Source organism: Pan troglodytes, chromosome X, assembly GCF_028858775.2.
Source record: "Pan troglodytes isolate AG18354 chromosome X, NHGRI_mPanTro3-v2.0_pri, whole genome shotgun sequence".
NCBI lineage: Eukaryota > Metazoa > Chordata > Mammalia > Primates > Hominidae > Pan > Pan troglodytes.
In genome coordinates, this window is record NC_072421.2 from 18,829,322 (window position 1) to 18,965,767 (window position 136,446).

At 40.4% G+C, this 136,446-nt stretch overlaps 1 protein-coding gene across 7 annotated transcripts; it reads right to left on the reverse strand.

Annotated features, from left to right (window-relative positions):
• Window positions 1-5,156: 5,156 nt before the first annotated feature.
• SCML2 (Scm polycomb group protein like 2) lies at window positions 5,157-120,326 on the reverse strand. Of its 7 annotated transcripts, none has more exons than XM_016943917.3 (15): window positions 120,184-120,324; window positions 99,616-99,661; window positions 96,160-96,228; window positions 90,471-90,541; window positions 89,422-89,656; window positions 85,905-85,993; window positions 70,828-71,071; window positions 31,422-31,639; window positions 25,996-26,116; window positions 23,864-24,067; window positions 22,658-22,840; window positions 13,610-13,723; window positions 12,419-12,670; window positions 8,285-8,436; window positions 5,157-7,225 (listed from the first exon to the last, which is right to left on the reverse strand). In XM_016943917.3, exons 2-15 carry the CDS (start codon window positions 99,635-99,637, stop codon window positions 7,097-7,099), a joined length of 2,103 nt encoding a protein of 700 aa, XP_016799406.1. In that variant the 5' UTR covers window positions 99,638-99,661; window positions 120,184-120,324; the 3' UTR covers window positions 5,157-7,096. The 7 variants fall into 7 exon arrangements, with proteins under 7 accessions (XP_016799406.1, XP_016799404.1, XP_054533045.1 ...); XM_016943915.3 differs by having other exon boundaries at window positions 12,419-12,694; window positions 120,184-120,321; XM_054677070.1 differs by having other exon boundaries at window positions 96,181-96,228; window positions 120,184-120,272.
• Window positions 120,327-136,446: the final 16,120 nt, after the last annotated feature.

Consider the following 136,446-nt stretch of genomic DNA (forward strand, 5'->3'; position numbering starts at 1 on the left):
GGAGGCCTTCTGCCAACAGCCACAGAGGAGCTGAGGGCTCCAGTCAACGTGTGTGGGTGACCAACCATCCCGGGACTGCGGGGTGAGCCAGGGCACAAGCCTCTCAGCGCTAACTCTGGGGACAAGCTGGTCACCCTATACATGAGTGAGCCGTCTGGGAAGCAGAGCCCCGTCCTAGTCAAGCCTTGAGATGACTGCAGTTCCAGCCGACAGTGAGTATATGACCTGCAAGATCCTGGGGCAGAACCACGTGGCTGAGCGGCGCCCAGATTTCTGATCATCAGACCCTGCGTGAGATCATGAGTGTTTGTTGTTTTAAGCTGCTAAATTTGGGGGTAATTTTGTTCCACACAAGTAATACATTATTTTTTTAAAACATTTTATAAGGATTTAATATGTAATAAAGGTGATCAATTTACCCTTTGGGAAAAGTGTAGGAACAATTGGTTTATCCTGGGGAAAAGATAAAGGTTTTCAATCAAATGATCACCAGAAGTACTGAGGATGTCTTGAAAAGAAAGCCACTGACCTACTGGAAGAGGGACAGGTGTGTCTTGACAGAAGCTCACTCCTGCTCAGGGTCTTTGGCCTTCAACACACACCTCCCTTGACCCCTGCCCATCATCCTTCAGGTCTTGGTGGAAACGATGCTTTCTCCACAAGCCCTGTACAATCTTCTCAGCCAGGTAGAGGCTGCCTGGTGGATCTCTCATGGCTACGCCACCTGCCGCATTTTGCACACTCATGAGTTACGTAGGTGTTTGTATGTTTCATGCTGTCTTCCCAGATAGACTGTGAGCATCCTGAGGCTGGGGATGGTGCCTGTGCTGTGCACTCTCTCATGCCCAGCTGCCTGCCAGTCTGCAGTGCTTTATGGGGCATTTTCCTCCCTGACTTCCTGGTTCTTTGACACGGGGTTTGAAAACTCCACTTGGCAGTGTGTGCTCCCATCAGGGCTCTTCTGTTTCAGCTTCCACCTGCAGTGCTGTGCCTGTGGGGTCCACATGTGCTACCCACGCCCCAGCTCCAGGAGTTGCAGCCGCCTCCTTGGCTAGGGTTTGCTGAGTGTTTTGGAATTGACATAACCCAAAGGAACAACGCAAGGGGTGCAGCATGGCCACGCCCCAAATGACCATACTACATGGCATCTGAAGACGCTGTGGATTGTAAAACCCATCCAGATGTCAGACACGTTCATGCCTGGGAAAAAAAAGAACATCTTAGAATTGATGATGTACGTATTTTCTCAATCCAGCTTCAAGGGCCTGAGAGTTGTAGAAATATTTCCCAGATGGGCAAAAGCTTGGCTGCCCTTCTAATTTTCAGGGGTACCCTGTGTTCTGGTCATTTTCTTTTTCCAAAAGGTATTTAGTGAGAAGGCGAGAGTGAGTGACTCAATGGCTGCCAGCAAGATGTCATGTTAAACCAGTGGCTGGGATTTTACAGTTTTTAATTCTCTTCAGAGCCACACTGTCTTCCAATAACTCCCTCTTTCTTCCTATAGTTTCAGTGCTTGACTGGCTGTATGTAAAACACAGAAGTGAAACCAACCAGAAAATAATCCAAAGGCCAAATGGCACCTTATGTCAGTCATTCACTGACACTTGTGGAATGGCTCTGTATGTGTTTGCTACTTAAAAACAGCCTCAATCTGATTCCCAGGATTACGATTCTATCAACAAGTAATTGATTCCTGATGGCAAGAGTCAAAACTGGTGAAACTCACTGCCCTCATGAAGAGTTCATTCTAGTGGGGAAAGACATCCAATATGCAAATAAATAAAAAAGTGAATGAATGAATGAACCGTGGCAGGAAATGTATCAGTTGCATCTCACCATATTTTTGAGCTATGGTAATGAATCCCCAAATCCACTAAAGACAAATTCACGTGGTGAATCCCCATCTCCACTAAAAATAGAAAAATTAGCCAGGTGTGGTGGTGCGCACTTGTAATCCTAGCTACTCAGGAGGCTGAGGCAGGAGAATCGCTTGAATCCAAGAGGCGGAGGTTGCAGTGAGCTGAGATCGCACAACTGCACTCCAGCCTGGGCAAGAGAGAGAGACTCTGCCTCAAAATAAATAAATAAATAAATAAATAAATAAATAAAAAATAAAACCACCTGTTCAGCTTTTAAGAGCTAACATTTTATGTCTTAAGCCACCCATCTTTTCACATTAACATCTATGAAATCAGTTTGCATTTTTTTTTTTTTGAGGCGGAGTCTCACTCTGTCACCTAGGCTGGAGTGCAGTGGCACAATCTCAGCTCACTGCAGCCTCTGCCTCCCGGGTTCAAGCGATTCTCCTGCCTCAGCCTTCAGAGTAGCTGAACTACAGGCGCGTGCCACCACACCCAGCTAATTTTTGTATTTTTTGTAGAGACGGGGTTTCACCATGTTGGCTAGGCTGGCCTAGAACCCCTGACCTCAAGTGACCCGCTCGCCTCAGCCTCCCAAAGTGCTGGGATTACAGGCGTGAGCCACCACGCCCGGCCCAGTTTGCATATTATAATCAATGGTGAGTGATTTAATAGGTAGCATTTTCCTTCACTATTTGGTAAACGGTGCATCTTACAATCAACGGGGTCTTAGATTTGATGAAATATACTAGTTCATTTAAACTAGATAATATAAAGGCCACTTTCTGTGGGAGTTTTACTCTTCTTTCTGAACGGTGGGCCACCTCTACAGGACAGATACGCTGAAGAAGGTAGACAAGTCCAGGTCTGGTCAGGGACATATGAGCCATTCTGAATCTTCAGAATGGAAGTGGTTTAATACAGAATCAGAAGCTTATATGGCTCCTGGAAGGCAGGGACTAAGGCAGGGACTGAGGAAGTTTCTAGAAATCCAGGACTGCAAGAGTCACAGGGAAGCTCCCCTGCCCCCAGTGGTCTCAGCTGCCTGCACGACTGAAGTGGGTGAGTCTCAAGGTGATATCCAGAGGCTGCTGGCAAACCCCACATCTGCCTCCTGCTGAGGCTCAAAAGCCTGTCCTGTGCAGCCACCAGAAGGAAGCGGCTTCTCCTCACCTCCCTCCTCCCCAAATCAGGGCACAGGGTCTCTTGGGGCAGAATCTAAGAATCCAGGTCTACTGGCAAAGGAGTGTGGCAAGTGTCACGTCCAGGCTTTATGCCTCTAAGGACAGGGAGGAACCGAGAAGGGCTGGGATGGTGGCAAGTACCAACAATGTTCAGCCCTTTAGAACACATCAGTGACTCCGTACATTAACTGCAGAGAAGCTTAATCTTTTTCGTCTTACATGAATATAAAAGGAAGTTGTAAGATATGTGTCCTGCTCCCAATGGACTGATTTCTGCCCCCGTGGAATATGTGCACCCACCCCGCCCCTGACATCAGTGGACTTGAGCCTCCAAGGCTAGCCAAAGCCAGGTGGAAGAGTGAGGCCAAAGGAGGAACAGGGCTTGGCAAGGCCAAAACCCTGCCCTGGCCGCCCCGTGGTCCCTGAGGGATTATTTCCACAAATGCATGTGCTTAAGTGCTTCAGTTCTATGGCAGAACAGGACACACCACTACTGATACATAAGGACACGTCACTTATGGGCACTTGGCACTGACTCATATGCTCTGTCATAAGTTCCCTGATGTTCTCCTTTTCATGAACGCTGGTTTGTCTGTTATGTTCTAGGCAGCTCGAGGGGAGGAGCTAGGTCCCTTCTTTCTTAAAGATCTCCCCTCAATGCTGATAGTATCCCTAAAGGCAGAAAGGTGATCCCATAACACTAGAGTTGCCTCTGTTAGAGCAGGGGGAGTGGCCAAGCTCAATTTGAGCACGTGCTAACTATGGAGTGTCGTTCTTAAGGTTTAGTGGCATCAACCTGCTGACAAAATAGGGCAAACAGCCAGAAGAGAGGAAAGACTGTCTGCCACGTATTCCAACGGTGGGCTCTCGCTTGCACATCCTCTCAAACCTAAAGCTCTCCCACATTGCCTGGATCAGCCTCAGGAGACTTTGTGAGCAAGCCCCAGCATCCAGCTATAGCCCCAGAAATTTTAACCTACTTCATGTACTCAGCCAACTGTGAGGACAATCCCTTCTGCAGCTTGAAAAAGCAGTGCTTTTCCTCCCAATTACACTGCCACTACTCACAGTATTTACTTTTTACTTTTGAATATTACAGAAGGGCATGGTGTTTCTATGCCTACAGAGGGAGGCCTTGGTTTAAAAGTTCAGGAAATCCCACTCTAGAACATGTACTGTAAGACATTTCAACAATAAGAAATCACACAGACGAAAGACCAAAGCAAATGCTAGGTGTGCCTGGAAGGTCTTAGAGCTCAGGGTGCAGAATTCTGCAGGCTACAAAGCATCAAAGAATGGAATGAGAGGCAAAGCTAGAGGAAGATCATTTCAAGTCTGGAAAATTCACAGGAAGGGTAATATGGCATGATAGTCTATAGACTAAAAGTCTACAAGCCAGATAGGAGAAAAAAGGGGGCCCCGAATCACTCAAGTCTCAGATCACTCAAATCGACACCCCCATTCCAGCCGCTGAGCATCACCCCTGGAGCCTCGATCAGAGCCCCATTGTCTCCAGTGAATCACAGGACATGCTGCTGGGGAGCAAGAGTAGTGAGGGTTTCTGGGTTCCTCGGCTGGAGCCGCAACTCCTGGGGTGGGGGTAGGGGTTGGATAAGTGAGGCTATGCAACTGTAGCCCCAGTCCTCCAAGGGCATCCCGCCGGGGCAACTGGGCCATCTGAAGGCAGAGGGCCAAGAGCAGGTGCATCCAGGAGACGGCCTCTGGCCCCCAGTGGTAAAAGAGCAGCCGGAGTTGCCAGCCAGGCGTACAGGCTCAGATGGGATGAGGTATCTCGGGGCACGGGCATTTTCTAGCACTCTCGCATCACTGATGATATCATAAATAACAAAGGCTCTGAGTACAGATACAGCTCATCGGCTGAACTTCTTACAGCCCCCCTGGGGTCTCATTGAAGACCCCTGTAAGAAATCAGCCCTTGGCTCTTAGGGATCTGTTTAGCAGTAGAATCTGGGCAGGTTTTAAAACTCAAGTATTTGGACATGGAAAGCCACAAGCTTACTAGAGTGGCTCTGTTTCAGTTCACACATTACAACAAATACACACATTAATGTAATACAGTGATGATAAATGAAATCACATCGGAGGCTTTCAATGAACTATTGTGATTTAACTTTATTAATATTTTAAAATATGAAAACTGTAAAACATAGTATTTATGTAAACACCTGAGGACTGTTCAAGTGGGTACAGCATCTTCATACAAACAACTTGAAAGAAGACCAAGTTTAAGTAAGAATCTTATGACATGTAAGGAATAACATAAATGAAGCTATTCTTTAAATAGTTGCATTCATGTCTAAAGTACATTTGGTTTTCTAAAAAGAAAATGTACATTCTTGCCCCTGGTGAATATTTTATTGGCATTTACAACAAATGGCTAATACTTTTATAACTGATTCTCATAGCTTATAAACATTACATCAAAGTTACACAAAGTAATAACAATAAACATATAGCACCATTTCCTCTTCAAAGTTCTAACTTATAAAATAAAGCCTCAAACATGGCTGGGCATGGTGGCTCATGCCTGTAATCCCAGCATTTTGCAAGGCCGAGGTGGGCGGATCACCTGAGGTCAGGAGTTTGAGACCAGCCTGACCAACATGGAGAAACCCCATCTCTACAAAATTAGCTGGGCGTGGTGGTGCATGCCTGTAATCGCTGAGGCAGGAGAATTGCTTGAACCAGGGAGGCGAGGTTGCAGTGAGCCGAGATCGAGCTATTGCACTCCAGCCTGGGCAACAAGAGTGAAACTCCATCTCAAAAAAATAAAAATAAAATAAAGCCCCAAACAATAAGTCAGAACTAATATATCTTTCAAAGTGTAGCAGAATAAATGGCTCAGAACTAAGCAAATTAATTAGAAACATTGCATAGGACAGAGAACTTCCCTGTATGGAAACCAATCTACAGATTGTTTCATATCCCCTGAAGAGTAAGCTGAGAGGTACTGGTGATAGCAAACGATGGACATATATTTTTTACGAAATCAAAACATCTAACTATATACATAGTTCATCGTTACCTCTGTGGCAGTGTAAAGTGCCAGATTAAATTCAAGAAAAAAAAGATTTACTTGTGTGTAAACCTACAGGTATAAAACAATATATAAATATGGTAAAGTACCATATGAGGAATAAACACATACAATATATATCTTCAAAAATTTTGGACACAGGTATCTTCATATAGAGATGTAAGAAAAGAATGCCTAGTTAAATGTCCAAGCGTAGTGAAAATATGGAAAGTTTTAAAATAATAGGAATTTCACTGAAAAAATTTAATCTGACTCCATCCAAACAACCCTCGTAGTATAAATATCTCCTGCATAAAATGACAATTCTATCCTATAATTTAAAAAATTTATCAAAAACTGGTAAGAACACTTCAGGAAAGCTTATAAGCTTGCTTTTTTCCTTTAAATATGATCAAATACAACATACAGAGAAATAATAAAAGGAAAATAATTTATATGGCTATTCCCTTTCTAGATATACTGATAGAACATGAACAGAACACCACAGAGTATCACACAAAATATCTGAGAAAAGATGATATCTACAGGTGCACCTTTAAATTCTCTGGTGAGGAAAAATTCTCATGGATTTAATTATAGAAGTTGTCAATCCCTGATATTTTCCCCTTTGGGATTTAGCTGTTTTGGTTCTAGATATAAAGGTTAACCAAAATCAAAGGTTTTTCTCTGTTAACTACATTAAGTATATTTGTAAACTGTACAATGAAAATTTAAAAAGACATAAAGAACTGCCAATTTGAATATGCCAATACTAACCTGTTAAATGCTTTTTAAAGAAGTAGACTGGGGGAGTGGCGGCTGTGCCTCCCGAAGCTGGTTGGTGACTCCAGGAAAAAAACAAAGTTGACTGAACTGTTACTACAGTTCTGCAATTCTGATAAAATATTTTTATGGGAACTGTCTACAAAACAAAAACTGCTAAGAGAAATACTTTTAAATTAAAATGTTAACAGTACACCTGAGAATTATGTCCAATCTAAACTTACACATTTTTTTTAATTGTATTTTCCTTCTTTAAGCTTTTCAATGTAGTAACACAGCTTTAATGCTGGCCCCAGCTTCAGCCCCATATACTTCATCATCACATCACTCTTGAGTAGGAACAGAGCCTTCCCATCAATTTCCTACAGAGAGAAGGAAATCATAATCATTAATAATGCTTTCATATCAAATTATTTATACATAAGAACATATAAAATACAGCAGCTGTATACTCCGGATATATATTCTCTGAATATGCTTTATTTCCTGAAAACTATTACAAATATAATTTATACAGTGAAGCATCATTTGATAGTTTATGAATTTAGTTCAAACTTTAAGAAAATTTAATCTTGTATCTTCAAAAAATGTCCCAAGTATCAAACAATCTGACTTTAAATACTGTGTGTTAAATAAAATACTAAATATATCTATGACAAAAGATCAAAAATTATGAATGGTAGAAATGAATTTCAGATGATCAATAACTTTCTGAGAAGGGCCAGGAATATGTCAATATCAATGCAAACTGTAAATGTGCTATACAGTGTTGTCATTATGTTGAAGGCTAATCAGTTAGTTGTCTGAAGCTGGTTAGATGCTAAAACTACTGATTTTCTTGCGATAGTGAAAAGGGTACCTCAGATAATAGATCACTCATTTGATTTGTTAGAAAACACTGAAAATATTACTTAATAGTCACAAGGCATCCTCCTAAAATTCTTTATTACCTTAATCAATTTATGTCACGGAAGCATATTATTTGGTATTTGTGAGTTCCTGTTTAAAAGGATGTACTTAATCTTATAAAGTTGCTGGATTCACTGGAGGAAGGCCACCCTGTAATAGCTTGTGGTCAACCCCTCCTACTCATGGTTCTGGCACTGAGCTGGGAGCAGGTCGGGGAGGATCCTTGTATCTGTCATCACAAAGGGAAGGTACACCTGAGAGTTGCAATGCTGAATCATCGTATCTTGAGAAGTTGAAGCAGTTTGTATTTTAGGCACCTGGATACTCACTTAAAGAACAGACCATTAATCTACCATTTAAGGAACTAATCTTGGGAAAAATAACCTCTCTGACATATGGAAAAATCAGTTGATAGGGTTCCCCCACCATCCACACAGCATCCAAATGAAGGGCCTGCACAGAGGTCATTCAAAGGCATTACGGCAGGAAAACCGGGTCAAAAGATACATTACATGTTGCCTGAAGAGGTCGGCGAGGGGGCCTGATATCTGAGGATCTGTATGTTTCATAAACTGTATCACTTCATCCACAGACCAGGTTGAAGGGTCCTTAGAGAAGCCTTGTTTCAGGACACTGGGATCAGGTACAGCTATATAACTTGGAGCTTCAATGGGGGGGAAAAAAGACAAATCATACTCGACCTGATCATTATCCTGAAAGAAGAGATGTTAGGTAGGGAATAATGGTCTCATTCCTGGAACCTTTTGTTAAGTTCCCCAACAAGGTCTCAAGACTCCAACTGTGAAAGCTTATACAAAAATGATGTGAGGATGGCTACATAAGAGCATCCCATCTGACCTCCCCCAAACAACAAAAGCAGGTTCAGACGTTACCTTAAAGCTTCAAAGATCACAAAACAGACTAAGCAATCCAAGCCTCTTTGGCCACAGACAAATACAGCAAAAGATCTGTTACTCGGGTAAAATTAGGTTAATCTAATCTAACCTATGACTTCTCTCTTACTTTAAGTCTTTCAAGGAATTTCAATCTCTCTCTCTCTGTCTAGACTAGGTATATTTTACTAGCTAAATCCGATGGAAATTCCCCAAATTTACAGTTAGTTTTTGTTTTGTTTTGTTGTTGTTGTTGTTGTTGTTTTGGTTTTTTTGAGACAGGGTCTCGCTCTGTTACCCAGGCTGGAGTGCAGTGGCACAATCATGGCTCACTGCAGCGTTGATCTCCCGGGCTCAAGTGATCCTCCCACCTTGCCTCCCAAGTAGCTGGGACTACTGACACATGCCACCACTTGCAGCTAATCTTTATATTTTTTGTAGAGACAGGATTTATCCATGTTGCCCAGGCTGGTCTCAAACTCCTGGACTCAAGCAATCTGCCCACCTCAGGCCCCCAAAGTGCTGGAATTACAGGCATGAGCCACCATACCTGGCTAAATTTAGTTTTCTAATTGCTTAAATGCGTTCACTTTAATCAAAGAATTTCAATAATCCCATTATTTTTGATAAACAAATTAGTCCTTTTACCAAATCTCTCTGATGTATCCAATAAGAATATTTTTAGCATCACTTTACTCTTTAGATTCCTGTCTCTCATGGCTTAAATGCTTATCTGAATTTTGAAGAAGACAAGATTATTTTCTGCTAAGCTAGGTCAGAAATAACTTTAACATTTAATTTAACTCCTTTATCATGTTTAATTGCATAGTAATAGATATTTTGGTTGGAGGTTTATACATTAAAATACATAACTGAGACATGAAACAATTTAAGTGCTCATACCTCAAATGGTCTTAGCTGTGCTCTTTACTAAGTTGTGATAAAATCTATGTCCTGACAAGTATTCATTTACTCAACCAGAGCCCTTAACTCCCTAAAGTTAGTGTGGATAACTGAAGTCAATTTTGTACTTAGCTAGGAAGACTTGTTTTGCTAACCAAGGACTGTCAACACAAATTTGATGTTTTTTTGTGTGTGAATTAGCCAAAGGAGTACCCTTTCTTTCCTATCCTCTGGACTATGGCCATTTTAGAAGCATTTTAAGTATATTTACCTAGGGGAAGGATAAAGAAAAACAGAAAATAAAAGAACTTATAGTGGTTAATTTTTTGTGTGTAGCTCTGAATTTTATTTCTTTCCAACATCACAACGATGATGTGAAATAAAAACTCTATACCAAAATATATTCTCCCCTCCACTCAGAGAAAAAAATGTTGGTCATATCTACAGAGAAATTCTGCTAGGCTGTATCAACCCAAGTAAAAATGATGATGGTGTAGACCATGCTGTGCCTAAGTTAGCATTCTGACAATTTAGACAGAAACACCATCTCCTTTAACTTAACAAAGACACAACATAACATGAAAAAAATCATTGGCAAAGCTAATCATATCTCTAATTTAATGTACATTTTTGTGGAATTTCTGGTTTCTGTCATCATAATCTGGTACATTTATGTTTTGAATAACATGTAACTAGTTTTACAGTTTACTGCAAATAAACTATATGTAAAAAGATATGATTTGGGGTATAAAATTTTATACTAAAAATAAAACCATAAGATTTTCTATTTTTAGTCTATTATGAAAATATAATTTAATTGGGCCTACATCTTCAAAACAATCAGAGAAGTTTGCAAGCATTACATTATTGTTATTCAAATAATTACATGAAACAAACTAATCATGTGAAAAATAATCAAAGTCCAGTCATGCTTTTCTCCTGAACGGCTCTGTCTTATATACACTGGCATGTCAATAAATATTTCTAGAATAAATATAATGAAAGTATGAAAGTGATCTGATCCCCCCCCCGACATCATTGGATTTCTTTCCTATAATAAAGATCAGCAATATTTTTCATTCAAATAATGGGACAAGGCAGGACAGGAAATTGTGTGAGCATCACTGGCTGTCAGGAGTGCAATTAGCTCTAGGTAACAGTTCAAATGCCTTAAAAATAATAGTAATGACACCTCTAGACAGTTTCTAATGGAAATGCGTATCTATTCTTGGGAGGTGCAAGCAGTACAGAAGTTAAGAGTACAACCCTGGAGTCAGAGTGTTTGAGCTCAAGGACTGGCCCAGCCACTTTCTAGCTGAGGAACCTTAGCCAAATGACTTCAAATTTCTTACCTGAAAATGCTTACCAGCACCTACATTTCAAGGAATTGTTGTAACAATATAATGTAGGAGGCCATATGAAATATTATATCCCTGGCATACATCAGATAGTGATGAAGATGATTATTTCTATTACCAGTAAGTAAATTACTAGAAAGCAATGTTATTACTATTAGTCTCTACATTGCTAAGAAGACCAGAAGCTAGCCGTCTGATGCCCCAATACCGGCTACCTTAGTGTTTGACATACATTTCAAAGTGAGATATTCACCATTAGAAGTAACCTTATACTGAGAAAGCCTATCGCCAAAAGGTCATACTTTGTGAAAATACTTTAAAATGCAAGGTATACTAGCCATTATGGAGTAAGCATCTATTGTTAGACTCTGCAAGCTATGTCACTCTAAAGGCAGAGACAATCTCCAGAGGGGATGGGGCTGACAACATTAAATGTGTCATGGTGTGTGCACAGTGTGGTTGCCCATAGATAACACCCATGATCAAAGGCAAGGGTTCCCACTTCCTTCACTCCTCAACCTCGCCTGCATGCCTACCTGGAGAAAAAGGACAAAACACTTATTCCCACCCTCACTCTCCTGTACCCTTAATCCTTCAAAGGTACAGGGTATTAGCCCTCTTTGCACATGGAAGGCTGTTTTGGCTCCTTTCTTTCTTTCTTCTTTCTTTTTGAGATGGAGTTTCACTCCCGTTGCCTAGGCTGGAATGCAATGGCGCGATCTCGGCTCACTGCAACCTCTGCCTCCCGGGTTCAAGTGATTCTCCTGCCTCGGGCTCCCAAGTAGCTGGGATTACAGGCATGCATCACCATGCTCAGCTAATTTTGTATTTTTAGTAGAGACAGGGTTTCTCCATGTTGGTCAGGCTGGTCTCAAACTCCCGACTTCGGGTGATCTGCCTGCCTCGGCCTCCCAAAGTGCTAGGATTACAGGTGTGAGCCACCCCGCGCCTGGCCTGTTCTGGCTCTTTCTAAATGGCAACAGGATATTGCCCTACTTATACATGTCATGACTTCCTGGTGGGTCTGAGGAAGGATGTGGAGAGTGAGGAAATGGTGTGGCTGTGGTAACAAGATGCCAGCCCGAATCCAGGAGTCAACACAGGCTGAGGCCAGGAATGTCTCAAGAGAGACGAAGAAAAGTGTACAACAGAAAGGAGAGGGACTGTCTTTCCAGGCCTCAAGAGTCATGAGAGGTTTGTGAGTCCAGACGGTACCCAAGGAAATGATAAATTACAACTGTTCAAGCACTACTAATCTGAGAAGTCTCTATCAGACACATGGTTGGTGATCCAGATCCCTAGAGACAGTTCTGTGCTGTCAAGAGGATTGGAGGATCCATAATGGTCTGACCTGACAGTGATGTGAAAGAGAGGACTCAGCCTCCCAAATTTTAGCACTTTCTCCAATGTGATACTCTCAGGGGATGCTGTTAGGTGTGAAAATCTCCAGGCAAAAGACAAACACATTGAGAGTCACTATTTTTGAACATACCTTCACTTTTCCTCTGCATTTGGAATTTAACTTCATGGGGACTGCTCTTGGGGGATATGTCCCCAACTAGTGGTGAACTTGTGGTGCCTGGCACACTTCGAGAAAAATCCTGGGAGACTGAAGTATGAATATACATAGGATTTCTACAGGCAGGATTCAAATAATTTCCTGAATTTAGTGATGAGCTCTTAGAATCTTCTGAAAGATTCTCCTCTTTGGGAATGGCACTTCCCCCAGCAAACAATGGTTCTCCTACAGGGAAAAAGACAAAGGAGGCTATCTTCAATAGACTTACAATTCAAATACTACTAAAAGGTTAAAAATCTCATCCCTAGCAATAGTTCACTTAACTTGTGCTATACTGAACCACAATGCTCTAACACAAAGTTCATGGCTATCCCCTCCTTGGTATGGATGCATACACTGATTGATTGAGACAAAGTTTTGCTCTTGTTGCCCAGGCTGGGGTGCAGTGGTGCAATCTTGGTTCACTGCAACCTCCACCTCCTGGGTTCAGGCAATTCTCCTACCTCAGCCTCCCGAGTAGCTGGGAGTACAGGCGCCTGCCACCACACCTGGCTAATCTTTTGGGTTTTTTTTAGTAGAGACAGGGTTTCATCATGTTGGCCAGGCTGGTCTCGAACTCCTGACCTCAGATGATCCACCCGACTTGGCCTTCCTTGGCATTTATATTAATGGACATTGTCCTACAGTCCAAAGTGATTCCATATCACCTATATTTTTCATAGTAACTTACTATCATTTGCCAGTCTTGCCACCAAGGCTATAAACACCTCACTGAAGCATTTGTTTTTAGAAATGCAGTTCTTCATTACTATTTGTTATAATATGATCATACAGTTGGTTTCTAACATTTGTTTACTACTTGGGCAGTTACATTCTCTGGAGAAAGGCAGTAGGTTTTTCTATTCTTCTTTCTGCCAGTTTTTAGCATACAAAAGTGAAGGAAAAAGGTTATTACAATTTTTTTTTAATCTATGGAGAAATGACAGCCGTCCACTTCTGAAGGGAATGAAGGGTTCAACAAAGCTGTCCAAGTAGTAGCCTAACTGCCAAACTTATTTGGGCAAATTTACCTCCCTACCTCCAATACTACCACCCCAAGAGTATACACAAGTGGTAGCAGAGAAACATTTCTTCCCAGTCCTGGGAGGTGTAAATGCTATTTACCTTCAGACGCATAATCCTTTGTTTTGGGGAGCTTAGGAGAGAGAGGAACAACATATGGTACAGTTTGCTGAGGAGATCGTTTGGTGCTTTGCCTTTCTGTTACATCTTCTTTTGCTGTTTTCAAAGAAAAAACAGTTGTCTGTTATAACGAACTAATATACTCAAGCATTTTCATATCATCAGCATGAAACACTTCTGTTTCTACATCATTTGCCTACAATACCTTCATTGAGAACTTCTCAATTATTTGATGTTCATGAATAACATGTGTCTATTTCATCCTATTTTATATTTTCACTGAAATAATATTCAAGAGTTAAAAGCATTTCCAGAAGGAGCATATCTAGGCTTCTTTATTCTGAGGTTATCAGATCTCTCTAAATATCTCACAAGACAGTGAGGCAACCCATTAAAATGTGTCTAAAATGGCCTGAGAAAATTGTTCCCATGAGCCAGAGGAGTTAAAACTTCAGAGAAATTAAATGATATAATATAATGAACATCCATTTTGTTAAGTAACAATCCTGGCCTAGAGCTACCCTTAAAACAAGTCTACTGCTTACTTATCATTCAACCAAATGCACTTCTACCTAAAGGACCACTCTGTAAAGCATGATCCTGAAAGTAAAGACAGCTTTAATTATCAGTTATACCCTAAGTATCAACAAATATCCTGATTTAACCTCCAACTAAAAGGACAAATAAGGTATAAGAGAAATCTAAAAAGTCTGATAGTAGACCTCAAAGGAGAAGAAAGATTGCAATGAGTATCAAAGTCAAACTTCATCTGGTTCAAAATTTCGGCTGAGGGCCAGGCATGCTTCTCAAAATCTTATGATGAGCAACCTTTAGCTCAATCTAGTTACTCAGTGAATCCCAATGAGTCCAGTAGAGCTCTTACCACTTTAGTTTCATTTTTAATAATGGACTGTAAAACCAACAGGCAAAACATATCTCATATTTCTACAATTAAGACATTAAATTCTAAGGAAAGAAATAATTGGCTTTTCATAACCATTTAATAATATGGAATATTCGAGTTCTAAAATATAGTTTTCTATAAATGTTTATTTACCTCAGAATCTCGGCAAGATTAGAAAAAGTCTTCATCATTTATTTGTAATGTACTCATGCTTTATGAAAAGTTTATCAAGCTGGGTATGGTCTACTATCTGGGGCTGAAACAAATATAAAATTGACTCGACTTCTGCTTCTGCATATTGTAGTAAGCTAAGGGAGGAAAGTGTTCCTACAGAGATAACTAGGAAAAGCCAGGTAATTTACAAAGTATTTTTTAAATCATCAGAGAAGCACTTCCAGGATGACTGATTAAAGATCTCCAAAAATCTACTCCTTCATAAAAACAATGAAAACACTGGCAAAAACTATAAAAACTATCTTTTTCAAAACTCTGGAAATTAAAGACTTGCAACAATCCAAAGTGTTTAAGAAAAATGGATGGATCTCAGAAAAAAACAGCAAATTCTGTGGCATTTTAACTTGCCCTAATATAATGCCCCTCACCCCATTTTCACAGTAGCCTTGAAAACCAACACTTCACAACTACAGCAGGTGTGAAAAACAGCCATGCAATAATCGCTGGAGGGGGCACAATGGGTTTGGAGCTCTCCAAAAGCCCCATGCCCAGAGAACTATCACTATTAGACCAGTCTCGAAGCTCACTGAAAAGCTCCTTTTCAGGGTTTGTCTTTTTTTGACCTAAATTAGAGCTTGTTCTGTGTGAACAACCCCATCTCCAGGGCATCTGACGGGGGAAAATGGTGGCAACTGTTTAACTTTGCAGCTGCCTGAGACAATATTACCAGTCAGGGCTAACAACAGGCTGGCCAAAAAGCTTAAAAGGAAAAACTGGGTATAAGATGTCCCCTAGGAGACTTTGAAAAACACAAACATATTCCTGGGAATCTAGACGGTTCACATGCATATGCACAGATGTATACATGCATGTCCAGGAAAGACACGAGAACACCCTAATCTTTCATCTCTGGCTGACCTTGAGGCTCTGCACAAGGTTGACTTACAAGCTGCCTCTTGGAGCACTGAAGTTATGTCCCAACACACACAGAAAATCCCTTGGCCAAGGCTGGGAGATACACTGGTTCCAGGCATTTAAGGAAATATCTACCCAATCATTAGCTAACCACATTAAGCTAACCAAGCAGACTTCAGTGGCCACTCTTAACAAAGAAACACAGACTTTACAGAATTAGTCGAGGAAAAGTCACTAAACAGCACCAGCAACAACAACAAACCCTAGGGAGAAGGGAATCTGATTTCCAGAGTTGCCATTATATGATTTTTAAATGTCCAGTTTTCAACAAAAAAAAATGAGACATGCAAAGAAACAGTATGGTCCATACAAAGGAAAAAAAAATCAGTAAACAGAAACTGTCCCTAAGGAAGCCCAGACACTGGACTTACTAGACAAATACTTTATTTTGGGACACAGTCTCACTCTGTTGCCCATGCTGGAGTGCAATGCCATGATCTCAGCTCACTGCAACCTCTGCCTCCCAGGTTCAAATGATTCTTGTGCCTCAGCCTCCCAAGTAGCTGGGATTATAGGCACATGCCACCACGCCTGGCTAATTTTTTTTTTTCTTTTTTTTGAGATGGAGGCTCGCTCTGTCACCCAGGCTGGAGTGCAGTGGCGCAATCTCGGCTCACTGCAAGCTCTGCCTCCTGGGTTCATGCCATTCTCCTGCCTCAGCCTCCCGAGTAGCTGGGACTACAGGCACCCGCCACCACACCTGGCAATTTTTTTTTGTATTTTTAGTAGAGACGGGGTTTCACTGTGTTAGCCAGGATGGTCTCGATCTCCTGACCTTGTGATCCACCCACCTCGGCCTCCCAAAGTGCTGGGATTACAGGTGTGAGCCACTGTACCCGACCTAGACAAATACTTTAAATCAACTATTATAAATATTTTCAAGGACCTAAAAAATGAAAATCATGTCTAAAGAACTAAAAAAAAGGCTGGTGTATTAGTCCATTCTCAGACTGCTAATAAAGACATACTGGAGACTGGGTAATTTATAAAGAAAAAGAGGCTTAATAGACTCACAGTTCCACATGGCTGGGGAGGACTCACAATCATGGCAGAAGGCAAAGGAGGAGCAAAGGCACGTCTTACATGGCAGCAGGCGGAAGTGCAGAGCAAAGGGGGGAAAGCCCCTTATAAAACCATCAGATCTCATGAGAACTCACTCACTATCACAAGAACAGCATGAGGGTAACTGCCCCCATGATTCAATTACCTCCTACTGGGTCCCTCCCATGACCTGTGGGGATTATGGGAACTATAATTCAAGATGAGATTTGGGTGGGGACACAGCCAAACCATGCCACCTCATCTCTACTAAAAATACAAAAATTAGCCAAGTGTGGGGGCACACACCTGTAGTCCTGGCACTCTGGAGGCTGAGGTGGGAGGATTGCTTGAAACTGGTGGCAGAGGTTGCAGTGAGCCAAAATCACACCACTGCACTCCAGCCTGGGTAACAGAGCAAGATTCCATCGCAAAAAAAAAAAAAAAAGTAGGAAGTGAAAAGACAACCCCAAAGAATGGGATAAAATACATGCAAAGCATATACCTCATATAGGACTTGTATCCAGAATATACAAAGAACTCTTATGACTCAACAATAAAAAGACAATGAAACCAATTAAAAATGGACAAAGGATTCGAACAGACATTTCTCTGAAGATATACAAATGGCCAAAAAGCACAAGAAAAGATGCTCATCATCAACTACTGGAAAAATGCAAATCACACCATAATGAGATACCATTTCGCACCTGCTAGAATGGGTATAATGAAAAAGATGGACAATAACAAGTGTTTAAAAGGAAAAATTGAAACCTTCATTCACTGCTGATGAAAATGTAAAATGGTATAACCTCTTTGGAAAAGTCTGTCAGGTCCTCATCAAGTTAAACAGTTAACCATATGACCCAACAATTCCACTCCTAGGTTTGTACCTGAGAGAACACGTATCCACACAAAAATTTATATACAAATGTTCATTGCAGCAGCATTCCTAACAGCCAAAAAGTGGAAACAATCCAGAAGTACATCAATTGATAAATTGATAAACATAGCCATACAATAGAATATTATTCAGCCATAAAAAGGAATGAAGCACTGATACATGCTACCACATGGGTGAACCTTGAAAACATAGGGTGGGCACAGTGGCTCACACCTGTAATCCCAGCATTTTGAGAGGCCAAGATGGGCAGATCACTTGAGGTCAGGAATTCGAGACCAGCCTGGATGACATAGTGAAACCACGTCTCTACTAAAAATACAAAAATTAGCTGCGTATGGTGGTGTGCACCTGTAGTCCCAGCTACTCAGGAGGCTGAGGCAGGAGAATAGCTTGAACCCAGGAGGCAGAGGTTGTGGCGAGCCAAGATCACACCACTGCACTCCAGCCTAGGCAACAGAGCGAGACGCCGTCTCAAAAAAACAAAACAAACAACAAAACACATCATGCTAAGTGAAAGAAGCCACACACAAAGGTTGCATATTATATGATTCTATTAATATGAAATGTCTAGAATAGGAAAATCTATAAAGACAGAAAGTCAATAAATGGTATCCAGTGGTGAGGGGGAAAAGACATTGAGGGATGATAGTTAATAGGTATGGGATTTCTATTGGGGGTGATGAAGATAGTGGTGATGACTGCACAACTCTGTGAATACACTTAAAAAATACTGAATTGTATACTTCTAAAAGGGTGAAATTATGGTATGTGAATTATATCTCAATAAAGTTACTATAAGAAAAGCATCCTCAAAGTATAGCAGTCATAGGAACTAATAAAATCAAATTCCAGAAGGGAAGAACCATTCTAGTCTAAACTGAAGATTTCGTCGTATTTTTTCCCTGTAGGAATCTGCTGATTCTTCGCACTACAGTGAAAATAGAACTTGACACAGGCAGAGGGCCATACCTAGGCAAAAATAAATCAAAAAAGATTTAGCAGCTTCACACAGCTGGAGTGACAAATCAGAAACTCAAACTCATAGCTGGTTTTCCCCCATGGGATATTTGCCAAGTTCTGGAGCTATACAGGAAGCTGGGGAGTTAGGCTGAAAACTCTTAAAAGGCACGCTGAAATCTCTCACAGTCTCATGATGCTTAAGAAATAAAGACCCACCAGGGGGTCTTTATTTTATTGTGTGTTTGTGGCAAACACACAAGCCACCTAAACACAGGTGCAAAGTTGTGATAATACATGAGGAAGAAGGCTAAAGAGCTGAGCAGCAAACCCCTGAAGAAGGGAAGTACAATTCCCCAGTCTTTCAAGGCTAAGGAGCTAGGGAATTCCCAGGTTCTCAATCAAAATCCTGGGAAAGTTAACACCTGAAGAATAGCGAGGAATCAGGAGATAGACTGAGTCTTACTAAAACTGCTATTCAGTCCCAACCCAGCTCAATCACTGAATGGAATGAGCCCTCCTTCTTTCTGCTTAAAAAAGAGGAAACTTTTTAAGGTAGAAATCTGGAGCTTCTGCAGATCTTTTATATACAATGTCCCATATACAAAAAAATAGTGGTAAACATCCAAAGAAGTAAGACCATATAACCAACTATTGAGAGAAAAACTACTGGTGTCAGTAGACAAAGACTATAACGCAATTTTGATGAATATGTTCAAGAAAACAGGAAAAATGGACAGAAAAGATCAAAGAATAAAAAATTTCACCTGAGAATTATAATCTATTTAAAAAAGCAGAGAGCTGATAGGAAAGTAAACTGAGGCAACCACTTTGAAAAACTGGCAGTATCTACTAAAGCTTAATTTATGCATTTCCTGTGACCTAGCAATTCCCTCCAAGATAGATACAGGAACAGAAAGACGTGTATAGAATGTTCATCGTAACACTATTTATAAGAGTACAAAATATAACACTATAAGGGCACAAAACAGAAAGCACTCAAATGGATACATACCATGGTAGCATATTTATACAACAGAATATTATACAGCAATGAGAATGAATGATCTAACTATATGCAACAATACAGATGAAACTCACAAACATAATGATAGGCCAAAAAAGCTAGGCACAAGAGTAAATGCTGTATAATTCCATTTCTATAAAGTTCAAAAATAGGCAAAAGTAATATATGGTACTAGAAGTCAGGACAGTAGGTATCCTTGTGCGAAGTGAGGGGTAGTAGTGGATGAAAGGGGGTTTGACACATTAGCAGTGCTTCTAGGGTACTAGTAATAGCTACTTTTCCAACCAGGGACTGATTATACAGGCAAGAAAATTAATCAAGCTACATTCCATGTATAATTTTCTCTATGTATACTATACTTCAGTAAAATGTCTTTAAAATTACTGCTAAAATATGCAAACACTAGATTTGTCAGAATCAAAGTCTCCTAAGAAGAGCACTCTATCTTAAACTATTTTTGAGTCACTTATTTTAAAAAATGTAAGAGAAATGGGATACTAGACGTGAAATCTTAGTAATAACCTCATAACATTTATATGCAACTTCTTTAACTACAAGCTGACTTAAGAAAAACATAAGAGTTCCAACTCAAAGCCATTTTCAAATGGCTAAATTAAGCTTTCTGTGACAGAAAATTAATAACCCCTAAAATAATGTAAAATATGTGGATTATTCAGTGTATTTTTTCAAATAGTTACCTATTCTGATTATTTGATTAATCTGAAAATTCAAACATTCTGTGTTCAATTTAAAGAAGAATTACATTTTCTTTAAAATCTTTCAAAGAATGAGGCTTTGTAAATTACTGGCATTCTTAATGCTTTGTGTAAGAAATCAGGAAATTGGGCCTGGCATGGTGGCTCAGGCCTGTAATCCCAGCACTTTGGGAGGCCAAGGTGGAAGGATCACTTGAGGCCAGGAGTTTGAGACCAGCCTGGTCAACAAGGTGAAACTCCACCTCTACTAAAAATACAAAAATTAGCCAGGCGTGGTGGCAGGTACCTGCAATCCCAGCTATTCGGGAGGCTGAGACAAGAGAATCACTTGAACCCAGGAGGCGGAGGTTGCAGCGAGCCGAGATGGTGTCACTACACTCCAACCTGGGTGACAGACTAAGACTCTGTCTCCAAAAAAAAAGAAATCAGGAAATTGTACTCTCAACATCTCCAACTCGTATTTTTCCCCAAATTACTCTTAGAAACAGAAAACCTATCAATACACAGACACCCCTCTTCCCACACAGGTCGCCCTTCCCTTCCTAGCCATCTTCCAAATTTCCTACCATTTTGGATGACCTCCTACCTCTCCTGAAGAAGGGAAAAAAAAGGATAATATCACATGAAAACATGAAACCTCACTCTTCCTCTTCCCCCTAGTTCTGACAGCTACCTTTTATTGCTCGTACTTCATGCCAGGCATAATGCAGGCTAAGAATTTACATATACTTTCTTTCAATTTCACAACTAAAGAGGTATCCACTTTGCAGATAAGGAAACTGAGAACTAGAGAGGCTCAGTACTTTGTCTATGGGCACATAGCTAGTTAACAGCAGGAACTGAATTAAAATGTAGGCCGGTCAGACTTTATACTCTTTCAGCAGAGATTACAAGGCCAGGATTGGAACCCAGGTCTGACAAACTCCAACACCTGTGCTCTCCATGCCACTGCTTCTCCATGTATACTTTTTGCAAGCATGTCACAGTATCATACCTTTATTTCAAAGGGACTCACTGGACAGCTACACCAGAGGGGAGAAACTGGAAAGAGGACTCCAGTTAGAAGCCTGCTTTACTAAACCAGAGAAGGGGTTAGTACAGTCTGAAGCAGGGTAGTAACAAGGAAATGCAAAAAAGGGGATGGATATGAGAGATGTCACTGAAGTAGAGGAGACAAGCTTTATGAAGAAGGGTGAGGGTAACCAGGAGGACCAGAAAAAAAAGTAGTAGCTAGAGACGTGGTACCCACGCTTCACACTTGAGTGGCACGTGAATTAGAATCCCTGGACTTAAAAAGATAGTCTGTGATGGTACTCGGTATTTCCAGAATCAGCAGCAGCTGGCCAGAAAACCATGCGGCAATAACACCTGAGAACTTCAGCTACTCTTAAAAGACCCACATACAATCCTGCCATGATCAATAGAACATAGTTAGCTTTCATGAGTCACATGAAAAAGAGACAAACCACTCCCAAAAAACAAACAGCACTTGCATAAAAGCTGAAAGAGCTTTCTTGCTTTAGGGATCAGAAGCAAGAAACCCACTTTTGGTTCTACAGGGCTATCTTACACCTACCCTCTTATTCAGGCATCGGTTTGGGGTTCTTATGGAAGAGAAGCAACCATGGTTCAAATGTCAAATTCAAGCATATCACAGGCTGGGTGTGCAGGCTCACACCTGTAAATCCCAGCACTTTGGGAGGCCAAGGCGGGAGGATCACTTAAGGTCAGGAGTTCAAGACCACCCTGGCCAACATGGCAAAACCCTGTCTCTACTAAAAATACAAAAATTAGCTGGGCATGGTGGTGGGCGCCTGTAATCCCAGCTACTCGGGAGGCTGAGACAGGAAGATCGCTTGAATCTGGGAGGCGGAGGTTGCAGTGAGCCGAGATTGTGCCACTACACTTCAGCCTGGGGTGACAGAGTGAGACTCTGTCTCCAAAAACAACAACAAAACCGTATCATCATTTGTCAAACCTCAATGACAACAAAATTATCTTTATAGCCAATAGGCTCAACACGCTTTGCTAACTTCTGAGGATTATAAAAGTCAGTAACTTTAAAGCCATACTTCAGTCTAATAGAGAATGTTTAACTCTGTGAGGTAGTCAAAATGAAGCCAAACATAAGTAAGCCATGGGCTTTGATTCTGAAGTTCATTATGAATACAAGAAATTACTTTCCTATTTTGAATGAACAAAAACAACTATATGTTATACATTTCTAATTAGTTCACTGTGGCTAAAATGTTTACTTTGAGGAGAACACAAAGAAAAACAATTACACAAGATTCTCAAGTTAAACAGAAGTGTAAGAGTTTACATTTTCTCTCACCTGACTGATTTTTATCATGCTCTGCAGAGCTGTGAGTATGACCCCTGGAAGAACTAAAAGGCTGGCTACTCAAAAGGTTATCACACTGCAGACTGTGGCAGAAGTTCTCAAGAAAGCGAAGAGCAAATGATGCACTGTTCACTGGAGGGAGCTGGATGGAATGAGTTTCCCCATCAAAGGAGGCTATTGGGGGGAAAAAAAAGGATGTCAGTAACCTCAGAGAGATGAGAAATACAACACTAATTTAAAAAAAAAACTATCACCTTAGGAAAGGTATTATAAGTCTAATTTGTGTTCTTTGTAATTCATAAAGGAATAATCTTATATTATAAAAGCTCCTCTCAAACACAATAGCCTGTATTGGTAAAAACATCCTCATTTGAAAATACTCTTAAGTCAACAACAACAACAGAAACTCACTGATCTATGTAACACTTCCTTCTATTCCAAATATTCCATGGGTATGAATGTTGTGGTGTCTGATCATAGCCACCAACACTATCTTATTGCTTAGTGACTTCTTGAGTCACATAGTTATTTAGAGCTTCTAATAGATAAAATATATTATCAGCCAAGGTACTCTGCCTATAGTGAGCTTAACACAGCATGTAAAACGAAGAATCTGACTTTTGTCCCAATTTACATTATTCTGACATCATTTGTCCATTTTAAAAGTAAACTTTTCAAACCAGGGCTTAAAGTCTATAAACATATAACTCCTATAAATGTTCTATTATACTAATATAATAAATATTACAGGCTAGGTGCGGTGGCTCACACCTGTAATCCCAGCATTCTGCGAGGCCAAGGTGGGCAGATCACATGAGGCCAGGAGTTCACGACTAGCCTGGGCAACATGGCAAAACCCTGTCTCTACTAAAAATACAAAAGTTAGCCAGGCATGATGGCGCATGCCTATAATCCCAGCTACTCAGGAGGCTAAGGTGGGAGAATCGCTTGAACCTGGGAGGTGGAGGCTGCAGTGAGCCAAGATCACACCATTGCACTCCAGCCTGGGTGACAGAGTGAGACCCTGTTCTAAAAAGAAGAAGGAAGAAAGAAGAAGGGGGGGGAGGGGGAAGGGGAGGGGAAGGGGGAAGGGAAGAGGGAAGGGAAGAGGGAAGGGAAGGGGGAAGGGAAGGGGGAAGGGAAGGGGGAAGGGAAGGGGGAAGGGACTGAATTAGACAATGCATTAGATAAGTATACCAGTTATCACTTCTCCTCCACGATTATCTGGCTTCAGGTATCCAAAAACAGTTTTAGTTTCAAGGGCACAATCCACACAGGCCTGCACAATCCGGCGAAGCACCACATTCACCGGGCCCGGGCCGAAGTGGTCAGGCAGCTGCTGGATTCTCTTGGGATCCAGATGAGGGCCAAAGTTTCCATGTTTGTTTACATAGACACAGACTTGAGAAAAAATGCGTATGCATACATAACAATGAGACTGATTAAAAGAAATTTTGTGAAAACACTACATAATCAATTACTATATCCCACTATCCACTTCACTCACAGAAAACCTAAATATAGTTAATATCAATGATCATTTCTGCTACCTAAAAATATGTAGGTAAATATATTTTTACATTCATGCAAAGACACTGAACCCACAAATAAACAATCAAAATGTTTATTCAATTTTTTAGAATCTTGTCCAAACTGATGATATAAAACCTACAGACATTTTAGGAACATCACAAAAACAATTCTTCATACATTCCCACATTATATAAAATGGCACAAAGACAGATGAATATTTTCATCTTTTAATTGTATACACAGTACAAGAATTTCCTTTCAAAACGGGTCATCTTGCTATGCTCTTTTTTGGACTGAATTTATTTTAAATCACCAATACTGCACCTCAATTATATTTTCTAAAGTAACCAAACAATTTAAGATATATATAACAAGTTATATTGATATATATTAATATTTTATTAATTTTAAGAAAATAAAAATGTTCCTTCTATATATACCAAGATTCATGGAAGAAAATTTTAAAATAAACTCTTTCCTTAGTATAATAAAAGCATATGATATAGAAGCAATTCATCTATAATCACATAAATGCCAACTTCCAATAATTTTCTTTACTGAGAATCAACAAATGCAAATCAATATACACTATAAAAACATGAGGGAAGCTGGGCGCAGTTGGTCACGCCTGTAATCCCAGCACTTTGGGAGGCCAAGGTGGGTGGATCAACTCAGGTCAAGAGTTTGAGACCAGCCTGGCCAACATAGTGAAACCCCATCTCTACTAAAAATACAAAAATTATCTGGTTGTGGTGGCACATGCCTGTAGTCCCAGATACTTGGGAGGCGAGGCAGAAGAATCACTTGAACCCGGGAGGCAGAGGTTGCATTTAGCCAAGATCACGCCACTGCACTCCAGCCTGGGTGATGAAGTGAGACTGTCTCAAAAAAAAAAAAAAACAACAAAGAAACAAAACATGAGGGCACATCACTACCAAAAATAAAATAAATTGTCCCCCTAATAAGCATGTTATTTTTAATCCATTAATTAATATTGCAAAACTTTCACACACACATGGTCTATATTTAGTATAAGAAAACTGATCAATCTCAGTTTTGCTCTGTTGAAATATACAATTCAACTTTGTGGCAACAGCCAGAGGAAGGACTGTTATCCTTCAGAAATGAAATAGCTATTAAAAATTCAACCCACGGTGCTGATGACATGGACAAATTCTACTGAACACAAGTGAAGCTAAACAAGGATTTCAATGTTTTATCTCCTTTGTGTTATATCCATTTAGCTAGTCTTTCCTGCTAATTAAAAATCAGAAATAATAAACTGAAAAAAATGAGATATGTTACAACAATCATTTTTAAAGTGACTTCTATTTTTAAAAAACTAAATTTACTTTTAGTCAGGAAAGAAAAATTAAAAGGAAAAAAAAGTCCAGGGAATAGGAGAGTGTAAGGGAGATAATTTTTAAAAGGCATTAAGAAAAGGTTTGAGGCAGCTTTGAAAATACATACCATACAAAAAGACAAATTTTGAAATGAGATAAAGGGAAAACAAGAATAGATTTGACAATGTAAATTGCATAAATCTTACTTAAATGGATAAAATACTTTAAGAGTATCTGAATTTTCAAGTGACTCATGTATTTAAAGACTTTTTCCTTAATGTAAAATGGAACAATCAGAATTTCAAAATACTTTAATATGAAAAATGCAAAGATAAATGTTTAATATTACCATCTTTTTCCCCTATTATTTTATTTCCAGGACTTCGAAGACACTGAAAATAATACAGGATAAAAGATTAGTAATTCTATACTATTTTTAAAATATGAATTTACCTGTAGACATCACTATTTTACATGGCCCAGAAGCGACATCTTTATATAACATGCCACGGTCTCTGGTCAGCGATTTTAGAGAAGCTGCAGATGTAGAACATATCACGGGCAAAGGTTTTTCCTGTTAAAAACAAAGGGAAAAAAAACACAAGTATACAATACTCATTAATATATTCTTAGATAAGAAAGTCAGAAATTATAAATATCATTGGTTTATAAAATTATTAGTTATCAGAAGTCCTCAGGTTGGAAACTCCCGTGTGTGTCATGAACTGCAGAACTTTCCAAACTGAGCTTCTCAGAGGACCACAAACTGTCCAGGTAGGGGAGAAAGAGACCAAATGGCTGGGATTCCCTGTCCTACCCCTGCTCCAACTAATCACACCTTAGCCAAATTAGTTTATTCCATAAAACGTACTTTATTTTTTGAGGTTCCCTGTAAGACAAGTTTTTTCACATTGCTAAAGAAAAGTCTGTAAATCTCTAACCCAGAGCAATACCTCCATAGAAAAAAAATCTCAGCAAGGCAGAGGACAGAGTTTATTTTCAGAAAGAAGTTGCTCATCTAGTTAGTCTTCGCTGTGTCTAACCCACATTTCTCCATATTACATACAATAATTCTGACAAAATCACAACAGATGGCTTCCTAAAGTCTATACAAAATTATGCCTACTGCCTATAAGAACCAATGTTTCCTGAGCATTGTTAAACTTCACTAGCATTTTGTTTATTTTACATCAACTCTTGGGGTTTTCCAGGAGCTACCTTCAAACATGACTCTCCAATATAAGAGAAGGGACTCCTGTGCATAGAAAAGGTAATAACAGAGGGCATTTAAAAGGCAGGAACAAAGGAGTAAAAAATAGAACATTCGATGTTGCGGAAATTTATTTGCTTAAATTAATGGCTGTCGTTTGGGTTGACAGTAATCTAGTAAACCACATTTTTTTGTTTATTTAACATTGATACAGTGTTCTTTATCAATGTTAAAGAAACAAAAAATGTGATTTTTTTTTTTTTTTGTCTTGCTATGTTGCCCTGGCTGGATTTGAGCTCCTGGGCTCAAGGGATCCTCCTACCTCCGCCTCCCAAAGTGCTGGGATTACAGGCATGCGCCACTGCCTGGACACAATCATGTTATTTTTCAGTACTGAATTATAATTACTGGGTTGACCATGTCATTCTTTCACTATTTTAAAAATCTGAAATCTGAATCCTTTGTCTTGAGACATACCAAGATATTATGTTTGCATTAACACTGCAAATTGAATAAAGGTACATTCATTAAGAAAATGTGCTCCTGCACTCCTCCCTTAAGGGGAGGAAGAAAATGACAACTTGTATCCAAATATGACATAGACCCCATAAATACATACAAGTATTATGTATTCATAATAAAAAGTAAAAAACTTTTAAAATAATTTTTAAAAGATTAAAGTACCTGCCCCTTCTCCATCCCCATCATCAAATAAACAATGTTTTCAAAGAGAGCTCTCCAAAATTATCAAATTAGCTTGGAACTGGAAACTAAAGGAGTCAAAGGAAACTATTTGGTGTTATCTTACATTTTCACCATTATACCAACTAATCACAAAGACATTTCAGAAGCTGGAAAATATACACACATGTTAATTTTTTAATGCATTTAAAATATTATTTCACTTTAAATTTCACTATTAACTTTTCTTACTTTTATTTTTCATTTAAAAAATTTCATCTGCTACCATTTATATTACAACAATCTGCTTGATTTTTTTCAATGTTCATGACTATATTTTTGAAATATTTAGCTTTGACTTTTGATTTTTATTTTGTAAATTTTGAGTGTTTTTAAAGAAAAATAACAGTATCAATATATTTTAAAATCACAATGTTATTTTTTTTCCATACAGCAAACATAAGTTGAAACAAAATGGAAATGTTATAGATACTGATATTGGATGGCTGAACTCAGGAATGTGTAAGATAATACTGCTGGCATTTAATTCAGTCAGCCGCAAGAGATCTGAAAAGATTCTATGTCTTTATATTTAGAGTGCATCTCTTGTAGACAGGATATATTTGGGTCTTTAAAAAAAAATCCATGTTGATAATCTCTGTCTTTTTAACTAGAAAGGATAATCCACTAACTTTTCATGCAATTACCAGTATGTTTGGATCTGAGTCTACCTTTTTTTTTTTTTTTTTTGAGATGGAGTCTCACTCTGTTGCCCAGGCTAGAGTGCAGTGGCGAAATCTCAGCTCACTGCAACCTCCACCTCCTGGGTTCAAGCGATTCTCGTGCCTCAGCTTCCTGAGTAGCTGGGATTACAGGCACCTGTGAGCATAGCTGGGATTACAGGCACCTGTGAGCATGCCTGACTAATTTTTGTATTTTTAGTAGAAATGGGGTTTCGCCATGTTGGCCAGGCTGGTCTTAAACTCCTGACCTCAGGTGATTCACCAGCCTCAGCCTCCCAAAGTGCTGGGATTACAGGCGTGAGCCACCACGCCTGGCTGGGTCTACTATTTCATTGCCTGTTTTTGATTTGTCTCCTCTGTGTTTGGTTCTGTTCCTCCTTTTCCTTTCCTTTTTTTTTCCCCCTTTGAGACAAGGTTTCACTCCTGTCACCCAAGCTGGAGTGCAAAGGCACCATCTCAGCTCACTGCAACCTCCACCTCCTAGGCTCAAGCAATTCTGCTGCTGCTTCAGCTGCCCATGTAGCTGGGACTACATGCATGTGCCACTGCACCCAGCTAATTTGTGTATTTTGTGTAGAGATGGGGTTTTGCCATGTTGCCCAGGCTGGTCTCAAACTCCTGGGTTCAAGTGATCTTTCTGCCTTGGCCTCCCAAAGTGCTGGGATTACAGGCATGAGCCACTGTACCCAGCCCCTCCTTTCCTTTTGTTAATAGTTTATATTCCTTAGAATATTTTATAATGAATATATTTGAATATTCAAATATTCCTTAGAATTACATTTTAATTTTCTATTGGCTTTTTAGCTATAATTCTTTGCATTTTTTTTTTTTTTACAATATGCCCTGGGGATTAGAATGTACATCCTTAACTTTCTACAAGCCACATAAAGTTAATATTGTACCACTTCACATAAAATGGTGAAATCTTGCAATGATATAGGATCCATATCCCCCACGTCAGGCCTTTATACTACAATTGTTTCATGTCTGTTAAATATAAACTCTGCAACACTGTATTGTAATTAGTTATAAATAGTCATGTTATTGTAAGTCATTTGCATTTACCCAAAGATTTACCATCTTCAAAACAATTCCTTTCTCTTTGAGAAACCAGGTTTCCATCTGGTCTCATTTTCCTTTAAGCATTTCCTGCAGTGCTGGTTCGACAATGATTTATCTTAGTATGCTTTTATCTGAAAATGAAAATGTCCTCACCTTTATTCTTTTTAAGAAATATTTATATCTTTTGTTTCATAGAAAAGAGTAATAAGGAAAAGATTTCCTTCACAATAGCAACAAGAATCATAAAATATGCAGAAATAAATAAGAATAAACGAGAGTATAAATTATATGAAGAAAACTATTGAATTCTACTAAGGAATCTTTTCTACTTTATTAAGGTATAATTGACAAACAAAAACTATATATATTCTAAGTTCACCTTCATTCTAGAAGAGTATTTTTGATAGATACAGAATTTCAGGTTGATAGTTTTTTTTTTTTTTTTCCTTTCAGCCCTTTAAAGATGTTGTTCTACTCTCTTCTGGCCTCCATGGCTTTTGATGAGAAATGTCAGCTGTTAACCAAATTTTTGTTTCTCTGCATGTACTTTTTCATTCTTACATTGTTATCTTTAAGATTTGCTCTGTCTCTGGTTTTCAACAGTTTGACTCTAATATGCCTCAGCTTAGATAGATGTCTTTGTGCTTATTCTGTTTGCTCTTGGCTGAGTATTTTGTGTCTATGCATTTCTTTCGTGACATTTGGAAAATTTTGAGACTTTATTTCTTCAAATATTTTTTCTGCTCCAGTTTCTCTTTCTTTTCCTTTTGGGACTCCAATTACATTGTATTGGACCTTTGATATTATCTAAAAGGTCTCTGGGTTCGTTTTCTTTCTCAATCTTAGTCTGAGTTTTTCACACTGGATAATTTCTATTCTTCTATCTTCCAGTTCATTTACTCTTTCTTCTGTCATCTCCAGTCAATTCTGGTTAATTTTGTCCAGTGAATCTTTTACTTCAGATATTGTATTTTTCAGTTCTTGAGTTTCAATTTGGCTCCTTTTTATCCTTTGTTTCTCCACTAACATGGTCTTTTTAATCAGTACGATTGTGTGTGTGTGTGTGTGTCTGTGTGTCTGTGTAATGTTATCGAAGCCCAGTTGAATAGCCACTTTAAAATTTTTGTTTGCTAGTTCTAATATCTGGGTTATACTTGGGTCTGTCTCAGTTGATTTTCTTTTTTCTTGAAAATATTATTCATTTTACTATGTATTTGGGTAATTGTGAATTACATTCCAGATGTTACAAATATTAATTTGTGCAGATTCTAAATTCTATATTTCTCTGATAATTGTTATTTCTTTTGTTTAGCTAGTAGTAATTACCTTGGCTGGACTTGAACTTTAAATTCTGATCTTGGGCCTAATTTCATCCAGCCTCAGTTCAGATCTTTTGCTTTAGCTACACTGGCCTGTGTGTATTAGACAAACATGCTCAAATCAGGGGTCTGTCAGAGACGTTGGTAGACAGAATTTGCAGATAACCTCTCTGGTCCTTTCCCTTCCAAAATCCCTCCATTCCCTTTAACAGCCACAGTTTTCCTGGCTTTTCTATTTTCTGGTTTCCCTAGGCCAGATAAATTGTTGTTTTTCTACTAATACTCCTGTTGTTTCACATGCTACACAAAGTGTACTTGACCTAAGGCTTAAAACCACAACAATGGAAACTCACTTTGTATAACACCCTTTCTCCCAGTGAGTACTTCCCCTGCCACCAGAATCTGTCTGCTTCCATTCACTCTTCAGTGTCTTCAGGTTGTTGCTTTTTCTATTATTTCTAAGTTTTAGAGTTGACTCCAGCATTATTGAATTCATCAGATTGATTCTTCTCTCCCTGCCCCAGTTTATTGAGGTATAACATATGCACAGTAAGATTCACTTCACATTGATTTTTAAAGTATACTGAGTTTCAAATTAACTAGACTGAACATAAATACACCCATGTATTAATAGTACTTTCATTGTGGTTTTGAAGAAGTAGAACACTATAAAAAGTTTTAAGTTTGCCCAAGCAAAGAAATAACAATCTATCGATAGTTATGTGAGGCTTTCAAAAGCCTACATACTCTTAGTACATTTCTAAAGACCCTCATCATACTCTTAGTAAATTCCTAAATTGTATGTTATAAATAATAAGGCACTATAAAAACCTATAATACAAATTAGGAGGACATACAACTAACCTTTTTTCCTGAGTTTGGACCTTTTTTCCTTGGTGTGATATTTTTAACAGAACTGCTCCTTTTGGGGACTGCAGTAGGTCCAGGTGGTTTAATTCGACTTGATCTCCTGACCTGCTGTGTTGGTAATATTAGAGTAGTTTTCTGTGGAGACTGCATTGAATGCTGGCTTGCTTCGGAAGGAGAAGACTCTGTTTTTGCTATATTCTTTACAATAGGAACTGAGGAAAAAAATACAAAAAATATTAAAGTAAATGACACAATTAAGGCATTGTCTCCTCATGACTCAAAATAAGTTTTACTTGACCTTTAAAACCATTTCCAAAGGTTATTCACTGAAAACCACTTAAAACTAAAAGTACCATCTGAAATGAAGTTTTAGGTATCCTAAGATTTCATATTATTAGAAAATAGTTTAATTCTCCAGAAAAAATAAAGAGGTTTTTATTAGAGGAATTAGTAACTTCAACTTAGCATGGTAAAAATTCCTAGCAACTTACCTATTAGGAACTTCCCATATTTTTATGGGAAGCACAAAAAGGAGTCTTTCCTTCAGAATACACTATCCAATTATGTCATATACAGGAATCATCTCTCACATCAACATAGAAAAACATAGCAAAGCAATTGCCTAGGGCTCCTGCTTCATGTTTCAGAGGGCAGGGGCTCCCTTGCTCTTGACTTTTTTCAGATTTAATGAGGTATAATTGGCAAATAAAAATTATATATTTAAGGTTAATATACATTATGTCCCTATATGTATGTCTACTAATAAAGTTTCATATACTAAAATAGAGACTTTACATTAATGTTGTCATGGAAAGACCACTATCAGGCCCAAGTGATTTGTAGCTACTAGTTTCCTTGTAGCCCAATACAGTTTCAATATTCAAATAAAGGTTACCTGCCAGGTTACTTTTGTCCATGTTCACATTTAAGTAAAAAGAGATATGTTTAGTATTAATTCCTTGATAATTTCATTATTACAAATAAATGAATTTTACATAGTAAAAAGCACTAATGCTTAAAAAAATTCTTTACAGGAAGAACTATGTAAGTGAAACATTTATACATCTATGCAAAAATCAACTACTGTTATTTTGAGGGCTTCATTTTACAACTCCAAACCAATCTGCTGCTTTGTTCCTCCCACACTCAAAGACTATGTACATGTAAATCTGACCCGCAATAGATAATACCACATCTTTCCTACAGCCTTTTTATCTACCTTCTACCACTTACCAAACCAAAAGGAAGGAACAGCCTATCCTGAGCTGCCAGGGCAAAGAGAGGACCACTTCACTGCCAACATCACTTTCCCCCTCATTTACAAGTAGTTTACCTACTTACACCAGCCTCTTTTTACCTCATTGCCATCATCTACTTCATACTCCAGGCTCACTTCCACTTTTTTGAAAAAGTCCAGTAACCTAACACACATTATTTCTGCATACATAGTCTTCCTGTCTTCATCTTAAGGAATCTGACCATCGTACTCTTGGATGCTTCATCATCCTGACCTTATCACTGGAGAGTTCAGCTATTTCCTAAAATGGCTGTAGTTGGCAATTTCTGAAACTCTTTTATCTCCAAGACAACCAACCATGTCCCCTTTCTCCAATTCCAACTTCCTTACCTGTTATCTTTGCTTCAAACCAACTGATCAGGCTTTACATTCTCATTATGACATCTATCCACAAGCCCATATTCCATTTTCATGCAATCCATTAGCTTTCTTCTGGCTTTGCTTTACTCTCTACTCAACCTGCACCCAACTGTCCACCTCCACCAAGAACCCCTAACTAGTATACCTTCTTTTATCACCCTTTGATCTTTGATCATGTCCAGAATGTCAGTCCCCATCTCTGAGTCACACTATCATCTGCTTTCTCTGGTCCTGAGCTATAGAACAAGGGTTAGCTATCTTTTTCCAGGAAGGGCCAGAAACTAAATATCTCATGCTTTGAAGGCCACATAAGGTCTCTGTCGTACATTCTTTTTTGTTTGGGGTTTTTTTTTTTTTTGAGACGGAGTCTTGCTCTGTCACCCAGGCTGGAGTGCAGTGGCGCGATCTCAGCTCACTGCAAGCTCCGCCTCCCGGGTTCATGCCATTCTCCTGCCTCAGCCTCCCGAGTAGCTGGGACTACAGGCGCCCGCCACTACGCCCAACTACGCCCAGCTAATTTTTTGTATTTTGTGGTAGAGACGGGGTTTCACCACGTTAGCCAGGATGGTCTCAATCTCCTGACCTCGTGATCCACCTGCCTCAGCCTCCCAGAGTGCTGGGATTACAGGTGTGAGCCACTGCGCCCGGCCCTTTTTTGTTTCTTTGTTTGCTTATTTTTCTACAACCAATTAAGAATATTAAAAAAATTCTTAGCTTATAAGCTACATGAGCTGGATGTGGCCCTCAGGCTATTGTTTGCCAACTCTTGCTTTAGAACATTAAGATGCTACTGTTGTCTATAAAATCCATGCTAACCTCAACTGAGGAGTCACTGCTGCAACTCACTGATTTCCAAGTATGTTTCCATGGTAGAAGGCTTTTCCCTATTTAAGTTTCCATCTCCCTTTCTCTCTTCCATTCAGGAAATGACCCAATCTTCTACTTTATGAGAAGATTAAAGGCTATCCTTTGGGGGTAAACTTAAAAATCCCATTTCTCTGGCTGGGCGCAGTGGCTCACACATGTAATCCCAGCACTTTGTGAGGCTGAGGCAGGTGGATCACCTGAGGTCAGGAGTTCCAGACCAGTTTGACCAACATGGTGAAACCCCATTTCTACTAAATAGACAAAATTAGCCAGGCATGGTGGCGCATGCCTGTAATCCCAGCTACTTGGGAGGCTGAGGCAGGAGAATCACTTGAACCCGGGAGGCAGACGTTGCAATGAGCCGAGAATGCACCATTGCACTCCAGCCTGGACAACAAGAGTGAAACTCCATCTCAAAAAAAAAAAAAATCCCATTTCTCCATCTTAAAATACCTTTTCAATCATTCTCATCTTTTTCTCTTACATCAAATGAAAAGTTTTCTCGGTGGGGGGAGGGAGGAGGGATAGCATTGGGAGATATACCTAATGCTAGATGACGAGTTAGTGGGTGCAGCGCACCAGCATGGCACATGTATACATATGTAACTAACCTGCACAATGTGCACATGTACCCTAAAACTTAAAGTATAATAATAAAAAAAAAAAGAAAAGTTTTCTCTCTAGTTTTCGAAGTCCAATCTTCTTTTATTTATGCCTTAACAACACCTTTCTTTGGTTCCTATGGGACATTTTGGTTTCAATTATCTCTTCTCTCCTCAATATTTGATCACTCAATCCCCAACTCCTTGCTGTCTCTTACTACTTTCACTTATCCCTTATTTTGAAGTTACCTCCCTATTTCTGATACACTTTCAAGCCCTTGAGTGAATTCCCTCTTTCCACTCACTACTATGAATAAAACATCAAGAAGAATTACCTATACTTGACATTTCAATTTCCTTATTATTCCATTTCCTTAGCCCCTGTAAATAAACTTTTCTTCCCCCAAACATATTTTAAAGAAATTATTTTCCAAGGTCAGATGGTTAGGCTTTGTGTCCCCACCCAAATCTCATCTTGAATTGTAATTCCCATAATCCCCACATGTCAAGGGAGAGACCAGGTGGAGGAAATTGAATCATGGAGGCGGTTTCCCCCATGCTGTTCTCGTGATAGTAAGAGAGTTCTCACGAGATCTGATGGTTTTATAAGGGGCTCTTCCCACTTCGCTCGGAACCTCTCTTTCCTGCTGCTTTGTGAAGAAGGTGCCTTGCTTCCTCTTTGCCTTCCACCATGAATGTAAGTTTCCTGAGGCCTCTCCAGCCATGCTGAACTGTGAGTCAATTAAACCTCCTTTATAAATTATCCAGTTTGGGGCAGTTCCTTATAGCAGTATGAAAACAGACTAACACAATTACTAAACCCAAATAAAATGTTCATTCTCTTGACCAATCTACTGATCTCTACAGTTCTAGTCCCCAACTCTAAATATATAGAATGAAGAAGAGGAATAATTGAGCTCCAGATCTGGGTTCAAATTCCTGTGCCAGGTTGGTTTAAGACAGAACCTAGGAATATAGGAGGTCCTCAAAAAATACTGAATGAACGAATGAAAAATATTTTCAGCCTGCAAGTCAATGTTATACCCCCAAAACTAGTATATTCTACATAAAATAAGCAGTTAAATTGTAGCAAATAGTAACTTTACAGAACATGGCAACTATAATGAAATCAATATTTGATCTAACTATTTTGGCATTTGAAAACTGAAGCTATAGTTTCAAATAGTCCCCTAAAGTATATATATTTGTTCTATATTATAATAAAAATTGTTTGATGTATGGCATATATGTATGTATGAGCAAAGTTAAAAAAAAAGTACTATAAATTTTTTTTTTTTTTTTTTTTTTGAGACAGAGTCTTACTGTGTCACCCAGGCTGGAGTGCAGTGGCATGATCTCGGCTCACTGCAACCTCCACCTCCCTGGTTCAAGCAATTCTCCTGCTTTAGCCTCCCAAGTAGCTAGGACTACAGGCGCGTGCCACCACGCCCGGATAATTTTTGTATTTTTAGTAGCGACTGGGTTTCACCACGTTAGTCAGGCTGGTCTCAAACTCCTGACCTCAGGCAATCCGCCCACCTGGCCTCCCAAAGTGCTGGAATTACAGGCATAAGCAACCGCGCCCGGCCAAAAATGTTTACATATGAACAAAATTTCACTTTAGAAAGCAGGCTTTTCAAAGTCAAGGACTCAGTTTTTTTGGGGTTTTTCGTTTTTTGTTTGAGACAAGGTTTCACTCTGTCGTCCAGTGCCGACATGCAGGAGTGAAGTGATGTGATCATAGCTCACTGAAGCCTTGAACTCCTAGGCTCAAGTAATCTTCCCACCTCAGCCTCCTAAGGACTCGATTTTATTTATTGCCATATCCCCAGCACCTAGAATAAAATACTTTTTAAGCCGATTCAACTAAAAAGGAAAGAGTAACCATTCAATATATTACACATCAAAATTAAACTCCCAGGAGCAATCATATAACATACATATAGATATACATATATATATACACACACACACGCCATGCTGAAACTCTATTCAGTATTAAACTACTTGAAATAGGAAATGGATTTGTTTAAATAAGGTTAAAACTATATATAAAACTTTATATGTTCATATGTATATGAACACACAAACTTTGTGTGTTCATAGTGGTCACAAAATGAATAAAAATCTCTTTGAACAAGTTATATGAAATATAAAGAAGGATATGCTACTCATCTTTAATAAAACTTTTATGTAAACAACCAACACAAAATTTACCTGGTTCTTCAGCTTATCTTCAGACAGAACAGAAAATGTCCAGGTAAGAAAAACATCCAAGAAATGATAATTATTGAATTGTGGAAATGAAAAAGAAATTAACAAATCTTGGGAAACAATCTAGAAGGCAAGGAGTAAAGCCAACAGGGGGTCTGGAAGCCTGGAATGAGGGAAACTAGAGAAAGAAAGGAGATAGGTGCCAATATTTACTGGCTACCCATTACATGCTAGGCACTTCAATATCCATTATTGCATGAAATCCTCCCAAACATCCTATGAGGTAGATATTGTTTCCTCACTTTACACATGAGGAAACATAGGCTCTGTGAGGTTAGGTAACTGAGCCAAGAGCACCCATGTGGTTAAGAGAGTTTGCCTCCTAAGCTCATGCCTTTTCCAATATGCCACTCTGCTTTCTGTCCTGTAACAACAACAACAACAAAAAGGCCATCATCAAATTCACTCCCAAGTCAAGATGCATGTGTGTGTTTTTTTTTTTAATGACCCAGTGGACAACCTTGTGAACTCCTATGTGCTGTTTCACTATATAGTCAATAGTCAACAGGTGCTCTCTGACAGGGACTCTTGTTTAGAAAAAAAAAAATCAGATGTGAAAGCATGTTTATAGGGAAAAATATTAACAAGCAGAGTATCCCCCCGTTATCCATATATTCTGGGGGATACATTCTGAGATGTTCCCCCACCCCCCTGCCCAGTGGATGCCTGAAACTGCCGATAGTATCAGACTCCATATATACTATGTACGAATTTTTTTTCCCTTCTTTGCAATTTCATAGATAAAAGTTTTGTTCTTACTGTAGACCTTGGCAACCTAAGCATATGATTTTTGTCTTTCCTTATTCAGTCAACAACTTTCACCTTTTCACTTAAAGGAAGCCTAGAGTTCATATACACTCAGCTGTGCTGCCCAATGCCTCTGCTTGGAACTTTGCTCCCTGTCCCACAGAACCCAGATTGCCACAAACTAATCAATCATGGACAGCAATAAGAGCAAAGGGGAGGTAGGTCAGGTATAAATCCCGTGAGCTTCCTTCATTTGCTCCTGCTGCCATCCCATACCATAACACTGGCTTCCTTGACTGGTGTCTACAGATACTGCTCTATTTCTTCTCTCCCTTCCCCCTACCTGTATCAGAAGAGCCACTCGTCCCATCCCAGAGGTCAACCTTGCTTTGGGAATTAAACATTCGTAACAACCAAGTCTGCTCTTCCTCTGAAAATACCTTTTGAATACTCAAGGACTGTTATTGTCAGATAAGAGTGACTTTACCTCTCCATAAGCATAGAAGTCCTTTAAATGTATGTTTATTTCCTTATTTTCAGCAACAACAAAATACCCTTTAAGAACACCTCAAAGGCTGAGGAAAACTCTAGAAGGAAACCACAAGGTGTAGATACCAGTGGAAAGGAAAACAAGGAAGCATGTTCCTGGTACTTATCACAACAGGCATCTGGAAGTCAGAAGCCAGCTGAACACTAAGAATTTTCTCAGAAGAGGTGGGGTAGAGATCACATGGACATGGGGCTCTGTTACCAATTGCTCTTTACAGCTATTCCTTTCCCTGCTTCTCACTATCTATTGTAGAACACTGGTTCCATACTAATTAGGTTCAAATCTAGCTTCGCCACACAATACCTCCTATGAGATTTGGGGCAGATTATTTAAATTTTGCACGTGGCACATTTAATCAACAGCAGCAACACTCACATCACCATCCCTGTCTCTATTCCTACCCTCCTTTCCCAGGCCCTAAAGGTGTTCCTTGCCCTCTTCTATCAATGGATTAGAGACTGGGGAAGGCTTGCCGCCACTGCCTGACAAATGGAAGGAAAAAAGTTTCCTCCAAAGAAGGAAATCCTACTTACCTACACTCTCCCTAGCTAATACCTTCTCTACTTCCTTTTAAGACTAAGCTTCTTTAAAGACTAGTCCATGTTCACTATTAGTACAATTTTCTCATTTTTAACCTGCTATAACAACATTTCCACAGATACCACCTTTTAGGGAACCTTTGTGTGTTAATATCACCAACAACTTCCTAACAGCCATTGACAATGGATGCCTCTTCCTGATCTTACTTGATTTTTAGCACTAGACACTCTGCCTTCTTTTCAAAATTCTTTAAGTCTCACATAGCAACTCTTTCCTGAGTTCCCTCCTACTTCCGTCACTTTTCCAGTAGTATTCCTCATGATTGACGGCCTTCTCCCCCATCCCCACCTCAGTTTTGAGTGCTCTAGTTCAGTCCCATTATTTCAGCTACTGCCTATAGTAATGATTACCAAATCATTCACTCTCACGTTCTCTTGCCTGCTCAAGTGCACGCATACTTGTGCACATGCCTGCATACTCTCTCTCCCTCTCTCTAGCACAGGCCTCTTGCAAGTTCCAGAGATGTTTTCAATAGCCAACTAGATATCTACATAAGCATCCCAAATTCAACATTTCCAAAAGTAGAATTCATTTTGTTTATCCTAAATTCTCTATCTTGATGAACGACATTACCTATCTGAAGTCAGAAATCTTGAAGTCATCCTTGTATGCTTCCTCCCTCCAAATGTCTAGCCAAGCCTACCTCCCAAGTATTTCCCAGATGTGTTCTTCATGCCTGTCAATGACTTGATTCAGGACCTCATAATGATAGAAACAGGAGGCAGAGAAATTCTGGGAGGGTGGGTTCCCAGCAAGGGCCTTACCCTCAAGCCAAAAAGCTTGATACCATGGCCCAAAGTGAGAACTTACATCTCTGTTTTACTGCTCAAATGTTGCCTTTTCCAAAACCACCCATGGCCCCCCTTACCCCCCATCCTGTGCCCATAAAAACCCCAGTCTCAGCTGGCAGAGTGAGGAGAAGTAGCTGGACCTCAGAGACTATGGTTGGACATCACAGAGAAGCGGCTTCACTTCAGAGGGACAGCTTGCCAGTGTAGCTTCAGGGGAGGATTGCCTTCCCACTCCATCCCCTTTTCAATTCCCCATCCCACTGAGAGCCACCTCCATCAGCAATAAAATCCCCCACATTTACTATACTTCAAATTCACTCATGCAACCTCATTCCTCCTGGATGCCAGACAAGAACTCAGGTGCCACAAGTGTGAGTGCAAAAGGCTGTCACACTGACCCTCCACTGAGCTGTTAACACTTAAGCCATCTGTTGACGGCAGAGCTAAAAGAGCACTGACTGTTAACACTCCCTCTGGGGCTTCAGGGGTCACAGGTACCCTCCTAGATGCTGCCATGGGGCCCCCATGGAGTTCACTCCTTCCAGCGCCCAAAAGCGCTCGTCCCAGCTCCTGCACCTGCCCACCTGTGTGTTCCTCTTCCCACAAGGGGTGGAATGTAGCAGGTCCAAGTGAGTGGAGTTTGCCCCTGCCGGCACCAAAGCAGTCAGCTAGTGCACTCCAGTTCCCACCCATGAAGGGGTCAGGGAAATATCCTGCTTCAATAACCTCTCACATAAGCTACATTAGCCTCTTAATTGCCATTCCAGGCTGCCCTTTCTGATCCATACTCTAGCCCATAAGCATGATCTTTAGAAAATACAAATTTATGTCACTTTTCCACTTGAAACTCTTCAGTGATGCCACATTATCTACATACTAAAATCTTAATTCCCTGGTCTGCTGTCTAAGGCCCTCTACTATCTGCCCTCTGTGTATCTTCATAGCCCCATCTTTTTTCCCAGCTGTCATTATAGATTCTGCCATAATCATCTGTGTAAACCAAAAAATAAAATTCTAAGCCCCACTCCCAACCATCAGAATGGACTTCCCCCTAGGATAGGGCACTTTAAAATTTAACCTGAAAGACTGGTTCAGGTCTGATGAGAAACAGGGGTCAGATATGCCTCGTTATACCTCTCCAGCATTAATATCAACACAGACCTTTAGTCTGATAAGAAACATTTATGATCTATTCTCTCTGAAGCCTACCTGCAGGTTTCATCTACATGATAAAACTTGGTCTCTACAACCTCATATCACAACCCAGACATTTCTTCCTATTGATAACTCTTTCAACCAATTGCCAATTCGAAAAATTTTAACTCTATGACCTGGAAGTCCCCCCACCTTCGAGCTGTCCCACCTTTCTGGACCAAACCAATGTATTTTCTTAAATGTATTTGATTGCAGTCTCATGTCTCCCTAAAATGTATAAAACCAAGCTGCACCCTGAACCACCTTGGGCACATGTTCTCAGGATCTCCTGGGGGCTGTGTCACATGCCAGGGTCACTCATATTTGGCTCAGAATAAACCTCTTCAAACATTTTACAGAATTTGACTTTTTGTCAACATCTGCTCAGGCTTCCATTCTCACTCTTTCTGCCTTCACAGAGACCGATCCTCCTTTCAGGAAAGGTCTTCCCTTCCTTGTTGTCAATGGCTAAACTATTACACATTCTTTGAAATTCTGCTCAACTACCAGCTCTGTAAAATTCTAGCAATAAGTTACCCAGGCAAACATAGGACCATGATGCTCACACAGCACACATACTGTATGTATTTATCTCTATTGGCATAGACCTTATAACATCTTATCTTTATTTACATATATCTATCTGTCCCACCACACTGTGAGTTCCCTTAGGAGAAGGAACTATGTTAAGTTCCACTGTTATATCTCAAATATCTGGTCTAGGGCCTACCATATAATGTGCATCCAATAAATGTTTGCTGATTGTTAATGTTAATGACTGTTTAAAATTCAAGTTTTGTCTCTGATCTTATATTCTCATAGAAACAATTCAGGGTGTTTACGCATTAAATTGACTACTATAGCTTGATCGTAACATTTTACCATTTTCTTGGCAAAAGTAAGCTTCAAATACTCATCGACCAACTTAATTTTTAGAATATATTCAAAACAGAAGGAAGAACTGCAAATTTAGGTACCACTTCATACTCACTAGGATGGCTATAATAAAAAAGATGACAAATAACAACCGTTGGCAAGGATGTGGAGAAATCAGGACCCTTGTACACTGCTAGTGAGAATGTAAAGTGGTGCAGCTGCTGTGAAAAACAGTTTAGCAGCCGGGCGCGGTGGCTCACGCCTGTAATCCCAGCACTCTGGGAGGCCAAGGCAGGCAGATCAGCTGAGGTCAGGAGTTCGAGATCAGCCTGGCCAACAGGAACCCCATGTCTACTAAAAACACAAAAATCCGCCAGGTGTGGTGGTGCACACCTGTAGTCCCGCTACTCGGGAGCATGAGGCACGACAATTGCTTGAACCCAGGAAGCGGAGGTTGCAGTGAGCCAAGATTGCACGACTGCACTCCAGCCTGGGTGACAGAGCAAAACTCAGTCTCAAGAAGAAAAAAAAAAAAAAAAACAGTTTGGCAGTTCTTCAAAAAAATTAAATTACCATATGAGCTACCAATTCCACTCCTAGGTACAGATCCCAAAGAACTGAAAAGACGTACTCATATATATATGAGTGGAATTGGTAGCTCATATGGTAGTAGTGCTGCTATGAACATGGGTGTGTATGTATGTATTGACATACATACATATGTATACATACATTGACATACATACATACACACCCATGTTCACAGCAGCACTATTCACGGTAGCCAAAAGGTGGAAAGAGCCTAAATGTCCATCATCGGAGAAATGGATAAGCAAATTGTGACATATCCATACAAAGGAATAGTATTCAGTCATAAAAAGGAATGAAGTACTGAAATATGCTACAACATGTATAAACCTTGAAGGCATTATGCTAAGTGAAAGACACAAAAGGTCACACCTTGTATGATTCCATTTACACAAACTATTAATATCTAGAATAGGTAAATCCATAGAGACAGAATATAGATTGGTGATTAACAAGGGCAAGGGGGAGAAAGAAATGGGGAGCAACTGTTTAATGGGCACAGGGTTTTCTTTTAAGGTGATAAAAATGTTTCAGAATAAAATGGAGGTGATGGTTGCACAACATAGTGAATGTACTAAATGCTCTTGAATTGTTCATTTTAAAATGGCTAATTTTATGTTATGTGAATTTCACCACATCTAAAAAAAAAAACAAACAAAAACAAACAAAAAAAACCAACCTTGGGATAAATATAAACAAGGAAGAAAATTTGTTTCTGTTTTTGTTTGAGACAAGGTTCTCACTCTGTCACCCAGGCTGGAGTGCAGTGGTGTGATCACGGCTCACTGCAGCCTCGACTTCCCAGGCTCAAGAGATCCTCCCACTTCAGCCTCTCAAGTAGCTGGGACTACAGGCATGCACCACCACACCCAGCTAACTTTTTTATTTTTTGAAGAGACAGAGTTTCACCATGTTGCCCAGGCTGGTCTCAACCTCCTGGCCTCAAGCAATCCACCCACCTCGGCCTCCCAAAGTGCTGGGATTATAGGCATGAGCCACCATGCCAGGTCCAGGAAGGAAATTTGCAAACCTCAAATGTGCCAGAGACTCTGCATATAGTATTAAAATTTGTCTTTACAATTTTGTGAAGCAAGTGTTATCTCTATTTTAAATATGAATAAACAGAGGCTCAGCAAGATAAGTAACCACCCAACCCAGTATCACACATTAGTCTAGAAGTGGTAGAACTAGGATTCAAATTCAGAACTGTCTTACCCAAAAGCTTATGCTCTTTGTTTAAACTGGGTACTATTTTTAATTAATGAGGAGGAAAATGAAAAGAGATCTTTTAATCAAAATATTTTCTTCTATAAACTTAAACATAAAACAGAATTAAATATTTTGGTTAAATATGTTTTTCACGTTCAAATTTGAGGGAGCTTACATAAACCACAAAAAAAAAGAACAAAGTAGTACAGAAAACAAATATCGACATGCCCTTCCTTAATAATCCAGTGTAATAGGGGAGAAGATGGCCAACTAGACACAGCAGGAAGTGCCGTTCCCACCAAGAGAGGCCAAATTAGCTGGGTGTGGTAGCTCACACCTGTAATCCCAGCACTTTGGGAAGCCGAGGCGGGAGGATCACTTGAGCTCGGGAGTTTGACATCAGCCTGGGCAACATGGTAAAACCCCATCTCTACAAAAATTAGCCAGATGTGGTGGCACACGCCAGTAGTCCCAGCTACTTAGGAGGCTGAGGTGAGAGGATCACTTGAGCCTGGAAGGCAGAGACTGCAGTGAGCTGAGATCATGCCACTGCACTCCAGCCTGGGCAACAGAGTGAGACCCTATTTCGAAATTAAATAAATAATAAAAGAGAGACACCAAATTATCAACTAAAGCACCATAATTTGGGCAGATCTTTGGGGAGAAAACACCAAGAGTGAATGGATAGGCACCACTGAAGCAAAGGCTGAAGAGGGAGGAAGCTGGGAACCCTGCACAGGGTACCCGAATGCAAGGCTAGCTCCCAGCCCTGAACAGCTCCTGGGAAAGGGGTGAGTAAAAGAACTGAAGGACAACTCACTCTGGCCACGGACCTCTGTGACTTTAGCTACAGAGGACCCTGCATCCCCCATGGACATGTGAGTTGGCAGGGGGATCTACCCGGGAAGGAGGCAGAGACAGGCCTTTGGATGGTGCAGAGCCCAGGAGGTTTTATGTGCTGGGCAGCTCTGGCAGAGAGCAGCCACAGACACCCAGCTGATCTCTGAGCCAGGAGAGAGCTGGGCCAGCTTCCCCATGGGACTGGAGCATGCCTGCTCTGCAAGCCCTCCTGCCCACCAGCCCCTCCCAGGCCCAATGCCTAGCTACTGTGCAGGAGCAGGTGCACGGCACAGCCCCTGCAGCCCAGCCTGAGTGCCTTGCTGCAACTGATTACTTTCCTAGCAACCAAGAAGCACATCAGATCCCCCAGCACAGTTGGAACCTGACCAGGAGCCACGGAAAGTTCCAGTTCCTCCACGGCTGCAGCCTGCAACTAGGGAGTATACAGCTGAGATCTGTGGCTGCCACTCGAGGAGAGGAGGGGTACCCACCCTCAGAGCCCTGAGAGGGGCAAGACATGTAGGTTCCTGAGCCAGGGCGGGAGCAGGGTGTGCCTCCCTCAGAGGGCCGGTCCAGAAGGGGTGTGGTGTATTTCTCCGCTGCAACCCCGACAGGACACCACAACCTGGAAAACCTAACAAAAGAATCACAAGCACAACAGTCATCAGAGGGGGCTCCCCCAAGGCCCAGGAGCAGACCTAGGAGGGGACCACTTCTCTTCCTCTGTACCCCACTATAGAGCACGCCTGTGGACACGAGGAAGTACAAAAGCGTGGATGGGTACTAACCTAACTACCTACAGCTATTACTGTCAAGTGCCATCTACTGGATCACAGCACAAACTACAAAACGAAAAATTATTGGGCTAATAAATACACCTATAAATCAAATGTAAGAATTCACCTACACATAAAGATCCTGCACAGGGCACTGGCCCCCTGAAAGCATCCAGAAATGAAGCCAATGGACTATACTCAACTTACACCACAGTTAAAGGAACACCAACCCTCCTAGATGAGAAAGAATCAGCACAAGAACTTTGGCAATTCAAAAAGCCAGAGTGTCCTCTTTACCTCCAAAGGAGTCTACTAGCTCCCCAGCAATGGTTCTTAATCAGTCTGAAATGACAGACACAGAATTCAGAATCCGGATGCGCAAGGAGGCTCATTAAGATTCAAGAGAAAGCTGAAATCCAATCCAAAAAATCCAGTAAAACAATGTGAGAGGTGAAAGACAAAATAGCCATTTTAAGAAAGAACCAAACTGAACTTCTAGAACTGAAAAACTCACTACAAGAATTTCATAATACAATCAAAAGTATTAACAAGTAGAAGAGACCAAGCTGAGGAAAGAATCTCAGAGCTCGAAGACTACTTCTTTGAATCAACTCAGTCAGGCAAAAAGAAAGAAAAAATGATTTTTAAAAACGAACAAAACCTCTGAGAAATATGGGATTATGCAAAGAGACCAAATCTATGACTCACTAGCATTTCTGAGAGAGGACAGAGAATAAGCAACTTGGAAAATATATTTGACGATACAGTCCATGAAATTTTCCCTAATCTCACTAAAGAGGTTGACATGCAAACAGAAGAAATACAGAGAACACCAGCTAGACGGTCAAGACAACCATCCCCAAAGCACATAGTTATGAGATTCACCAAGGTCAATGCAAAAGAAAAAATTTTACAGGCAGCCAGAAATAAGGGTCAAGTCATGTACAGAGGGAATCCCATCAGACTATCAGTAGACCCTCAGCAGAAACCTTACAAGCCAGAAGATATTGGGAGCCTATTTTCAGTGTCCTTAAAGAAAAGAAATTCCAACCAAGAATCTCATATGCCACCAAATGAAGCTTCATACACGAGGGAGAAATAAAATCCTTCTCAGACAAGCAAATGCTGAGAGAATGCATTTCAACTAGACCAGCCTTACAAGAGATCCTTAAGGGAGTGTGAAACATGAAATTGAAAGAATGACACCTGCTACCACGAAAACCCATTTAAGCACATAGCCCACAGGCACTATAAAGCAAGTATGCAATTAAGTCTACATAACAACCAGCTAACAACACAATGACAGGATCAAAATCATACATATCAGTACTAACCTTGAATGTAAATGGGCTAAACACTCCACTTAAAAGACACAGAATGGCAAGCTGAATACAAAGACAAGACCTAACCATCTGTTGTCCTCAAGACACCCATCTTACACGTAACAACACTCATAGGCTCAAAGTAAAAGAATGGAGATCTATCACACAAACAGAAAACAAAAAAGAACAGGAGTCGCTATTCTTATATCAGATAAAACAGACTTTAAACCAATAAAAAATAAGATAATGAAGGTAATTATATAATGATAAAGGGTACGATCCAACAAGAAGTCTTAACTATGCTAAATATATATGCACCCAACACTGGAGCACCCAGATTCATAAAACAAGTTCTTCCTGGCCTAAGAAAAGACTCAGACAACCACACAATACTGAGAGACTTCAACACCTCACTGATAGTGTTAGATCATTGAAGCAGAAAACTAATAAAGAAATTCTAGACTTAAACTCAACACTTGACCAACTGGACCTAATAGACATCTACAGAATACTCCACCCAACAACCACAGAATATATATCCTTCTCATCTGCACACAGAACATATTGTAAAATCGACCACACGCTCAGTCATAAAGCAAGTCTCAATAAAACTAAAAAAAACTGAAATCATACCAAGCACACTCTTGGGCCACAGTGCAATAAAAATAGAAATCACTACCAAGATCTCTCAAAACTACATAAATACATGGAAATTAAACAACTTGCTCCTGAATAACTCCTGGGTGAACACCAAAATTAAGGCTGAAATCAAAACATTCTTTGAAATTAATAAAAATAAGGAAACAACTTACCGAAATCTCTGGGATGCTGCTAAAACAGTGTTAAAAGGAAAGTTTATAGTCCTAAATGCCTTCATCAACAAGTTACAAAGATCTCAAATTAAAAATCTAACTTTGGGCCAAGCACAGTGACTCCGGCCTGTAGTCCCAGCACTTTGCGAGGCCAAGGCAGGTGGATTGCCTGAGGTCAGGAGGTCGAGACCAGCCTGGCCAACATGGCAAAACCCCATCTCTACTAGAAATACAAAAATTAGCCGGGCGTGCTGGCAGGCGCCTGTAATCCCAGCTACTCGGGAGGCTGAGGCATAAGAATCACTTGAACCTGGGAGGCGGAGGTTGCAGTGAGCTGAGATCACACCACTGCATTCCAGCCTGGGGGATAGAGTGAGACTCTGTCTCAAAAAAAAAAAAAAATCCAACTTTGCACCTAAAGGAACTAGAAAGAAAAAAAAAAAAACCAACCCCCAAAGCTAGCAGAAAAAAGAAATAACTAAAATTAAAGGCAAATTTAATAAAAGTGAGACATAGGCTGGGCGCTGTGGCTCACGCCTGTAATCCCAGCACTTTGGGAGGCCAAGGTGGGTGGATCACCTGAGGTCAGGAGTTCGAGACCAGCCTGATCAACATGGAGAAACCCCATCTCTACTACAAATACAAAATTAGCTGGGCGTGGTGGCGTGCACCTGTAATCCCAGCTCCTTGGGAGGCTGAGGCAAGGGAATCACTTGAACCCAGGAGGCAGAGGTTGCAGTGAGCCAAGATCGCGCCACTGCACTCCAGCCTGGGCAACAAGAGTGAAACTCCGTCTCAAAAAAAACAAAAACAAAAACAAAACTGAGACGCAAAAATCCAACAAAAGATCAAGGAAACCAAGAGTTTGTTCTTTGCAAAAATAAACATGATTGATAGACCACTAGCTAGGTTAACAAAGAAAAAAAAAGAGAAAATAGAAATAAGTACAATCAGAAATGATAAAGATGACATTACAATTGATCCCACAGAAATATAAAAGATCCTCAGAGAATACTATGGACAACTCTGTGCAAGGCCGGGCGCGGTGGCTCACACTTGTAATCCCAGCACTTTGGGAGGCCGAGGTGAGTAGATTGCTTGAATCCAGGAGTTCGAGACCAGCCTGGGCAACATAGTAAAACCCCGTCTCTATTAACAATACAAAAATTAGCCAAGCATAGTAGCACACACCTGTAATTCCAGCTACTTGTGGGGCTGAGGCGAGAGGATCACTTGAGCCCACGAAGTTGAGGTGGCAGTAAGCCAAGATCACGCCATTGCACTCCAGCCTGGGTGACAAAGTGAGACCCTATCTCAAACAAACAAACAAAACCAACAGAACTCTACACACACAAATTAGAAAATCTAGAGGAAATAGATAAATTCCTGGAAACAAACAATCTCCCAAGATTGAATAAGAAAGAGATTGAAACCCTGACTAGACCAATATCATGCTCTGAAATTGAATCAGTAATAAAAAACCTGCCAACCAAAAGAAGCCCCAGAACAAATGAATTCACAGCCGAATTCCATCAGACATACAAAGAAGAGCTGGTACCAATCCTACTGAAACTATTCCAAAAACCTGAAGGGGAAGGACTCCTCCTGAACTCATTCTATGAAGCTAGCATCATTAGCCTAATACCAAAATCTGGCAGAGACATGACAAAGAAAAAAAAACTTCAGGCCACTATCCCTGATGAATACAGAGGCAAATATCCTCAACAAAATACTAGCAAACTGAATCCAGCAGCACATCAAAAAGTTAATTCACCACGATCAAGCAGGCTTTATTCCTGGGATGCAAGGTTGGTTCAACACACACAAATCAATAAATGTGATTCAACACATAAACAGAATTAAAAGCAAAACCACACAATCATCTCAATAGGTGCAGAAAAAGCTTTCGATAAAACCCAACATCTCTTCATAATAAAAACCCTCAATAGACTGGGCATCAAACAAACATACCTCAAAATAATAAGAGCCATCTATGACAAACCCACAGCCAACATCATACTAAATGGGCAAAAGCTGGAACCATTCCCCTTGAGAACTGGAACAAGTCAAGGACGCCCACTCTCACCACTTCTATTCAACATAGTACTGGAAGTTCTAGCCAGAACAGTCAGAAATAAAAAGCATCCAAACAGGAAAAGAAGAAGTCAAACTATCTCTCTTCAGTGATGATATGTTCTATACCTAGGAAACCCTGAAGACTCTGCCAAAAGGCTAGTAGAACTGATACATTATTTTAGCAAGGTTTCAGGATATAAAAATCCATGCGGAAAAATGAGTAACATTTCTACATACCAATAATATCCAGGCTTAGAGTCAAATCAAGAACACAATCCCATTTACAACAACCACAAAGAAAATGAAATATCTAGATAGAGGTAACCAAGAAGGTGAAAGATTTCTACAAGGAGAACTATAAACACTGCAGAAAGAAATTAGAGATCACACAAATAGATGGAAAAATATCCCATACTCATGGATTGGAAGACTCAATACCATTAAAACAGCCATACTGTGTAAGGCAATTTACAGATTCAACACTATTGCTAACAAACTATTAGTGTCATTCTTCACAAAATTAGAAAAAAACTATTCTAAAATTCATACCGAACCAAAGGAGAGCCCAAATAACCAAAGCAATCCTACACAAAAAAGAACAAAGCCAGAGGTATCACACTACCCAACTTTAAACTATACTATAAGCATGGTACTGGTACAAAAACAGACAGACCAATGGAACAGAACAGAAAACCCAGAAATAAAGCCATATACCTACAACCATCTGATCTTGTGCAAGACCAACAAAAACAAACAATGGAGAAAGGACTCCCTAATTCAATAAATGGTGCTGCGATAAGTGGCTAGCCATATGCAGAAGAATGGAACTAAACCCTTACCTTTCACCATATACAAAAATTAACTCAAGATGGGTTAAAGATTCAAATGTAAGACCTCAAACTATAAAAATCCTAGAAGAAAACCTAGCAAATACCCTCTCAACATTGGCCTTAGCAAAGAATTTTTAGCTAAGTCCTCAAGAGCCAGTGCAACGAAATTGACAAGTGGGAGCTAATTAAACAAAGGAGCTTCTGCGCAGCCAAAGAAACCATCAGCAGAATAAACAGACAACCTACAGAATGGGAGAAAATATTCACAAAATACACATCCAACAAAAGTCTAATATCCAGAATCTATAAGAAACTTAAATCAACAAGCAAAAAATAAATAACCCCATTTAAAAATGGACACAGAACATGAACAGACACTTCTCAAAAGACATACATATGGCCAACAAACATGAAAAAATGCTCATCATCACTAATTATCAGAGAAATGCAAATCAAAACCACAATGACATACCATCTCACACCAGTCAGAATGGCTATTATTTAAAAAGTCAAAAAACAACAGACGTGGCCGGGTGTGGTGGCTCACGCCTATAATCCCAGCATTTTGGGAGGCTGAGGCGGGTGGATCACCTGAGGTCAGGAGTTCAAGACCAGCCTGACCAACATGGAAAAACCCCGTCTCGTACTAAAAATACAAAATTAGCAGGCACAGTGGCACATGCCTGTAATCCCAGCTACTCGGGAGGCTGAGGCAGGAGAATCGCTTGAACCTGGGAGGTGGAGGTTGCAGTGGGCCAAGATCGTGCCATTGCACTCCAGCCTGGGCAACAAGAGCGCAACTCCGCCTCAAAAAAAAAAAAAAACAAAAACAAAACAGATGTTGGCAAGGCTGTAGAGAAAAGGGGACACTTATACATTGTTGGTGGGGACATAAATTAGTTCAGCCATTGTGGAAAATAGTTTGGAGATTCCTCAAAGAACTCAGAACTACCATTCGGCCCAGCAATCCCATTACTGAGTATATACCCAAAGGAAAACAGATTATTATACCAAAAAGACACATGCACTCATATGTTCATTGCTGCACTATACACAATAGCAAAGACGTGGAATCAATTTAGGTGGCCATCAATAGTAGACTAGACAAAGAAAATGTGGTACATATACACCATGGAATACTAGATAGCCATAAAAAAGAATGGAATCATATCCTTTGCAGCAACATAGATGGAGCTGGAGGCCATAATCCTAAGCAAATAAACACAAGACCAGAAAATCAAATACTGCATGTCCTCACTTATACGTGAGAGCTAAACACTGAGCACACATGGACATAAACATGTGAACAATAGATATTGCAGACTACGGGGGGGTGAGGAGGAGGAGAGGTTGAAAAACTAATTATTGGGTACTATGCTCACTAACTGGATGCAATATACCCATGTAACAATCCTGTACATGTACCCTCTGTATCTAAAATAAAAGTTGAAATCTAAAAATAATAAGTCCATGTTTAGGTGCTTTAGTTTTTTGTTTTTTCCTCAAAGCAATTGAGTTTTTTCAATTCTCTTGACTAAATATACCTTTAAGAAAAACTATTGCACCAAATATTGGTGGAGTACCTTCTGATAGTCTTTCTTGACAATTTAAATTTTCCTGTGGAATTTCTCTAATTCATATATTTACAATCGGACCACATTTTAAGTCTGTTAGCTACCAGAATAACAGAATAAGAATACCTAATTAGATGAGATGAAATTAATACAATTCTGTGTACATAGAATAGAATACAACATATGCTTTTTAAAAGATGCCCTCAATTGGTCTCAATGACTACTGGCAATTAAAATTTGATTTTTAATTAAAATATTCTAATCCTTATATACCAAAACATTAGCAGTGATAATCTACAGATGGCAAGAATACATGTAGTTTTCAGATTTTCCTCTTATCACTTATTTTCTAAATGTTCTATAATACATACCAATTTTGTCATTAAAAACACAAAATGTCCCCCAAAAAACAAACAACTTAGCCACTTCTTTGAGTAACAATAGAACCAGCCATTCTAAATACATAGATGTCTCTAAAGAAAATGATGATTTAACATTAGCATTATAATATTCTATTTAGATAAACAGCTATAAAATTTTTAGACTAGCATATGTGAACCTATTAAAAATAACATTAGAAATACCCACGCAGGCTCACTGCATACCAGCAGTGACCTTTAGAATCCTCACAAATAAAACACAATAATCTGCAACTCAGTCTCCAGCAATTTCAGAATTAAAGAATAGATCACCTCAGTACTACAGGCAGTAATCATTCAAAGAAACTGACTCAGCAGAACATAATGGTAAAAGCATTTCTGTTGCCCAAGTAGCTGACCGTCAGAAACACACAGTGTCTACCTCCATGCATAGTAACAGGGCATCCTCTGTTCTAGTCAGACATCCCTCCCACACCTCAACCTTGCCTCCCACAGGTTAGCACTCTTCCTTGTATCATCACTTAAAAACTTCTCTGAGATACTACTTTTTCATTCTTTCTCCCACTTTCCTACTGTACCCAAAACGAGCACAAAAGGCCCTTTTGTTCCCCTCCCTTCATTTTCAAAGATTTGTTTTGCAACTGATCACCACAAGGAAAAGGGATGAAGTTACAAAGGAAAACACAGTCTTTAATTTTCAGTGGTAGCTGTTCCAGTTTTTATAAAAATTGTACCTGCCTTTTCATATTTTAACCCGTGTTGGACCTTGCACCAATTTCCCTATTTGAATCAGAGGGTTCTCTTCATCTATCAAGCAGAGATGGATGACATGGCCAGAGTTCAAGAGCTAAAACAAGCCCAGAATCTGCTGCCTTAGCTCCTTCACCATCCTTCCTGAGTCTCCTTGATGGTCCATGTAGGTTTCCCTCTCAACACCAAAGATATCAGTTTTACAGTATTAAAAATTACATGTTTAACACATATAATAAAAAGCAATTCCGACACAAAAAGAAAGAAATCACTCACTCAGAAAAGTAAAGATTTCATTTAAATTAGATTGCTTTGGGGGTCTGACAGAACTTCTCATTAGGAAGCGCTGTTACGTCTTTTCCAGCAGCTTTTAAAAATTAGGTCTGGGTAACTAAACCAAAACCAAATATATTGAAAGGATCTATAGTTTTGATTCACTCCCTCCTCCCCCACTTCAAAACAGGGCTTGGGGACCTAAGATAAACAGATTAAAGAAGGAAGAAGAAACACTTCATATATCTTATAAAACATTATACCTTAATCTGCATAGAATATTCTATCTTAAGGTTACTGGAATCTTGCAATGTTACTGGGAAAAATTTCCCAAACCCAATGAGACATTAAAGGATAGTTCTCTAACCTGTATTTTGTTTAAGAAACAAAAGACCAGCTAAAGTTGTTCTCTACCGCCATACCTAAGTGACAATGCCATTTTAAGTTGGCATATATGCTAAATTAAAATAAGAAAATCTAATTTAGTAAAATTTACATCGTTTCCCTACCCTGTTATATAATTATATCCCCATAAGTATTCAGCCTAGAAAGAAAATCATAAAAATGCAAGAACAAGCTAGAAATCACAATTAGAATTTAGAAAGGCTCTAAGAATCTTGTTTTTAAAACATGTTTGTTTTCTACTTGCCAATCAACCACTGACACTATTTGTAAACTACTCCCCCCTTCAGCCTCATGGGGGATGCTTCTTATGAAGACTATTTTATTTCACAATTGCTACTCATATGTGCTTACTTCAAAAGAACCAAGATTTTGGTCAAAATGACATTATTAAAAATATGATAATCTCCATAGCTTTTAATATTTTCAGAAGAAAGTTCACACAAAAAGAAGCAACTTCAGTTGTTTTAGGTCAATTCATAATTCATCTAGCAACATGAGCTTTTAAAAGCCACTCAATTTTTAAACCTTAGTATCTTGTTTCCTCCTAAATTATTTCTACAGAGTAACTTCCATTATGCTACTGTTAAAAAAAAAATCTTAGCTGTCTCTGCTACAATTTCCAAAAACACACATCAGATGTATTAATATATTTAATTAGTAAAATGTTATTCACATTTTTGTATCATAAAAAAACTTTTAATAAATCTCAGGTAATACCAGTAAAAAAGCATTTACTGTCACATCCCTAAAAACTATTTTTTAAAAAATGACAACAGTGTCATTACAAACTGGTGATTTAAATGATCAAACTTGACTTACAATAGGATTATTCTTTTTAAAAAGAAAAAAAAACATTTTTATGGTAGAAATAACCAAAGGCTTACTTTTCCCTGTACCATAAAACAATTTTTAGAAGTTACTATTCAAATAATAGTGCCAACAATTTCAATAAGTAATATTTAGAACAAAACAGAGGACATCTTTGAGATAACCAAAATTACCGAGATATTTAGTATACAAAAGCTAACAAAGCAGACAATGAATTTCTTTAACCACACTTCAATTACAATATAAAAAAACTTTTGCAGTAATTCGTACCTTTATCAATATTCCAGAGAAACAAGTTGTTGCTGTTTTTACTGTTAAGGTGATTTAGGTTCCAAATGATAGGATAGCCTTGCTCCTTACCAGGAATAAAATTGCCTTTCTGGAGAAAGCAAGTCAACAAAGCCCATGTTGCCTGAGCAAGCCTGAATTTCTAGCAAATGGGGATGAAGCTATTTGCATTTGTTGGTTTAAGGGGGGAGGAGTGGGAGGAAGGGACTAAGGGGACTGCTAAAGTAATTCGTATATTGTCTGTGGACTGTAGAGACAGTGATCATCAGTCACCTGCTCAAACCTCCTTCACTCCTGCCTTCAGAAGAACCAAAGGTCCTTCCAAAGGTTACCCGGGGTCAGAGAAACTAGAAAGAAATGAGAAGACATGCAAAATCTAACTGCTAACCCACTGCATCTATAGACAAAGTTATCCCCACCTGATCACATGTCCTAAAAACCAAGACATTTTAATAGTCTCAAGAGAACTTGCTAAAATATATCATACAACAGAAGCAAGAAAGAAAAATCTCCAGACTCTGCTTGCAATTGTTGCAGTATTTAGCTGGAATACTTAAAACAGAAAAAGGAAATTTTTTTTCCAAGATGCTTCTTTGCATCATAATAGCCATCTCATTTGCACAAGCAAAACATTTGTTCCAAGCTGTTCATATGAAAAAGAAAATATCAGCTGTATTAAATTTCATAGCTTTTGAGTCAGTCATTTAGGTTGACAGCATTTCTAACCATTTCATTTATACCAAACAAGAGTACTGAATATACTCAGTATATTAGTCCATATTTTATTATAAACTACATTAAGGGCAAAAATCTACGTAAATACTCAAGTGTTTATTCAGAAGCCTTCTAGTGGGACTAACACACCTCGAACTTTTTACAACCTTAGTTATATGCACCTCTGCCACTTTTGACCTACTGTTATACAGAAAAATAAAAAGTGCTGCTTTATGTGGCTTTAACTGAACATACACAGTCCTACAAAAACAGGGAGAAAGTTGGTGAATACATGCATTAAAAGCTATAAAATCTTAATTTTAAAATTTAGAGAGATGAAGCACAAGTTACAGATACCACATACTCCTCTCTGCACATACCTGAACAAAGAGCAAAAAGCAGCCACAATTTCTAGTTTTGTTTTCTTAAAAATGAGAATGGGATGGGAGTGTGGAAAGTAGACCTATTTCTTGTTTGCTGAACAAAAAAATTCCCAAAAGACAAACTTTGAAACAGTTAAGAAGGAAAACATTAGAGTTTCTCAAAATAGAAAAAAAAAACTACTACATAAAGTGACCAGTTACATTTTTTTAAAACATCAAACGTTTAGATTTTTAAAACCCACTCCCTTAAAGTTTTAATTAAGAAAAAACTAAACCACACACATACTTGCCCATAAAATAAACCAGCATTCAAAGAAGCAGCTAACACTGCCCAAAATAATTAATTACCTTTAAGGTCTATTTAAGTAAGTTGTGAAGGAAATGCCATGTTACCACTGAGTTCCAATTCTAAATTAAGCTGTATCTGTGAGATGTAGGGGGACAGAAGCCCCAATAAACGGGAAGGTTTTATCAAAAAGAGTTAAGATGGTCACTGGAAGCCTACGATGCCACAGGACAGGAATGCTTTGCTACACCTTCCTGATTCTAGGTTTTCCCCTCCTCCACGGTTCCCTTTGGACCAGAAGAATTCCTCTATACCCTTGGGATCCTGCAACCTTATACTCGGCATCTGGAAGTTTGCTGCTTGCCCTTCTTCCTAGTCTGTAAGGTCACAATTGCTTAAAGAATTAGGCTACAAGATGACACTTCAGACCAGTGTAGGTCATTAAGTTACAATCAATGATACATAAATCTGAAGCTAAAGTTAAAAACTTTGAACATCCCATAATAATGAAAGCAATTAATACTGGGGGCAAACTTTTAAAAGAATCTTTTACTTCTTAGTTTTTCAAAAGACTAATTTCTCCAAAGACTAATAATTTGTATTTATTTATTATGTTAATAAATAAAATTATAGAGACAAAATAGTAATGGGTTTACAAACCTTCCCCAAAAAAGACAAGAAAAATAAGAGATTTTTAAAAAATTTTTCACATAGCCTTCAAAACAAGGTAGTCCTAGTTCTGATTCTAAGTTGCTGGATTATCCTGTCTTGCTCTTTCATGTATTAAATATTTGGACTTTAATGAAATGACTGGCCAAATACTCCTATAAGTATATATGCACTGGAGACATGGGAATGGCAGTATGAGGGAAAAAACGGTAGCTTACAGGGCATTCCTAAATTTCTATTATTTTTTAGAGAGAACTAAAATATAAGATACAGAAGAGGGGGGAGCACGTTGAAAACAGAAAACGGCAAGATCAAATAAGTTTGCAAGAAGAAAATCTACAATGGGCCTCGTTTTCATTTGCGTGATTCAGCCTTCTGCAAGTTGCCAAGGACACAGCAGCACATATGTTCCTTTCCTCTTTTTCACCAGACACTCTGTACGGGTCTCGTGAGTAAATCTGATGAGCTGTGACAGCACCAACCAGAAGCTAAGGGCTTTGAAAGATTGTAGGGTCATAACAAGAGCTAAGAAAAGAAAACTTAAATAAACAAGGGGGAAAAAGCCACACAGCTTGCTGAATTTTCTATCCAAGTAAGTTTCTCAGTGATTTTTTTCTACCATTAATAAGCCTAATGCAAATTTTTGCTGTTTCTGATCACAGAAGTATTTACACAGTTTTTAAAAATTGTTAGAAAAAGTTTTAAAGTAAATTAAACTTTATTACTATCCTTGAAAAGGAAACCAGTAAAACTTAAATAAACATTTATTTAATGTAAAGTCCTATCAAGGAGCATTCATAGATGCCTCGTTACATTTTTTAAGAAACTAGGCAACTGTATTTCTTTAGTTATTAATTATAAAGTTTTAAGTGCTACGACCTTAAAATATTTTGGAAAAGCTGTTATATAAAGGTTGAGAGCAAACACTTCCAGTGTTTTTAAGAAATATTCAAAGTATTGTCATTTGAATGATGTGTTTAAAAAAAAAAGAATAGAAACATTCAAAATAAACAAAAATAGATTTTTTTAATTTATGGAATTCAATTAATTTAATATTATGTGTGCCTTTCGAAATTATTTAACTCTAAGACATTTAAAGTATTTAATATTCAAGTCAATAAATAATATTTCTCTCAGTTAAAAAAACTTTAACATTAAAAAGCAAACTACTGGAAAAAAGTTTTTACTTTTATGACACAGGGTTGATATGTGCAATAAATGAAGCACTCAAATCAATAAGAAAAAACATGCTAAGAGAAAAATGGGAAAAGGTGATTAGCAGGCAAACTATAAAGGAATATTAATGACCAAAAAACATGGAAAGAAAAAGATTCAATCTCACTAGTAATCTAAGAAATGAAATTTTGGAAACCAATTGTTTTTTTTAATTAGCAAAAAATAACAAGAAAAATAATTCCCAAGGTTGGCCAGAGTAGGAAAAAAACACTTTCACCTACTTCTGAGGTTGGCGGAAATGGGTATACCTTTCTGAAAGACCACTTGTCAGCCTTAAAAATATACCCCTTAACCTAGCAAAGTTATCTATGGAAACAGAGAGGTATACAAAGACATATACATAAAAGTATTCATCATATCATCTAGTTTAATAACAAATCTGGAAATATTCTAAATGCTTAACAAAATAGAGATTGGGTTAAGTAAATTATGGAACAGCCATACAATGGAATGCAGTGCAGACATACATTTCAATTTATAGAGATATTTTACATGGGAATACAGTCACAACAGATTATGAAAAAAATAGGCAAGAAAGCAGAATATACACAATAACCCCTTTTCAAATGAAAATTGTCATTTTATTTACTTTAAAGCACAAATCCTATATACAAATATATTCTTGTTTTTTTTAAAAAAAAGCCACAGATAAAAGCAAAAGTCCCCATTACCACTTCCCTTACCATTCAACATCCTTCGCAGAAATAATCAGTATTACAGATCTGATATATAGCCTTCCAGATTTTTTTTACACATTTACACACATATTTCTAAAGGTACATATAGAAATACATATTTATTTTGTTTTGACATAACAGTATTACACTGTATATATTTGAGGGGACTTACTTTTTCCACTTAATATATATTAGAGAGCTTTCCTTCTTAGTATAAGTAGAAACACTCTCATTCTAAATTATTCTATAATTATTCTAAAGAACAACTATACCATAACTTATTTCAACATTTCTCCACTGATTTGACCATGTATGTGTTTTCTAAAGTTATATGTGTAAGAGAAAAGAAAAGTAGTATGAAGCCAAATACCACACTGCTTGCGATAGTTGTATCCAAAAGCTTTTCCCAATATTTTGCTTTGAGCATTTTTTTCTATTAGAAGAAAATTGTTATGTTAAAAATTAGAATGAAAAATAATTAGAAAAATATTTTGCTTTCAAGAATATACAAATTATATCTAAAAAACTGTACTTTTATTTTATAGCTGACATCTAAATAAATGGTGTATTGCCTAAATGTTTTCTCTACTCAAAAAGAGTATTTCACTTTGTCTAAGTACGGTACTAACCACTATTAACCTATCCATAATTAATAAGCGATGCCTGAAAAAAAGCAAAACGAATCACACATGCATTATCTTTGGGTGAACGCCAACTACAAGTTTTTAACCATACTTTCCCCAGAATCCCAAAGTTCTTCTGGGGACTTCTGGGAATATTTATAAAACAGATTGTGGCAGCGGTGGGCATACATTTGTTTCTACTCTTAACTGCTTCCAAATTCTACTTTAACATGGTTTGGACTATTTGTACTCAATATTCAAAAGGCTATCAAGAAAACTGCTTTATAACCTTGAATTACTTGTGCCACCTGAAATCCTTATTTTCTCACAATGAAAGTAAACAGTGTATTTGTATATGTGTGGTTTTGCCAAGACATCAAGATTCAACAAAACCTACAAACAGAACTACCATGGTGACACTGTAAAACACCAAAGATGACATGAAAAGATTAAAGTAGCTAGATTTTAAAATGACAGATTACAGTCAGAGGAGAAATGCTGACAGCTGTATTCTCAACAGCAATAATGGAAACCAAAAGTCAAAAGAATGTCTTCATTGTACTGAAAGAGAATGGCTGTCAACCTGGTATTTTACCATCACAGAAAGTGTCTTTCGAGGACAAAGCTGAAATAATGACATATTCAAATGAACATAAACCAAGACAGAATGCCACTAGCAGACCTTCAGTAAAGGAAATTCTGAAGGATCTACCTCAGAAAGAAGAAAAGTAATCCCAGATGAAAGGTCTGAGATGTCAAGAATAAAAAGCAAAGAACATGCTAAATATGTGGGTAAATCTCAACAAACATTGACTATGTAAGTAATAATAGTAATAGTCCATGAGATTTTTTAAAGATACAATAGGTAAATCACTTCAAGATGGCTGACTGGAGGCTTCCAATATTCCTCTCCTCCACAAAGAAGAACCAAAATATTAAGTATATAATCTTCAAACTGAGCATCTAAGAAGGAACACTGGAATCTAAGAAGAAGTAAGAGGAAACACCCGAGGCATGAAAAGAGAGCGACGCAAGACAGCCAGTTTGGCCAAGACTGGCTGAGAGCCCAAAGCGGCTCTTCAGTGAGGGGAAAGGGTAAGTGAGAGATCCACAGTGGTCAATATTCCCACCACGGACTCCGCCAGCCCTAGCCACAGAAAAACCCATCATAGGCCCTGAGAACAGCTTAAGGACCTGCCTAGAGATCATGCAACATCATTGCTCTAGAAAGTGAGCCCACGTCCCAAGTCCTAAGCAACTGTAGCACAGCGCCATTCTGAGACTTCAGCCCCCACCACACTGCATCCTGCCCTGAAGCCCAACAACCCCTACATCTCCACATCCCTAGAGCCCCACCAACATCTCCCAACATCCACCCAGAGGGCTGCAGTGGCACAACAACCGTTAGACCCAGCGAAGTGGCAAGATCCCCAGCACTCTACCATACACAGTGTCCTGCACCCTGGGGAACAAATGGTGCAGCACATTGGAGAGGCTGCCCACCCCGATCCAGGACAAAGGGAGCCAAAGCACGTGCTCCATAGAGTCTAAGAACCACCTACCTGGGAGGACTACTACTGACAGCAACCTTAATCCCTCCACAGTAGCAGGGCTCCTTCACACAGACTCTGAGAACAGACTCTAACACTGCCCACAGCAGCTGCCACTGGGGGCCTAAGTGTGCACCACTAGCAATTACCCCCCACCCCCAGAAGCAAGGCCACCTCTGTGTACTTGCACACTGGTTTTCCCTGCTGCTACCACAGCCGCCACCACCAGGGGCTAAAGCACATGCCCCCACCAGGGCCTGAGAACTGCCTGTCTGTGGCTACAGCTCTCCCAAGCAGCAGTACGGAGGCACACTTGCATACACACTTGCTCTGCCTGCTCACCACTGCTGCTGCCACCCAAGCACTGCACCAGGGGTCCAGGGTATTGCCCCACCCTGCCCACCACAGCCAGTGCCCAAATACACCACCAGGGACCTGAGGACAGGCATGGCTAGCTGGCACTGCTCTCTCATTGCCCAAGTATACCTCCCGGGAGCTTGGAGACTGCCCCGCCCTGACCATCACTGCTATGCACTCCTCCTGGAGGCCTGAAGATGGGCCCAGCCAGCCTGCCGCTGTCATCTCAGCCAGCACCTACTGGCACATACCCGTTGGGGGCCTGAGGACTGGCCCACCCAGCCTGTTGCAGGCACTGTTAACACGAACACATGCTGCTTTGGGGCCCAAAAGTCGTCCTATCACCATTAGCGCCATCACCTACACCACACACACCACCCAGAGAACCAAGGACCTACCCGCCCACCCAGCCCACCACTGCCACTGCTGATATCCTATCAAGCCACCTGCAAGCCCAAATTCAGCCAGTTTGGACCAGATGACACCGGTGTCCATATACACTGACCAGGGGCCCAAGAACAGGCACGCTCGGCCCTCTACTGCCATCGCTGGGGCCTGAGGACTGGCCCACCTGGCGTCCTCATCCACAGCAAAACCTCACCACAGCCTCAAACAACAACTGCAGCCTAAGCCATTGAGGAAATTACAAACACTAATGACACTGTTTACAGCCAAATAACTCATAGAGAAACTTCACTACTTCATGCACTCAGAATCAAAGCTAAAGTATCCTATCCAACCAACACATAAATACATCTTCAAAAAAAAGATTTCCCCTATAAAAGCCAGTCCAAAAAATCAGAAGCGGCAACTATTATGCTAGATGTGCAGACATCAATGTAAAGACCCAAGAAATATGAAAAAAGAAGGAAATGTGACACCTCCAAAGGAACAGGATAATTTTCCAGCAACAGATTCCAATGAAAAAGAAATAGTTGAAAAAGAATTCAAAATAATGATATTAAAGAAGCTCGGTGAGATACAAGAAAACACAGATAAATAATACAAAGAAAGGAGAAAAACAATTCAGGTTGTGAATGAGAAATTCACCAGAGAAATAGATAGCATAAAAAAGAACCAAAGAGAAACCCTAGAAATCTAGAATTCAATGCATTAAATAAAAAATTCCTTTGAGAGCTTCAAAATAGATTAGAGCAAGCAGAAGAAAGAAGCTCAGAACTGGAAGATAGGTCCTTTGAAATAGCCCCCATCAGACAAAAAAAAAAGAATAAAGAAAGCCTACATGACATATGAGACACCATAAAGCAAACAAATACACAAATTTTGGATGTTTCAAAAGATGAAAAGAAGGCCAAAGGCAGAGAAACCTATTTAGCAAAATAGCTGAAAACTACCCAAACGAAAAGAGACATCACAACAAAAACTACAGAAATACAAAAGATCATCAGAGACTATTATGAACAACTATACACTAACAAATTGGAAGCCCTAGAGGAAATGCATAAATTTCTGGACACATAGAACCTATCAAGACTGAATAAGGAAGAAATAGAAAACCTTGACAGACCAATTGACAAGCAATGAGACTGAATCAGTAATAAAAAGTCTCCCAACATCTTTGGGATGTTGGGATCAGATGGCTTCACTGCTAAATTCTACCAAACTTATAAAGAAGAACTAACACCAATTCTCCTCAAACTATTTCAAAAAATTGAAGAGGTGAGAATTCTCCTTAACTCATTCTACAAGGCCAGCATTACCCTAATACCAAAACCAGACAAGGACGCAAGGGAAAAAAAAGAAAACTACAGGTCAATTTCCCTACGAACATAGATGCAAAAATCCTCAACAAAACACTAGTAAACTGAATCCAAACATAATACACCAAGATCAAGTAGGATTTGTCCCAAGGATGCAACGATAAGTTCAACATACACAAATAAATGTGATACATCATATCAACAGTATGAAGGACAAAAACCATACATCTCAACAGATGCAGAAAAAGCATTTGATAAAATCTAACGTCCTTCATGACTAAAAACTCTCAACAAACTAGGCACAGAAGGAACACTACTCAACATAATAAAGGCTACATATGACAAAACCACAGCTAACATCATTCTGAATAAAAGCTGAAAGCCTTTCCTCTAAGAACTGCAACAAGTCAAGAATGCCCACTTTCAGCACTCCTATTCAACATAGTATTGGAAGTCCTAGCCAGAGCAATTAGGCAAGAGAAATAAAATGAATCTAAATGGAAAAAAGGAAGGCAAATTGTGCCTCGTGGGCTGGCTTTGGCTCAAGTGGTTACTTCCTCACACGACTTTCTAACCATTAAATTGTCCCTCTTTGCAGGTGACATGATCTTGTATTTAGAAAAACCTAAGGACTCCACCAAAAAGTTCTTAGATCTAATAAACAAATTCAGTACAGTTGCAAGATACAAAATCAACACACAAAAATCAGTAGTGTTTCTATACACCAATAATGAAATAGCTGAAAAAGAAATTAAGAAAATTCCACTTATAATAACCACATAAGAAATAAAACACTGGGTGTGGTGGCTCACACCTGTAATCCCAACACTTTGGGAGGCTGAGGCAGGAGGATCACTTGAGTCCAGGAACCTGGGCAACACAGTGAGACCCTGTCTCTACAAAAAAAAAAACACAAAAAAAACAAAACAAAACAAAAAACATTTTTTTAATTAGCTGGGCATGGTGACACATGCCTGTAGTCCCAGCTACTCAGAAGGCTGAGGTGGGAGGATTGCTTGAGCCCAGGAGGTGGAAGCTGCATTGAGCCGTGATCATGCCACTGCACTCCACCCTGGGTGACAGAGCAAGAACCAGTCTCAAAAAAAAGAGAGAAGAAGAAGAAAGAAAACACTTAGGAAGAAATTTTACCAAGGAGGTGAAAGATCTCTACAAGAAAAACTACAAAACGCTGATGAAAAAAACTAATGAGGACATGAACAAATGGAAAGACATCCCATGCTTATGGATCAGAAGAATTAATATTGTTAAAATGAACACACTACCCAAAACAAGCTACAGATTCAATGCAATCTTTATCAAAATACCAATGTCACTCTTCACAGAAATAGAAAAAACAATCCTAAATTTTGTATGAAACCAAAAAGAGCCCATATAGCCAAAGTAATCCTGAGCAAAAAAGAGAGAGCAGTATCACACCACCTGACTTCAAAATACATTGCAAGGCTATAGTAACCAAAACAGCATGGTATTAATATAAAAACAAATACATTGACCTATAAAACAGAAAACCCAGAAATAAGCCCATCTATTTACAGCTAACTGATTTTTGACAAAGGCGCCAAGAACGTACATTGGGACACGGACACCGTTTTCAATAAACAGTGCTAGGAAAACTGGATATCCACATGTAAAAGAATGAAACTAGGCCAGGCGTGGTGGCTCATGCCTGTAACCCCAGCACTTTGGGAGGCCAAGGCAGGCAGATCACCTGAGGTCAGGAGTTCGAGACCAGACTGGCCAACATGGGGAAACCCCGTCTCTAACTGATGGGTAACCCAGCTGCTCGGGAGGCTGAGGTAGAAGAACTGCTTGAACCCAGGAGGCAGAGGTTGCAGTGCACCAAGATTGCACTGCACTCCAGCCTAGGTGACAGAGTGAGACTGTGTCTCACAAAAAAGAAAAAAAAAAAGAAACTAGACCCCTAGACCCCTCTCTCTCACCATATACAAAAAACAACTCAAAATGCATTAAAGACTTAAACATAAGGCCCGAAACTATAAAACTATAAAACTACTAGAAGGAAATGTAGGAGAAACAGTTCAGCACATTGGTCTAAGCAAAGATTTTATGGCTAAGACCTCAAAAGCACAGGCCACAAAAACAAAAACAGACAAGTGGGACTACTTAAAACTAAAAAGCTTATGCACTGCAAAGGAAACAATCAACAGAGTGGAGACAACCCTTGAATAGGAGAAAATATTTGTAAACTATTTATCCCACAAGGGACTAATAACCAGAATATACAAGGAACTCAACAGCAAGAAAAAACTAATAATCCCTTAATTAAAAAGTGGACAAAGGGGCTGGGCAAGGTGGCTCACGCCTGTATTCCCAGCACTTTGGGAGGCCAAGGTGGGCGGATCACGAGGTCAGGAGATCGAGACCATACTGGCTAATACGGTGAAACCCCATCTCTACTAAAAATAAAAATAAAAAACATTAGCCAGGCATAGTGGCACACGCCTGTAGTACCAACTACTCGAGAGGCTGAGGCAGGAGAATTGCTTGAACCTGGGAGGCAGAGGTTGCAGTGAGCTGAGATTGCGCCACTGCACTCCAGCCTGGGCAACTGAGTGAGACTCTGTCTCAAAAAAAAAAAAAAGTGGACAAAGGATCTGAATAGACACTTCTCAAAACAATACATACAAATGGCCAACAAGTATATGAAAAAATGCTCAACATCACTAATCAGAGAAATGGAAATCAAAACCACAATGAGTTATCATCTTACTCCAGTTAGAATGGCTACTATTAAAAAGACAAAAAAAAAAAAAAGGTGCTGGCTAGGATGCAGAGCAAAGGGAACTCTTTTTTTTTTTTTTTTTTAAATAGAGACAAGGTCTCGCTCTGTTGCCCAGGCTGTAGTGCAGTGACATGAATATAGCTCACTGGGATCTCTTAGCCCCCAGGGCTCAAGCAATCCTTCCACCTCAGCCTCCCCAGCAGCTAGAACTATAGGCACATATCACCATGCCCATTTTACCTTTTTATTTTTTTGTAGAGACAGAGTCTCACTGTGTTGCCCAGGCTGGTCTCAAACTCCTGGCTTCAAGCAATCCTCCCACCTCGGCCTCCCAAAGTGTAGAGATTATAGGGTAAGCCACTATGCCTGGCCAGAAAAGGGAACTCTTATACACTGTTGGTGGGAATGTAAATTAGTATAGCCATTATGAAAAACAGTATGGCAACTTCTTGGCCAGGCGTGGTGGCTCACGCTTGTAATCCCAGCACTTTGGGAGACCGAGGCAGGCAGATCGCTTGAGTCTAGGAGGTCGAGACCAGCCTGGGTAACATGGTGAAACCCGGTCTCTACTAAAAATACAAAAATTAGCCAGGTGTGGTGGTGCGCACCTGTAGTCCCAGCTACTTGGGGAGCTGAGACAGGAGGATCACTTGAGCCCAGGAAGTCAAGGCTTTACTGAGCCGAGATCACACCACTGCACTCCAGCCTGGGTGACAAAGTGAGACCCTGTCTCAAAAAAAAAAAAGTTTGAGCCTTAGTCAGAAAAAGATAACAAAAACATCATCCACACAAAATCTGGTCATCAGATAAAGTAGACGTTAAGGTTAAAAAAAAAAAAAAAGGAGATCGGCCAGGCATGGTAGCTCACACCTGTAATCCCAGCACTTTGGGAGGCCAAGGCAGGTGGATCACCTGAGGTCAGGAGTTCAAGACCAGCCTGGCCAACATGACGAAACCCTGTCTCTAATAAAAATACAAAAATTAGCCGGGTGTTGTGGCAGGCGCCTATAATCCCAGCTACTCAGAAGGCTGAGGCAGGAAAATCAATTGAACCCAGGAGACAGAGGTTGTAGTGATCCAAGTTCACACCACTGCACTCCAGCCTGGGCAATGGAGCAAGACTCTGTTTCAAAAAAAAAAAAAGAAAAAAAAAATCATTAGGTTGGTTTCCCCAGCAAAAGGAGAAAAACCATAAATAAATCAGGTTACCGTGGAAGGTTCAGTTCACCAGGAAGTTATAATAATTCAAAATTGGTACACACTTGATAACACAACCACAAAATAGATAAAGCAGAAAGCAAACACTGAAAGAAATACAAGAAAAAACAAATCCATAATTATATGAAGTCTGTAAGGGAAAAATAATCTGAATAACAGTAAATTTCTCATCAGAAACCATAGAAGCCAGATGGAAGTTGCAGAATACTTTTCAAGTGTGAAAAGAAAAGAATTATTGGCCAGGCAAGGTGGCTCACACCTGTAATCCTAGCACTTTGGGAGGCCGAGGCAGGTGGTTCACCTAAGGTCAGGAGTTCGAGACCAGCCTGACCAATATGGTGAAACCCCGTCTTTACTAAAATTACAAAAATTAACTGAGCGTGATGGTGGGCACCTGTAGTCCTAGCTACTCAGGAGGCTGAGGCAGGAGAATGACTTGAACCCAGGAGGCAGAGGTTGCACTGAGCCAAGATCACACCACTGCTCTCCAGGCTGGGTGACAGAGCGAGACTCCGTCTCAGGAAAAAAAAAAATCAAAAAAGAAAAAAATGAAAGGAATTATCAACCTAGAATTCCATGTCCAGCAACTATCCTTCAAGAATGAAGAGGAGGGCTAGGTGTGGTGGCTCATGCCTATAATCCCAACACTTTGAGAGGCTGAAGAGGGAGAATCACTTGAGTCCAATAGTTCAAGACCAGCCCGGACAACACAGTGAGACCCCGTCTCTACCAAAAATTTAAAAAATTAGCCTGGGATGGTAACACGTGCCTGTAGTCCCAGCTACTGGGGAGGCTGAGGCAAGAGGATCAATTGTTTGCACCTGGAGAGTTGAAGCTGCAGTGAGCCATGATTGCACCACTGCACTCCAGCCTGGGTGTCACGGCGAAACCCTGTCTCCAAAAAACAGAGAATTTGTTGCCACCCAACCCTAAAAGAATGGTTAAAAGAAGTTCTCTAAACAGGAAGAAAATGATAAAATAAGGAAATCTTGAAAATCAGGAATTAAGAACAATTTAAAGGGTAAAAATGTAAATAAATACAACAGACTTTCCTTCTCTTGAGTTTTCTAAGTTATGTTTGATGGTAGAAGCAAAAATTATAACACTAATGTGGTTCTCAATATTGAAGACAATTATATATAATAGAGGGTAAAGGGACATAAAGTGAGGTAAGATTTCTAAAGTTCACTCAAAGTGAATGTCAACTGGGGTAAAGACAGAGGAGGCAGATCTCACAAAGTATTGGGAAACCACTTTTTCTTTTTCTTTTTTTTTTCTTTTTAACTCTGTACATTTCCTATTTACTCCTTGACTCTCTAAATCTAGCTTTTTAAAGAAGCCGAGTAACCACAGTTTTACTAAGACCGCTAACGAGTTCTCCTCTTGCTTGACTTTTACACTGCCTTTGATAATGTTGAGTACTTTCTCCTTAAAATCTTTTCTCTCCTGTTGCCATGGAAGCCAACCTAGTGATCTCCTACATTTATGTATACTTTTTTCCAGTGTCCTAGATTGACTTCTACTACCTATTCCTTATTTTTGTGCTTCTCAAAGTTCAGGCTTCAAACCATGTGCACTGGAAACAACTGAGCCCCACTTCGAACCCACGGATTCAAACCCCTGGATGTGAGTTCCCGAGCACTGCCTTTTAACAAGCTCCCCCAGGCAATTCAAGAGTGATAATTACTGCTTTAAATGTTGACCCACAAGGTTCTGTCCTGGTCCTTTTCTACCTCTACTTGTTATACACACACAATTAAAACACACTCAAAACTTCCACCACTTGCTGCTATCAACAAAATAAGTAAACTGCTCACCCTCCCATCCCAAGCACCTATAATCCCACCTGGCACAAAGAATATTTATCTGAGGGAACATGATGACTCTCAAACCTGCTTTGTCAACAAGACCTATCTTTTTTAGGCTCCAGATCTGCATGTGCAGCTATCCAATGAACATGTGCACCTGGATGTCCCAAAGTTACCCTGAATCAGTTAGGATTGAGTTCAGCTAGCAGTAATAGAAAAACCTAAAAGAACAGTGACTTATATAACATAGAAGTTTATTTCTCACAATTGTCTGAAAACAGATAATATGGGCTAGTATGAAAGCTCTGCTCCACCAAGTTCTCAGGGACTCTGGCTCCTGGCTGCTTTCCACCCACTCCACAGTGCCTAGCATATGGTCCCCATCTCATGCTCCAAGATGGAGCTCCAGTCAAAACCACATTCGTAACAGCAGGATAAAAGCAGAAAGAAGGAAAAGGAAAGGACATGCTCATCTCTCTATAATATACTTTCTGGAGAAAGTACACACTATGTGTACTTTTATTCCATCAACCAGGACTTAGTCTCGTGGCCATACCATACTGCTAGGAGTCTGTATGTTAGGCAGCCAATTGTAATACTAAGAAAAAAAGAGAGAAGAAATACTGGAGGATAACAGCATTCTCAGCCACACGTTCCAAACCCACTGTGTTCCAAAGTGAACTCGTCAGTTTTTAGGATAAACTGGAATTCTGCACTTTTGTTATGTATCCATCCTACTTTTATCTCCATTCTGCCTGGCAAACTCCTGCTTCTCATCTAATACTCACATCATGCACCTTTTGTGATGCTTTCCTTTATGCAACCACCTTTCCCTCCAGCCAAGACTGGAAGACTTTGGGCCACCTCCACATCTAGCATACATCTCTATTTTTGCATTGCTAATACTATATCTTCTTTTTACAAATCTATGCCTCCATGCATCCCTCTTCCATTAGAAGGTAAACTTCTTGAGGGTAGAGACTATGTTTTATTTATCTTAATATCATATACACACAGATCTGTATCATACTAAATTTTACAAAATCAACCATTAATATCTACTTCCTAGACTTATGGAAGCAGGAAACTGGTTAAAGATGTACCTAATAAAAAGGACACTGTGGTATATAGTACTGTAGTATAATGGAATGTGTTAAAGTCCCGAATTACAGATGATTCTAACAGCCATTGCAAGAATAATATGGCTATAAGCTCTTACCTAGACATTATACTCCTCTGCACACTTTGTGTACTTATTTTCTACATCTATCTTTTTTTCTCATAAAAATAAATATACTTAGTAGCGTTAGTTTTTTAAGTATGTTTATATTCAATCCCACTAAGTTGATTTTTCATTTATTTATTTTTTTGAGACGGAGTTTCGTTCTCGTTGCCCAGGCTGGAGTGCAGTGGCGCGATCTCAGCTCACTGCAACCTCCACCCTCTAGGTTCAAGCTATTCTCCTGACTCAGCCTCCTGAGTAGCTAGGATTACAGGCACATGCCACCACGCCCGGCTAATTGAATCCCACTAAGTTTATATTAACTTAGGCCAATGATTGGGTTCTATGCTTAGACCCCACTTAAGCCTCAGCAGTTACTCCATCATAGAAGACCAGGTTAGGCATATCTAAGCCCTTGAAAGAGTCACCAAGGAACATCAACATGTTGACAGCTTTTCTCTGAAAGAAAATATCTAGAAGATCATAGTACTCAGCTTCGGAAACACCGTTACAACTAATAAACATTACCATGACTAAAATAACATACTAATTTATGATGGCTTCCACAGAGTCAAAAATTTTCACTGTAGATTTAACTTAAGTCTATCAAAGTGTCAATTTAACTTAAAAACAGGACGAAAATCATGTAAGACATGTTTATAACAGTTGTTAAGCCCAGCCTTTTAAAAAATATCTTTGAGATATGAACAATGGAATACCATGTATAATTTTTAATTGAATATCAACTATAAAAGGAGCTGAGTGCATACCACCCCCCTTGCTTATAGCAACAAGACCTCAATGGTCCAAATATGACTTTTAGCTTTGTCCATAATCTCCAGTGTGGACTGGAACTCAGACTATGATGCTACAGTGACCTCAAGAATTCTAATCATAGCTTTCCTTTACCTCCAGTTCTCTAGCCTGGACAGCGCTTTGTTCTGTCTGCCACCAGCTGGGGCATGTACCACCTGGTACCACCAACGCTAATCACAATGCCACCAATGACAGTTACATCTAACTTCAATAAAGTAAAAGAAAAAGTAGTTAATTATTATCTTACCACTAGTTCCTGGGGGTTGTAATACATCTCCTGTCAGGCGACACCACCCAACTGGGAAAATATCTCGAGAATCATACTTGCACCAGTAATCAAAAGCTCCACTCCAGCCATCAAATGTGATATGAACTTCATCCCCTTTAACATCTCCAATGGTCGCAGGACAGATGAGATACGGGTTCTTTTTGTCAATAGCTTCCAGTTTCATCCCCACTTTAAAATTATTTAGTGGGGGCTTTGGTGGTTCCTATCAAAACATTTAAAAAAAAAAGATTTCATTGTTAAGATGTATTAAGACTCATGTGCTCGAAGTGAAAAGTTGCGTATTCTCTCACAACCCTTAGCAACCAAAAATTAAGCTCCATGTTTAATTATCAATTAATACAGGAAGACAACAGTTCTCACAGATCTGAAACTCTGCTCTCCAACATCTCATATTTTCTCTGGAGCAGAGTCAAGAACCTGGAAAGAAACAAAACCAGCTGGGTTCATTCATTCAAGAAATATGTATTATCTACTATGTACCAGGAATTTAAGATTCATTGATGAACAAATATATCAAACATCCCTGCTCTGGTGGAGCTTACATTCTAATGCTGGTGATAGTAGTGGTTGCGGACAGGGAAAAGCAATCAACAAGAAATTTTACAACAGGCAGTCAACAAACCTAACAAATATGTAAATTGGTGTGTCAAAAAGTGGTAAGTCCAAAGAAAAGAAACAACATCAGATAATATCCTAAAAGAAACTCAAAAGTATAAGAATTCTAAAGAAAATGAATAACTTAAAATTAAAAAAAAAAAAGAAACTTTAAATATAACATACAGACACAAGAACATGAAAGTCATATAGTATGGGGTCATTTATAATACCCAATCCAGAAATCAACATTTTAAAAGTATTAGTCACAAAAAGGTTAAAGCACGTAAATGTTAACAGGATTGCTAAAAAGCCCAAGTGTTATGTTAAAAGCAACATCTTTTCTTTCAATCTGCTTTTCATCCTACTAAATGGCACCATCACAGCAACCCAGTCACCTAAGCCAAAAGACTGGAAATAGTAATCCTATTCTACTGACACTTGTTCAAATTAAAAGAGAAAAGAATTTTTAAAAAAGTAGTCCTGGACTGGTGATTTTCTGCCCTAATGAACATTAGAATCACCTGTGACCACACCACCAGAGCTAATAATTGATCTACGGTGGGTCCTGGGAAGCAGCAATATTTTAATTATCAGGGAAATTCTAAGGTGCACTTGAGGTTGAGAACCAATACCCTAGATTCATCCCTTTCACTTACCCATAATTCAATTAAAAACCACAACCTCCCAATCAGAGCTGGATTTTAAACCTAGGCAGTCTGTCTCGGAGTCACCTCCTTGGAGCACCCTACCCCAGCATCTGCCTGGACAACTCCAATTCACCCAGTTTAAAGCCCAGTTCTCCTAGCTTCCTTGAATGCTTCCCTGACCAACCCCTGCCCACTCCTAGGCCCAGTTCCAACTGAGCCACTCTCATCTTCAATTGTAGTATCACTATAGAAATGTGTTCATTCCTCTATGAGACTAAGAGATTATTAAAAACAGCTATTCATATTATTATTTCCAGCACAATAACCAAAAGCAAGCAATTTTTTAAATGAGAGAACCAAGGAATCACCCAAAAACAGTAAATAAGCTCTCAACTAATTCTCTCATCAATTTAAAAAATATATCTGGTAGGTTGGTTTCTTTTTCAAATGCCCCCCTTAAAACCCATCTCATCACCCTGTATTTTTCTATTGTTACTCTTTACACCCTTACAATCTGGAAGCTCCTTAATTATTAGCTTCCAAAGTCCTTTTAATTACATATTCTTTTTTTAATTTTTATTTTTATAGAGATGAGGCCTCGCTATGTTGGCTGGGCTGGTCTCGAACTCCTGGCCTAAAGTAATCCTCCCACCTCAGCCTCTCAAACTGCTGGGATTACAGGTGTGAGCTACCATGCCAGGCTGAATTACATATCTTAATTTGATTCTTAAAAACCACCCTGGGCTCAAACCTGTAATCCCTAATTCAGCACTTTGGGAGGCCAAGGCAGGTGGATTGCTTGAGCTCAGGAGTTTGACAACAGCCTGGGCAACAAGACGAAACCTCGTCTCTACAAAAAATACAAAAATTAGCTGGGCATGGTGGCAGCACACCTGTAGTCCCAGCTACTTAGTGGGCTGGGGCAGGAGAATCATTTGAGCCCCGGAAGTCATCCAGGCCGCGGCGAGCCGTGTTCTTGCCACTGCACTCCAGCCTGGGCAACAGAGTGAGACTCTGCCTCAGAAAAAAAAAAAAACCCACCCTGAAAGCTGGCAAGTCAAAAGGTAGATGATTAAAGATCAAAGTATTTGATAAATAGCTGGTAAGTAAGAAGCAGTGTTACATGAAAGGGCTAAAGGTTAACTGCCTGTTACTATGTATGAGAAGAAAATAGTGGGGAGGTAAGCTGCATTTAACAAAGAATAAACACGGCAGTTGACAAGTTTGTGCTAGATGCTCAAAGAATGCAGAAAACATTCAAGGCACACATAAGGATCCCAGGACCTTACACTGTCTTATAACAGACTGAGACTTTCTGTAGCAAAGCAAACTAAGTTCAAATGGCAATGTATATTTTCTGCAACAAAACAATTAAAAAACTGGAATAAGCAATGCAATAGAACTAATTTTAAGATTCAAATATATAACCTAGGCCGGGCATGGTGGCTCATGCCTGTAATCCCAGCACTTTGGAATGCCGAGGTGGGCAGATCATTTGAGCCCAGGAGTTAGAGACCACCTGGGCAACTTAGCAAAACCCTATCTCTAAAAAAGGATAAAAATTGGCTCACACCTGTAATCCCAGAACTTTGGGAGGCTGAGGTGGGTGGATCATGAGGTCAGGAGGTTGAGACCAGCCTAACCAACATGGTGGAACCCCGTCTCTACTAAAAATACAAAAATTAGCCAGGTGTGGTGGCGCATGCCTGTAATCCCAGCTACTCAGTAGGCTGAGGCAGGAGAATCGCTTGAATCCAGGAGGCGGAGGTTGCGGTGAGCCAAGATCGTGCCATTGCACTCCAGCCTGGGTGACAGATCAAGACTCGTCTCAAAAGAAAAAAAAAAAATTAGCTGGGTGTGGTGGTGCATGCCTGTAGTCCCAGCTACTCAGGAGGCTGAGGCAGGAGGATCTGCTTGAGCCTGGGAGGTGGAGGTTGGAATGAGCCAAGATGGTGCCACTGCACTCCAGCCTGGGCAACGGAGTGAGATGCTATCTCAAAAAAAAAAAAAAAAAAAAAAAAAAAAAACAGGAAGGAAGGAAGGAAGGGAGGAAGGGAGGGAGGAAGGAAGGGAGGGAAGGACAGGGAGGGAGGGAGGAAAGGACAGGGAGGGAGGGAGGAAAGGACAGGGAGGGAGGGAGGGAGGGAAGGACAACCTACAGAAAGGGAGAAAGAAAATACTGGCAAACTATCCATCACAAGGGATTAATAACTAGAATATATAGGGAACTCAAACAACTCAATAGCAAAAAACAAATAACCTGATTTTAAAATGGGCAAAAGACCTGAATAGACATTTCTCAAAAGAAGACACAGAAACGGCCAAGAGATGCAAATCAAAACCACAATGAGATGCCATCTCACCCCGGTTAGAATGACTATTATCAAAAAGACCAAAAAAATAACAAATGTTGGTGAGAAAGCATAGAGAAAAAAATAAAACTACCAAATGACCCAGCAATCCCACTTCTGGGGGTACATAACCAAAAGAAAGGAAATCAGTATATTGAAGAGATATCTGCACTCCCATGTTTACTGCAACACTATTCACAATAGCCAGATATGGAATCAAAAGTGTCCATCCATGAACAGATACTTCTCAAAAGAAGACATACAAGTGGCTAACAAGCATATGAAAAAAATGCTCAGTATCACTAATCATTAGAGAAATGCAAATCAAAACCACAATGAGATGGCCTGGTGCAGTGGCTCATGCCTGTAATCCCAGCACTTTGGGAGGCTGAGGTGGGTGGATAACCTGAGGTCAGGAGTTCAAGACCAGCCTGGTCAACATGGCGAAACCCTGTCTCTACGAATAATACAAAAAAATTGCCAGGCATGGTGGCTAGTCCCAGCTACTTGAGAGGCTGAGGCATGAGAATCTCTTGAACCCGGGAGACAGAGGATGCAGTGAGCCGAGATTGGGCCACTGCACTTCAGCCTTGGAGACAGAATGAGACTCTGTCTCAAAAAAAAAAAAAAAAAAAAAAGAACCCACAATGAGACACCATCTCACACCAGTCAGAATGGCCATTATTAAAAAGTCAAAAAACAGCAGATCCTGGTGAGGTTGCAGAAAAAAGAAAATACTTATACACTACTGGTTGGAATGTAAATTAGTTCAGCCACTGAGGAAGGCAGTTTGGAGATTTCTCAAAGAACTTATAACAGAATTACCATTCGACCCAGCAATCCCATTACTGGGTATATACCCAAAGGAAAATGAATTGTTCTACCATAGACACATGTTCGCGTATGTTCATTGCAGCACTATTTATAATGGCAAAGATATGGAATCAACCTTGATGTCCATCAATGGTGGGCTGCATAAAGAAAATTTGGTACATATATACCATGGAATACTATGCAGCCATAAAAAAGGACGAGATCATGTCCTCTGTAACACAGATGGAGAGCTGGAGGCCATTACCCTAAAGGAACAGATAAACCAAATGCTGCATGTTCTCACTTACAAGTGGGAGCTAAACAGTGAGTACACATGGACACAAAGAGGTGAACAACAAACACCAGGGCCTACTTGAGTTGAGGGTGGAAGGTAGGAGGAGGGTGAGGATCAAAAAACTACCTATCGGGTACTATGCTTATTACCTGGGTGATAAAATAATCTGTGCCCCAAAGCCCCCCAGCACATAATCTATCCATATTACAAACCTGCACACGTACTCCATGTACCTAAAATAAAAGTTGGAGAGAAAACAAAAAAAATCAAGTGTCCATCAACAGGTGAATAAAGAAAATGTGATATATATACACAGTGGAATATTATTTAACTATAAAAATGAAATCCTGTCAATGCAGCAACATGGATGGAACTGGAGGTCATTATGTTAAGTGAAATGCTTTTAAAGAATTTGGTTTGTCATCATCATCGGTTCTTTAATAACTTCCTGAACACAAAAATATAATTTGCAAAAGCAATAGCTAAAATAAACAAGGAATTCTCTTTTACGGTGAGACAAAAATGGTTCTATTCTAGAAGATGGCTAGCAAAGAATGCTCTTTTAACCACCTCCCTTTTTTTTTTTTTTTTTTTTTTGAGACGGTCTCTCTCTGTTGCCCAGGCTGGAGTGCAGTGGCACGACCTCGGCTCACTGCAACCTCCACCTCCTGGGTTCAAGCAATTCTCCTGCCTCAGCCTCCCGAGTAGCTGGGATTACAGGCGCGTGCCACCACACGTGGCTAATTTTTGTATTTTTAGTAGAGATAGGGTTTTGCCATGTTGGCCAGGCCGGTCTCGAACTCCTGACCTCAGGTGATCCACCCACCTCGGCCTCCCAAAGTGCTGGGATTACAGGTGTGAGCCACTGCGCCCAGCCTTTATATTTATTTTATTTATTTTTTTTCATTTCTATTTTATTTTATTTTATTTTACTTTTACTTTTACTTTTATAAAAGACAGGGTCTCCTCACTATGTTGCCCAGGCTGGACTCAAATCTCCTGGGCTCAAGCAGTCCTCCTGCCTCAGCCTTCCAAGTAGCTGGGACTACAGGAACGTGCCACCACATCCAGCTTTTAACCTCCCTTCTTGATTACCTACAATATGGTTCCCCTTAAAGGCTATTTCTTCCCATGTCCCACAAAATCCGAAACCAGTCTCAGCATTCTCTGCATTACTCCTCTGCCTGGGGAATAATCCTACTCTTGTAGCCTCATGGTTCACTGTCTTCCTTCCTTCAGATCTTTACTCAAAAGGTACCTTCTCAGACCCTCCTGGCCAACCTGTCTAAAATGTCGACCTCTCTTCTAAACATGTGAGAGTATAAAACATAAGATACACTTTCTTTATTTAGCATATCTATTAAACATTTCCCCAAGTAGAAAGTAAGCTCCATAAGAGCATATTTTATGCTTTGTTTACTGCTATATTCCCAGTACCTGCCTCTGACCACAAACTAATACATGAACTTCTATCTCCTTATTTTTAATCAACTACTTATTTGACCTCACCAATAATTTTAGTCCTTTAACCTTCATTTATTCATTTACAAATATTTACTTAGTATCTACTATATTCCAGACACTACTGAAGGTTCTTGGGATATATTAACAAGCAAAAAAGACAAAATCCCTCCCTCACAGCACTTACATGCTAGTGAGGAGAGACAATAAACATAATTTAAAAAGTAAAACACATACATTAGAAATGATAAATGCTATGCAGAGAGAGAGAGAGAGAACAGCACAATAGGAAAAATCCAGAGAGAAATGTAGGAGGGGTTGTACAACTTTAAATAGAGAAATTAAAACAAGTCTCATATAGAAGGTGACATGTGAGCAGAAATGTGAAGGAGGGAAATGGACAGAACCAAGGCCCTAAAGCAGGAGCTGTGTCTGAAATGTTCAAAGAACACCAAGGAAGTTGAGTGTGGGTAAAATGTAAGTAGGAGAGCAGTAGGAAATGAGGTCAGACAGATAATGAAGGGTCATATCATATATAGTTTTATAGATCACTGTAAGGATTCTGGCTTTTACTCTGAGTAAAACAGGAAGCCCCTGGAAGAGTTTGAACAGAGGAGTGATATAATTTGACTTATGTGGGTTTTTTGTTTGTTTTGTTTTTGTTTTTGAGACGGAGTCTCACTCTTGTTGCCCAGACTGGAGTGTAGTGTCGCAATCTCAGCTCACTGCAATCCCTGCTTCCCGGGTTCAAGCAATTCTCCTGTTTCAGCCACCCGAGTAGCTGGGATTACAGGTGTGCAACCACAATGCCCAGCTAATTTTTCAATTTGTAGTAGAGACAGGGTTTCACCCTGTTGGCCAGGCTGGTCTTGAACTCCTGACCTCAAGTGATCCACCCATCTCAGCCTCCCAATGTGCTGGGATTACAGGCGTGAGGCACCATGCCCGGCTGTGATTTACATTTTAAAAGGAATACTCTGGTTGCTGTGCTGATGATAGCCTGTAAAGTTATAAATGCAGAGACCAGTGAGAAGCTACTGCAGTAATCCAACTGAGATTGAAAAAGACAGCTTGTACCAGAGTGATAACAATGGAGACGGCAAGAAGTGGTTGGATTTTGGATATACATTTGTCCCTCAGAATCCACAGAGGACTGGTTCCAGGATCCACTGAAGATACCAAAATCCAAGGACACTCAAGTCCCTGATATAAAATGGCACAGTATTTGCATATAGCCTATATACATCCCCCCATATATTTTAAATAATCTCTAGATTATAAGTAATTTAAGTAATCTCTAGATTACTTATGATACCTAATAGAATATAAATGGTATGTAAATAGCTGTTATACTATATTTTTTTTCACTTGTACTATTTTTTACTGTATTTTGGGTTTTTTTTTTTAATATTTTCAATCTGCAGTTGGTTGAACCCATAGATGCAGAACCCGAGGATATGGAAAGCTGACTGTATTTTGAAGGTACAGTCAATAGGATTTCCTTATGGACCAGATGTAGGGTGTGAAAGAAACAATTACCAAGGTTTGAGGCCTGAGCAACTAGAAAGACAGTTTCCCCTCCCTGAGATAGGGAGGTTAACAGGTGGAACTGTTTGAGATGTCCATCAGACATCCAAGTGGAGATGTAGAGTAGGTAGCTGGATATACAAATCTGAGTTGGGAGTAAGAGGTCTGGGGTAGAAATACAAATTTGAAAATCATTTGCATATAAACTGTATTTAAAGCCAGATAATTAGATGAGCTCACCAGGGGATTAATACAGGTTAGGGTTTCTCAGCCTTGGCACTACTGACGTTTGGAGCCAGAATGGGTGTGCGTGTGTGTGTGTGTGTGTGTGTGTGTGTGTGTGTGTGCGTGTGTGTGTGTATGTGTATTCTGTGCATTGTAGGATGTGAAGCAGCACTCATATCTAGGTTACAAAGCATCATTTCACTACTCTCTTCTCAGCATCCAAAACCAACTTATTCCCTTGTCTTTGCCCTGTTATTCCAAACCTTAGTTCAATATCACCATCCACTTCACCTATTTATACTTAGCTGCTGCTATGGTTTGGCTGTGTCCCCAACCAAATCTCAACTTGAACTGTATCTCCCAGAATTCCCACTTGTTGTGGGAGGGACCCGGGGGAGGTAATTGAATCATGGAAGCCGGTCTTTCCCATGCTATTCTCGTGGTAGTGAATACGTCTCACAAGATCTGATGAGTTTATCAGGGGTTTCCACTTTTGCGTCTTCCTCATTTTCTCTTGCCGCCACCATGTAAGAAGTGCCTTTCGCGTCCCACCATGATCCTGAGGCCTCCCCAACCATGTGGAACTGTAAGTCCAATTAAACTTTTTTCTCCCCAGTCTTAGGCATGTCTTTATCAGCAGCATGAAAACAGACTAATACAGCTGCTGAGCACTGCTGCAGCAAAGTCCCTCCCACATGCTTATTACATGTAGTGACACACATTTTTACCCTTCATCCTTAGCTAAGCCCTCCAAAATACTGTCATGTGTCCCTAGACCATTCCCTCTCCCATCCCGTATGGCAGCTGTTCCAAACCTTAACCATTCTCCTTGAGATAAATGATGTAGCCTCACTATATGTTTGTTATTTTGTTAACTGACTTTATCCCCAACCAGTATGTATGAATTTTCTTCCAGCCTTTGCCAGTTTCCTACTTTGCAGAAATAGGAATTTGAGGTTTTGTTTTGTTGTTGTTGTTGTTTTGTTTTGTTTTAAATCAGGGTCTCACTCTGTCACCTAGGCTAAAAGGTTAGCATGCAGTAGCGAGATCATGGCTCATGGCAGCCTCAACCTCCCAGACTCAAGTGATCCTCCCATCATTGAGGTCTATTTATAGAAATAGTAAATTGAAGCCATCAGGAATGATCTCCATATAGTCTGCCCAAAATTATAAATTTAGCTGAGGACACTTTTCACCTGGACTTTAGCTCTTGCTAATGTAACTGATGATTTTCTATCTATCAAATAGTCAAAAATCAGCTTTCCTCATAAATGACCTTCCTTAAGTACATGATATGGGCCAGGCACTGTGTAATTCTGAGCTGTACTTGAGACTGTTAACCACTCCCTAATCCTTGCAACTCTGCCCCACTGGATTCAATGACACTGGCTTATTCTAGTTTTCCTCCTCCATTTCTAGAGCTGCTCCTACCCCTTTACCCACCCTATAAGGTAGGTAGGTATTTCTCAAGGCTCTCACCTTGACACTCCTCTCTCTTCCTTCTATATATTCTCTGGACTAGCTCATTTAAGCTCAAAGCTTCTATCACTACTATTTCTGCTAAAAATTTCCAAATCCATGTGCCCAAGCCAAACTTTGTTCCTAAGTTCTAAACCATTTACTTTCAACAGCCTGATAGTCATCGCTACTCAAATTTCCCAGAGACACCTCAACACGTTCAAAACTAAGCCCATCTGTTCCTTCCATAAATATTTATCTTCCTGTATTCTTTTATCCTTTCTTCATTCTTTTAACAAACAAGTATGTGTCCAGAAACTAATATAGGCACTGACAATACAAAAACATGCTAACTGCTCAAAAGGAACTCACAGTCCAGGAAGAGAGACAGTAAAAATAATAATATAATCTAACACATACAAAGATTGGGATATATACAATGCTATAGAAGTATAGGAATGGGCCGGACACAGTGGCTCACACCTGTAATCCCAGCACTTTGGGAGGCCAAGGTGGGTGGATCATTTGAGGTCGGGGGTTCGAGACCAGCCTGGCCAACATGGCGAAACCCCGTCTCTACTAAAACTACAAAAAAAATTAGCCGGGCGTGGTGGCAGGTGCCTGTAGTCCCAGCTACTTGGGAGGCTGAGGCAGGAGAATCACTTAAGCCCAGGGGGCAGAGGTTGCAGGCGGCAGTGAAGTGAAATTGTACCACTGCACTCCAGCCTAGGCAATAGAGGGAGACTCTGTCTCACCAAAAAAAAAAAAAAAGTAGAAGAATGGAGAAGGGGAATTAGGGATATTATCTTGGAGGATTTAACATCTGACTTGAATCTTTAAAAAGTAGGAGCTAACCAGGAAAAACCAACATGAGTCAAAACAGAGCTCTAAAAATAAACAGGTATCTACAAGCTTTCACAAGCAATTTAAGAACATAACATCCAAAGCAGGGAGTGGCATCCCTAAACCTGATCACACAGGACCTAACAGGCCATACTGAAAAACTTATACTTCTTCCTGAGTATAACCAGGAATTTCAAAAGAGTTTTAAACAGGGGAATAACATGGTAAGGTTTTTGTATAAGATACACATTTCTAGCGGCTGTGTGAAAGGGTGAAGATTAGAGGCAGTTAAAAGGCTAGCATAACAGTTCAGGCAAGAGGAGAGCCTTATAAAAGTTGTCAGAATCAAAATGGAGTCACTTATGCCAAACCCTAACAAAATCGACCATAGAGGAGGGGCTCTCATGTACACACGCCTATGATAAAAACTATTACAAGGACTCTCTGAAAACCACAACCTTACACAAAGAATACTCCTGCAAGGACATCTATCCAGTAACCGTTCAACCCCAGATACCACTCTTGTTATTGATCCTTGTGGCCAAGGATAAGTGTTTCAAAACAACTTATGTAACCTTCCTTGTTTTGCCTTTAAAAGCTTCCCTTTGCCTTACCTTCACCAGATATGCCAATGATCCATCACAGCACAAACATCCTGCATTGTAATCCCTTGTCATTCGTTCCCAAATAGACTATTTTTTTTTTTTTTTTGGAGAGCCTATTTCTCTGCTGTTATTTTAGGTTGACAGTCTGCCCAAGGAGCAGTGGTGGTAAGGTTAGAAAGAAACAGGACAAATAAATAATTAGGAACCTAAGTGAGTGGACCTCCAGAGGCCAAAATCAAGGAAAAGTGAGGATTTAAGATGATGATTCTAAGAAGAAAAGAAATTCAATAGAAAAACAGTTAAAGGGCCAAGCACAGTGATTCACGCCTGTAATCCCAGCACTTTGGGAGGCCAAGGCAGGCAGATTACCTGAGGTCAGGAATTCGAGACCAGCCTGGCCAACATGGTGAAACCCTGTCTCTACTAAAAACACAAACATTAACCGGGTGTGGTGGCACATGCCTGTAATCCCAGCTACTCGGGAGGCTGAGGCACAGGAATCAGTTGAACCCGGGAGGCGGAGGTTGCAGTGAGCTGAGGTCACGCCAATGCACTGCAGCCTGGGAGACAGAGTGAGACTCTGTCTCAAAAACAAAACAGAAAAATAGGCAAAGGCTATAATCAGACAATTCACAGAAAAACAAAAGGCCATTAAACAAATCTTAAAAGCACAATTTCACTAGTAATCAGTGCAATGCAAATTAAAACAATGGGATACCATCCTCATCTTCACCACTCCCTCCAAAAAAAGAGTCATGAAAATTTAAAATGGATAATATTCAATGTTAGTGAAGGTGTGGAGATACAAACATGTTTAAGGGCTAATGGTGGAGCATAGCTTAGAACAGGGGTCCCCACCCCCCCAGACTGGTACTGGCCTGTGGCCTGTTAGGAACTGGGTGGCACAGCAGGAGGTGAGCAGCAGGCAAGCAAGCAAATCTCCATCTGTATTTACAGCTGCTCCCCATCACTCGCATTACCACCTCAGCTCTGTCTCCTATCAAGAGAGGCATTAGATTCTCATACGAGTGCAAACCCTATTGTGAACTGCACATGCGAGGAATCTACATTGCGCACTCCTTAGGAGAATCTAATGATAAACGCAATGTGTTTGAATCATCCCGAAACCACCCACCCCTCCATCCATGGGAAAACTGTCTTCCATGAAACTGACCCCTGGTGACAAAAAGGTTGGGGACTGCTGCCTTAGAATACCCTTTGGGGATGCAATTTCACAGTATATATCAACATTTAAAACATACACCCCTTTGTTTTTTCTTTATAATTTAAAAAAATTTTTTTCAGGCAGGGTCTCCCTGTGTTGCCCAGGCTGGTTTTTAACTCCTGGGCTCAAATGATCCTCCTGCCTTGGCCTCCCAAAGTGTGAGCCACCATGCCCAGCCAAAACATACATCCCTTTGAACAAGCAATTCTAGTTCCAAGAATGCAACCGTTCACGTTTATACACAAAGCTCTTTAAAAGAATGCTCACTATAGAGCTGATCTAAACAAGAATGTGGAGATGACCCAATCATCCATCCTTACAGTTAAGTCAATTCTAGGGTTAAATGAATTCTGATGATCCATACTACACAAGAGTACAATACAAGCTAAAATATATATGAAATGAAATAGAACGATTTCCAAAACTGTTAGGAGAAAAAGTAAACCACAGAATAATATGTACAATATATTCCAACTGATGTTTAAGAAAATAAAAGCCCATACTTGTTTGTAAATGTAAAGAAAAAGGTCTGGGAGAACAAATAAAACTTCAATTTGGAGGGAAGAGAGGAATGAAGGAATGGTTGGGACAAAGGGAGATGCATTTTTCACTCTAGCTAAGAGTATAGCTTGATTCCCATCCCCTGCCCCCCACCACATGAATTACTTTTATAATTAAAAAAATTGAAAACATAATGTGTATGACAAGTGTGGCATGCTGATTAAGCAATCTGACTAGTAAAACAGATCCAATGGCTTTTCTAAAGCCACAGCCCAAGCTAATAGGTGTTCAATAAATAAAGACTTCTGCTAAATATTTTTTAATTGGCTATTCTAACACATGGCTTACCACTGGCCAAAGGGCCTGTGCTGCCTGTGTCCCTTGCAGGTAGGGCAAGTCCACTTTCTGCATTCATCTTACTCAGAGGCGTACCCACAGAATTTTTCTTTGCAATGGAGGCATAGTAATTGATGTTTCACATCCTTATGCCTTCAATCTTCTTCAAAAGCTTTTTAAAACAACAATCAATTCTTACCATTCCAAGTATAGTTGTAATAAAAGTTAAGTGATTGAAAAACAATCAGGAGAAAAGGTGAGAAAGAAATATTCTGACTCATAATTTAACTAAAACGTGGCTTTTATTGTTTCTTAACATACTCTTCAACATTTTCTCAAGAACATAAACTACTTTGGAAATTTTTCCTCTTTTTTAATATACCAAGTATTTCCTCATAACAAATTCTGATGACTGCTTTTAACATTACTTCTGAAACCAAATCTCTCCAACTAACTTTCGAGTGATTTTTTTGGGCCGTCATCTTTTTCTCCAATATCAAAGGGACTAACACAGTAAAGGAGGGGAAGCTTCACTTCTGAATGCAAATAAAAAATAGCAATGAATATTTGCTTCCAGTAGAGCACTCTTTTTATATCTACAGTCAAGAAAGAGGCTGCTAATGAAATTGGACCAGTGGGTTATTGTAATTGAGACTTTTTTATGACTTGCTGTTCTGGGCTGAATTGTGTCACCCCCAAAATTCGTATGTTGAAGCACTAACCCCCAGTACCTCAGAATGTGATGGTATTTGGACACAGGGTCTTCAAAGAGGTAATTAAGTTAAAATAAGATTATTAGGGTAGGCCCTAATCCAATATGACTGACATCCTTATAAGAGGAACAAATTGGACACAAATAAACAGACCACATGAAAACACAGGGAAAAGGCAGCCATCTATAAGCCAAGGAGAGGCCTCAAAAGAAACCAAACCTGGCCAGGGGCAGTGGTTCATGCCTGCAATCCCAGCACTCTGGGAGGCCGAGGCTGGCAGATTACCTGAGCCCAGGAGTTCAAGACCAGCCAGGACAACATGGCGAGACCCCGTCTCTACTAAAAACACAAAAATTAGCCTGGTGTAGTGGCACGCGCCTGTAATCCCAGCTACTCAGGAGGCTGAGGCATGAGAATTGCTTTAACCCGGGAAGCCGAGATCACACCACTGCGCTCCAGCCTGGGTGACAGAGCAAAACTCAGTCTCAAAAAAAAAGAAAAAGGAGTTCAAGACCAGCCTGGCCAATATGGTGAAACCCCACCTCACTAAAAATACAAAAAAAGTATCTGGGCATGATGGTGCACACCTGTAGTCCCAGCTACTTGGGAGGCTAAGGCAGAATTGCTTGAACCTGGGAGGCAGAGGTTGCAGTGAGCCAAGATCGTGCCACTGTACTCCAGCCTGGGTGACAGGTGAGACTCTGTCTCAAAAAAAAAAAAAAAAAAAACCTGCTGACACCTTGATCTCAGACTTCTAGCCTCCGCAACTGTGAGAAAATATATTTCTATTATTTAAGCTATTGTTACGAATTTAATTGTATCATCTCAAAATTCATATGCTGAAGCACCAACCCCCAACATATATGTATTTGGAAATAGGGCCTTTAAGGAAGTAATAAAGGTTAAGTGAGGTCATAAGGGTCGGCCTCTAATCCAATAGGACTGGTGTCCCTATAAGAAGAGGAAGACACACTAGGGATGTGCATGGATAGAGAAAAGGCCATGTGAAGACACAGCAAGAAAGCAACCATCTGGAAGCCAAGAAGAGAGATCTCACCAGAAACCAATGGGATACCATCCTCATCTTCACCACTCCCCCACAAAAAAGATTCCCAACATTTTAAAAGATGAATAATATTCAATGTTAGTGAAGGTGTGGAGATACAAACATGTCTATATGCTAATGGTGGAGCATTGCACATATCTGAGGGCACTTTGATCTTGGACTTACAGCCTACAGAACTGAGAAAATAAATTTCTGTTGTTTAAGCCACCCAGTCTGTGGTACTTTGTTATGGCAACCCTAGCAAACTAATACACTTGCCAATCCAGTAATTTTAAAAGTATGTTTGCTTTTCCATGTCACAGAAGATTAAGCATTTAAGCATTCCCACTAAAACAATAAAAACATGGCAGCTTTTTATAACATCTTTCTTACCTTCTTAAATAATGTGGCAGATGCCATTTCAGATCCATTTAGTGTCTTTAAGAGGAACATCGGCCAGGAGGATGTATTCATCTGGTACCCTGTTTTATAAAATAAATTAGGTATCATGAAAAAGCCTCCTTGTGATACTATTAACAAGTTGGTATAAAAAATAGGTTTCATTCACCATTCTTCTCGAGAGAATGACTTTCTTATCTAAGAACTTTGAAGATGGGCAAGAGGAGCAGATGTACCCTCCTCTCATTGCTAGTGTCCCCACTGTACTGTCTGGCAACAATGCTACAGTGGGGATAGAAACTCTCCTTTTAAGAGAAGTCACTAGCTAGAATTCACCAACAAACATGTATATAATACAAGGGGTGATCTAAGCTGGAGCCTAGGAGAGCTTCCATTCCACCACCAACAATCACACAAGCAAGGGCAAAGGCTGTAAAAGACTTCTAGCCCCCTTTTCCTCAGGGCCCCAGGCTTCTTTCACTTCAGAAAGACAGTTTTCTGTCAAACTCAGCACATATACACACACAACAGTACATTTCATTGCATGCAATTTTACCTCAAAAGAAAAAAAGCTATAGATATTGACTTGTTAATGATATATATGCTAAAATATTTAGGGGACGTGCACTGATACCAACAACTCACTCTGAAATGTACTAAAAAATAAGAAGGATTGATTGAATAAATAGAAGGGCAGATAGATAGACAGATATGTGATAAAGTAAATATAATAAAATGATAATGGTAGAAACTAGAAACTGGACATGGGGGTACTCACTGTAAAATTTTTTCACCTTTTCTGTATGTTTGAAATTCTCCATAAAATGTGTTAGAAAAAAGACAGCTCTCACTTTAGCAATCTTAATACATACTAAAAATGATCTTCTTTTAGAATTTGTATCAGATGCTACCAAAATAGACTCAACAGGTGTCTTTTCTAGAGATCTCACCAACTAATGGCTTCACAGCATCTGGCATATGCAGCAGGGAGCAGGGGTCTGCTAGTTTTACTGCTTTCTGGGGGCAATCTGTTTCATGCAACACCTGCTTGCCTCAATGCCAGAATTAGAAAGAACTTGGTATGCGCCCCTGATGCATGCATACATTAAGACAGGGAGGCACATGAATCATTGGCAATGGGTGCAGGTTTTGTCCTATTTTCCATCAATAAAACAAAACATACAAAAAAGGTAAGATGGAAAGTCATCCTCTAATAATCCTGTACCAAAATCCCCTTAATCTGACCAGAGACACAATTGTTGGAAGAGAAAAAAAAAAAAAAAAAAAAAAAACAGGGGTGGGGGGTGATTTGTTACATACTCCCTTATAATAAATCAACATTATTATTCTCCATTCTGTGGAGAGTATTGCATAAGAATCATTCTCCGGTCCTTAAGCCTTTCTCTCAACTCCCATATTATCCTATTCCATCATGTGCCCAGATTTTCCTGAATGTAACATTTTACTTAATTCTGTAATTGCTTAAAGTCAAACATAGATTAAAAGACCAAAATTGGGTTAAGGTACATATAAAAACTTTAAAAAGAGATAAAACTAATCTATAAGGTTAGGAAGTATAGATGGTAGTACCTTTAGGAAAGGAGAGATTATGACTGGTTATCAGCAGGAGCAGGTCTTCTGGGGGGCTGATAATGTTCTATTTTCTGATTTGGATGATGGCTTTACAGATGTGTTCATTTATAAGCTATATACTTATGACCTGTACACCTTTCAGTTTGTGTGTTAAAACTTTATAAAATCTTTTAATAATAACCTTTAAAGTTTAAACAAATAAATCTTTTTAAAAGGAAAACTAAATAAGTTGTATTAAAATGGAAGTTAAACTATTCAAAAGTACCTAAAAAGCAAACTGGCACCAATTGTGCATTTTTAAACATACTGCCAAAACAGATACTAATCAGCACATATTTCTATACATTTCATATTTTTAAATAAAACAAAGTCTAAGAATTTTATTAAAAAGAATGACCATAAATCTAGTTATGTATTTGAAATGCTGACAATTACAACAGCAGCATCTCCTTTAAACAAACTGCAAAAACATACCATATTGCAACAAGAGAAATAAAATCCAAATAGGGAAGCACTAAGCCCAGGATTGCACTTATCTTTCACACAGAATTCTGTGTGATTTGAGAAATATTATAAACAACAAATAAACGACAAAAGACGTGAGTGAAAGAAGGCAAAAGGCAAAAAACAAACATGCCCCAAACCATCTTCTTGGAATAACATATCTCCAACTAGTTTTTAAAAATATTTTAGCCGGGCACAGTGGCTCACGCCTGTAATCCCAGCACTTTGGGAGGCCGAGGTGGGAAGATCACCTGAGGTCAGGAGTTTGAGACCAGCCTGGCCAACATGGTGAGACCCCGTCTCTACTAAAAATACAAAAATTAGCCAGGCGTGGTGGCGGGCACCTGTAATCCCAACTGCTCGGGAGGCTGAGGCAGGAGAATCGCTTGAAACCAAGAGGCGGAGGTTGCAGTGAGCCGAGATCACACCACTGCACTCCAGCCTGGGCAACAAGAGTGAAAACCATCTCAAAAAAAAATATTTTTTAAACCAAATTAGTTATAACAAACAAATAGAACAAGGACAGCATAAAGAGATATTACTAAAGAGTGGCTATTGTTAATATCTTAAATTTGTGGTTCTCAAGGAATTTTTCACTAATAGGAAAACAAAAAAATCCATTCTCTTATTGTGCTTTGCAACAAGGAATTTTCATTTTCAGCACTGTAAAGAACCAAATAAAAGTAAATGCCCACCATTCACTCAAAGTATAGAACAGCAACTAAATAAACTAAATCATTTCTTTCCTACAGAGTATCATGGTATGCTTACATTTTAAAAAGAAAAATGTTGCCCCAAATTAGTTACACCCTTTTTACCTTTCAAAAATGTGGCCAAAATTAAAGTACATATTTTGTACCTTAAAATCTTTGCTAAAAACTCCATTTTCTCCTTTTCAAAGACCTAAAGGTACTAATTCCTGTCCCTCTCACTCTGATTTCTTCCCACTGTAGGTGAAATGAAATTCTTGAGTTTGAAACTGGAACCTGAATGTGGAATCATACCCTTCCCCTAGGCTTATCCCCATACCAAAATTGCTGAATGGCTCAGTGGACAATATTGAGAGAGCATGTGCCTTGTATCAAACGCTACAAAGTTCTTCCCCAGAAGGAGTTCTGAATCTGCATATGTAATCTAGTAGAGCTGGTTTTGACATTTCAAGTTTGAAGACCTAGCATGAGTCTTGCCCTGGAGTGGGGAAAACTTCCACACACATATGCCAGATATGTACTTAAGCAACACTCCACAACAGATGGTGCTGATTTCCTCTCTCATCATACATTCTCCACAGCAACCACCTGACCATCTATTTGCAAGAATGTCCAAGAAAATAAATTTTAAAAGGCCACTTAAAGCCATTTCTATTGAATATCACATTAGAAAGAATACGCTATTTTTAAAACTTTCTTCTTACCTAGTGGAGGTTGAAGTAAGTCTCCTTCCTTTTCACATGTCCCAACAGGTTGTATGTCTGGGGAATCGACAAGCCTCCAAAAATCATTTCTGTTGTCACTACCATCCAGTCGTAACCGTAACCTGGCCCCAGTAATTCCAATAACCGTAGCAATAGATACTGAAGTGGCATTGCGAGGGTCACGGGCTTCCAATTTCATACCAACTTTGAAATCATTCACAGGTGGAATCTGAGACTATATATATAAATAAAATTTGGTTAAAATGCATCAACTATAAGAGAAGACACATGGACAGCTATGTCACCAGAATACCTGAGGAACATTTTAAATAACAGTCACAGCGGATGATGAGTGAGGTCAGAGCTGTAAGAGTCACGGAAAAGATCTTCAAAATTCTCTCCTTGGCTTGACATGCAGCATAAAAACACTACCCGCTGCTGTTCTCACTCATCTGCCCACTTCCAGGCAACCCAAATACAGCCTCTAAAATATACCGAGTGGCTTTCTAAAGTAAGAATCTGATTTAGACCATTCCCCTTGAAATTAGCCAACCAGCAGCTCACCACTGCCTATAATGAAGTCCAACTCCTCAGCACAGTTTAAATGCCCCCACACCTTTAACCTCATTTCCACATTATCGCCTCTATCCACTTTGTGCTCCAGCCACCCCAAGCCATCCCTTAATACTCAGATTCTTTCATGCCCATGTGCCCTGGCTTTGGATGTTCTCTCTGCCTGGACTATCCTTCCTCCCATTCCAACCATCTCAAATAGCATCGCTCCTGTGAGCCCTTCCAGTATGGAGTTATCACACTTCTCATAATTATTTATTTATATGTCTGCCTTTCCTGCCAGATGGGCAATCATAAAGCTTATTATACCTGACATAGAGTAAGTTCTTAATGAATGCAAAGAGACCATCTGGCTCTTAAGAGGCACTACCACAATCCCACTATCTCCTCACACTACCAGAATCTAACAATCACACAGACGTCCTCCAACAAGTTAATAGTTTACATTAACTAACAGCTACAGAATCTTGGCATACCTGACGGAAGCACTCTGAAGGAGCACTTATAGACCCAGTCTCTTTCAAATACTCCTCCCAGTGGAAATCATCTGGAAAAAACACATGTGCAAAATAGTTTCTTAAAGCATATACAATGTAACTTTTAGTATATACAACTTTCAGGATTAAAATGGGTTTTAGTTCCATGCCTCTTAAAAGAAAAAAAAAAAAAAACTTCCAAAAGAGTAGATTCAAACATCCTGATCTACATTTCATGACCAGCATAAAAATAAAAAATAAGACGATATCCTGATAATAATGGCTCAGATATAAATTATAACCTAGATACTCTCATTGTAATGTGGACTACAGCACAGTGATTCTAAAAATGTGGACGTTAGAAATAACTAAAGAAATTGTTTTAGAGTAATAGCAAAGTCTACCCATCTGTCTCTAATATAAATTTATTCAATAAATATGTTTTCACCACTTTATTCCATTAATGTGAAGGCACTTCTTTGTTATTCATGGGGAGCTAAAGGTTTAGTGTGCAGTCAAACAGAATTTTACCCTTGCAATGCTTTATGGAAAGAAAAAAATGTGGTAACCAGAGTAGTTTCTCAATGGACTATTAGATCTCCATTCAGAGTGTCAAGAAGATGGTGGCAGAACAAAGCAATAAACCAGTCATCAGTACAGTCACTAATATGGATTATTTTAATGACCTACATTTTCTACAGACTCTTGCTGTCCTTCCTCACTTAGTTTTCATGACATATTATAATGTTAGAAGAGAAGATCAGAAAGCAGAGCACATTGCCTGGCTTGAACGTATCATTTCACTGTGCCAGCCAGACTGTCAAGACACTGAGAAAAAGACTTGACAGTAGTAGTGAACAAACTAGTAATTCACATGATGTTTAATTCTCATCATTCATGAGGCTTTTCTATACTCTTGCTAAATTTCCTCACTATAAAAATATTGGGTTTGACAGTTCTCTTTCCTGGAAAAATCTACGTTTACCAGCTTCTTACATTTCCTTCAAAAGATATTATACTTAGATGACTCCCCCCTTGCAAAAAACAAAAAACAAAAAAACCTACAGAGTGCTGATAATGTTTAACAACCAGCTTTCTGGAAAATACAACAAAAAACCTGACTGACAGCGTTTGCAGATTTCCGTGATGTAAATATGACCACCATGGTTGACTGTAAGGTGCCAAGGTAAAACCACCAACCATGAAATTGGGAAAAGATGTACACAATTGGCTCTCCCAAGCCAGTGTGAGCCAGCTCCAGTGTACCACCATTACATATATGTGTATGCATTTCTATATGTATGTATACATATTATATGTGGTATTAAGCATGTCACATGTAACATTTTGCACCTTGCTTTTGGTTAATAGATCTAAGAGACTGTTTCATCTAAAAGAAAATACTGGGTTTGATTCCACTTCCAGATGATGTGAAGCAAGCACTACCAGCATTGAAAATCATGCATCAGAGAGAGTGTTAAGAATGTGGGCTTTAGGGCCAGGTGCGGTGGCTCTGTAATCCCAGCACTTTGGGAGGCTGAGGTGAACAGATCACCTGAGGTCAGGAGTTCAAGACCAACCTGGCCAACATGGTGAAACACCATCTCTACTAAAAACACAAAAATTAGCCAGATGTGGTGGTGGGCACCTGTAATTCCCAACTACTTGGGAGGCTGAGGCAGGAGAATTGCTTGAATTCGGGAGGTGGAGGTTGCAGTGAGCCGAGATCGCACCACTGCACTCCAGCCTGGGCAACAGAACAAGACTCCATCTCAAAAAAAAAGAATGTGGGCTTTAGAGTCAGATCTGCCTACTTCCAGTATGGCTCTACCTCTTACTAGCTATGTGACCCTGAGCAAGTCATTCACTTTCTTAGCCTCAGTTCCTTCATTTATAAAACGGGAAAAGTAATGTACATGGTACTAGATATGTTGAGAGCTAAATAAAGTAGCATATATGTAAGTCACTCAATAAATGGCACGTTATAAAACTAGAAGTCATAGTTGTGCTGAAATTTATTAATACAGAATAGCTTTGTCAAAAGTGAAAACCAAAATCCACGGCTTCAAAACTAAACAGACCAGATGTTTCAGTGATTGCCCCCTAGCACTACAGATTCTAAGTGAAGCTCTACTACCATATGATCTTGGAGAGCATTAAAAAAGAACAAAACGGGCGAGGCGCAGTGGCTCACTCCTGTAATCCCAGCACTTGGGAGGCCGAGGTGGGCAGATCACCTGAGGTCAGGAGTTCCAGACCAGCCTGGCCAACATGGCGAAACCCCGTTTCTACTAAAAAAAAAAAAAATTGCTGGGCATCGTGGCGGGTGCCTCCCAGCTACTTGGGAGGCTGAGGCAGGAGAATTGCTTGAACCCGGAAGGTGGAGGCGAAGGTTGCAGTGAGCCAAGATCGCGCCACTGCACTCCAGCCTGGGCAACCAGAGGCAGACTCCGTCTCAACAACAACAACAAAAAAAAGAACAAAACAAAACATTTAGTTGGGATGGATGGATGTCATTAAGAAGTTGACACCCTGGAGGAAAATAGTGTAAGTCAGAAATAACAAGCAGGAAATGAATACCCAAAGAACTAACACTCTTCCATAAACCAACGACATTTGTAAAATTTTTCAGTAATATTAGAAAATACTTAATTCATCTCCATAACACAAATTTTTAAAATATTCTATTACCATTTGTGTCTGAATGGGCTACAATCTGAGCTAGCAAATCCTTTATACTAGTGCTCTACAATATAATTTTCTATCAAATTACTGGTTAATGACCATATGCAGCATTTGCCATTTGGAGCCTCAGGTTCGTTCGTTGGTTTTTGTTTGTTTTCTTTTCCCCTTTTTCCATAAGGCAAAATTCTTAATCATCTTGATAAAACTGTTCATCTTGGCTGCCCACGTGTTCATAACATAGGGGAAATACACAAAGCTCCAGGCTTTACTAATTTAGACTTGACACATCTACGTCAATACCACCATTGGAATTCCCAACCAGAAGCCAAAATAGTCAGAAAGTCTTAGTTAAGCCTGAGGTCCCAGTCTGCCTCTGCATCATGTCTTCATTGACAGACTGGGGATGGGGGCAGTATTCTATCTCAGAAGAGAGGCCTGGGAACTGATATGATTTTATATATATATCTCCTTGTGATCTGATTGGTATTCACATGTGCCCATGGTCTCTTCTTGTTTTACTTGTACTCTATTCTAGTCTACACATTAGCTCCAACATCTTTTTGTACTGAATATAACCCATATGAGCTCCCCTGGTCTTCTCTAGAGTAAATCAGAATCATGTCTTCCACCAGTGCTATCCTTGGGATCCCTTGCTATGTGAAGATGGGCAAAATACCTAGAGATAGAAGTTTCTCAGCTGAATGATCAGCATCCACTAATTCACAGCATTTATCACAACTACAATTAGGCATCTGTTAATTTCTATCTTGCCCACTAAGCTCAAAGAGGGTAAGAGGCTGGGTGCAGTGGCTCACACCTGTAATACCAGCACTTTGGGAGGCTGAGGCGGGCAGATCGCTTGAGCCCAGGAGTTCAATACCAGCCTGGGAAACACAGGGAGACCCCGTCTCTACAAAAAATTGTTAAAAATTGCCAGGCATGGTAGTGCACGCCTGTGGTCCCACATACTCAGGAGGCTGAAGTGAGAGGATCACTTGAGACCAGAAGGTCAAAGCTGCAATGAGCCATGATCATGCCACTGCACTCTGGCCTGCATGACAGAGTAAAACCTTGTCTCAATCAGTCAGTCAATAAAAGAGGGCAGGAATCATGTCTATATTGTTCGTAACTGGATTCCCATAGCAGGTCATCAGCATGTGCCAGGCACTGTCCTAGGTACTGCAGATGCATCAGTTAATAAAACAGATTAAAACCCTGGCTCTCTTGGAGCTTACCTTCTGGTAGTCACTCACTGATTTCTAAAATAGGATGTTAGGGCCCAGGCCTGAGAAGTATCTGCAAATGGCTATCAACTTAAGTAATCTATTTTTTTAATTAAATGTCTAGAATGGGAAAATCTATAGAGGCAGAAAGTAGACCTGTGTTTGCCTAGAGCTGGGGGAGACAGGAGGCACTAGGGAGAAATGGGGAGTACTGTTAATGGGTACAGGATTTCTTTTTAGGGGGATAAAAATGTTCTAAAATTGACTGTGGTGGTGGTTGCACAACTCTGTGAACATACTGAAAACCATTGAATTGTGCACTCTAAATAGGTGAATTATATGATATTTGAATTATAACTCAGTAAAGCTGTTATATTTTTAAAAACAGATGGAGAGGAGTTTGTAGGGATAAAGAACAGTCTAATTCAATGGCCTCCATTTCCTCAGAGGATTTGGGGGTCCCAGGGAAGAGTTGAAGAACAAATAAGGCCATGGGAAAGAAAGTTAAGGGAGCACTGAGGGCCCAGCTACAGTGAGAGAACAACAATTCCGTGGGGATTACCTCTATAGGCAATCTTCAAGTAGGAACAGAAAGTCATAGGGTGAACTGCTCTGCACTGGGGCTGGCAGGGCAGATACAACAGAAACACAAGGGGCAAGAAATCTCTGGAAATGTCTGGTAAAACAATAGTTTGCTACGTTATTTTTTAATGCCTTTTGTGTACATATGACTTATTTTCTCATTTAAGAGCAAGCCAATGCATCAGATTCTATTACATCTCCTGAGTGTCTCTGATGCAATATTATACATGTACTGTTCATAATAAGGAACATGAATTAATAAAGTTAACATTTACTGAACACTTACTATATGCCTAGGCATTATATTAGGTGCTTTAAATTCATTTCCTCTATTTATTTCCAGTAGTGCCATGAGATAAGTACTATCATTATCCCTGTGTTATAAAGAAGAAAAAAGAGCCGGGCACGGTGGCTCACGCCTGTAATCCCAGCATTTTGGGAGGTTGAGGCAAGTGGATCACCTGAGGTCAGAGGTTTGAGACCAGCCTAGCCAGCACAGTGAAACCCCATGTCTACTAAAAATACAAAAACTAGCCAGGCGTGGTGGTGCATGCCTGTAGTCCCAGCTACTCGGGAGGCTGAGGCACAAAAATCGCTTGAACCCGGAAGGTGGAGGTTGCAGTGAGCCAAGATCACACCACTGCACTCCAGCCTGGGTGACACAGCGAGACTCTGTCTCAAAGAAAGAAGAAGAAAAAAAGTCTAAGAGCTGTTGAGTAATGTGCCCAAGGTCACCATGGCCAGTAAGGAGTGAGGACAGAATTCCAGAACACGTCTGTCGGACTCACCACAATGCCTATAAGCTCTTAACCACTGAACTGTCTTCTGACCATGAAAAAAAAGCTTTCACATTGACTGTAACGTTAGAAGGGTTTTTGCTAATAACCAAATTATTTTAAATTGGTAACACATGGCAATTAATAACTAGATACCTATAATTTAGGAAAATTTGCACTGAAATATACAAAGTTACCCTTTTACTTAATCCGTGTCAACTTATCTCTAAGTAAAACCAAAGTAAAATTTTCAAAATAAAATACAATTTTTGACCTTTCTTATTACATTTTGTATTTACAGAAGTTTACAGTATACAGACTGTACAATAAGAAATCAAAACAATAAGAAAATTTGCACTTAAAGTTAATTTTAACACTAGTGAGGAAGAAAACTATGCTGTATTAAATTACTTTAAAACCTACCCCTTTGTACAGAAGACGTACTTGACTGAGGAGTTTTCTCTTGATTCTCCTTCTTGACATCCATGGAATCTAATAAAAAAGAAAATAGCAATACTGGGAGGCCACAGCAACAGCTTGAAAGAGCACTCAGAAAAATATAGACTAAAAAACTTTAAAGAGCCAATTTTAGTTTTATAATATCTTCATTTTCTATGTAGGACTTACCATTTTCTAATGTACTATGCATTTTATAATCTGCTCATTTATTGTCTCACTCTACTCAAATGAAATCTCCAAAAGGGCAGAGATTTATTTATTTTATTGTCTATCTCATTCACTGTGGTATCCTCAAGCGCCTAAAACAGGACCTGGCATCGCAACACTCTCAAGCATTTGTTAAATCAATGCATCAGGCCAGGCGTGATGGCTCACGCCTATAATTCCAGCACTTGAGGAGGCCAAGGCAGGCAGATCACATGAGGTCACGAGTTTGAGACCAGCCAGGCCAACATGCGAAACCCTGTCTCTCCTAAAAATAGAAAAAATTAGCCAGGCATGGTGGCGGGCACCTGTAATCCCAGCTACTCGGGCAGCTGAGACAAGAGAATCACTTGAACCCGGGAGGCAGAGGTTGCAGTGAGCCGAGATCGTGCCATTGCACTCCAGCCTGGGTGACAGAGCGAGACTCCGTCTCAAAAAAAAAAAAAAAAAAAAAAAATCAGTGCATCAATAAATCAAAATGAGCTGATCTTTACAATGTTTAAATTAACATGTCCTAGAAATAAAACGGATGCTTTTGAGAGTTCAAAACATAACAGAGAAACTACAATACACTGTAATTCAATGGACTGGGCAGAGATTTTCTTGGTGCTAAGCTAAAGAGCTCAAATAACACTGGACCTGGTAACCTCACCAAATCTAAGATGTATCATTTCATCCACATGTATTATAGTATGTATCTCTAAAAGGACTCATTTTTAAAAACTTAAGCATAATACTTTCATTACATCTAAAAAAATTAACCATAATTCCTTAAAATCATCAAATAACCAGTGTTCCCCAAATGTCTTAACTATTTTTAGTGTGTATGCTTGATTCAGAACCTAAATAAGTCCACACACATAGCAATGGTTGATATGTCTCTTACATCTCTTTTGATCTACAGGTGTCTTCCACCTTTCTTCTCGTTTTTATTCTTCCCCTTTACAATTTTTTTGCTGACAATACCAGTTGGTTGGTCCTTTCAAGTTTTCCAGTCTGGATTTTGCTGACTACCTCCCCACAGAGTTCGGTTCCTCTGGTTCTTGTATTTTCTTTAAATTGGCATTCATATTTCAATCCAGAAGAGTTTGGTCAGATTTAAGATTGGCTTTTTGGTGGGAGACGAGAGGATAAGATGACTTCATAGGTGGTGGTGTGTATTTCTCACAGGAGGCTCCTAATATCTAGTTATCTCTCTTTTCGTGATGTGAACAGTCGTGGATGGCTATTGCCTAGATCCTTTCGTTTATTAATGGTTGCAAAATGAAGGTATTCTAATTCTATCATTCTTTGTTAGCCAGAAAACTTCTATAGAGAGAAGCTTCCATGCTTCAACCATTCAGTTACCTTAAAGCACGGATCACATAGAGAAATCACAATCAGCACTTTATTATTTTCCTGTATTTCTAGTTTTCAAAGTGATGAGCTGGATCTCTAGCATTCTCCACAGATGACCAGTAAGTTTTATTTGTTTTGCTTTTTATTATCATTATGAACTCATGGATTTAAACATACTTGTGTTGCTATTTTACCCTTACCGATGTTCTAATTGTCAAGTGACAAACTTCTTAAAGAAGGATCTAAGAATGATGCCATTCAACGTAACAGATCTACTTACTAGTTATGACTGAGTGACTCTTCAAGATGTGTGAACACTTGAGAGGGATATATGAGCTGCTTTCTGTTTAAATGATTTCAACTGAGTGGTTGAAGAAAGGTAGTTTCTCTATATAGAAATTTTTTGGCCAATAAAGAATGATAGAATACCTTCATTTTACAACTACTAATAAATGAATGGATCCAGGGAATAGCTATCCATGACTTTTTGTGATTTTTCACATCACAAAAAGAGATAACTAGGTTGGATGTGACAGCTCACACCTGTAATCCCACCACTTTGGGAGGCCAAGGAGGGAGGATCACTTGAGGCCAGGAGTTTGAGGCCAACCTGAGCAACATAGCAAGACCCAGTCTCCACAAAAATTTTTTTAAAAAATTAGCCAGGTGTGGTGGCACACATCTGCAGCCTCACCTGCTTGGGAGGCCAAGGCAGGAGGATCACTTGAGCCCAGGAGTTTGGGGTTACAGTAAGCTATGATTACGCCACTGCACTCTAGTCTGAGTAATTTCATCTCTGTAAAAAAATATTTTTTAAAAAAAGGCCAGGCACGTTGGTTCACGCCTGTAATCCCAGCACTTTGAGAGGCCGAGGCAGGAAGATCACTTGAGGTCAGGAGTTCGAAAGCAGCCTGGCCAACATGGCAAAACCCTGTCTCTACTAAAAATACAAAAAATTAGCCAGGTGTGGTAGCTCACGTCTGTGGCCCCAGCCTCTCAGGAGGCTAAGGCAAGAGGATCACTTAAGCCCAGGAGGCAGAGACTGCAATAAGCCATGATCGTGCCACTGCCCTCCAGCCTGGACAACAGAGCAAAACCCTGTCTCAAAAAAAAATAAAAATAAAAATTTAAAAAAAGACAGAGAGAGATAACTAGATATTAGGAGTCTCCTGTGAGAAATACACAACACCACTTATGAAGTCATCTTATCCTCTCCTCTCTCACCAAAAAGCCAAACTTGAATCTGTACAAAGAACGTACAAATTTGTATTTACTAAATAGTTCTACAGAAAGATTTTTCTAAAAGAAAACAAAGTAAAACTGTAAAGGCATGCTTAGCTTCTAGAGAAGCTAAGAATCTAGTTAAGAGACTACACTAAACTGATACACTTAAAATTAGAGAACAGCATTTAGTACTCAGCATTCAGCCACAGGAAAAGTCATGAGAGATACAGCGCTTGAAGGAGAAACAGGATGTAGGAAGGCCAATATGTAAAGAATGTATTATGGGAAGGAAGATACAACACAAAGCTGACTGCAAATGAGTGTGGCATATTCATGGAATAGTGAGCAGACTTCTCATAGAGCAAAACAGGATGAAACATTTTTTAATCACTCTTTGGATTCTAATCTTGGCTTTGTCACAAACTGTTGTATGACCTTAACCTCTCTAAGTTTCAGTTTTCTCATTTATATAACTAGCAAGGAAAGACAATGACCTTTAATAGCTATTCAGTTCTAAAATTCAAATTCTAAGCACCTAGCATCTCCTATAAATTTATTTTTTAAAGGCTTTATTTCAAAAGTTCAGTATACCAGAAGATATTCATTCCAAATGAGTAACTAAAAACATTATTGCCTTTAACAAGTAAATCTTACCTTCATTCACTGTTTGTCCCATGGTATCCCTATTTGGTGTTGTTTCCTACAAGGAGAAAAACCAATTAATGCCTCCTTTTAGCATATTAGATTTCTGAAGGATAAGAAGTCAGTTATAAGGCCAGATCAATTTAATCTGTTTCCCTTAAACAAAAATGATAAGATTTGTATATGCCTAGTTGCCTGGGAATGGAGGAAGAAGGAATTGAGGAGTGACTGCTAAGGGGCATGAATATGGGTATGAAGTTTCCTTTGTGGGATAATGAAAGTGTCCTAGAATTAGATAGTGGTGATGGTTATACGCCTTGTTGTGAAAATACTAAAAATCATTGAATTGTATACCTTAAAAGGGTGAGTTTTATGGTATGCAAATTTTGACTCAATTTTTAAAATTAATTGAGTAAAAAAGAACAGTTGGTAGGTTAGCAAAGTTAGGATTCAAACTGAGGCCTATTCCAGGAAGCCCACTTCTGCTACATCATGTTGCCAAGAGGTACAAGAATTATGACCGTGTTGGGAAAACCTGTAAGAACTGCAAGAGTCAAGTCTAACAAGAATTATTTGTTAGAAGCCTTGTGTATTTTGAGCTGTAATTCATTAATTCAAACTTTTCCTGCATGTCCTCAATATGCCAGACATTCTGCAGCAAAGATAAATAACAGGCTGTCCTTGGCCTCCAAGACCCCAGTCTAGTCAGAAATAAGCATATGAACAAAACATAATATAAGTGCTATAAAAAAATATGTACATGGATAAACCTAATATGGCAAAAGGCTATCTATCCCGCCATTACTCCATGTGCCTGTAATAAGAACATGATGATGTGTATAACTGAAGGTAATCTGGCACTTAAAGTAAACCTATGAAGAATACATTCATAGGCTGGGTGCAGTGGCTCATGCCTGTAATCCTAGCACTTTGGGAGGCCAAGGCGGGTGGATTTCTTGAGCCCAGCAGTTCAAGATCAGCCTGGGACACTCAGCATCAGAGACACTGATCAATTAAAGACTATAGCCCAGTGGCTAAAGAAACAGACAAGAAAGTAAAATATATACAGGGTGTTGAATCCACACAGATGATAAAGCACTGTAATCCAGGTAGTAAGTGAAGGTACTTACCGACTCTCATCAAAGAGCAAAAACCTGTGAATTACATTAAAATGAGTCTTATCAGGCTGGGCACAGTGGCTTATGCCTGTAATCCCAGCACTTTGGGAAGCCGAGGTGGGTGGATCACTTGAGCCCAGGGGTTCGAGACCAGCCTGGGCAACATGGTGAAACTCTATCTCTACAAAAAATTTAAAAATTAGCCAGGTGTGGTGGTACATGCCTGTAGTCTCAGCTATTCAGGAGGCTGAGGTGGGAAAATCACCTGAGCCCGGGAAATCCAGGCTGCAGTAAGCTGTGATTGTGCCACTGTACTCCACCCTGGGAGTCAGAGTGAGACCCTGCCTCAAATAAATAAATAAATAAATAGTCTTATTACTATACAAATGAATTCAGTCCAATAAACTGAGGGATGGGTCACACACAGAAGATATAACCAGGTTCCCATGTTCTCTCAAATATCTAACCCATAGCTGAATGCTTAACTCAGCTGGTAGCAATTGCTTCCATTGGCTGAATAAGTTATTTTTGTAATCCTGGAAGGAGTGAAAATACGTATACAGATGATCGAAAATACATACTTGAAGAAAACCTAAATAAATCACCATATTCACAAGTTGGAAGACTCAATATTCTTAAGATGTCAATTCTCCCCAAATTAATCTGCAGAACCAACAAACTGATCATCAAAATCCTCATAGGGTCTTCGGAGAAATATGCTGATTCTAAAATTTATATTTTTGAAAATGGAGAAGATTAGAATAGCTAAAACAATCTTCAAAAAGAACAAAGATGGAGAATTTACATCATCTTATTTCAAGACATAGTATAAAGCAACGGTATTCAAAACTGTGTGACATTGGCATAGGATATACAAATTAGATCAGTGGAAACAGGCTAGGCAGTCCGGAAATAGACCCACAAATATTTGGTCAATTGATTTTCAACTCAGGGAACAAGGTAATCCAATGGGAAAAAGAAAAGTATTTTTAAAAGAATGATCCCGTTGGCCGGGCATGGTGGCTCATGCCTGTAATCCCAGCACTTTGGGAGGCCGAGGCAGATCATGAGGTCAAGAGATCGAGACCATCCTGGCCAACATGGTGAAACCCCGTCTCTACTAAAAATACAAAAATTAGCTGGGCGTGGTGGCATGCACCTGTAGTCCCAGCTACTTGGGAGGCTGAGGCAGGAGGAGCACTTGAACCCGGGAGGCGGAGGTTGCAATGAGCCGAGATCATGCCACTGCACTCCAGCCTGGTGACAGAGCAAGACTCGGTCTCAAAAAAAAAAAAAAAATGGCCAGGCACGGTAGCTCATGCCTGTAATCCCAGCACTTTTGGAGGCCGAGGCAGGGGGATCACGAGGTCAGGAGTACAAGACTATCCTAGCTAAAACGGTGAAACCCCGTCTCTACTAAAAAATACAAAAAATCAGCCAGGCATGGTGGCAGGCGCCTGTAGTCCCAGCTACTCTGGAGGCTGAGGCAGGAGAATGATGTGAACCCGGGAGGCGGAGTTTGCAGTGAGCCAAGATCACGCCACTGCACTCCAGCCTGGGCGACAGAGCAAGACTCCGTCTCGAAAAAAAATAATAAATAAATAAAATAAAATAAGAAAAGAATGGTCCTGTTACTTAAAAGCAGACTTAGATTCGTTGTAAATGTATATCGCAAATTTTAGGGCAACCGTTAAAAAAAAAGTGGAAAAAAAAAAAGAATAATATGCTTACAAAGGAGAAAAAACTGAATCATATTAAATGGTCAACTAAAACCACAAAGGGCAGAAAATGTAGAAAACAAAAATAAGAACAAAAAACAAGGGCAAACAGAAAACAGTAATAAATACAGTAGTTATTAATCCAACTATATCAAGAATTACTTTAGGCTGGGTGCCTGTAATCCCAGCACTTTGGGAGGCCGAGGCGGGTGGATCACCTGAGGTCAGAAGTCCGAGACCAGCCTGGCCAACATGGTGAAACCCCAGCTCTACTAAAAATACAAAACTTAGCCAGATGTGGTGATGTGCGCCTGTAGTCACAGCTACTTGGGAGGCTGAGACAGAAGAATCACTTGAACATGGGAGGTGGAGGTTGCAGTGAGCCAAGAACGCGCCACTCACTGCACTCCGGCCTGGGCGACAGAGCAAGACTCTGTCTCAAAAAAAAAAAAAAAAAACAACCAATTGTATGTTGGCTACAAAAAAAAAAAAAAAAACTTTAAATATAAAGACACATATAAACTACAGGTAAAGGGATGGAGAAAGTCCATGCTAATACTAATCAAAAAAAAGCAGGAATAGCTATACTAATTTCAGACAGAGCAGACTTGAGAGCAAGGAAAGTTATCAGGGATAAAGCCGGGCATTACATAATGATAAAGGGGTCAATACTCAAAAAAGATATGACAATCCTTTATGTGTATATGCCTAACAAGAGAGCATCAAAATATGTGAGGCAGAAACCGATAGAACTAAAAAAGAAATAGATAAATCCACTATTATAGTAGGAGACTTCAACAACCCTCTATCAGAAATGGACAGATCTAGCAGGCAGAAAATCGGCGAGGACATAGTTGAACTCAACATCATCAGTTGGATATAATTGACATCTAGAGACTACTTCATCCAACAAGAGCAGAATACACATTCTTCTCAAGCTCACATGGAACATTCACCGAGATAGACCATATTCCGGGCCATAAAACACACCTTAACACACTTAAAAGAATAGAAACCATACAATGTTTCAGTTCTTAGACCACAATGGAATTAAACTAGAAATCAATAACAGAAAGCTGAAAAACTCCCAAGTATTTGGAGATTAATCAACACACTTTGAAATAATGCATGGGTCAAAGAAGAAAGCTCAAGATAATTTTTTTTAATTCAACTAAATGAAAATGAAAATACACCTTATCAAAATTTGTCCATTGCAATGAAAGCATTACTTAGAAGGAAATTTACAACATTGAATGCATATATTAGAAAAGATGAAAGGGCCAGGCACGGTGGCTCACGCCTGTAATCCCAGCACTTTGGGAGGCCAAGGCGGTAGGATCATTTGAGGCCAGGAACTCGAGACCAGCCTGGCCAACATGGTGAAACCCCATCTCTACTAAAAATACAAAAATTAGCCGGGCATGGTGGCACATGCCTGTAGTCCCAGGTACCCGGGAGGCTGACGCAGGAGAATTGCTCGAACCTGGGAGGCACAGGCTTAAGTGAGCCAAGATTGCGCCAGTGCACTCCAGCCTGGGCAACAAAGGGAGACTCTGTCTCAAAAAAAAAAAAAAAAGAAAAAAAAAAACAATCCAAGCACAAACTGTATGATCTCATTTACATGTGCAATCTAAAATAGTTGAACTCACAGAAGTACAGAGTAGAATGATGATTACCAGAGGCTGGGGAGGAAGGGGCAAGGAATGGGGAGTTGGTCAAAGTGTAAAAAGTTTAGGTTAGACAGGAGGGGCTGGGTGTGGTGGCTCACATCTATAATTCCAGCACTTGGGAAGGCCAAGGCAGGAGGATTGCTTGAGCCCAGGGGTTGGAGACCAGCCTGGGCAACATGGCAAAACCCCGTCTCTACAAAAAAATACAAAAATTAGCTGGGTGTGGTGGCACATGCCTGTAGTCCCAGCTACTCGGGAGGCTGAGGTAGGAGAATCACCTGAGCCTGGGAAGTCGAGGCTGCAGTGAGTCATGATCGTGCCACTGCACTCCAGCCCAGGTGACAGTGTGTGGTGACCCTGTCTCATTAAAAAAAAAAAAAAAAAAGAAAAGAAAAGAAAATTAGGCAGTGTAGGAACACCCAGCATAGTATCTCAAACAAGTAGAAGCTCAAAGACTGTTCCTTATCCCACCCCATCTGTCCTAATGAAAACTTCCTGAAATTAGTGAGTTTTAGCATTAACATTTAACATTAATCATGTTGTAAAATGAAACTATGTTCCAACTTGGATTTCCAAGCATTACTTGGTTACTCTTCCAAAGTACAGACCAAAGAGTTGTTGCTTAACAAAACAGGAACTCTAAATTAAATCACTCTTATATTAAGCTGAAATAAATAAATGTATATATTTATAACAACCAGACATATCACTATCAAAGAAAGCAGCTGTCATCTACTAATCAGCATTATCGGAAAAGTTATACATTCTAGCTAAAGCCAAAGGAAACTTGACATCATCTCATGCTGTATGACTTTTAGGTAATTATTCATTAATATATTATTTCCTTTAAGGTAGGTGAGTATTGAAAATAGCTTTTGGGCCGGGCACCATGGTGCATGCCATAATCCCAGCACTTTAGGAGGTCAAAGTAGGAGGATCACTTGAGGCCAGAAATTTGGCACCAGCCTGGACAACACAGCAAGACACCATCACTACAGAAAAATAAAATAAAATAATTAGCCGGGCGTGGTGCAGCACACCTATAGTCTCAGCTACCTGGGAGGCTGAGGAGGGAGGATCACTTGAGCCCATGAGTTCAAGGCTGCAGTGAGTTATGATCACACCACCACTTCACTCCAGCCTAGGCAACAGAGTGAGACCCCAGCTCTAAAACTAAAAATTAAATTAAAAAGAAGAGAAGGTGGCTTTTGGCCCTTTATGAGCCAAAACATCCTTGTGGACTCCTAGAAACCAGAATTTTCTTTTTCTTTTTACACATTCATCATCATTGAAAATAAATAAATGAGAACACAGATAAGCAAAAAGAAGGGGGAAAGAATCACCTATAACTCCACCACCAAACAATACCTGTTGTTAACCATCTGGTGTACACCCTTCAAATTTTAAAAAATCATATATGTAAACCCATATACAACATATATTTGAACCACTTTTAAATATATACCACCAAATTCCATATATCAATAATCTTCAAATGAAATTCTCTCTATATAATAAATTCATAAAGCCAACATTTCTTAGCTAAAATGAAATGTACAATGAATAATAAATGCCAGTTCATACCAAAGGCTGGACACAGTGGCTCACACCTGTAATCCCAGCACTCTGAGAGGCAAGGTGGGAGGACTGCTTGAGCTCAGGCGTTCCAGACCAGCCTGGGCAGCACAGTGAAACCCATCTCTACAAAAAAATACAAAACTTAGCAAGCCATGGTGGCACACACCTGCACTCCCAGCTACTCAGGAAGTTGGGAGGATCGCTTGAGCCTGGGAGGCAGAGGTTGCAGTAAGCTGAGATCACACCACTGCACTCCAGCTTGCGCAACAGAGACCCTGTCTCAAAAAATAATACATAAAATGTAAAAAGTTCATTCCTTAAGGAAAATCTCCGCTATTCTTAAGATTGACGCTCAGGACAGAAGTTACTGCTTATTTTGCAATCTAACATGTGATAAACAAGGCCGGATGTGGTGGCTCACGCCTGTAATCCCAGCACTTTGGGAGGCCACGGCGGGCAGATCACTTGGGGTCAGGAGTTCAAGACCAGTCTGGCCAACATGGTGAAACCCCATCTCTACTAGAAATACAAAAATTAGCCAGACGTGATGGCAGGCACCTGTAATCCCAGCTACTCAGGAGGCTGAGGCAGGAGAATTGCTTGAACCCAGGAGACAGAGGCTGCAGTGAGCCAAGATCATTCCACTGCACTCCAGCCTGGGTGACAGAGCAAGACTCCATCTCAAAAAAAAAAAAAAATTAAATAAATAAATAAAATGTGATAATAAGGCAGATGAAAATCTATTTACTAGACTCAGCATAATTTTTAAGTTCATAACTATATTTATCAAATACTGCTTTTTGATAATGTTTGATCACCAAAACTTTTCATCATTTCCTATATAATTTTTGTATCTTATACTTTGTTGTTTTTAAAAAAGGATTAGCAGTCCCAATATAAAAATACACTTAGGGTAAAGTTTTATTTGTTTGTTCGAATTAATAAGAGCAAATACCTAGGCCTTGGGGCTGCCAGCAGGAGTGCCATGGTGAGAGGCACTGGCAGGGAATGCGGAAGGGAGCACTGGTCCCCAGCCCCAGGCCAAGAGCCTTGGTTTGCCCACTAGGATTGTTTTAAGAAAATGGCAGACAAACCAGACATAGGGGAAATCGCCAGCTTCAATAAGGCCAAGCTGAAGAAAACAGAGATGCAGGAGAACACCCTGCTGACCAAAGAGGCCATTGAGCAGAAGAAGCGGGTGAAATTTCCTAAGAGCCTGGAGGATTCCCTACCCCTGTCATCTTCGAGACCCCAGTAGTCATGTGGAGGAAGAATCACCACAAGATGGACACAAGCCACAAGCCGTGCCGTGAACCTGGGCACTCCGTGCTGATACCACCAGCCTGAGGGTCCCTATGGGTCCAATCAGACTGCCAAATTCTCTGGTTTGCCCTGGGATATTATAGAAAATTATTTGCATGAATAATGAAAACACAGCTCATGGCAAAAAATAAAATAAAATAAAAATGTACTAGTTAGTTGGGAAAAATTTAGTAATTCCCTCTGGGCTTCCTAGTAGATAAAAGCAAAAAGGAAAACACTTGGGTTATATACACACAAATTCAGAAAAAAAAAAAGACAAACATTTCCCTAGGACTGAATACTAGGAAGAATCTGCGAAGATTCTGATGTAAAAGAATATTGACTAATTTAATAGAAACTATCTTTGACTATAACTTGAGAAAAAATAAAACGTTCTATTGTCCCTCTTAAAATGCATTACACTGTAACTCACCTGTCTTTCAGTCACAAGGATGGAGATTATAGATGTAAAGGGAAGAGAAGAGTACTATAATCTATTGGTAAATGCTGGATAGCATCAACGGATTCTTAGTTGAATCCTCAGAGTGTCTCAAAAAGAAAAATATGGTGGCAATTGATGCAGACAGCACAGCTCTTTCTGGGAAAAATTAGAAGCCTGAAGTTCTTTTAGAAACACATTTCCACAGTGGTAGTCTGCAAGGAAAACTGCAAAAAAGCTTATCTTTGCTTTCAACATACTTTGAACCTGCTTCAGCATTATAAGAAAGGCTCAAAAAAAGACCCTCAAGTAACTTGCCTTGATACATGGGAGAAAAATTTTTGGTTTTAAAAAAAGTTAAAAGCTTCAGGCTTTTGTTTTTGTTTTTGGCAACATAAAGAGTAGAAGTTGCTTCACTTAATGCATATTAGGAGCAATTCCACTGTGTGAAAAAACATTCAAATGTAAGTAACCCTTAAAAAAAAAAAAAGGTTAGGTTAATAGTATTTCATAGTGTCTGACATTGAAATTTCACTTACCAAAAGACTACAGTTGGGCCGGGCGCAGTGGCTCACGCCTGTAATCCCAGCATTTTGGGAGACCAAGGCGGGCAGATCACCTGAGGTCAGGAGTTCAAGGCCAGCCTGGCCAACACGGTGAAACCCCATCTCTACCAAAAATACAAAACTTAGCCAGGCATGGTGGTGAGTGCCTGTAAGCTCAGCTACTCAGGAGGCTGAGGCAGGAGAATTGCTTGAACCCAGGAGGTGGAGGTTGTAGTGAGCCAAGATCATGCCACTGCACTCCAGCCTGGGCAACAGAGCAAGACTCCATCTCAAAAAAAAAAAAAAAAAAGACTACAGTTATACTAAATCTAGCAGTTGCATCTAGAAGCTCTGAACAAGTATGGACAATCTGCAATCTTTTACACAACCATTTGTTTTGCAGATTGTATCTTGTTACAGAATTAAGAGCTGATAAAAGATCAACAAATGCTTTGAAAAGTCTTGTTTTAAACCATTTTCTCAACACAATTAAACAATGTAAACAGTGATTAATAGTGGAATTATTAAGCCTAAAACTCCCATTACTCTTATCTGATTCTGGAGAAAATTCTACAATCTGTTGAGAAAAACAGTTTTAAAGTACTATTTAACAAACTAATGGGTCTATAATTCTAAGATTATAGGGCCTTTCCATTATTTGTTTACTTTCTGGGGTTTTTTGTTTGGAGAGTTTTTTTCTTTTTCTTTTCTCTTTTTTATTTTTTATTTTTTTTCTTTGGTGTGCCCCACCTCCCTTTTTTTTTTATTTTTTGTTTTTAAGATAAGGTAAGCTACACCTTGAGTCTCTAAAGATCACTACCTGAAGAGTAGTGATCTTCAGTAAGGGTAAACATTTTGAGAAGGACAGGAACTGAACAAATCTGACAGCAAGAAATATCCCAGGTTCCAGGTTCAGTTCAATTTCACTAGGGAAAAAAAAAGAGAGAGAGAGAGATTTCCCAAGGCCTGTTTCAACTTTAGGCCATTGGTCAGATGTTATAAAATGAATACAACTGTAGAATTTCAACCTGAGAGAACATAAGAATCAATAAAATACGGCCAGGTGCAGTGGTTCACGCCTGTAATCCAGCATTTTGGGAGGCCAACACAGGTGGATCACGAGGTCAGGAGATCAAGACCATCCTGGCCAACATGGCAAAACCCCGTCTCTACTAAAAAATACAAAAATTAGCCAGGTGTGGTGGCGGGCGCCTGTAATCCCAGCTACTCAGGAGGTTGAGGCAGGGAGAACTGCTTGTACCCGGGAGGCGGAGGTTGCAGTGAGCAGAGATCGCGCCACTGCAGTCCAGCCTGGGCGACAGAGCGAGACTCTGTCTCAAAAAAAAAAAGAAAAAGAAAAAGAAAAGGAAAAAAAAAACCTGGGCCGGATTACAATCACACCTGTAATCCCAGCACTATGGGAGGCTGAGGCGAGAGGACTGCTTGAGCTCAGGAGTTCGAGACCAGCCTGAACAACACAGTGAAACCCTGCCTCTATTAAAAAAAAAAAAAAAAAGAAAGAAAGAAAGAAAGAAAGAAAAGAAAAGAAAAGAAAAGAAAAAATAATAAAATAAAATAAAAATACGAAACCAAACTCTCATTCCCTATGACTCGTGGGAAACTTAAAAAATAAAAATTTTTTTAAAAGACCAGGTGCAGTGGCTCATGCCCGTAATGCTGGCACTTTGGGAGGCCAAGGCAGGAGGATCGCTTGAGCCCAGAAGTTCAAGACCAGCCCGGGCAACATAGTGAGACCCTGTCTCTAAAAAATAATAATAATAAAATAATAAATACATAAATAACCAAATTCTTGCCATCCAAAATGAGATCCTCTTCCTCTGCATTTTATTTTAAAAGCATTACAAACCCTCAATCTTTCTGAATTAGAAGTCATCTTTGACTCCCCTCCTCTTCTGTCTTATCAGTTACCAAGTTATTTTGATTCCTCAAGATCAGGAAGCTGGTAGTGAAAGAAAAATGATTCAAATCGAGGTTTGTCAAATGCCAAAAGACAAGGCTCCAATACACCGTATGTGCTTTGAAAGGGAGAAATAAGGAGTGATATGGTTTGGTGTCCCTACCCAAATCTCATCTTCAATTGTAGCTCTCATAATTCCCTCATGTTGTGGGAGGGAACCGGTGGGAGATAAATGAATCATGAGGGTGGTTTCTCCCACACTGTTCTCATGGTAGTGAATAAGTCTCAGGAGATCTGATGGTTTTATAAAGAGAAACGCCTTTCACCTGGCTCTCATTCTCTCCTCTGCTGCCCTGTAAGACATGCCTTTCACCATGATTGAGGCCTCCCTAGCTAGGTAGAACTGTAAGTCCATTAAACCTCTTTTTCTTATAAATTGCCCAGTTTCAGGTATGTCTTTATCGGCAGCGTGAAAACAGACTAATACAAGGAGATATTATAATATACCAGATACCCTAGACAAAACGGATCCATGAGGGCAGGAGAAAACAAAAGTTATGTTCCCAGAGATTCAATGATAATGGTGTTGGCAGTGGTGATACTACTACTCAGATCTGTTACTTACTGAGCTCTTGCTATTAATGAATGCCTGGTACCCTACCCTAAGGCTTTTATATATGTATTTTTTCTTATCTAAAGCTTATTACAAGCTTGCATAGTAGATACTGTTATTACTGTCCATTAATGTTCATTTGAAAGTTAAGGATATTGAGGCTCAAAGACCTGCCCAAGATCACCCAGCTAGATTTGAATCTAGGTTCGTGAATGCTTAACCATTGTGCTAAAACTGCCTTTGTTGTGTTTAACTGTAAGTGCCTTTTCTCCCGTGCTAGACAATAAGCTCCTGGGGGCAGTATCACATCTCGTTGTTCTTTATATCCTTCAGAATAACGAGCACAGTGTCTATCACATACTAGGGTCCCCAAAATGTTTGCTGAATGAGTAAACTCTGCTGTGCTATAGGCTGCTTGTATCCAAACTATATAGAACCAGAATACTGTGGTTTTTAAAAACAATTTTTTTTTTTTTGAAACAGGGTCTCTCTGTCACCCAGGCTGGAGTGCAGTGGAGTGATCATAGCTCGCTGCAACCTCAACCTCCCCGGGCTCAGGTGATCCTCCCACCTCACCCTCCCTAGTAGCTGGGACTACAGGCACACACCACCATACCTGGCTAATTTTTTATTTTTTGTAGTGACAGAGTTTTTCCATGTTGCCCAGGCTGGTCTCAAACTCCTGGGCTCAATGAATCCTCTTGCCTCAGCCTCTCAAAGTGCTGGAATTAGAGGTGTAAGCCACCACACATGGCCTAAAACAATTTTTTGATAAAATTTTTCTTTTATTCTTTGTTTTGAGACAGGGTCTCACTCTGTTGCCCAGGCTGGAGTTCAGTGGCATAATCAGGGCTCACTGCAGCCTGACCTCCTGGCTTAAGTGATTGTCCTGCCTCAGCACACCCCCCGCACACCCCCTACCCCCGACACACACACACACACACACACACACACAAAGTAGCTGGGACTATAGGCATGTGCCAACAAGCTCAGCAACTAATTTTTTTTTTTTTTTAATTTTAGTAGAGACGATGGCTCACTAAGTTGCCCATACTGGTCTCAAACTCCTGAGCTCAAATGATCCTCCTGCCTCAGCCTCCCAAAGTGCCGGGATTACAGGCTCACGTAAGCCACGGCGCTCGGCCGAGATTTTTCTTTTGGCCGTCATTGTTGTTCTCTGTTCTTTCCTGCAATATCAAATCAGCTGTCTTAATTTACACACGAGTCTAAGTCAATGGGCCAAGGAGAAAATTCTGTGAGATCTGAGACAATCCCCCACCTCCAATATCTCTCTCTTTCCCAGAAGTTGATTGGCCTTTTTTTTTTTTACTCTGAACTTTATCTCTTTCTAGGATGTTCACGGTCTCAAAAAGTCAGGCTCCGTATGAGTTACCATTATAGAATTCAGTTTATAAATGCCAACTACATAACAGGTATAACTAAAACATGTGCTTTAAACCAATATTCACCAAAAAAAGAAACAACAAGCCAAGTCCCTATTCACAAAATAATCTATTGAAAAAAATGTTTCATCATAGCCCCTTGAGTTTATCAATAGTATAAGAAGTTTCAAGGATAAGAGAGATTCACAAATATGTTTGCTGGTGTTTTAAAGAAAATGTTGGAATAAGTGATGGAAGTTATTATACATACACAATTTGCCAGAGATTAATTAAATAGCACAGGTAGAAAGGGTTCTTTTCCTTTTAAAATCTATCTTGTTATAAAGACACTACTTTTAGACTTGAACAAACAAAAACGCTGTCCTTTATTGTGAAGGGGAAGGTCTGAGTTAACTGCATAAAATAACACCTTTATGTTTTTAACTTGTAAATAGTTTATTATTTTGTTTCAAGAAGTACTTCACATTTATGCCTAAATGCAAAAAAAAATACTGATTTAATTAAAATACACCGTACTTATGTATTTTTTCTTTGACCAAGAGAAGCTCTCTCTTTCAACTAAGATTTTGTTTCTGGTAATAGTGATTATCCTAATACAGGATAGAAAAAGTGTATATTCCATTGTATAACCATACATAATTTTGTGGAATTGAACATGAGTCATCACATTAAGATTCCACAAGTATCTATTCAATTCACTCAAGTAAATAATCAAATGTCACATTTTCTGACATAGTTATAAAAGTAATCAGAAAAACACTAAATTCTAATACTGTAATTACATTTAAAACTAAAATTCTATCTCTGAATTAAGACTATTCAATATTAAGAAAGAACAAGCCGGGTGCGGTGGCTCAAGCCTGTAATCCCAGCACTTTGGGAGGCTGAGGCGGGTGAATCACCTGAGGTCAAGAGTTTGAGACCAGACTGGCCAACATGGTAAAACCCCGTCTCTACCAAAAATACAAAAATTAGCCGGGTGTGGTGGCGGGCACCTGTAGTCCCAGCTACCTGGCAGGCTGAGGCAGGAGAATCGCTTGAATCTGGGAGGGGGAGGTTGCAGTGAGCCAAGATTGTGCCATTGCACCCCAGCCTGAGTGACAAGAGTAAAATTCCATTTCAAAAAAAAAAAAAGAACATTTTTAGGCCGGGCGCAGGGGCTCATGCCTGTAATCCCCGCACTCTGGGAATACGAGGTGGGCAGATCACTTGAGGTCTGAAGTTCGAGACCAGCCTGGCCAACATGGCAAAACCCCGTCTGCGGTGGTACACGCCTATAATCTCACCTACCCGGGTGGCTGAGGCATGAAAATTGCTTGAACCTGGGAGGCAGAGGCTGCAGTGAACCGAGATCATGCCATTGCACTCCAGCCTGGGCGACAGAGCAAGACTCCGTCTCAAAAAAAAAAAAAAAAAAAAGAACATTTTCATCTCCATATTTCTGAAATCTGTAAAAAAAAATCAAAGAACATTTTTGGTAGCAACAATTTATCAAATCAAGCCTTCTTGAGGAAATTAAGGTTTCTAAAGGAGCAATTTTAAATTATGCTTTAGTAAAGAGTCCACCCCAACAAATTAGTAATTAATCTTTTTCTGTGTCAAAACAAACCTAAGAAGGCTTAACTATTTTCAAAAATTTCTAATTTAAGTTACCCCAAAAAAACCTATAAGTTAATCACTTGCAATTTCAAAATGATTTATGTGAAAGCTATGTATTTAGTGAAGAAGTATGTCATGTCAGAAAACAGATAAACGAAAGATAAGTCAAGGGTTGCCAAAATCCCAGTTTATAGTTGTAAATTCCTGAGGTTTTAAAGCACAGCTACAGGCTAAGTGCCCAAAGACCTGCTACCCACTGACTTTTGTGAAGGACTTGAGTTAATGGCAGGGCATGTCAATATACTACAGGCAGCTAATGGTGCAACTTTTTGACAAAAGAACTGGATCTGGTTACAGGCTGTTCCTATTATCACTGCAGTCTAGATTTATGGTTTCTAACACCGGCCCTACAAGAAATAATGGAAATGATGACAACAACAATCCCCACTAGACAACAGACTGCAGAAAAGCATGCAATAAACCACAATCTGAAGAAACCAGAAAACTAAACATCCTTGAAAATACCTCAAACACGAGGCAGGTGTCAGCAAATTACCCATTCAAATATTTCTACAACTTCTCAAATTTCAACACAAAAAAAATCTCAAATCAGAGTCTCTAAAGTAATCTAAAACCAAACAATATCTAAATATACTTACTATTGCCTACTATATATTAATTCTTTTAATGACCAAAGATGCTGTGTTTCATTTGAACAGATTTATGAAACTCTATCAAGTTAGTTAAAAATTAATACTGACTATACTGCTTTTCAAATAACATTAAAGAGAAAAATACTCCAAATAACATTTTAAAAAATATTTCCAAAGAAAAAAAAGCAACAGTTCATAGCAAAGGGCACATGTTTCCAAATGTATTCAAAGAGGAAGAGAACTGAAAAGAAGAAACACATTTGATTCAGCATTTAAAAATAAATATATAATCAAACCTTAAACCAGCTAAAACTGATGAAAGGTAGGAAAAGTGGCCAAATGTTAACCAAAAAAAACAAGCACTTTGTCAATACACTTAAAAAACTATGTCAAGGCTATAAGGTACATACCAAACAAATGGAGCTGTTTGTCTATAATTTGCCACCAATTAATCTTTATGAGAAACAGAGGTTGCGAAAAATCAAATGTGTATTCTAAACACAACCAAAGAGAGCCCCACAAACTTTTCTCTGAGAAATGAAAGCATCTTCAAGGTATGCCCTAGAATTGTAATATATCTGTCCCTTCTGAAGTTTACAACAGTACGTTACCACTAAAAGTGGGCACTCTCTTTCCCCTCTTACAACAATTTGCTCCTATAAACTTACGAAGAGGCAGAGCCATAGCCATAAACACAGGTCACAAGTAGTAGGTAATCAAATGCTATCTTCAGTTTCCCAGGTCTTTACTCACAGCTTATTCTATAGGTTTTAACTCTTCAAATAAGGAATTCATGTAGTCTAGGTCAAATGATCATGATATTAAGATGAACAGCACCATCTTACAGGATGGTGCTGCTACAGGATCCTCAAATATTTCACTTTTCACACAATAAGATATCTCCATTGCTTATGTTAACACCTCTCCAGGCTGGGCGTGGTGGCTCACGCCTGTAATCCCAGCACTTTGGGAGGCCAAGGCAGGTGGATCACTTGAGGTCAGAAGTTTGAGACCAGCCTGAACAACATGGTGAAATCCCGTCCCTACTAAAATTATTTTTTAAAAAATTAGCTGGGCATGGTTGCACACGCCTGTAATCCCAGCTCCTCAGGAGGCTGAGGCAGGAGAATCACTTGAACCTCAGAGGCGGGGGTTGCAGTGAGCCAGGATTGTGCCACTGCACTACAGCCTGGGCAACAGAGCGAGACTCCGTCTCAAAAAAAAAAAACAAAAAAAACCCAGTATTATTTCTAAGGTTGCCAAGGTAACCTTAGAAATAGACAACATAATGACAAAATAAACAAAATTGCCTTTCTCATGAAAACCAAAGAACACATACACATTTCAAATCTTGATAGTTTCTAAAATTTTTTCAAGTTATTTTTAAGAACCACCATTGGCAGGGCGAGGTGGCTCACGCCTGTAATCCCAGAACTTTAGGAAGCCAAGGCAGGAGGATCACTTGAGGCCAGGAATTCGAGAACAGCCTGGCCAACATGGTGAAACCCCATCTCTACTAAAAATACAAAAATTATGAAAAATACAAAAATTAGTGGGCATGGTGATGCACGCCTGTAATCCCAGCTACTCAGGGGCTGAGGCACAAGAATTGCTTGAACCCAGGAGGCAGAGGTTGTAGTGAGCCAAGATCACACCACCGCACTCCAGCCTGGGCAACAGACAGAGCAAGACTCTCAAAAAAAAAAAACAAAAAAAAAAAAACAAAGGCCAGATTCGGTGGCTCATGCCTGTAATCCCAGCACTTGGAGAGGCAGCAGAAGTGGATGGATTACCTGAGGTCAGGAGTTTGAGACCAGCCTGGCCAACATGGTAAAACCCCATCTCTACTAAAAATACAAAAATTAGCCGGGCTCGGTGGCGCACGCCTGTAGTCCCAGCTACTTGGGAGGCTGAGGCAGGAGAATCACTTGAACCTGGGAGGCAGAGGTTGCAGTGAGCTGAGATCGTGCCACTCTACTCCAGCCTGGGTGACAAAACGAGACTCCATCTCGGGAAAAAAAAAAAAATTAGCTGGGTGTGGCGGTACATGCCTGTAGTCCCAGCAACTGGGAAGGCTAAGGCAGGAGAATTGCTTGAAGCCAGGAGGCAGAGGTTGCAATGAGCCGAGATTGCACCTGCACTCCAGCCTGGGTAACAGAGCAAGACTCCGTATCAAAAAAAGAACTACCACAAACTCTTTTTATAAATGGTAACCAAAGCCTAAGGTACTTAGAGTCTAAAAAATGTACTTACCACTAAATTATACCAGTATTTATATAATAGTATAAATTATACCATTTTAATCTAAGATAAACGCCAGTGGTTTCTTTTATCTATTTCCCCAAGACAAAGAGATCCTGAATATTAAGCCCCAAAGCCAGGGAAGGGTATAAATTCTTCCTTCAATATTACCAACACGGCCGGGCGTGGTGGCTCACACCTGTAATCCCAGCACTTTGGGAGGCCAAGGCAGGAGGATCACCTGAGGTCAGGAGTTTTGAGACCAACCTGGCCAACTAGGTGAAACCCTGTCTCTACTAAAAATGCAAAAATTAGCTGGGCATGGTGGCACACCCCTGTAATCCTAACTACTCAGGAGGCTGAGGTGGGAAAATTGCTTGAACGCAGGAAGCAGAAGCTGCAGTGGGCTGAGATCACACCACTGCACTACAGCCTGGGCAACACAGCGAGAGCCCATCTCAAAAAAAAAAAAAAACATCACCAACATTTGCCATTTTCAAAATGTCCAGGTTTTTAGTTCCTGGAATCAACAATCAGTTCAAATTCTAAGGTATTATGTAGTAATTCTCAGACATTAATAATGGTTCTAAAATTATTAGGGATGCTTGATTTGCCCACTGCAAACTACAAAACACCTTCTGGCAATGCCAGACTAATCTTTGCACCACAGCTCATAGCTCTAAGGCTGATAGCTGGCAGAGCCCACTTTGTTCTTGTATATCCTAAAAATCAGGAATATGACTATGAGGAGACAGTGAGACCTACCCTCCCCACTCCGAGAGGGTAGCTAATAGAGACGACTTCCGATTTCCATTCACAAGTGGAATGAGAATAGAGGGAGAAAAACGGCAGACAGAATAACCAGGCAAAAAAAAAAAAAAAAAAAAAAGACTAGAGGTGACTAATAAGGCAAACAGGAGAGGATACTGCTGTATCCACCCGTGTTCCAGTTACTAGAGTTACAAAAGTCATTGCTATTAACCCCAAAAGAAAGGCAGTAAAATAGTCAAGTGAAACTTTTCTCTCCCACCCCCAAGAGCTCAAACTAAAATTGGGATTTGGCTCTTCCTTAAATGGAACAAGTGGCTACATCAAGTTAATTCAAAAGACTTGGTATTTACTCAGCCTTTTCAAGGCACTTTACCATCATTAATTATTTCTCAGTGAAGCAGCAAAGGATTACCCTGACCATTTCACTGATGCGGAAACAGACACCAACAGCAAAGGGAACAGGGGCAGGAAGAGGGGTGATAGGAAGCATCTGGGAGGAACAGGCAGGCAGCTAAAAAGGAACAAGCCCAAAAGAAAATAAGAGTCACATCTGGCTTATAGCTGAGGATCATAACCCTTATTTGTTATTTCTGAGCTCAGAGATTTCTGCAATATTTTGAAAAAACAAAGTGCTTTAAAATACCAGTTAAAACTTAATTACAGCTTAAACTACTTAGTAATAGAACTTGCTTAGTATTAAAAAATACCCAATCTCCAGAGCACATATTGATTTCCATTTATACCAGCAACTCATTTTTCCCCTCAAGCTTAACCAGTATGTTATCTATTTGAACCAGAAAATAATCTCATGAAAATATATAGCTTTATATAATCCTAACCAAAAAATCACAAAGTTAATATCACGTAAGTCGGAAATAGTTTGCAGTTACACTCAGAATTTTGTTTGGAGAATTATGACAAAAATACTGACTTCTCGAGTTCGCCCTTTGAATGAAAGGAATAGTTGTTCTACATTCGTATTGATTTTTTTAGCTATAACCCCCTGAAATTTTCAGGAATAAACTATGAGTGGAAAGCCTTAAACACCCTGAAATTAGCACACATAGTGGGCTCTGAATAAACTGAACTCCATAGTAAAGACAGCACAGGTGCTTAATAAAGATGTGTTGATGGAATCATAAATCAAAAGGACTGATCAACCACCTCATGAGAAAAACTGATACACCTTTTTTAGACTGACTGTAAAGATTTTTGTACGTTATGACACTGTCAACTTTAAAGCACCCGCACATATAATGCAGTAGAGTTACAGTAATCTTTTTTCCAACTACCAATTCCAAAGCAAATCAGGTTCTCTGGGGTAAACAAGTATACATCCTTAAGAAGTTCATATGGCTGCATGATGTATATATAAAGTTCATTCAAAACTTTCAAAGCCAGTTTAAATGGTGTTTTTTCTTTACATTCTATCAAACTGTTTTAAAGGTTATAGATAAAGCTAAATACAAGGCATCAGGTGAATACTCATAAACTCAATCTTTTCTCAAAAATCCCACTGGATTCATTTCCAAAAGCTTATTTTCGCATTCCTCCCATTAAATAGAAAAAAAAAAAACACACAGCCTGAAAGCACATTCGTAATTGGAAATATTTTATTTAATGAGTAATTAAGAAAAATAAAAGAAAGGCAAAATCGTCATTATTGAAAAACATTTCCCTCGCTGTTATTGAAAAGAATTAAATATGCGTTTATGAACCATTGTTATAAAACAATTGCTCATCATAGGCAGCTGTACTCCATAAATGTTGTACATCTTAAAATACTTTTCCCTCAAAACAGAAATATGAATAGCTCTGGGGGCATTAAAATGTAGCAGCATCTGAAGCTGTTTTAGGGAAAAAAACAACCATCTCCAATACTTTTGTAAATCATATGATCATAAGCAAGTTATTCACGTTCCCTGCCTCAGTTTACCCCCACTAATCGATCCATTAACTTTCCAGAGAAGACCTAAAGTAAGTCATAAACGTTAATCTCCTAATTTACAAACAAGAAGCAAATTTCAAGTTGCAATCACACTTTGTGATGTTTGACAAATGTTTAACAACCTCTTTTTAAAAAATAAATAGTCTCAAATGGGAGCCTGTAAGTAAATACTTGTGCTGCCCAAACATTTGGGGGTTGGGGGAGCCGAATTACAAGTCGGCCCAGGAAGCTATCTATGTACAACCTTGAGGCGCAAAATCGAGCAAATTCGCCTAGACCCATTCTCCCTCCGGCTCTTCACACTTGGATGGGGCGCAAGCACGATACAGGTGGAAAAAGCGAGAAAGGTAAGAAACCATTTCGAGACTGTTTCTAAGTGACGGCAGCAACTTTTTTTCGGTCAGGCCGCGAGGCCGCCTCTCCGCCCCTCAGGAGGCTTAGAGCCCCCCCTCGCCTCCCCGCCAGCCCCGGACGGGACGCGCACTCCGGTCCCGCTGCACCGCTAGGGTGAGCCACCGGCGCCCCCAGCCCCCGCCAGGAGCCCGGCGGCGCGCACCTGGCACCAGGATTTGCGCCCGCACGCCGCCACAGGCGCATCCTTCCGGGCCGACGTTTCCCTCCCAAACTCCAAAAGTTCTCTCAGCCCAGACCAGGCAAAGTCTACCTCCCTCCTCCGCCCCGCCGCCCACCGTGATGCCCCCCAGGCCCCAGCCCGGCCCTACCCACGGCAGGGAGGACGCGCCGGAGGGCGCTGTCCGCGCTGCAGGCGAGGGGACGGGTGGAAGCTATCGGCCGGGCGCCCAAACCCCGCGGCGGCGAAGAGGCCCCGGGGCGGCGTGAGGGGAAGCGCGAGAGCGGCTGAGGGGCGTCCGCGGAGGGCGCCGGGGGCTGGAGACCCGAGCGCGAGGCCGAGCTGAGATGGGACATCGGCGGGATCGTAAGGGGGCGTTCCTCGCACGGGACGCGCGCTGATGGCTTCTACCCGCCCGCCCACGGACAACGGTCGGGGTCCGGGAGACAGCTCCGCCTCTCCATTCCTTACGGGGCCCGGAATCACCACGTACCTCCAGTCTCGTCGGTGAAAACAACGAAATTCTGTCCCACCGATCGCGCGAGCCGGCACCAAGCTTCACACCGCCGCCGCCATGTTTGAGAAGCCGCGCGCGGAGCCGCGCATGCCCCGCAACCGCCACTGCCGCCCCGCCCCCCGCGCGGCGGGCCCGCGTGCCCTGCGGTTGCCGCGAGCACGCCCTTTGACCGCCGCCGCGTGCGGGGCCCGAGCCGGGGTCAAGCCGAGCGCCACCGCAGGCAGTGGCGGACCATGAGACACTGTGAGCCCGGGAAAGCCCTTGGCACTTTGCCTCCTACCCCCCACGCCTACGCCAAATGAAAAACCAGTCGCAGCCCAGGCACCCGAGGCCGTGGGGAGCCCCTCGATGGGACCCCGGGTTCCACGTCAAGTTCCATCCCGGGAACTCGCTCCCCTTCACTGTCGCCTTCGAATCCTGGCCACCACCCACCCTGGCCACGCACCCAAAAAGCAGGCGCTTCCCTCGGAACTCAAGCAAGTTCGAGGAGCAGGGAGAAGCAGCTGGTTACAGCAGCTTGAGGAAAGCCACTGCTTGGCGGGTTGCAGCATAGTCCTTGAAACTGCTTTTTTTTTTTTTTCCATGAGTTTTTGCCACGCATTCCCCTCCCAGCTTCACTCTCTGGATTTCGTTCTTCCTCTAAACCAGGGGTTGAGCTAACGGGAACTAGATGAACCCGCAGGGGTAAATCACTTGCTTACTGACTCAGGAGCATCCCCGAGAGTGCGTTTTGGGGTCCCTTCTGCACGCTCCCTTTCCCACCGGGCAAGGCCCATAGCGCAAGTGGAGGTCGCACCAAGCAGGGGGCGTAAAAATAGCTTTAAATCGACCAGTGAATCTCTCAGCACAAATTACAGCAAACAGAACGCCGGAGAAAAACATCTGTCCCTCGTTCTCAGGTTAGGTATAAGCTGATTCAAACTTTTGTTTGAAAAATAATACAATGTGCTATGTTAGCCAAAAACAAACCATTGGTAGGGCTTCTCTCTCTGGAACTCTTTCCAAAGCTGGATGTAGGTTTTGCATCTGTGATCACCTAACTTAGTGCAGAGGGCATGATATACTTTTTAAATCATGATTTGGAAATCAGAGCTTAAAACTGAGAACAAAAAACTCCTGTGGAATATATCCATTGTCTACAACGCAGGATAGAATTTTCCAGTTGCAGCTTCTGCAGTATTAAGCAAAAGTCAAAGTGTTTATTATATCTAAACATTGGCAAGTGGCACAGAATCAAATGGATCTGTTATTTAATCCTTTAAAAATGAAAACCTAAATGTTAATGCCAAATTCAAGTAAACTTTAAGGCGAAAATAGAAAGACTAGGTTGATGATATGCAAATATTAAAGTGAGATTTGGTCCTATCAATTCTGTAATGTATATCACATAGGAGAAAATGTTGGAGTGTTCTAAGATGAAGGTTCAAGCATGTTTTTTGAGACAAGAGTCTCGTTTTGTCGCCCAGGCTGGAGAGCAGTGGCACGATCTCGGCTCACTGCAACCTCCGCCTCCCGGGTTCAAGCGATTCTCCTGCCTCAGCCTCCTGAGTAGCTGGGACTACAGTCGCGTGCCACTAGGCCCGGCTAATTTTTTGTATTTTTAGTAGAGACAGGGTTTCATCGTGTTAGCCAGGATGGTCTCGATCTCCCGACCTCATGATCCACCCGCCTCTGCCTCCCAAAGTGCTGGGATTACAGGCGTGAGCCACTACGCCCGGCCCAAACATGTTTTTAAAAGCCAGAAAGAGGCCGGACGCGGTGGCTCACGCCTGTAATCCCAGCACTTTGGGAGGCCGAGGCGAGTGGATCACCTGAGGTCGGGAGTTGGAGACCAGCCTGACCAACATGGAGAAACCCTGTCTCTACTAAAAGTACAAAATATTAGCCGGGCGTGGTGGCACGCGCCTGTAATCCCAGCTATTCGGGAGGCTGAGGCAGGAGAATCGCTTGAACCTGGGAAGCAGAGGTTGCCGTGAGCCGAGATCGCGCCATTGCACTCCAGCCTGGGCAACAAGAGCGAAATTCTGTCTCAAAAAAAAAAAAAAAAAAAAGCCAGAAGGAGATCTTTAACAGAAAGAAATTAAACAGAGGTTTAATCTAAACAAACCTTATTATGGGCACCAGCAGGGCTGAGGAGGACATAAATTCTTAATTAGTGGCCACTGTCCTTCTAATCCCGATGCAATGGAAATATTTGAAATTCATCTCTACATTCTATGTATGAAAGATTTATTTGGGACTCCATCTCAAAAAAAAAAAAGAAAGATTTACTTTGGCTTGTCACATACCTTTTTTACATCTATGGATTCTATTAAATTGTAGGAATTCTACTATGATTGCTGAATTGCCTGGCTCACTGATGCCTAATCTATTTTTCATATTTCTGTTAACATGAAATTACTGAAGCCCTTACTCTAAAAATGAAATTTGAATTATCTATCCTAGAACATCTTCTCAGTTACTATCCTCACCAAAGGATTTATAGATGTGTGACTCTTCGTTATATTAAATCTGAGTTATCCATAATAACAATAGCTACCATTTATTGAGCATGTGCTGAGAATCACGCTAGTCTCTTTAGAGATAAATTTCCAATATTTGCAATGTTCTTTCACAACTTTCCTATGAGGTGGATACTCTCATTCCCATTTTACAGATGAGGAAAATAAATTAATACACAGCAAATAAGTGGCAGTTAGCTTTTGAATATATTAATATATTCAAATATGTTCTAATAATTCCTTCCACCCTTGTCATCAATTGTGCTTTTATCCACTATGTATATAAACTTTTCAATAATTATTTTATTATACCCTGCTTTTCCACCTTTGCCAAAATAAATTTGAGACAGCTTTTTCATAATGTTAACACAGGTTGGAACATCACCGTTTCTCTTACATTATATGTAAGTCTCTTGCCCATAGTAGGAATTTGGTAAATATTTGTTGAATGAGTGAATAGATAAATGGATAAATGAATACCTACTGTTATTATGTTCAATTAACTTTGCCTAGAAAACATGAAAATAAAGAAACTGTGAACTGAAAGAATAAGAACTAAAGCTGGTAAAATCCAAGTTTTCATGATTTATTTTTCAAGCCTCAGATTTGCTCCTGTGAATTTGCTCTTATAGTTCTCCTGATTTGGCCCCAAACCTGTAACAACCTTCAAAAAAACACATCACCCCACCCAGTCCAAGTCCAGGGCAAAATACTCCTGTATTTCAAGTGTGTTTTATTGCTTCCTTTTGTACCTTTTTTAGAGTTCAATATTAGTGAGAGTGAAAAGATAATCTTCCCTAGATAAGCAAATTTAATCTAGATCTTCATCAGTACACATGCTTATGTTGAAACAATATCGGCCAGGCGCGGTGGCTCACACCTGTAATCCCTCCACTTTGGGAGGCCGAGGCAGGTGGATCACCTGAGGTCAGGAGTTTGAGACCAGCCTGGCCAACATGGCGAAACCCAGTCTCTACTAAAAATACAAAAATTAGCCAGGTGGCGTGGCGGGCGCCTGTAATCCTAGCTACTTGAGAGTCTGAGGCAGGAGAATCGCTTGAACCCGGGAGGTGGAGGCTGCAGTGAGCCGCGATCGCACCACTGCACTCCAGCCTGGGCAACAAGAACGAAACTTCGTCTCGGAAAAAAAAAAAAAAGAAACAATGTAATTTGCATACATAAAGTTAACGTTTTAGGATGAGTGAAGACTCCCTCTAGTTTTCCTACTAAATGGGCATCTTTCTCCCTAAAACACAGAAGCCTAACTAAGCCTGGCAGAGACTGGAGCTCCAAGTTGTAACTAGTAAACCCACTATTCATATTTTCACCTTAGTGTAAAAATCCATAGAATGGGTATTAAATAACTGATTGTTTAAAATAGTGACTTTACAAATATCTTCAGATCCCTGTTTCTAACAATTTGCCCTTTTTCCCCATTAAACCAAGAGCACATATCTGTAAGATATAAATTGTTTTCAGTATTGTTATGGTTGCTTACAATAAACCTCTTTTTTTAACTTCAAAATAGTAACTTCCCTGGAAAAAGATCAAGAAGTGAAGTGCAATAGGAAGACAGAGAAGCTAGTCTAACAGGAAGGCATCGTATTCTAGCAAAAGGAGGACCGGCCCTGTCTCTCTTCTGGAATCTCAAGTCTATCATTAGTCTATCTCAACTAACTAACTATATTTCTTTAGAACCTTTCCATGCCTCAGATTGTTTTAATTTTTTTTAATGGGGATAATAAAATCTGCTACATTTACTTCACAGATGGGGAAAATATTAGTCAAATCTATCAGAAAACCACATGGTCTTTGCTTAACAAATCCCCACATTTAAAAAAGTAAAATTACATTAGCCTTTTACCAACAAAGTGCATGACACCTAAGCTGACTTTGGCCAAGTCAAGTGTTTTATATGCTGTGAAAACTAACATAACCTCAGTGAACACTACACTACATTTGACCATTATTACATTCAGCCAGTCCTTCATTCAGTGATGTATTGAATGCTTATGTGCCACTCTGCCAGAAGTGAGAATACCAGGATGAATAAGACAGTTTGAATACTCCAGGAGTTTACACCCCATCCAAAGAGGAGAGACAGAGATAGATAGACGTATGTTTTAAGATCTTCAGAGGAACTAGGATCTATTACCACACCCTTCCCCATATCGAACCTTTTTAGATGTACCTATATTATATTTTTTGTATAACTAGATGAGTGGAATTAGAGTTGACCAGCTGACAACTGGCCTTTTGGACATTTCACTAAAACATTTATCATTTTGATTTTCATGCCTGTAATCCTAGCACTTTGGGAGACCAAGGCAAGTGGATCACTTGAGCCCAGCAGTTTGAGACCAGCCTGGGCAATATGGCAAAACCTCGTCTCTACACAATAAATACACATACATACATAATCCAAAAATTAGCTGGGCATGATGGTGCACGCCTGTAGTCCCAGCTACTCAGGAGGCTGAGGTGGGAGGATGGCTTGAGCCCAGGCAGGTCGAGGCTGCAGTGAGCAAGATCACACCACTGAATTCCAGCCTGGGTGACAGAGTGAGACCCTGTCTCAAACAAAAAAAAATTTATTTTACACCTTTTGTTCTGATTATTCTCCATTTGAGTCCTTCCCCCTCACCCATGGCCCTTTCTTCTAGGACCTCAGTCCTGGCAGTGACGGTGGCAGTGGCAGTACAATGACAGCTCCTGGCAGGGGTCCCCTTTTCACAACTTTGGTTCTCACTGCGTCTTCAGGAAGGTGAGGGGTTGGGGGAGAAGCAGGTACACCTTCCAGCTTCTGCCAGTCCCTGGCTCCTTCAGCATCTTTTGCTAGTTCCCTGGAACCTACCCACACCTCTGTAAATAACCCAGTAAATTCAAAATCACTTATGACTACATCTTCTGTTTCTGCTGGGACCATTATTGAAACAGTTTTCTTTTCATATTTCAAGCCAACCAACTGTGGGGCTGGGAGCCTCAAATATTTCTGTAAAGTGTTTGAGAACGTAGAGACCTGAGGCACTGTGTCTATAGCGCTTAAAGATTTCACAGCCTGTTTTACGGAAGGCACTATAATACTATGAACTACGAGTGGATAAAATTGATTTGGAGAAAGTGTCTTAGAGTGAAGGTTAAAGAAGATAAGGTATGAAAAGCACCTAAATGCTGTCCGGTTGATAACAGACACTCCACAAGTGTTAGTTCCTCATGTGCCTATTTTTTAAGAGGGTAAAAGAAGTGACATTTGAGTTGAGAGGGGAAGAATGCAGTTTGACAGACACAGAAGTGCATAGAGAACAGCATGTGCACAAAGTAATGAGAAGTCACTGCAGCGGCCAGGCGCGGTGGCTCACGCCTGTAACCCCAGCACTTTGGGAGGCTGAGGCAAGTGAATCGCTTGAGCTCACAAGTTCGAGACCAGCCTGGGCAATATGGTGAAACCCCGTCTCTACCAAAAATACAAAAAATTAGCCAGGCGTGTGGTGAACGCCTGTGGTTTCAGCTACGCAGCAGGCTGAGGCGGGAGAATCGCCTGAGCCTGGAAAGCGAAGGTTGCAGTGAGCTGAGTTCGCGCCACTACACTCCAGCCTGGGTGACAAAGTAAGACCCTGCCTCAAAAAATAATCATAATAAGAAGAAGAGGTCAATTTAGACAGGACTTGGAGTGCTATGCTAAGGTGTCTGAACTTCATTCTGTGGGGAATGGGGACCCATTGATGGTTATTAAGCAGAAAACTTGTAGAAACAGTTGCAGATCCCACCACCCCTCTAGCTGCCGCTACCACTCCAAGGGCTCTGCCCACCTCTCCTAGTGGAAACGTGATGTCTGCAAGAGCAGCCAGAGATGGGATGAGCACTGACAGGGGACCACTGGCTGGAGCGGGCGGAGGCTGGGAACAGTCAGGGCAGTTTGAGTTTCATGGTCACAGGGAGAGTGACGCACAGCACAGTAGGCAGCGAGCCAGCTGGATTAGCAATCCACAAGGCCAAGTGTGGTATCATCCTTTTTTTTCTCTTCAGTTGAGGTTTAACCTACACATAGTATAGTGCAGAAATTATAAATCTACAGCTTAATTTTTTACATATGCATACAGCCACTTGTTGTCACCAACACCAAGTTATAAACATTTCTGGCTGGGCACGGTGCTTCACACCTGTACTCCAACACTTTGGGAAGCTGAGGCAGAAGGATCGCTTGAGGCCAGGAATTCGAGACCAGCCTGGGCAATATATCTCTCACTATACTTGGGACTACAGGTGTGCACCACCATGGCCAGCTCATTTAAAAATTAAATTAGCATACCTGTAGTCCCAAGCTACTCGAGAGGCTAAGGTGGAAGGATCCCTTGAGCCCAGAGTGCAATACTGCAATGAGCTATGATCACACCACTGCACTCCAGCCTGGGTGACAGAGCGAGACCCTGTCTCAAATAAATAAACAAACAATCATTTCGACTACCCCAGAAAATCTTCTCATGATGCCTCCTGCTCAGGTAACCATTATTCTGATTTCTATCACTATAGATTAGTTTTGCCTGTTCCTGGATATCTTATCAATAGACTTGCATAATATGTCCTCTGTTGAGTCTGGCTTCTTTCACTAAACATTATGTCCTTAACGTTCATCCCTGCTGGTAAAGCATCACCCTCATTTTAGGAAATGTTGCAGACAACTTCCCTGTACCCCTCTTCTTTTTTGTTAAAGCTGTTGTAATTTGCCTTCCAATTATTTTCTCCTCCTTCTTACAGTGAATTATCTTTCATTAAGGCCTCCAATTATATTAAATCTTAGTCATCTTAATAATGAAAGCTTTGCTTTAATTCACAGCCAACAGCAGTTTTCACCTTACACCTGTGCAGGGTATTGTGTAGGTAAATTGTGGAGCCTTCCTCCCCTTAGAGTCCTCGGTCTAAATACAGATTTGAGGCCGGGCGCGGTGGCTCACACCTGTAATCCCAGCACTTTGGGAGGCCAAGGCAGGCTGAGGTCAGGTGTTCAAGACCAGTCTGGCCAACATGGAGAAACCCCGTCTCTACTAAAAATACAATAATTCATTGGGCATGGCGGTACACCCCTGTATTCCCAGCTACTCGGGAGGCTGAGGCAGGAGAATCTCTTGAACCTGGGACACAGAGGTTGCAGCGAGCCAAGATCGCACCATTGCACTCCAGCCTGGGCAACAAGAGCAAAACTCCATCTCAAAAAACTAAAAATACCCGGGCACGGTGGCTCACGCCTGTAATCCCAGCACTTTGGGAGGCTGATGCGTGTGGAACAACTGAGGTCAGGAGTTCGGGACCAGCCTGGACAACATGGTGAAACCCCGTCTCTACTAAAAATATAAAAATTAGGTGGGCTTGGTGGTGGGCGCCTGTAATCCCAGCAACTCGGGAGGCTAAGGCAGGAGAATCGCTTGAACCTGGGAGGCGGAGATTGCAGTGAGCCGAGATCGTGCCATTGCACTCCAGCCTGGGAGACAAGAGCGAGACTCCGTCTCAAAAAAATAAAAATAAAAATAAAAATAATACAGATTTGTAAACCAGTGTGGTGGTTGGGAAGAAAAACATATTTAGAGGCCCTTTGCATTCCATGTATACCACCTATGTGGGCATTTTTATTCTGTTTGTTTGCCTCTGTCTTGCCAAAAACAAGCAAAAAAATAAAGCAAACAACCAAGAAAAATTGATTGGAAAGGCATAAAGTCAAATGAATATAGGTGATATAGTTTAGATGTTGCCCTCTTTAAATCTCATGTTATACTGTAATCCCTAGCGTTGGAGATGGGGCCTGGTGGGAGGTGGATTTCTCATGAATGTTAGCACCAACCCATTGGTGCTGTCCTAGCGATGATGAATGAGTTCGCGAGATCTGGCTGTTTAAAAGTGTGTAGCACCTCCCTCTCTTTCTTGCTCCTGCTCTTGCCATATGATATGCTAGTCCGCCTTTTGCCTTCCACCGTCATTGGAAGTTTCCTGAAGCCTCACCAGAAGCCTAGCCGATGCCAGTGCCATGCTTCCTGAACATCCTGCAGAACCATGAACCAATTAAATCTTTTTTCTTTATAAATTGTCCAATGTCAGGTATTTCTGTATACAATGTGAGAATGACCTAATACAATAGGCAATCATGGAAATAGGAAGCAACAGTATCTGACAAAGGGAAGGCTATAATTCAGGGAGCATGGGTTCAAAAGAACTGGAAAAGGGGGCAAAAGGAAGCAAAATGGTGAATGGAAGTGGGCATCTGTCTACTCTTCAACACCAAGGTGACCCAGAGCCTAAGAGAGGGCAAGTAGAACATTTGGCTCTATGAAACAAGGCACAATTTTTCTCCTTGACTGGTTCATTTCACTGTCTTTCTGTTCCTTGTATGTATTTGCTGATTTAACTCTTCCACTTTCCTAGAGCCTCACATCATTCATTTCCCTTCCAGCCTGTGTCTTTCCTGGGCTGGGCCCCTTATGTCTTCTCCCATTCCAGTGCCAACTTGAAGAATGGTCCCTCTCACTTCAGTCCTTATAATACTCCCACTTTGGCTGTGTTACCACCCCTAGGTGAGACCAGCTTGGATTTCACCAACCTAGGTCTTCAGAAGTATTTTGGTTTATAGCACTTAGATGTAACTATTCTTTTTCGTGTGTATGTATTTGTGTTCAATTTTTAAAATACACAAAGAATGCACTCATCACTCAGCCCCAATAATTATGGTCAATTCTGCCCCTGCACACCTCTCTCTATTCTCCCCACTGCCATAGTATTTTGAAACAAATTCCAGACAACATATCATGTATTTTGTAAGTATTTAATTATGCATCTCTAAAAGATGGCTTTTTTTTTTTTTTTTGAGACGGAGTTTCGCTCTTGTTGCCCAGGCTGGGGTGCAGTGATGCGATCTCGGCTCACTGCAATCTCTGCCTCCCGGGTTCAAGCGCGTCTCCTGCCTCAGCCTCCCGAGTAGCTGGGATTACAGGTGCCCACCACAATGCACGGCTAATTTTTTTTTTATTTGTATTTTTAGTAGAGACAGTGTTTCGCCATATTGGCCAGGCTGGTCTCAAACTCCTGACCTCAGATGATCCACCCGCCTCAGCCTCCCAAACTGCTGGGATTACAGGAATGAGCCACTATGCCCGGCTGATGACCCTTTTTATAGCATAACTGTATTAGCTTTCTATTGCTGCTATCACAAACTTAGTGGCTTAAAATGACAGAAGTTGGCTGGACGCTGTGGCTCACTCCTGTAATCCCAGCACTTTGGGAGGCCGAGGCAGGCAGATTGCTTGAGGTCAAGAGTTTGAGACCAGCCTGGCCAACATGGTGAAACCTCGTCTCTACTAAAAAAAATTACAGGCCAGGCGCAGTGGCTCACGCCTGTAATCCCAACACTTTGGGAGGCCGAGGCAGGCTGATCACCTGAGGGCAGATCACCTGAGGTCAGGAGTTCAAGACCAGCCTGGCAAACATGGTGAAACCCCATCTCTACTAAAAATACAAAAATTAGCCAGGTTTAGTGGCACGTGCTTGTAATCCCAGCTACTCGGGAGGCTGAGGCTGGAGAATCGCTTGAACCCAAGAGGCGGAGGTTGCAGTGAGCCGAGATCACGCCACTGCACTCCAGCCTGGGTGACAGAGTGAGACTCCATCTCAAAAAAAAAAAGTACAAAAATACAAAACTTAGCCAGGTGTGGTGGTGTGTGCCTGTAGTCCCAGCTACTCAGGAGGCTGAGACAGGAGAATTGCTTAAACACAGGAGGCAGAGGTTGCAGTGAGCCGAGATTGTGCCACCAGCCTGGGTGACAGAGTGAGACTCCATCTCAAAAAAAAAAAAAAAAACCGAAGTTTATCTTAAAGTTCTGGAGGTCAGAAGTCCAGAATGGGTCAGCCCAGTTGCATTCCTTTTGGAGGCTCTAGGGGAGAATCCACTTCCTTGTCCTTTCTAACTTCCAACTTCTAACTTGTCCTTTCCACCTGCATTCTTTGGCTTGTGGTCCTTTGTCCATCTTCAAAGCCAGCAATCTAACATCTTCAAAGCTCTCTCCTTTTTAAAAAAAAAATTACAGGCAGGGTCTCACTGTGTTGCCCAGGCTTTAGTGCAGTGGTGCAATCATGGCTCACTGCAGCCTCCAACTCCTGGGCTCCAGAAGTCCTCCTGCCTCAACTTCCCATGTCACTGGGACTACAGAAGCATGCCACCATGCCCAGCTAATTTGTTTTACTTTTAATAGAGATGCAGTCTCACTATGTTGCCCAGGCTGGTCTTAACCTTCTGGCTTCAAGCGATCCTCCTGCCTCAGACTCCCAAAGCACCAATATTACAGCCACGAGCCACTGCACCTGGCCCCAAAGCCCTCTTTCTTACTCTCTCTGACCTTTTCTTCCATTGTCACATTCCCTTCTCTGACTTTGACTCTCCTACTCTCTTCTTTCCTTCATAAGGATCCTGTGATTACATTGGACACAACCAGACAATCCAGGATAATTCCCCACTAGAAGATCCTTAACATAAACACATCTGCAAAGTCCCTTCTGTCACATATTTACAGGTTCCAGAGATTAGGATGTGGACATCTTCGGGGGAGCTATTATCCTATGTACCACACAACATAACCATAATGCCACCTAAATAATTTAAAATAATTTTTTAATATCATAAGATACCACTCACTATTCAAATTTCCAATTTTCTGATAAAAATACACATTTTTTGCCTGGCGCAGTGGCTCACGCCTGTAAACCCAGCACTTTGGGAGGCAGAGGCAGGCGGATCACGAGGTCAGGAGATTCAGACCATCCTGGCTAACATGGTAAAACCCCGTCTCTACTAAAAATACAAAAAATTAGCCGGGCATAGTGGCACACGCCTGTAGTCCCAGCTACTCGGGAGGCTGAGGCAGGAGAATCCCTTGAACCTGGGAGGCGGAGGTTGCAGTGAGCCGAGATTGCGCCACTGTACTCCAACCTGGGCGACAGAGCAAGACTCTGTCTTAAAAATATATATATATACATTTTTTTACAGCTTTAGAAGAAAATATGGTCCATATGTTGCAGTTGATTGATAGGCCTTTGAAATCTTTTTTTTTTTTTTTTGAGACAGAGTCTCGCTCTGTCGCCCAGGCTGGAATGCAGTGGCGTGATCTCGGCTCACCTCAACCTCTGCCTCCCGGGTTCAAGCGATTCTCCTGCCAAGCTACTCTCCTGAGTAGCTGGGACTACAGGCACACACCACCACGCCTGGCTAACTTTTGTATTTTTAGTAGATATGGGGTTTCACCATATTCGCCAGGCTGGTCTCAAAGTCTTGTCCTCAAGTGATCCACCCACCTTGGCCTCCCAGAGTGCTGGGATTACAAGCATGAGCCACATCACCCGGCCTGAAATCTCCTTTAATCTATGGGTTCCTCCTCCATCTCTCTCTTTCTTTCTTTTTTTGTAATTTGTTATTTGAAGAATCCTGGTTTCTCAGGTTCTGGACTTGGCCAATTGCATCCCCATATGTTACTCTGTCTATATTTCCTACAAATTGGTAGTTTAGAGGTTTGGTAAGATTCAAGTTCTTTTTTTTTTTTTTGGCAAGAATGTTTCCTAGATGGTAGGTAGTGTGCTTTTTCATCAGGAGGCACATAACACCTGGTCGTCTCTCCTTTCATGACATCAGCAGCTGTTGATGTTCAATGCCTTGATCCCTCAGGTCAGCGGTTCTCAAAGTGCAGTCCCCAGAGTGGCAGCATCTGTCTCACCTGGGTACTTATTAGCAATGCAAATTTCTTGGGCTTTGCCTCAAACTCACTGAACAGAAACAAGGGGGTAGGTCCAGCAATCTGTGTTTTAACAAATCTCCCGGGGAATTCTGATGCAGGTTAAAGTTTGAGGGCTAGGCACAGTGGCTCATGCCCATAATCACAGCACTTTGGGAGGCCGAGGCAGGAGGATAGCTTGAGGCTAGCAATTCAAGACCAATCTGGGCAACATAGTGAGACCCCATCTCTACCAAAAACTAAACAAATTAACTAGGGTTGGTGGTGTGCACCTGTAGTCCCAGCTACTCAGGAGGCTGAGGTAGGAGGATTGCTTGAGCCCGGGAGTTTGAGGCTGCAATGAGATGTGATCGTGCCACTGCACTACAGCCTAGACAACAGAGCAAGACCGTCTCTCAAAAAAAAAAAAAAAAAAAGAAAAGAAAAGAAAAAAAGTTTGAGAAGCTGTTCATCAACGGTTGCCAAAGGGTGACATTTAAGACTGACACTACATAAAGGGATTTAGGCAAAATAAAGTAAGAAAACCTCCAAAATAAAATAAAACCATGCTCAAAAGAGGCAGGCAGAGGAGCATAAACATATTTTTAAGTGAGTAATTGAAAAGGTGTAAATATGGAATCAACACCACTTCAGTGACAAACACACATCAGAGAAACTCAAAACCAAAGACTTACCATTTTAAAATATTTCAAATTGTGCCGGGTATGGTGGCTCATGCCTGTAATCCCAGCACTTTGGGAGGCCAAGGCAGGCGGATTGCTTGAGCCCAGGAATTCAAGACCAGCCAGGGCAATGTAGTGAGATCTTGTCTCAAAAAAAAAAAGTCAAAATTAAAAATCTCAAATTACTTTTTAGAAATGACAGGATAGGCAGGGTGCGGTGGCTCACGACTGTAATCCCAGCACTTTGGGAGGCCGAGGAGAGTGGATCACCTGAGGTCAGGAGTTCAAGACCAGCCTGGCCAAAATGGTGAAACCTTGTCTCTACTAAAAATACAAAAATTAGCCGGGCATGGTGGCTGGCACCTGTAATCCCAGCTACTCAGGAGGCTGAGGCACAAGAATCTCTTGAACCCAGGAGGCAGAGGTTGCAGTGAACCTTGATCACGCCATTGAACTCCAGCCTGGGCAACAGAGCACCAGAACTCCCGCCTGGGCAACATGACTCTATAATGACTGGAAAAGCCCACAGACATAAGCCCCTCTCAGAGCTGTTTCAGACCACCCAGCTAAAGCCAGCATCCAGCATTGTAATTCATCTGCATGAAACATCACGCACATTCATTCCACGTTCAGGCAGGAAGTATTTACTAAGCCTACCACACACCACGTCCTGCGATACATACATAATCTCCAGATAAATTAATAAGCAATTTTAATGGTCAGAGTTATCAATGAAGTTAACGCATTGCTCGCATTTCTCATAGGCACAAATAGGTATTCATTTGTTAAGCAAATGGACTCATACATGTTTATGTAAATGAACACAAATAGTCCTTCATGCAAAATCCTACAGACTTTGAGTATAGAGCACAGTGAAATTAGACAAGCTAACACGAAATTCACTCAGAGGACATTTTCCTCCTTTTCCTAAAGAAGTCGTTTAGCTCCTGAGTTTTGGAAATTTCCAATACACTCTGCTTCACACATTTTCAGCAAGTTGTCTTTCCAAACCTTGCCTCTAGGCATCTAGAGAGAGGGAGTCAGTCCACCACGTGGTCTAAAGACCTGGACCCAGCAGGCCTGAATACTACAGTACTCTCAATGGCTTCCCTTCTCCCCTCCAGTGGTGGGGACCGTCAACCCAGGTGCCTGAGAAAAGAAGATGGAAATCTGTGGCTCTGTGGGATGCTTTGTGTAAACTCACAGTGTTCAAACCTTTTTTATTATGTAGTGTTGGCTAGGATAGAGAAAGAAAAATATACCAAGCCTAAGCCTGCAAACTTCCAAAGCACGACATAAGACATTAAAGGTTTGGTGTCATGAACAATGAAGTCCTTGTCGTCTACCCATTTGCTAGCACAGTTTCCACAAATAACAGGCAAGCTCCAAATTTTCATAAAATGTTTTGGCAGGGCAGGATGGGCCAATTTTCTGGCAGTCTCTCTAAGGAAATGACTGCAAATGTTTTCTGGCGTGAACAGCCTTAAGTATTTCAACTCCTTGGTAAATAGTGTTGCCAACAGTCCCAAATATGTTTTGCTATTTCTGAATTGGACATTCAGAATTATTTTAGGGTGAATTTTTTTCAATAATAAAGATTTCAATAAATGAGTTACTCTATTTCCCTTTCTTAAATGTTGATGACTTTGGAAAAGTTTGTAAATGAGAAACAAACTTTAGAAACCAAATAGCAGAAGTTGAGATAAAGAAAATTTCCTAGAAAGCACATTATACAGACAACATGACTCGATTGAGGCTTCCAGGAATAAAGTACACCGCCCACAGTCTTTACTGTATGAGAATACTAGTTTCTTTTTCTTTTTTTTTTTTTTTTCTTTTTTTGAGACAGAGTTTCACTCTTGTTGCCCAGGCTGGAGTACAATGGCACGATCTCGGCTCACTGTAACCTCCACCTCCTGGGTTCAAGCAATTCTCCTGCCTCAGCCCCCCAAGTAGCTGAGATTACAAGCTCCCACCACCACACCCAGCTAATTTTTTGTATTTTAGTAGAGACGGGGTTTCACCATGTTGATCAGGCTGGTCTCGAACTCCTGACCTCAGGTGATCCACTCTCCTTGGCCTCCCAAAATGCTAGGATTACAGGCGTGAACCACTGAGCCTGGCCTGAGAATGCTAATTTCTAAATCAATGATTTGAAAAACCAGCATAACTTACTAACCTGGAATGATTCTGGAGCACTTTCTTCAGCAAGTTATCCTGAAGAAGGTTCTGAATCTGGCTTTCCATATGGTAGCCACTAGCCACATGTGTCTATTTCAATTTGAATTTAAGTTTAATCTAAACGAAATACAATTTAAAATGTAGCTCATCAGTCATATCTGCCTCATTTCACATGCTATATGACTACACATGGCTAGTGGCTGCCATATTGGGCCATGCAGAACATTTCCATCTCAAAGAAAGTTCTGTTAGAATTGTTCTAAGTCCTTGCTACACAAAGCGTGGACTAGCAGCTTCAGCGTCATCTGGGAGCTTGTCAGAAAGGCAGAATCTCAGGCCCCACACCAAGCCTACTGAATTAGAATCTTCATTTTAACAAAATGCCCAGGCTATTTGTATGCATATTAAGGTTTGGGAAGCACTGGTCTAAGTCAATGTTTCCTAGACTGGTTTGATCATAAGAATCACCTAGGCCAGGCACAATGGCTCATGCCTATAATCCCAACATTTTGGGAGGCTGAAGCAGGCAGATCCCTTAAGCCCAGGAGTTTGAAAATAGCCTGGCCAACATGGCAAAATCCCATCTCTACAAAAAATAAAAAAAATTAGCCAGGCATGGTGGTGCAGGTGTGTAGTCCCAGCTACTCAGGAGGCTAAGAAGGGAGGATCGCTTGAGCCTGGGAGGAGGAGGTTTCAGTGAGCTGAGATGGCGCCACTGCACTTCAGCCTGGGTGACAGAGTGAGACTCCATCTCAAAAAAAAAAAAAAGTAATTGCCATTTTAATGGTACTGAAAGGTAGGACCTTTAAAAGGTGATTAGGACCTGTGGTTCTAGCTACTCAGGAGGCTGAGGTTGGAGGATTGCTTGAGCCCAGCGGTTCGAGCCTGTGGTGAGCTAGGATTGATTGTACCACTGCACTGTAGCCTGGGTGACAGAGTAAGACCCTGTTTCAATAAAAAAGAGATGCCGGGTGCAGTGGCTCATGCCTATAATCCCAGCACTTTGGGAGGCTGAGGCTGGTAGATCACGAGATCAAGAGACTGAGACCATCCTGGCCAACATGGTGAAACCCCGTCTCTACTAAAAACACAAAATTAGCTGCCTGTAATCCCAGCTACTGGGGAGGCTGAGGC

Coding starts and splice junctions, on each gene's coding strand:
- SCML2 (XM_016943915.3), bottom strand. CDS start 99,637: ATGGGACAAACAGTGAATGAAG. Junction 31,640..70,827: donor ACAACCCCCAGGAACTAGTG/GTAAGATAATAA, acceptor TTTTTTCCTCAG/TTCCTATTGTAAAGAATATA. Junction 26,117..31,421: donor GTCCAAACTCAGGAAAAAAG/GTTAGTTGTATG, acceptor TGTTTTTAACAG/GAAAAACCTTTGCCCGTGAT.